This window comes from Saccoglossus kowalevskii, chromosome 19 (assembly GCF_978046115.1).
Source record: "Saccoglossus kowalevskii chromosome 19, keSacKowa6.1, whole genome shotgun sequence".
Classification (NCBI taxonomy): Eukaryota; Metazoa; Hemichordata; class Enteropneusta; family Harrimaniidae; genus Saccoglossus; species Saccoglossus kowalevskii.
The window spans coordinates 26,939,000-27,083,178 of NC_140659.1; the positions used below are offsets into that span (position 1 = coordinate 26,939,000).

Sequence of the window (144,179 nt, forward strand, 5' to 3'; positions counted from 1 at the left end):
ACTCTCGGATTTCGAGTTAATGATTATATAACCAGCATAGACAAGGCTGCTGAGACTGATGTTACTTAGGAATGATTGGTCAAAATATTTGGTAGGAACTGCACTCCTCTGAGTGGCGTGATTTTCAACAAATTATGTAATATTCACTACGTTCAATTACCCACCATAGATTCCGGTCAGTCAAATTGACTATTTTGAACTGTAGGCATTAATCTGCGATTCAGCCAATGACGGAGAGAGAAATCAAGGTCAGGGGAAGCCCCATGACCTCAAGATTTTCCTACACGTCACAAACCTTGTGCCACGTGACCGATGTAATGAGGCGATGCCATATTGCCTTCTGTTTTTCTCCGGCGGGCGGCTCGATACAAACGGTGGTTTTCATCCCAATTTTTCCTGTCATGTTTTATGGTCTGACTAGCTGTCACCTGGCAGCCGACGCTGTGGCTGGTAGGATAAGTCTTTCTTATTTCTCGCACCCATGTTTTTCTTTTTGTGTGCATTGCTTACAAGAAAAAAAAACTGGGTGACGAAAATTCGACCAATTTGTTGGATCTCTTTGTGTTAGCTTTTAACTGTAATTGGTTCCTCTCATGCATTGTTTATTGTTACCAATGTGTTTTTAACAATGTCACCCCAAAGATCGGGCGGTCATACGGTAGTTGCCACCAGGAATTAGCTGCTTGGAACCCACATAGCAAATGTGTTTGAACTGTGTGCGGGATTGGGGTTTTGCCTTGAGAATATTTGTAACAACTGGAGTTCCGAGGCCTGGGATGTGTTCCAAGGCTGCATTAAAATAAAAAGGACTGACCACGTCGCTCGGGTTTGCAGCAGTTGCGAGGGCAGTGATGTGAGCGTGGGTGAGTGGAGTGTAGCATGAGCGGAAAGTCCTCCCACTTGTCTACCGGTGCCTTGAGTGCCACAGTGATGAATGAGAGGCCTGACAATGGAGGTCTCAAGATATCTTGCCCCTACTTCCTGCTGATTGAAGGGCTTCCTCGCAGTCTGTTTCTGCAGACTGAGCCCCCGGAGGTTTTTACTACTATGGGGCCTGTTGCAGGTCCCTCAGTGGATGCATCCTCACATGGCGCTGGGTTTACCTACAAGATTCGGGCTTTGGTTGAGGACCTGTCGGGACAAATTGCGTCACTTGCAGGTTGGGTAGACCAAATGCAGGGGGAGCAGGTTGATTCCACCGTTGTTGCCCCTTGTTTTGGCAAGCTGGAAGAAGTACACCAGCAAGCGATATTCACGTGCAAGGAATGCTTCCTCCAGGAATTCCCCTGATCCAATTCTGTCCATCCTGTCCTTGTTTGGGAAGCAGGTGGCTTGTGATACCGGGTCTCCGCCAACGGTGTTGATGGGTAGACCTTGGACCCCTGCAGAATAGAAGTTTAAGACCCTAGGGTGGGTCAATTTCATGCTTAACCCTTTTCACAGGACCAAGCACTATCCTATCGATGTGCTGTTTGAGACAGGAGTCTGCAGAGTCTGAAATCTCAAGCCCCAACCTGATCACCGACCCCAGTACCACAAATTTCGGGTTCGGTTGGACGAGCAAAGGGGATGGCTGTGTTCATGGAATATTTCAGCAGTTCAGTTGAAAACAATTCACGCCCTGAAAGCAGAGTGGCGACCCTCAAATTTTGAGTTGTGGCCAGCCCACTCGAACGCATTCTTTTTGCATCTTGAGCACTCTGAAGTCTCAAAGGCATAACGAACCAGCCACCTTGACCAGAATGCACAGCCATTGGTGGGACACCACATGGCTACATGGAATATCTTGCAGTGTCATCTGGCTCTCGTGGCAGGGGCTGCCTCTGTACAGCGGGATGCGGTTTTAGTTGTTTTCAGGAGGCAAACAAGCGCACAGATTGTGCTGGTGTATTCTGACTCGGATGCAGCACGTAGCCAACCCCTGTACTTGCCAGGTGGTGATACTTGATTACAAGATCCCGCTGCAATCACCCCCCCCCCAACAGCCCCCGTTCAGGGCGCTACCAGGGGATCCCCGCAAAGCAGAAGCAATCCAATAAGAGGTGGACAGTTTTCTTACAGGGCACTATACACAGGATAGAGGACCCGTTGTTAAGCCTGGGCTTCTACTCACAAGTGTTGATGGCTCCAAAGACTACAGGGGGATGCCCACAGTTCTGGACTCAAGCAGACTAAATTAGTATGTGCTTCCTGGAAACACTGAGCACCATTTTACTCTCTGTGCTCTGTTTCTACTGGTTAGCCTTGCTTGCTTACCTGCACATACCGAAACACCCAGCGAGTCAGCAACTCCCTTGATTTACCCATTTGGGCTAAGTAGTCAAGTACAGGGTACTCTCCTTCAGGTTTTGCATGGCACCATACGTGTTCACCAGAGTGTGGAAACAGGTGGTGCTACTCCTGCGCTGGGCGTTGGTACACATCAACCCGTACCTAGACAACTGGTTGCTACACAACCCAAACAAAGGGTTGTTAGCCAAACAGTAAGGCTAACACAGGATTTACTACACCGGTTGGGCTTCCTAGTAAATCAAGCAAAGTCCCATCCTTGGCCAACACAACAGTTGGTGTTCCTGGGCATGGAGTTTGACAAAGTGATGGGCTTGTTACGGCCATCGTATACCGGTTTCCAAGCACTAAGTGACCTAGCCAAACACCTAGTCAGCATTCCCTCTGTGTCCCTCTAAGAACTGATGCGGATCATCTAATTGATGACCTTGGTTTGCAGGTTACATTATGCAGCATTACGCAGCTGCACAGTACAGTGCACTTTGTCGCAGCACCCAGCTCACTTACGAGAACTGAACAAACTAGCCATGGCTATGAGTCTGGTAAAGAATGCATCCCTCACAGGTTTGGGAGCACACCTATTTGACGAACAAGCCCGAGGAATATGGCCCCTGCATTAGGTTCAGGACTGCCATATCAACTGGCTCAAACTGAGAGGAGTGCACTTAGCACTGATTCACTTTATACCCATAGTTCGAGGCCCTGCTTCACAGGGACAGCAAGCGGTGGTCTCCTATAGCAGCAAGAAGGGGGACCAAAGGAGAAGATTCTCCTTTGGTACCTGGAATACAATGTGGAGCTAACCGCACACCACCAAGGGGTAGTCTCCAGATGTTTTGGCAGTGGGATGGTCCAAAATTAGACCTATTCACCACACCCAGTTTTGCCTGACACTCCTGCCAAATCCAGAAATCTAGGCCAGTAACGCTTTATCGTCATGGACGTGTATGCCTTTTCTTTGTTCCGGCTTTTCACTGGGTACTGGCGAAACTTCGACAGGAGCACACCTGCACTTTGACGTGGGTGGCGCCCAATGAGCCAAAAGCCTGGTTTCTACTACTGTTGGAAATGTTAGTCGAAACACCAGTGGTGCTTCCGGACTTACCGGATCTGCTGTCCCAACCGGACGGTGCACTGCCATTGAGCTCAGCGGTGTACCACTTACAAACATCAATGCTTTCAGTTGACTCACTCAGGTTTTGTTGTTGTTGGGTGCCAACGTCCTGGTTAGGGTGAACGGAGATCGCACCAACACAGTGTACGACTCAAAATGGCGAGCGTATACTGATTGGTATAGTGGAAGGCCAGGTAGAAGACTTTTCGTCCATCTGTTTGACGAAATGGGCTTGTCCTATTCAGCAATCGTTGGCTATAGGTCAGTCTTGTCACCCACCATTGAGAATTCACGGTGGGCAAGGCAAGTCGGTTGTCCTATTATTAGGAGACTGTTTACTGCTTCCCATAATCAGAGGCCTAGACCCCAAACGAGGGAACCATCCAATTGGGACTTGTCAGTGGTGTTGTCTGAGCTAAGCAGACCACCCTTTGAGCCTCTCCGATCAGCACCACTCAAATATTTGACGTGGACAACAGTCTTCCTACTAACCCTCGCCTCAGGTAGGCGTCGGTCTGGACTAGGAGCCCTGTCCTTCTCGAATGGGTGTGTCGCCTTTATGAACAATCAAGTCGTGCTAAAAACACGAATCGGGAAGGAGCAAAATGTCTTTACCACTACTACCTAAGAGATACCCAATCCATTGAGGGGAGTCTTTTTACGGGGTCCCATCATAACAGGTTCCTGATCCAGTCCGGACGACCTCAGGAATCCCTGCACATAGACGATAAAATAGTCTTGGCAGCACGTTGTTGCAGAGAGATTTCTCCCGTCAGCACTTCTTGGAACTTTCCAGATTTTGGTTCGCTCGGAAACCCCTCACCTATTGGCGTCTGACGAATGAAGTGAATTTAGGCAGAGGGTTTTCAACCCGCCTATTCACATAATTCATACCCACCATAGAGTCCAGCTCCCTCCACTTTCCCATAACTCCTTGGTGAGGAGAAAAAGAACCAGAAGTGATTTGGGAGGCTATATGGCGTCGCCTCATTAACTCGGTCACGTGGTTCGTGACGTGAAGGAAAATATTGAGGTTTCTTCGTAATTGGCTGAATCGCAGATTAATGCCTACAGTTCAAAATAGTCATTTTGACTGACGGGAGTCTATGGTTGGTATGAACTATGTGAATTGACTGGTTGAAAACCCTCTGCCTAATTCAACTAACTGGAAACAATAGAACTCCTGTGGAAGTCGTGTACGTACAGGAGCGCACAGACCCCCTATAGGCTATAGAGGCACTTTGGGATTGTATTTCGTGTAGTAGTGTGTATTATATTGGTTGGACAATTACCTAACCAACTTTTTTTCCTAACGATTTCATCGTTAATATACTTTGCAAACGATTCTGAAAAAAATTCCCCTAGGCGTGAGTAAATAAAAAGTCGAATGACTGAAATAAAAGTAGAACTCAAATGCGTGGTAACTCAAATGACATAGCAAATGGCGAATGTCCATTGTCTCAAAGCCCGGGCAAACAGTGTGCATGAAATAATGAATAAAACGATTGTACGCATGACATGATGTCATATTCGAATGAAATGAAAATATCCATGGATGGAATGGTTGCATATATGAATCAAATGAAGATGTATGGAAATGAAAAATAAAAAAAATTATGATATTATAATGTTAGCATACGCCTCATTGAATATGATCAAATTTCAAATTTTAATTTCAAATCTATTTCCAAATTGAAGTCAATAAACAATCTATAATGAATCGCGATTGTAACTTTTTATCGCATCAGATTGTAAATCTATACATTAATAGTACAGGCGTTATTAAAATTCATGTAAAATGTTTGTATATTATTTGTGTGAAGGAGTTAACATATGATTTGGTAAACAAAATAAGACCATACAACACTGGGTCGCGCTTCTGAGCTTTTTTGATTTGTTCATCACTTTGGCATTACTGGGATTAAAGTGTACAAATTATTCATGTTACATGACAATGTAATACATAATGAGTGAAGACAATGTATGCGCAGTTGAGTTTATCTTACCTTGATCAGTATGGAAGGTGTGATCGACTGATGGTCCAGTGCCCGCTGTAGCTGTTTTTCCTTTGTGTCTTGTCCAATCAATGGGATTCTTTGGTTCAAATTCAAACCTACAAATACCATCTTCAAAATCACACCGAAATAAATCTGTCTCTTCGGCATACACTATATATGGTCAAATACAAACAAAAAACTTGTTGAAAATACATGCACACTCGGAAAAAATACTAATATAGAATTATTTAGTGGTGCTGCCCCCAAGGTGTTTTATATGATGCTAATGGTTGGTCAAGCAGCAGATTTGTTTCACATTATACAATGAATGTGATACTGACTTCCAATATTCTTTAAGGCTGTTCAAATATTTATAGTGAAGTGAATAAGGGAAAGGAGAATGCTACTTATGCATGTTCGATATGTGCGCATATTTTAGCGCATTTATAATTTATCATATTAATATAATTGTCGAATTTATACTTCATTTTTATTATAAAATTTATATAATCCCAGCTTACGTCACAGTGATCGTCACTTGTGGCGTGTATCTGAAGGTCATGGTAGTTTCACCGTTTTGTTACATTGTGTTATTTATAAATTTTCAATATAAGTAAATATGCGAGGTTTTTTATTTTTTCCGAACGAGGACAAGGAAGGCAAAATGATTTGTATCAAAAGCACGACTACTAAGTAACAAATGAGGTATTTTTTTCAAACGATAATTTGATAGGAACTAAACAAATTTCAATCAGGCGTGTGTAAGGGCCGGATCACTTATTATCATTGGCTCCAATTTTTATTATTTTTTGTTGTTGTGTCGACAACTTTGCAGTTGTACGATATTAATCAATTTCTCTATTTTGATGTTTTGAGCATATACACTGTGTTCTATTTGTCAAAGAAACAATCTGTTTTATTGTTATTTTACATGTTCACATAGATTTAATTATTTGTCAGCGAAAATAGCAAAATAAAAACACAGTGAATAATTAAATAGGGAGTCGTCACTTGCGCATGCGTCAGATGGTCATAGTGTGTCATTGTTTACAAACAATCCTCTACCAAGCCTTCGCGTTTTTAGCGCGTGTTGGTATCGTCGTTATCAAGGACGCAATAACTTGGACGTATGGACACATAATGTTATTGATCAAATATAACTATCGACTGTCAAAAAAAATATTGATTAAATGAATTTGTTTGTAAACATAAATTTATAATTGTATTTTGTTAATTTATAATTATGATGCTAACCATGATTTAATAATATAAATTAACCTGAAACTTCATTACAGTTGTCTTTACAATGTACATATTACATAAATGTGATGTATACCCTAGTCCCTGATTAGTATAACAGTTATAGATATGATAATTACAACCTAGATTTGCATATTCTTTATTGTGCTAATTCAAATGTTATGTAAATTATTCGAACTGTTAAAAATAATCATGGGGAGAACACTGTTAACATTCTGATTATAACTGAACACTCTGCCATTTTGTTTGCTTGATAATACTAGTATTCACACTTTGTTCGTTTTATGAAAATTTAACACTATTTATACCTTTAGTAGTGATCTATTATATTTGTGTTGGGATACGGTTGTTATCATTGGTGATTCATTTGTTTCGTGTGAATAAACTTATTAACAGTGTTATTTGTCATCGGTCAAGGTCAAGATGGTTAAATATCGCCATCATGCTAGTTACTAAATGACGTTCATACTGTGAAAATTTTGGTATTATAAACTTCGAAATGGAGAAAACAAAATTGTCTATATCGGCACATAACCTAGGTGCTAAGCAGGTGCTAAGTTTCACGCCAGCTGATTGGTTTTATTCTAATCAATACTATGTCGTTTCGGAGGATTTGTATCGTGTAGTTCACGTATACAGTGGGCTGAAGTAGACGTCGCAATCCCCCATCACGTGACTGCTGGGCTTAGCCACAGTCAGCTGGCATCGGTGTCACTGGGTGTATATGATAGAGGGAAGTTGTGCAACCAAATTTGCCGAGTTCGCAGTTTTTCGCCGATAAAAAAATAACTAAGGCAAAAACTCACGGTTTTTCAACATTTTTGTAATAAAGACATTATTCTAATTCTTGTGTTTTTTCGACGTTTTTCGAAAAACCTCTGATTAGGCTGCGAAAGTAGAACATTCTGGAGGGGGTGAAACGGAAGGGCATCGCCAGGCGATGAACGCGGGGGTCTTTGGCAACGACCGCAAAAGTATCGTGTCTAGTCATTGGTTGGCCACATAGAGGTCAAAATACGCGTTCTATTTTTACGCGTTAAATTTGGCTCTTCCGTCATAATCAAATTGTAATTTATGTTCGAAACTTTTTTCATCCAAATTGCGAACAGTAAACATGGCCAATCGCATGCGTTCCCAGTCAAGTGACATATTTGGTCCAAATTTCACATTGGGACTTAACGAAAACAGTAGTGCTTGTCGAAGCAAATATTAGACTTTAAATATCACATGTTTTGTTTACTAAAATTTGTTTTATTTTTCTAATGCACATTAAATATCTAATTAATGCAATAATTAGGCATTTTGGATTCTCAAAAATAATTATTTATTGTTAATGTTTTGTATTAATTTTTATATATTTATATGAAATAAATACTTATACTAGCAACTAAATTGTTTTGTCACTCTATAATAAATAGGTGAAACCTGATACCAGTAACATTAGTAACACTTTTGCCACCTTACTCCACTAGTCACTGTCCTGAGGTTGCCTCACCTGGCCTCTTAAGGTAGAGATGCAGTTTATTTTGCAAATTTTGACAAATTTCCCCTTTTTTTTTTACTTCTTATGGCATTGTATGAACATCTGTATTCTGTGAAAATTTTAAATTAAAATGTAAATCAGCATATATTTTTACTTAACTATAAAATATGTAAATTAGCAATTATCTCAGCTTCTTTTTAGTGCACATCCCAAAACTTTAAAAAAAAATAGCTCCTAGACGCTTTGACCTTTTCTTTTGAATTTTTTTACAAATGATTGACAATGTGTTTATCTTCAAAATGCCGTCGGGGCATTTTTTGGTTGAACAGTGTTACAACAATCGTACAGACAACTAGCCTGGGTGTTAATTTATGCATAAACTTGAATTAGTGAGCTGCTGCCCAGCAAAATTGACAACTGGTAGACAGTTTTCAGTACGGCATTTTCTTCATAGTAAACAGATGTACCCGTAAACCAATTGACAGGAAACAGAAGCATGGTTTAGAAGCTATTTTTTTTAAATCACTTTTGACCAAAAATAACACATTTTTGTGCATGTCTCAAACTACAGTGTCCATAAAAAAATACTTACAAAATTTTAAAATTCATACAATAAGCTTCCCGTGGACAAGGGAGGTCATATTTCAGGTAAACTGCATCTCTACCTTAAACTGAAGAAAATGTTAATAAAGATGTGCACATCTGACAAACCACAATGACGTTGACCTGAATTTGATAATCAAACTGAAGAACAGCCCCCCTGTCCTGAACATGTGAATATTATATACTAGTAACATTTAACCTTGAATTGACATTCTCCCTCAAAATGTGGACAACACACAACTCAACTCTAATTGCCCATGCAAATAAGAAAATTATTTGTGACTTGTCTTTGTATTAGCTTTATTCAACTTTTTGGGCATTTTTCCTTGTATTTCTGATATATTAATCAACAATCTGAATTTCCAGCGTCTAGATGGCTCAGTTAACTCTTGTTATATTTACCTTGATTAATGGAAATCGTTTATAATCGACAGATAAGATTGTTCTAGTTCCAATTGTCGTGTTTCTTATCTATTGTCTTCTGTATTTCACTCGATAACTGATAACTGACTAATAGGGTTCGAGCGAGTACCAATCTACGAATCTGCCGATGTTGCAATAAGGTAATAGCGACGACATTTTCTGCAGCGGTACATGGGATGAGCTTTATTCCCGTATTTTAACTGAATCATGTGGGTTTTTTTCACTGTTATTGCACAAAAACGGACTGCATACTTATAATATCTCAAAATGTTTGAAATATGAATTGTTTTTCTAGGAAAAATAACTAGAACAAAGTGAAAATATGGAAATAAGGGATCGGATTTCTTAACCTCCTTTCACGATACATGACTTATGGGGTCACTGGCATCGTAGTGGAGCCGCCATTTTCGATTGTATTCATGGTACTAATTTACCAGTCTTATTGATTTTGGAGGTCATGTGGTCATAAAACAAACACAATATTGAAAAAAAAGTTATATTAATCTAAACTTAAAGCCTAGAGTATACCTAGATATATATATATAGGTTCTCTCGCTACCGTAATAGTACATCTCGTAACAAATACAAATTACAAATATATTACGAATCTTCGAGAAGAATAAACCAGAAAAAAACAAATAATTTATACAAATAGTTATATTTTACGAGGGGTCGTACAACCCCAATACACTCCTTTTGGATCCGCCCCTTATTTGGCCCGAAAGTGTCACGACTACTTCACTGCAAGGCCGTAGGAACTATACCGGCCATACCGGCTATGGACAGACCAATTCTGCACGACCCCCTAGCAGACGTGGTCCCTTGGCCCACGTCAATATACACCTCGGGCCTACGGCCCTCGATGGATGGCCGGACCAACTGATTTTGGCTTCCTACGGCCTTGCACTGTGTATGTATAAAGAACAGATCTCAAAATAAAATTAAAGTATACTACTGCATGCAATACGTTCGTTACAAATGTGGAGATTATCTCACCGATTATTCCAGTGATTGTAACAACTACAAGAACCACAGCGTACATGATTTGACGTGCCATTTCACTTCCAGCAAGCTGTGCATGAAACCAGGGGTATGGGAACAATTAAATGTATGTCACGTGTTTCTTGACACATTCCTGACAGTGATTTAGATGACATGGTAGTGAGAAAAAAGTACGTGTAGAAACTTTTAAAAATATTTGACGATGCTGATAAAGAACATTTGACATTGCCGGTTAAGTTTTTTTATAGAATACTTAATTAAATATTCATAAACGAATCACCAATGAAACTGAAGGGGCGGGTGTCTTTGTGTGGTCGTTTTGCTTTCTTTGACCCAGTTAAATCCGATGAGTGTTGTTCACATACTCACTCGTCGTTGCAATATATCAATTGTGGTTCTTATCGAAATGCTTTCCACTCAACTTTCTTCACTTTGATGTGGCAGTCAATAGTGTCGGACGATAAGCTCTCTAAAGTCAATAAATAACCATGTTTATACGATTCCTTGTCAAGATTGTTGTTAATGTTTGCTTATTATTAATATTATTTTATACATTTTTTGACAGCAATTTCGAAGACATGGTAGTGAAAAATATAAATGTAGAAACTTTTTAAAATGTTTGACAATGCCGGAAAAGTTATAAAAAACGAATCAACCATGAACGTGGCGGGTGTCTTTGTGGGGTCATTTTGCTTTCTTTAACTGTGACACCCAATGAGAATTGTTCACATACTCACTCGTTGTCAGATTTGACGTGTACGAATGACTCCAAATTGCTATGCAATATATCAATTGTGGTACTTATCAAAATGCTTTCTACTCCAGGACCATATCAATAATACTCAACGTTCTTCACTTCGATGTGGCAGTCAATAGTGTCGACGATAAGCTCTCCTAAAATCAATAAATACCATGTTTATATGATTCCCTGTCAAGATTGTTGTTAATGTTTGATTATTAGTCCCCGTTAGGACGCAGTCCGAAAACGGCAAATGCCTGGACCAATCACAATCAAACTTCACACATACATCATACATTACATTATACATATGCACATCAATTTGTTTCACGATCTGCTTCAAGATGGCCGAATGGCAGCCATTTTTGTACTGAAAGTCATCAAAATTAAGCATTTCTCGGCTGTTTACAGATGGATTTTGTTCAAACTTGGTATATACATTGGATATCAGAGGACCTTGATGCACATAATTTTGTTTTTCAGATAAGTTTCAAAATGGCCGACTGGCGGCCATTTTGTTTTAATGAATGTGGTTCTAGTTCAATATCTCTGACTTGCTTTGACTGATTATGTTCAAATTTTAAATATTCATTATACATCATGTCATAGATATACAGATATATTGGTTTGACGATCCTATTAAAAATGGCCGAATGGTGGCCATTTTTGTGCTAAAAATCATAAAATATCAAGCATTTCTGGCATTTATGGATGGATTTTTTTCAAACTTATAACATACATAAGACATTACGGGTTCCTGATGCAAGTCATTTTATTTTTCAGATTGGTTTCAAAATAGCTGACTCGCGGCCATTTTGTTTTAATGAATGGGCTTCTGGAGCCATCTCTGACATGCTTTCACCGATTATGTTCAAATTGTATATATTCATTATACATCGTTTTATAGATATACACATGTATTCAAAGTGGCTCAGTTTGTTTTAACGAATTAATGCTGTTCCAGAGCAATATCGCTCAATGTGGACAAGTACTTGTTTGACAATCAGATACAAATGTCAATCATTTTAATGTTAAACAATCACCATAATCATATTTCTGACATGGTTATATTCCAGCTATATTACTATAAACAAAACTATATATCGTAAATTCGATAACTGACGGGGACTGTGCTGTGCATGGCTTGTTATTATCAATATTATTTTAAACATTTTTCTTGGAACATTCGTGACAGTGATTTCGAAGACATGGTTGTGACATAAGTAAATTTAGAAACTTTTTTAAATGTTTGACAATGCCGGCAAAGTTTTTAATTGAATACTTCATTAAATATTCAAAAACGAATCAGCCATTAAAGGGGCGGGTGCCTTTGTGGGGTCGTTTTGCTTTTCTTGTATGAATGACTCCAAATTGCTATGCACTATATCAATTGTGGGATAATCGACAAGAAATGAATCAATATAGACACTGGAATAAACTAATCACATACAAACTAACAATGAACAACAATGGTCATATAGAATGAAGAATCAGTGTGAATACAGCGTGCGGTTCGATTCTTGTGCTATTCACTCACTATTCGCGTACTATTTGGGAACTATTCCGGCACTATTCACTTACTATTCACTTACTATTCACTTACTATTCACGTACTATTCACTCACTATTCGCGTACTATTCTCATACTATTCCGATACTTTTCCCGTACTATTCCCGTACTATTCCCGTACTATTCGCGTACTTTTCCCGTACTATTCCCATACTATTCCCGTACTATTCCCGTACTATTCCCGTACTATTCCAGTACTATTCACGTACTATTCCCGTACTATTCCCGTACTATTCACTTACTATTCACTTACTATTCACGTACTATTCACGTACTATTCACGTACTATTCACTTACTATTCACTTACTATTCACTTACTATTCACTTACTATTCACTTACTATTCGCGTACTAATCCCGTACTATCTAGTATTCACTTACTACTCGGGTACTATTCACTTACTATTCAGGTACTATTCACTTACTATTCCGGTACTATTCACTTACTATTCGCGTACTAATTCCGTACTACTAGTATTCACTTACTATTCACGTACTATTCACGTACTATTCACGTACTATTCACGTACTATTCGCGTACTACTAGTATTCACTTACTATTCAGGTACTATTCACTTACTATTCAGGTACTGTTCACGTACTATTCAGGTACTATTCACTTACTATTCGCGTACTATTCCGGTACTATTCACTTACTATTCGCGCACTATTCCGGTACTATTCACGTACTATTCCGGTACTATTCACGTACTATTCACGTACTATTCACTTACTATTCACGAACTATTCACTTACTATTCACGTACTATTCACGTACTATTCACGTACTATTCACGTACTATTCACGTACTATTCACTTACTATTCACTTACTATTCACGTACTATTCACTTACTATTCACGTACTATTCACGTACTATTCACGTACTATTCGCGTACTAATCCCGTACTATCTAGGTACTATTCACATACTATTCAGGTACTATTCACTTACTATTCGCGTACTAATTCCGTACTACTAGTATTCACTTACTATTCAGGTACTATTCACTTACTATTCAGGTACTATTCACTTATTATTCAGGTACTATTCACTTACTATTCAGGTACTATTCACTTACTATTCCGGTACTATTCACTTACTATTCGCGTACTAATTCCGTACTACTAGTATTCACTTACTATTCAGGTACTATTCACTTACTATTCACTTACTATTCACATACTATTCAGGTACTATTCACTTACTATTCGCGTACTAATTCCGTACAACTAGTATTCACTTACTATTCAGGTACTATTCACTTACTATTCAGGTACTATTCACTTACTATTCCGGTACTATTCACTTACTATTCGCGTACTAATTCCGTACTACTAGTATTCACTTATTATTCAGGTACTATTTACTAACTTGTCAGGTACTATTTACTAACTATTCAGGTACTATTCACTTACTATTCACTTACTATTCGCGTACTATTCTGGTACTATTCAATTACTATTCGCGCACTATTCCGGTACTATTCCGGTACTATTCACGTACTGTTCACGTACTATTCCGGTACTATTCACTTATTATTCACGTACTATTCACGTACGATTCACTTACTATTCACGTACTATTCACGTACTATTCACTTACTATTCACTTTCTATTCACTTACTATTCACGTACTATTCACTTACTATTCACTTACTATTCACGCACTATTCACGTACTATTCACTTACTATTCGCGTACTAATCCCGTACTATCTAGGTACTATTCACATACTATTCAGGTACTATTCACTTACTATTCAGGTACTATTCACTTACTATTCCGGTACTATTCACTTACTATTCGCGTACTAATTCCGTACTACTAGTATTCACTTACTATTCAGGTACTATTCACTTACTATTCAGGTACTATTCACTTACTATTCAGGTACTATTCACTTACTATTCAGGTACTATTCACTTACGATTCCCGTACTAATCCCGTACTGTCTAGGTACTATTCACATACTATTCCGGTACTATTCACTTACTATTCACGTACCATTCACGTACTATTCACGTACTATTCGCGTACTAATTTCGTACTATACTAGTATTCACTTACTATTCAGGTACTATTCACTTACTATTCACGTACTATTCACGTACTATTCACGTACTATTCATGTACCATTCACGTATAATTCACGTACTATTCCGGTACTATTCACTTATTATTCACGTACTATTCACGTGCGATTCACTTACTATTCACGTACTATTCACGTACTATTCACTTACTATTCACTTACTATTCACGTACTATTCACTTACTATTCACTTACTATTCACGTACTATTCACGTACTATTCACTTACTATTCGCGTACTAATCCCGTACTATCTAGGTACTATTCACATACTATTCAGGTACTATTCACTTACTATTCAGGTACTATTCACTTACTATTCCGGTACTATTCACTTACTATTCGCGTACTAATTCCGTACTACTAGTATTCACTTACTATTCAGGTACTATTCACTTACTATTCAGGTACTATTCACTTACTATTCAGGTACTATTCACTTACGATTCCCGTACTAATCCCGTACTGTCTAGGTACTATTCACATACTATTCCGGTACTATTCACTTACTATTCACGTACTATTCACGTACTATTCGCGTACTAATTTCGTACTATACTAGTATTCACTTACTATTCAGGTACTATTCACTTACTATTCACTTACTATTCGCGTACTATTCCGGTACTATTCACTTACTATTCGCGTACTATTCCGGTACTATTCACTTACTATTCGCGCACTATTCCGGTACTATTCCGGTACTATTCACGTACTGTTCACGTACTATTCCGGTACTATTCACTTATTATTCACGTACTATTCACGTACGATTCACTTACTATTCACGTACTATTCACGTACTATTCACTTACTATTCACTTACTATTCAGTTACTATTCACGTACTATTCACGTACTATTCACTTACTATTCACGTACTATTCACGTACTATTCACTTACTATTCGCGTACTAATCCCGTACTATCTAGGTACTATTCACATACTATTCAGGTACTATTCACTTACTATTCAGGTACTATTCACTTACTATTCCGGTACTATTCACTTACTATTCGCGTACTAATTCCGTACTATACTAGTATTCACTTACTATTCAGGTACTATTCACTTACTATTCAGGTACTATTCACTTACTATTCAGGTACTATTCACTTACTATTCAGGTACTATTCACTTACGATTCCCGTACTAATCCCGTACTGTCTAGGAACTATTCACATACTATTCACGTACTATTCACTTACTATTCACGTACTATTCACGTACTATTCACTTACTATTCGCGTACTAATTCCGTACTACTAGTATTCACTTACTATTCAGGTACTATTCACTTACTATTCGCGTACTAATTCCGTACTACTAGTATTCACTTACTATTCAGGTACTATTCACTTACTATTCACGTATTATTCACTTACTCATCACGTACTATTCACGTACTATTCACGTACTATTCACGTACTATTCACGTACTATTCACTTACTATTCACTTACTATTCACGTACTATTCACATACTATTCCGGTACTATTCACTTACTATTCACTTACTATTCACGTACTATTCACATACTATTCACATACTATTCAGGTACTATTCACTTACTATTCGCGTACTAATTCCGTACTACTAGTATTCACTTACTATTCAGGTACTATTCACTTACTATTCAGGTACTATTCACTTACTATTCCGGTACTATTCACTTACTATTCACTTACTATTCACGTACTATTCACATACTATTCACATACTATTCCGGTACTATTCACTTACTATTCACGTACTATTCACATACTATTCACATACTATTCAGGTACTATTCACTTACTATTCGCGTACTAATTCCGTACTACTAGTATTCACTTACTATTCAGGTACTATTCACTTACTATTCAGGTACTATTCACTTACTATTCCGGTACTATTCACTTACTATTCACTTACTATTCACGTACTATTCACATACTATTCACATACTATTCCGGTACTATTCACTTACTATTCACGTACTATTCACATACTATTCACATACTATTCAGGTACTATTCACTTACTATTCGCGTACTAATTCCGTACTACTAGTATTCACTTACTATTCAGGTACTATTCACTTACTATTCAGGTACTATTCACTTACTATTCAGGTACTATTCACTAACTATTCACGTACTATTCACTTACTATTCACGTACTATTCACGTACTATTCACTTACTATTCACGTACTATTCACTTACTATTCACGTACTATTCACGTACTATTCACTTACTATTCGCGTACTAATTCCGTACTACTAGTATTCACTTACTATTCAGGTACTATTCACTTACTATTCAGGTACTATTCACTTACTATTCCGGTACTATTCACTTACTATTCACTTACTATTCACGTACTATTCACATACTATTCACATACTATTCCGGTACTATTCACTTACTATTCACGTACTATTCACATACTATTCACATACTATTCAGGTACTATTCACTTACTATTCGCGTACTAATTCCGTACTACTAGTATTCACTTACTATTCAGGTACTATTCACTTACTATTCAGGTACTATTCACTTACTATTCAGGTACTATTCACTAACTATTCACGTACTATTCACTTACTATTCACGTACTATTCACGTACTATTCACTTACTATTCACGTACTATTCACTTACTATTCACGTACTATTCACGTACTATTCACTTACTATTCGCGTACTAATTCCGTACTACTAGTATTCACTTACTATTCAGGTACTATTCACTTACTATTCAGGTACTATTCACATACTATTCACTTACTATTCACTTACTATTCACGTACTATTCACTTACTATTCACTTACTATTCACGTACTATTCACGTACTATTCACTTACTATTCGCGTACTAATCCCGTACTATCTAGGTACTATTCACATACTATTCAGGTACTATTCACTTACTATTCAGGTACTATTCACTTACTATTCCGGTACTATTCACTTACTATTCGCGTACTAATTCCGTACTACTAGTATTCACTTACTATTCAGGTACTATTCACTTACTATTCAGGTACTATTCACTTACTATTCAGGTACTATTCACTTACTATTCAGGTACTATTCACTTACGATTCCCGTACTAATCCCGTACTGTCTAGGTACTATTCACATACTATTCCGGTACTATTCACTTACTATTCACGTACCATTCACGTACTATTCACGTACTATTCGCGTACTAATTTCGTACTATACTAGTATTCACTTACTATTCAGGTACTATTCACTTACTATTCACGTACTATTCACGTACTATTCACGTACTATTCATGTACCATTCACGTAATATTCACGTACTATTCCGGTACTATTCACTTATTATTCACGTACTATTCACGTGCGATTCACTTACTATTCACGTACTATTCACGTACTATTCACTTACTATTCACTTACTATTCACGTACTATTCACTTACTATTCACTTACTATTCACGTACTATTCACGTACTATTCACTTACTATTCGCGTACTAATCCCGTACTATCTAGGTACTATTCACATACTATTCAGGTACTATTCACTTACTATTCAGGTACTATTCACTTACTATTCCGGTACTATTCACTTACTATTCGCGTACTAATTCCGTACTACTAGTATTCACTTACTATTCAGGTACTATTCACTTACTATTCAGGTACTATTCACTTACTATTCAGGTACTATTCACTTACGATTCCCGTACTAATCCCGTACTGTCTAGGTACTATTCACATACTATTCCGGTACTATTCACTTACTATTCACGTACTATTCACGTACTATTCGCGTACTAATTTCGTACTATACTAGTATTCACTTACTATTCAGGTACTATTCACTTACTATTCACTTACTATTCGCGTACTATTCCGGTACTATTCACTTACTATTCGCGTACTATTCCGGTACTATTCACTTACTATTCGCGCACTATTCCGGTACTATTCCGGTACTATTCACGTACTGTTCACGTACTATTCCGGTACTATTCACTTATTATTCACGTACTATTCACGTACGATTCACTTACTATTCACGTACTATTCACGTACTATTCACTTACTATTCACTTACTATTCACTTACTATTCACGTACTATTCACTTACTATTCACTTACTATTCACGTACTATTCACGTACTATTCACTTACTATTCGCGTACTAATCCCGTACTATCTAGGTACTATTCACATACTATTCAGGTACTATTCACTTACTATTCAGGTACTATTCACTTACTATTCCGGTACTATTCACTTACTATTCGCGTACTAATTCCGTACTATACTAGTATTCACTTACTATTCAGGTACTATTCACTTACTATTCAGCTACTATTCACTTACTATTCAGGTACTATTCACTTACTATTCAGGTACTATTCACTTACGATTCCCGTACTAATCCCGTACTGTCTAGGAACTATTCACATACTATTCACGTACTATTCACTTACTATTCACGTACTATTCACGTACTATTCACTTACTATTCGCGTACTAATTCCGTACTACTAGTATTCACTTACTATTCAGGTACTATTCACTTACTATTCGCGTACTAATTCCGTACTACTAGTATTCACTTACTATTCAGGCACTATTCACTTACTATTCACGTATTATTCACTTACTCATCACGTACTATTCACGTACTATTCACGTACTATTCACGTACTATTCACGTACTATTCACTTACTATTCACTTACTATTCACGTACTATTCGCATACTATTCCGGTACTATTCACTTACTATTCACTTACTATTCACGTACTATTCACATACTATTCACATACTATTCAGGTACTATTCACTTACTATTCGCGTACTAATTCCGTACTACTAGTATTCACTTACTATTCAGGTACTATTCACTTACTATTCAGGTACTATTCACTTACTATTCCGGTACTATTCACTTACTATTCACTTACTATTCACGTACTATTCACATACTATTCACATACTATTCCGGTACTATTCACTTACTATTCACGTACTATTCACATACTATTCACATACTATTCAGGTACTATTCACTTACTATTCGCGTACTAATTCCGTACTACTAGTATTCACTTACTATTCAGGTACTATTCACTTACTATTCAGGTACTATTCACTTACTATTCCGGTACTATTCACTTACTATTCACTTACTATTCACGTACTATTCACATACTATTCACATACTATTCCGGTACTATTCACTTACTATTCACGTACTATTCACATACTATTCACATACTATTCAGGTACTATTCACTTACTATTCGCGTACTAATTCCGTACTACTAGTATTCACTTACTATTCAGGTACTATTCACTTACTATTCAGGTACTATTCACTTACTATTCAGGTACTATTCACTAACTATTCACGTACTATTCACTTACTATTCACGTACTATTCACGTACTATTCACTTACTATTCACGTACTATTCACTTACTATTCACGTACTATTCACGTACTATTCACTTACTATTCGCGTACTAATTCCGTACTACTAGTATTCACTTACTATTCATGTACTATTCACTTACTATTCAGGTACTATTCACTTACTATTCCGGTACTATTCACTTACTATTCACTTACTATTCACGTACTATTCACATACTATTCACATACTATTCCGGTACTATTCACCTACTATTCACGTACTATTCACATACTATTCACATACTATTCACATACTATTCAGGTACTATTCACTTACTATTCGCGTACTAATTCCGTACTACTAGTATTCACTTACTATTCAGGTACTATTCACTTACTATTCAGGTACTATTCACTTACTATTCAGGTACTATTCACTAACTATTCACGTACTATTCACTTACTATTCACGTACTATTCACGTACTATTCACTTACTATTCACGTACTATTCACTTACTATTCACGTACTATTCACGTACTATTCACTTACTATTCGCGTACTAATTCCGTACTACTAGTATTCACTTACTATTCAGGTACTATTCACTTACTATTCAGGTACTATTCACTTACTATTCCGGTACTATTCACTTACTATTCGCGTATTAATTCCGCACTACTAGTATTCACTTACTATTCAGGTACTATTCACTTACTATTCGCGTACTAATCCCGTAGTACACGCGTACTGATCCCGTACTATTCACTTACTATTCACGTACTAATTCCGTAGTACAATCGTACTGATCCCGTACTATTCACTTACTATTCACGTACTATTCCCGTAGTACTCGCGTACTATTCCCGTACTATTCCCGTACTAATCCCGTAGTACTCGCGTACTATTCCCGTACTATTCACGTAGTGCTCGCGTACTATTCCCGTACTATTCACGTACTAATCCCGTAGTACTCGCGTACTATTCCCGTACTATTCACGTACTATTCCCGTAGTACTCGCGTACTATTCCCGTACTATTCCCGTACTATTCCCGTACTATTCCCGTACTATTCACGTACTAATCCCGTAGTACTCGCGTACTATTCCCGTACTATTCACGTACTATTCCCGTATTACTCGCGTACTATTCCCGTACTATTCACGTACTATTCCCGTAGTACACGCGTACTAATCCCGTACTATTCACTCACTATTCACGTACTATTCAGTTTTGATTAATTCATACTCCTAGTGAAATACATATAATTCACGCAAATGTGAAATATTTTTGTGCGGAAAAAACAAGGATTGACTTGGTAATTGTCTTAAAAACACCGAGGTTAAAATAGTAGCAAGGTGTGCATGATAAATCCTTGATGCATCAACTATTTAGAAATAACAAAATATCGTCACCCTAGCACTGGTTGGGGACAATTTGAGATTTTTTTTTTATCATGTTCATGCATTTCCTGTGTGTTTCTATAACTGTTTAATACTTGTTCTGGTGGGTTTTTAGTCCACATAACTTCCGAAACAGTGAAATTTGTTACGGTTAATACGCAGATATGACAGTGAAACTATAAAAACATAGTGTTATATTGGCTGTAATGAAAATTGAGATTGTGAGTTATACGTGTGTCAATGGTACGTGAAGCGTGAATCGAACCCTAAGTCGTCTTCACAATGGTTTGCTTGTGATAACTTCTATCAGATGTACATTACTTGGGGTTTTCAACTCGCATAGTACTGTATTGTGACATCATGTCAAGATCCCATTCAAGTCTCTTCTCGTAGATAGCGAGACTGAGGCTACGACCTTCTGACATGACATATATCAATGTTCAAGGTTTGTAATGAAAAAATAAAACTTTTCTTGTCACTATTATAGTGAAAAATGTAATACATCGAAAATGTACAGAAAATATAGTTCTCGTAATCCGCCATATCGTGGGCAGCTATTTCGATCCACCTGGACATCCCAGTATCCTAGTTACCTCGGGCATGCGCATTCGCATTTTTCTGAGTTGGAACGCTTATGTGAGAGCGAGATTGTGATGGGATCTTGGTATCATGTCACCGTTGTTGCAAACCCCAAGTAATATGTACCTCTGCTTCTATGCATACTGATTAGATCACTTTAAACATCCTATTATTCCCAAATCATGTACAAGTGACTCACATATGCCACTCTGTGTCATGTATTTCTTGAATTATAACGTGACTGAAGGCATTCTCAATGCACTGCTATGTATGCTAAAAAATAAAGCAACGAAGACATTATTTGCCATTAGACAAACTATACTTAGTCATACAATGATTTCAACTTCATTGTGTTTAAAATTATTTGATCAGTTGGTTACACCCATTCTAATGTATGGGTCAGAAATTTGGGCAGGTGAACTAACAAATGACACAAATAACCTCGAGCAAGTTTGTAATAATTATTATCGTTTTATTCTTGGTGTTAGTAAATTTACACCATCAGTTGGTATAAGGGGTGAACTAGGTAGATTACCAGTAAGAATAAATGCAATGGTTTCAAAGGTTAAATACTGGTACAGAATAAATTTGCTTCCTGAAAATCACATATTAAAATGTGCATTAAAGGAAATACAAAATAATTCTACCTGGATTACTCAAATAAAAACAATTTTTTGAGAAAAAAACTTGTCTAAAATAAAAGAAACTAACAAGATCAACAATATTAATCAACTAACCAATGTTGTAAAAACAAAGCTATCAAATGAATTTATTCAATCATGGAGAAAACAATTAAATAAAAAAGAGGGGAACAAACTTAGAACATATAGTGTGTTTAAACAAAAAATTGAATTAGAAAACTATCTAAATGAAATGAAAAACTTCAGCCAACGTAGAGTTTTAGCAAAGTTTAGGCTCAGTGACCACAACCTTGAAATTGAATTGGGAAGGAAGAGTAAACCAAAACCCCCAGAAAATGAAAGAACGTGCAAAAAATGCAATTCAGATCAAATTGAAGATGAAATGCATTTCATCTTAGATTGCAATTTCTAATAATAATAATAATAATAATAATGAATTTATTGCATCCTTAGAAATAATTTCCATTGGTTGAATTCCATTCTATGAAGTAGAGAGAAAACATGTCTTGGAGTATTTTAAAATAAAAATTAATGACTTGTCCAGAATGGAAAGCTTTGTGAAAATAATGGGAAATAATATGGCTTTGTCATATTATTTAAAAAATACAATTTTCTAAAAGATAAATATGTAACTGTGGTCTGGGAGAACCTTGCTGCTGTTTAATCATTTTTTCAGAGATTTTCTAATTTATATTTCTTTCTATGTTGAATTTCAGTGTATTTTAATTTTAGTGTGTCTTATTTTATTTGTCTTTTGTATTCATCTTACCTTACTAAACCCACAGATGGTTAAGTTGTGTAATAAAGTTATTATTATTAAAGAATGTCATGCACACAAAAAATACATTGTATATACCCAAAGTGAAGAAAATGGGGCATTTATAACAAAAGTTATGGTGGTTTAGAAAAGATTTTCAATATTCAACTTAGTAATCATAGATCATTTTCCCAGAAGAAGCGGGACTGGGAAAGTCGTCTATTTTAGTTTGAACAGGGAGCTGTGTTGATATTAGAGCTCCCTGGTTTGAGTTAATCGGACCACCGGTTGGGGGAGCTTTGAACATAGAATAACGTTGAATTTGAGACTACCGGTATATTCAAGTATTGTCCTCATTCCTTTAATAGTCTGAAGTTGACATCTAGAAAATTCAGGTGAATTTCATTCGGAAGTCATTGTTGTTTTTTAACTCTAAAACCAATGGCACAAACGAATATAATTACGTCGAGTCGAGCTTGCTTGGTGACTCACCAAGTTCTGTCGCTAGATGGCAGACAACTTCCGGTATTTGAATAAGAGCATATCGAAGACAAAGCCAGCAAGCAGTTGAAGAAGGATTCTTCCTCTTGTACTCATGTGATGCAGAACAATTTGTAAGTCTAACGATCGTCATTACTCATAACATTAATTTTAATGGCGTATAGAACACAACTATCGTACAACTCATTACACGAATTTGTCTGTAGGAATAATACCGGTAATGAGCTACGCCGAGCGCAACACACGTCGTCATGGCGTTCTTTTTGCAATCCTCTCAGGAATAGGATAGGAATACCCCGTGGAAATTGTATAATTTACGTGCTTCTACAAGTGTTACCAGACTTCAACCATCACGTAATCGATTCCCTTCACCAGTTGTATTAGTAGTATTGTAAGTCAAGTTTAAACTGGGGTTCCTTCATCCCAGGGATTGCACAATGGAATCATGGGATACTATTATTTTCGGTAATCTTCAAGTACTGTAAAATGACTAATTTTCACTGGGTTTAAATTTCGCTGATTTACCATTTCAGGCATATTCAGTGGGTTTTAAATTCATGGTTTTATCATTTAGATATTGTGTTCTATGCTAAACTTTAAATATTTACTGGGTTTAATTTAGTGCATTTTCCAGTTAGCGAAATAAGCAAAATTAAAACTCAGTGAATAATTAATCCTTTTACAGTAATCTGTCCATTGTTTCAAGTTGTCTTATTATTGTGAAAGGATTAATTATTGACTGGATTATGGACTGGAAAATGCAGTAAATTAAAACCCAGTGAATGTGTAAAATTTAGCATTGAACACATTATCTAAATGCTAAAACCGTGAATTTAAAACCCACTGAATATGCCTGAAATGGTAAATCAGGGAAATTTAAACCAAGTGAAAATTAGTCATTTTACAGTAATCAATTCAAACAAGAAAATAAACTAAAAATTAATGCAATAAAATCCCAGTTCTGTAAGATAACCAATGAACCATTATGTGTTATACATGTATGTGCACAGTCCCTATATAGCCATCAATTTTCTACTATTATCTCATGCAGGTAATTAGTTGATATGAATTATAATAACGTCTGAGTTGCATTGCTTGAACTTATCGACTTGTATGTGGAATGGCGTATGGAAAGCTTGCCTTAGTGATAATAGCAGTTGCCATAGCAACACTTGCACAGCTGGAAGTTGACGAGGATCCATTAGTGGTGGAGAGACATGTTACCATTCCTAGAACCAAATCTGAAGTGTTTGATTATGTTGCTAATATTGAAAAAATGACAGAGGTAAGTTAGAACTCTTTTCTGTCATTTCTGCAAACTGTTTGTGCAGACATAAAATTCGACTGGCTCAGTCATGGCAATTTTTTCCTTTTTTTTAGCTCCGCTGTCGACTTTGTCGAGCGGAGCTTTTCATATGAGTGATTGTCCGTCGTCCGTCGTCGTCCGTGTCAATGTTTTACTTTTTCGACTTCTTCTTGAAAACTACAAGCCTGAATGCTTTGATACTTGGTGTATATGTACCTTGGGTAGACCTCTCTTAGGTTTGTTCATTTCATGTTGATATCTTCAATTCTCTAATTTTGGTGAATATTTTTATCATTTTTGGTAAAAAGTGATATTTTCAACTTCTTGTTAAAAACCGCAAGTCCAATTGCTTTGATACTACATATATAGGTACTACATGTGAACCTCTCTCCGATTTATTCATTTTGTAATGATATCTTCAATTCTCTAATTTTGGTGAATATTTTTGTAATTTTTGGTAAAAAGTGATATTTTCGACTTCTTGTTAAAAACCACACGTCCGATTGCTTTGATATTACATATATAGGTACTACATGTGCACCTCTCTCAGATTTGTTCATTTTGTGATGATGTCTTCAATTCTCTAATTTTGGTGAATATTTTTGTAATTTTTGGTAAAAAGTGATATTTTCGACTTCTTGTTAAAAACCAATAGTTCAATTGCTTTGATATTACATATTTAGATACTACATATAGACCTTTCTCAGATTTGTTCATTTCGTGATGATATCTTCGATTCTATAATTTTGGTGAATATTTTTGTAATTTTTGGTAAAAAGTGATATTTTCGACTTCTTGTTAAAAACCAATAGTTCAATTGCTTTGATATTACATATTTAGATACTACATATAGACCTTTCTTAGATTTGTTCATTTCGTGATGATATCTTCAATTCTCTAATTTTGGTGAATATTTTGGTCATTTTTGGTAGAAAGTAATATTTTCGACTTCTTGTTAAAAACTGTAAGTCCGATTGCTTTGATACTATACATATTGTTCATTTTCTAATGATGTCTTCAGTTCTTTAATTGAAATGTGCATTGCTAACAGCGGAGCTATCTCAGCCGATAGGCTGCTTGTTTAATAATTTCTTTTATGAACAAATTTTTATAATATTTCCCATAGACATGAAATTTTCATGACGGGTTTGTTGTGCCACGCCCTCTATAGTTGTCACCAGGTTTTTGTGATGGTGATTATGCTAATGAGTAGTATGAATTGTAAGCTGCCAACCAATGAGACGATAGCTTTTGATCTGACCTGCTCTACACAACTATAACCCTGACCCTGTGACCTTAATACCCTGGATTTTTGTGCAAACGCAGACCTACTTTCCTCTTTCGTTCCACTCACTGCATATTGTAAATAATTAATAGCAAAAAATGTGTCGTACAATAGACCTGTTGTGTTAATTTAATGTCGGACTGAGATTTGAGAGAAAAAAAAGAATTATAAAATTTCCATGGTTGGGCCAGTCTAAGAAAAAAACGTGTCAGGGAAACTCTTGACAAGCATTTCTGGCTATATCATATTTTGCCGTGCACTCATCTGACATGTTTGTGTTTTACAACATAACAATCATTGTTGACTTAAGGTATAGATGCAGGTTTGTGGGCACTCAGAGTGAATTTTTGAGACAGTCTCGTCTAGATAGTGTTAAAATTTCAAAGCCTTGTCAATGCTGGAATATACTCAAAAAAAAAATATTTTTAAATATAGGTAAAAGGGACAAGCGAATGTGATTTAAAGTTTAAAGTCACTGTTGATATTATATGCTAATAAGTTGCTGGCCTCAGTTACGGTGTGGTGGTGTGTGACTTCCTGTCCTGGACCCTGTTTTTTACGTACCTCAAGCGCTATCAACTAGCCACGAAAACTTTAAAAAAAACAAAAACAGACAAGATGTAAACGTTTCCTGCATGCAAGCGGAATAAAAAAACTTACAGTTGTAAATGATAAGTAAACATTTTCACCCTTATCTCGCAACAACTTCTAGCCTGGCAGCTTCCAGTGATAGACTGTTAAATAATTAGATTTTTTATTTATTTTCATGTGGGCCACAATTTTTTTTTTCTCTTGGTGCATAGATTTCAAACTATTTTGCATTGTGGGCGAAACTAAAAAACTGTTTTTTTTCTCCAAAGGCATTTTAACACTAAAGTAAACATTTTTCATTTCACTGTAATGATCACTGTGCTGATAGCATTGCGATGCAGTGGATAAACACTACCGCTGTTGCTGTCAAGAATAACAAACTTTTCAGTGTCGAAATACACAAACGTAAAATGCTCAGTTAATTATGGTGAGTTTATGTAACTGATGTCTGTTGGAAGTCTGTCTTGTTTCCAGCATTGGAATAATATTTTGTACTATTAATGTTGCCATATGCACACTCACCTATATACATATATTTTTTGTTCATATATTTATTTATTTTTCATACTAGTTTTATATGGACTTTCAAATGATTGACAGTCTGAAATAAAGATAAATAATAATAATTAAAAATAAAAATAAAATACACTGGAAATTACAGAAAATCAGCAACGAGATGCTGTTTTTAAACACCGCGGAACAATCAAGCACTCTGTGAATTCTATACTGGTCACCTTAATCGAAACTCACCTGTAGCAATGTCGCAAAGTATGTTATATGGTCGTGCTTGGCGACCTCTTGTACCGTTTAGGCACTCTATGAATGAGGTAGTCTATAGTTGAATGAAACCTGCCTGGATTTACAATAATTTCCCTTCCAATGCGACTGCATTCCGATTTTGTCTCATCGGCGTTTGAGTGATTGAGTAGTAAAAACTGCAAATATATATAGCCGTTGTGTTGCAAAATATTACAGCTCATTTCAACCGGGTCGTATAACCCAGAAAAGTAGTTTGAGCATGCGTATATTCCGCTTCATTATTACAACCAACTGCTATGCCATACTACTGTCCGATTATCAATTTGTATTTAATGGTGAATGTTGTCTGACACCATGATAAATATTTATCAATTAAGTTTCAGTGGGGGGGGGGGGGCTAAAGGAATTAAGTTTTTTATCCTACATTGAACTTTTGAAGTTGTCTCTAACATATTTAGCAGCGCAAATGAAATGTTAGTTGAAATAAATATGCCATTGTTGTATGCACAGTCAAAAGAAAAATGTATATTTTACTATTATATACTAGATGAACGACCATGTTTGTCATACATGTACGCATTTGATCACTGAACAGGTTGAAATTTTAGTCTGCCAACGTAGCATTTGACAGATCAGGAGTGTGATATAACAACCACTACACTACTGGTGATCATTTTGGGCACAAGTTTCAGATGTCACAATACACTCTTTCGAAAGACCATGGAATCATCAGTAATGGATACTCATAACTTTACATAATTTTCTATTCTTGAGATTTTGAATAAAAGCTTGTTTGATGTACATTGTCATTATTATCACATTTCCACATTGTGAATCAAAATGTTTCCACCATATAAGTACATATTCATTATTACATTTTTATACATCTGTCACCGTAAAGCCATAAGTTATAGCATGCCGTAATTTTGCAATACTTTATCGAGTATTTTCATCCTACCATATTAGGAAATGCGAATTCCAAATATGGAATGTTTACGTGCGTAAGCGTCCTCTAATGATAAAAACAAACATGGCTGCCACCAGAGTTTGACCGGATTCAGCACAAAGAAGTTTGCTGATTCTGTTCTAAACATTTTGGATTTCGGCATTCCCATGGAGTATCCTTGAAAGGAAAAGATGTATAATAATAAGGTTATTACGAGAATACCTCAATAATAACCTCATGATAATTCCCTCCAAACAATTGATGCATGTGAAAAATGAAGCACCTAGTAAATCTTTGATCATGTGTGCTGTAATCTCTTTCAGTGGTTTCCAGGTGTTACAGTTGAAGATCCCATTGATAATTCCAAACTAGGAGTGGGAAAACTCTACTATGAATACCTTAGTCTGCCAGTCATTGGTGTCACTAAAGTCACCTTAGAAATCACCAAGTACAAACCAAGAAAACACATCATTGGCTATGAAACTGATCTTGATATGATCATGCCCAGATACGAGATCAAATGTGAGGAGAAGGCGGATGATGCAGGAAAATTGAAAACCAGGGTCATCTGGAAAATGTACACCCGGAAGAGAAGTTATTTGTATTATGTAAGTAAGATTACTAAAAAGTTGCATGTATTTTAAATTCTTCTGTTCTTGTATCATAACATTTTGAATAAGGTGACTTCTTATCTATTGGTTTGTAATTCTGTTTGTTTAAATAATGGAACTGCATTTTATTTTATTTTTTTTGTTCTACCTAAACTCAAACTAAACAGAAACATATTATTTTCTGGCTTCACCTCAATTGAATTTCTAAGAGAAATAAAAAATTGGAAAGCAAAAAAATTGACCCAGGTGATTGAATAATGCATTACCCGCCATTCCAAAACTAGTTGGTTTTTGCTAGGACTTGGTTATTCTGGTATTACTACCGTACTGGACCACGTTAGCACCCACTTACCCAAGCACCCCTCTCGGAAAAGAGTGCAAATGACAATTTTTATTCACCATGTGACAGATTGAGGGGGATATTTCGTCTTTGAGGGAAAATAAAATTACAAAATTAGTTGCGTCGTCATTGTGTTTTACAATAATGAAACAGAAATGGTCACAAAAAATATGCACATTTTATTACGATATTAATTACGTACCACCCGAATTTACAAGGTTAAAAATATTAGTCAGTTGGAATACAGTCAAAGTCAAAATCTTCATCATTATCTTCATTATTGAATGTTTTAGATTGTACGCAAACTCATGATGAAAAGCACTTTCTGCCATCATGTATTATTGCATGATTTGACCTGCAACAACGCCCTTTGACCTAATTGGTCAAGTCTGTTATTAATCAATCAGAATGCTGTGTTGTATCAACACAATGTTTCGGAAACTCTCGAAGACTTTCTGGTAATGCAATGCGGAAGTGAATGTTGAAGTACCATTTGTTTGATTGATTTCGGTGAATAAACGGCATAGTTTTTTCAAAAAACTGGTAACTAGCAATTTTTGATAGGTAAACTGAATATGGCATGAAATATTCCTGTTTATGCACGGTTATTGTAGTCTAAGCATTCACAACATATTCACTGCAGTTGATATCCACGCTGTATCTTTTTATAAATGATTACCAGTATTCATTAAGCAATGATCAAAGACCATTTTTTAAATTAGTGGCATTTTGAAGGGGTTGTCGCTTTGTCGAATGTGGCCCTGAATATAAAAATCACGCAATAGTAGGGGGTGGTCGCTTCACCGGGCATGGGCGCTAACACGGTCCAGTCGCTATATATTAAAACAGTTTGAAATACAAGAATGCCTTCTCTTGCAAAAAGTTGTTTTTCAAATAGAGCAGATAACATTCATGTGTAACAATGTGCCCATACATGTACCTTGAACAAATTAAGTTTGCCACAGTTATTCAAAAAACTACTGTTTTTCAGTAACTCCCTTAAATTATTTTATATTTTCATTACAGGGCACCGTTCTTCAAGTTATGCGTGTAATTATGAAGGACAGAGCTGCATCAGCATTGTTGCAGTTATTTTACAAGTTTGCTTCGTGACCAGAAATCACAACTGCATACACAACAAAAGTGTTTTACTGACATAGTGGTGGACATACATCGTAAATATAGTATGCATTATATTAGCCAGTTCCATTCTATACACCACTCCAGCCTAGAAGAACAAAATTCTCTATATTCGTTGGCCTTTAGTGTTTATGTTGACACTTGTTTTTTATTCAACCAATCAACTGTCAATTAACTACTCTGACTATACTGAGTGAAATTCAGCAAAGATTGCATGCCAGTATATTCATATTCATTTTGCTTTAATCTCATGATAATTTTGAGTTTGGGAAATTACAAAAGTTTATAGTAAGCTTGACAAAATGTCATTGTGGTTCTCTTGAGCATGAAGTGACATCAACTTTTGTGAAATTTTTTCTATAGTAAGGCGTAAATACTGCAGGAAAAATTAGTTTACAGCTTTTAGTAATACTGTGAGATGTTCACCAGATTATGTATTTCATTTTCTTTTACAAATTTATGAATTATGTGTATGCAGTTGTGGTTGGTTAATTGTTTAAAACTTAGTCATACAGTGTAACACTATCCTAAATACTGGTGTTATCAACTCTGAATAGGTGTAGCTTGTCTTGGTCTCTTGTTCCAGTGAGTCATTCCACTAAACCATAAATGCAAATTAACTGCAATATTATGCAGCTGTGAAGATGACTGCCCTCTATGGTGGAATGAGTAAATCTATGAGGGTGTTGTACAAATAATTTCAATACTGGATTTTAGGAGTATAGTTTGGAGCTTATCCCCAGCACATGAAAAGACAAGATCTGATTCAACAAGTTTACTATCCCTTGTTTATATTCTATGCAAAAAAAATCCATCCAAATCAGCAAAATTTTAAATATCTGATTTTAAAAAATAGGTCTTTATATAACCTTTGTGAGTTTGTTTATAGATATTAAATATCACCTTTTTTTTCCTATTTATTGTACCATTATTGTAAGACTTAAAATATTTATTTTTTTTCACTTGTGTGTGCAAAGCACAAAAGTTCCCGTTTCATTCATTCCACCAATCTGATTTTAATGATATTTGGTTGATAACGTCTTGAGTACCATTGTGGATGTTTCATTGAGCTTATTAAGCATTATTTCCTAAAATAAAAACAAGTGATTTTTTTTTTTCGAACAATACTGTGTATTGTACAGTTTCAATTTAGTTGTCCCATGCAATGCATATAATGTAAGCAATATAATGTATAAAATACTTTGTCGCTTAGAATTAATTTTTTGCAATTTTTCCTGCAAGAATGATTCAGTGAAAATAAAATCCAGCAAATGTATCGTTTTTCCTATATTTTACATCCAACTCGTCAAAAATAGTGCAAATGAATTCCATACAAAACACCGAAAGTCTTTTCAGCGAAAATGAATTCCAGCTAAAATAAAGTATTTTACACTACATAACTGTTGTTCTTTAATATGCAAATTTGAAATTTGTTCCTAATACATGTCACAACTTTCTTTTTTCTCCTGTATCTTTCAGCATATGAAATTTCTTAGATTATACATGTACAATAAAACACTTGTTTTTCATCTCCATAGGAATTTCTGATAAAATAGTGTATTTACTGTATTAATCAACCCATGTCAAACATACTAGTCTCTAAGTGTCCAGCAAATTTTTATTTTTTTTGGTGGACAATAAATATTGTTGTAGAACTGCACATGCTTTCATTACTTTGTTGCTGTACGAGATTGGGGAGAATAAAATTACAAAATTAGTTGCATTGTCATTGATTTGCACAAAACTTAAATGGCCATATTTTATTAATTATTAGGCTTTGTGGAAACAGAGCATCTTTGTCTAATATTGTCCTCCACGATTTGAGTTGCAACCATGTCTGACCTGATGTGTATTTGCAAAACAAGGCATATGGGAAATTCGGATTTAACATGTACACCTCTTTAGCAAAATAACAGATTCATAACACAAGTTGTGTTCTCCTACTCACAGTGCATATTCACGATAGTTTGAGTTAAAAGCCTGAAATGGCAACGAAAACATTGCGGGATTATATTACCGTCATGCACTATATAGTGATTCTGAACCCATTGAAAAGTGTTCAAATGGAAGGTCAATATAAGAGAAAATTTGACTGGGTGCAGATGTTTTGGTAAGACGTTTTGCAAAACAGTAAATTCTATTGATTTCAGCTCAAGATGTATAATATGAACTGGTTTTAATTCACTGTGAAAAGTCTTTGCAAAGTCCTGCACTGCATAACTATGCATCAAAGTCAACTTTTCATGCTGCATTTTCTCATTACACAAAAGACAATTTATTGACCTTTAAAAGGGTTCCATGTTCAAGTAATTGCAGTAAAACAGTGAAATCTCAAGTTTAATAAATACATAAAGTTTGAACATGAACAGTCAGAGATATGGCTCCAAAACTATTCCCTGAAAAAAAATGCCCACCAGTCGGCCATTTTGAATCTGATCTGACAAAGTGATGTACATTAGGGTCTCAAAGTTCAATGTACATACCAAGTTTGAACAAAATCTGTCTATGAATGACAGATCCATATCTGAAATTGGATAACCAAGTGAATAGATATGAACATGAGGTATGATGTAAAGTGATCAGTCAGAGCATGGCAGAGATGTAGATACTTGTATTTGTTAAAACCAACAGCCATTTTGAATCTGATCTGAGAAAAACAAAATGACTTATTATTGAACTAGGAACAACTTAAAAGCAGTACAAATATTCAGTGTTGTAACTCATGATCAGACTATGGTAAAATCCTCATCTATCCAGTGCATAAAATAGATGGATACAATTTACAGACCTCTACAAATGAAAATTAATGAAGGAAACAAATAACCTCAATGTTAATATTTTCAGGTTTTAAAGATTGTTGATTCAGAAAACCTGCTAGTCCTTCACACCAATGTGAATACATAATTGAATGCTGATAACACCGGTAATCATGCTAGTATATTTCACAACTTATCAAAAGCTCTGTAATGTAAATTTTTCATTTGGTCAAGAATGTTGTATAAAAATTTTGGCAGAGAAAAAAATATATAAAATTATTTTTTATTCAAATAGACAACAAACAAGTCATTGTCAATGACACGTCCCCTTTCCGTTCATATTTGAGTGACATATACATTCAAAGCAGATCATGACCGAAATGCACCTGCATATGTACAACACATTGTGCTAAATCTGAACAAAATCCATCCATGCATGACTGAGATCCGGTTCTGGAATTGTGAAAATACGTGATTTTGATGCATTTTCGGCCTTAAAATGGCCATCATTCCACTATTGTTAAGCAGATCATGAAACAAATGCACATATCTATTTGTGACATGATGTACCATGTGTGTGTGAAGTTTGAACTTGATCAATCCAGACATGTCTTGGATACGGATCCAGAACTGAATTCTTTAACAAAATGGCCGCCAGTCGGCCATTTCGAACTTGATGCGAAAAAAAAAAAAGACGTGCATCAAGGTCCTATTATGTTTAATGTATGTACCAAATTTGAACAAAATCCATCCATGCATAACTGAGATACGGGTCCGGAATGGTGAAAATGTGCGATTTCAATGCATTTTCGGCCTTAAAGCGGCCCCCATTTGGCTATCGTTAATGAGATCATGAAACAAATGCACATACATATTTGTGACATGATGTACCTTGTGTGTGTGAAGTTTGAACTTGATCAATCCAGACATGTCTCGGATACGGATCCAGAACTGAATTCTTTAAAACAAAATGGCCGCCAGTCGGCCATTTCGAACTTGATCCGAAAAAAAAAATGACGTGCATCAAGGTCCTATTATGTTTAATGTATGTACCAAATTTGAATGAAATCCGTCCATGCATAACTGAGATCCGGGTCCGGAATGGTGAAAATGTGCGATTTCAATGCATTTTCGGCCTTAAAGCGGCCGCCATTTGGCTATCGTTAATGAGATCATGAAACCAATGCACATACATATTTGTGACATGATGTACCTTGTGTGTGTGAAGTTTGAACTCGATCAATCCAAGCATGTCTCAGATACGGATCCAGAACTGAATTCTTTAAAACAAAATGGCCGCCAGTCGGCTATTTCGAACCCGATCCAAAAAAAAAAATGACGTGCATCAAGGTCCTATTATGTTTAATGTATGTACCAAATTTGAACAAAATCCGTCCATGCATAACTGAGATCCGGGTCCGGAATGGTGAAAATGTGCGATTTTGATGCATTTTCGGCCTTAAAATGGCCGCTATTCGGCTATCATTAATCAGATCATGAAAAAAATGCATGTGCATATGTCCCATATAATGTGTGATGTATGAGTGAAGTTTGAACTTAATCGGTCCATGCATGTTCGAGATACAGGTGATCACGTACGCACGGACGCACACAGGGCAAAACATAAGTCCCCGTTTTCGGACTGCGTTCGAACGGGGACTAATAAAAGATCAACTTCTGAGCTACCAGTGGAAATATTTACATTATACTTTATTCATTGGTTTTTATGGTGATGTATCTCATATCTATAAAACTTTGTGACATGAACTAATAAAAAATATATTTTTACAAATGCTCAAAAAATTAGTAACTTCATTTAGTAAGATATTTTTCTATTATATAGAGTGGAAATATTACTTCCACTATAGAATTCATGAATGTACAAAGTCCTGGCCACTAATTGTGCAGAAGTTGGATGTTTTATATGTTTACCAATCGAATAGCAAACACGGTATCATTGTTTTTCTTCATTAGTATATATTAGTATGACATATTTTTTTTCCCTTTACTACTTTCATCTCCTAATATATTGTTCGTTAGGCAAAATACTTGTTTGAATAAGGCATATTTAATTTTCTTATACTAATAACTTATTTTGTACATCAAGCATGGTAGATTTCGAAAGTGGCATAGTCTGCACACATGCCAACAAGGCCAGGATCAAAATACTGGCCGAAAGTTCAGTGGCTGTAACTTATGAGCACTCCATTGCACATCAAAGCTCTGTATTAAATGGAATACTGAATTTAACATGAAGCCTGAATTTATCAACTGCAAGACCCAAACACTACATTACCTAAGGACACAGACAAACTCGTATCATACCTACATATAATACACTTGCATCTGGGGTCTCAGAGTAGGAATTAATTCAATTAATTTATTTTTTATTGAATAAACTGTTTCCCTTTAACTTCTTTGTACATTTGAGTCCTTGACTGGCTTCTTTCTTTGCTGAACCTAACCAGCTTGGTAGTTTTCTTTTCACACCCCGGTCCCTGTCTTGTGACTGCGACTGTGACTGTGAAGATGTGGTTGTGCTAACAGACAGTCGACTTGAGCCACAGAATGACCAACTTTTTTTGACGGTTGGCTTTGATAAAGCTGTAGTGGTCTTCACGGTGTGTTGTACAATACTTTGTTGTCCTGGACGAGGGGGCTGGCTACATCTAACATTGTCCATGAACTGTTGAACAAATTTAAAAAAAAGAACATTATTGACTGCATTTCAAATACTGAAATATAGCATGTATATAAAACAGAGTTCCAATTGCAATTGTTTGATGTATGTGTGAAGTTGGGACTTGAATGGTTATGTTGGAAATTCAGGTTCTGAACTGAATCAAATGCATGTCTGATATAATGTATATCTGAAGTTTAAACTAGATTGGTTTAGGCATGTGGGATATATAGACCAGGCACTGCATTTTTTAAAACAGTGGCCACCAATTGGCCATTTTAAACTTGATCTGGAAAATTAAATGTGCATCATACGGGTATCTTGAGTCAGATTAAAAAAAAAATCACATGTGTACATGTCTGATATGATGTATGTGTGAAGTTCAAGTTTAAGGTAGAAGCCTAGTCATAATTTTTGACAAAATTGGTCATAATTGCATGACAATGTTCATTAGTTTATTATGTACAATCATGAAGCTAATGTCCCATGGTATAATGAAATAGCATTATTGTGTGTGTTACAGTTATGCTTTTTGAGAAACGTGTCCCAATATTTCTTAAAAATTGCTATTTTTAGAACAATTCCATAGAACATAATGTTAAAAGAAAATTGCATTGTTTGACACTTTTTAAAACCCAGAAGGTACTCCATCATTAACAATATATGATTTTTTCAGCCTATGTCACCAGGCTAGATTGTGATATATTGCATAATATCTCTGCCATAGGAACCTGTGGTAAAAGTGTTATTATAATAATAGTGTCAAAATGGCGACTTTCCACTAAAATACAACCATCCATTTCTCGAAAAAAAGGCTGGTGACCCCCAACTTTTTTTAGTTCAATATCCTTATATTGCCTTGGAGTACAATTTATTGCAAAATGAATAAATTCTGGGTTTTTTAATTTATGAGTAGGCTTCTACCTTAAGTGATCAAGGGCATAGCTGATATGAATTCATTACACTTCACTTCGGCCTGTCCCCCCTCCTGGAACATAGGCCATCAATGACAGTTCTCGAGCGTGTGCGGTCCTGTGCTGCAGTCTCAAGCTGTCCCCAGGTGAATCTTGAGTGCCTAACATCATCGTTGAGGTCCCTTCACCGAGTGTTTTTTGGCCTTCCACATTTCCGCTTTCCCGGTGGATTCCATGTCAAGGCTTGTCTGGTGATATTGAACGGTTGCTTACGCAAAGTGTGGCCAATCCAACCCTATCTCCTCCGCAAGAATCTTCCTCCCAGAGTTCAAGGTTGCTGATCTTATCCGGCTAATGAATCCTGGTTGACAAAAGGCTCTTCGGTGTTACAGCTTCCTTTCGGCTTTCACTGCAGCACGTCATAGACTTCTTAGGGGAAGTTCCTCCCTCTCCCAGGTTTAAGAAATGTTGGTTTTTTTTTACAGGGTGGAACTGCTAACCCTACGCTCAACCCCCCTCCTCTCTCAACCGGGCCTGGGACCGCTTTGATGGAGATGATATGAATTCAGAACTGCATTATTTATGGTATAAAACAAAATGGCCACCAGTCGGCCATCAAAAAATGAATTAATGTGCATCAAAATCCCATTGTGTTAATGTGCATATGTATGTATGAATTTTTAATTTGATCAGTCAAAGCATGTGTGAGACATTGCAAATGGACACCCAGAGGTCAATTCAGGGAGAAATAAAAATTACTCTAAGTCTGAGAATGAAGTATAAAAACTGCACTCACAGTTGGTGATTTTGGTTTGCATATTAATGGCAGTGACGGAGATGGTGGTGAGGAATCTTTTTCAACAACAGTTGGCATACCATACTGTATTTGTAGTATAGCTATAACAATTCTAATATGATGCCAATCTATGGATTCAGGCAGCAAATCTTTTATTGGTTTCAACTGACTGATATCTGTAAAACACAAAGATTCAAATGCAGCACGAGTCAAATTTTACACATATATGAAATGCATTATGGGACAGAACTTCCCATTGCTCATTTATGGCAAATTATTATCTACCCGAAAACTCAATAAATTATGCAAATTTTTTAAACATTTTCAGCAATATTAGGATTTGTATTAATAATAATATACTTTGTTCATCCAATGCCAGTGATCAACATATGAAGAAAATAAATCCATAATAGAAACCAGTGTAAAAATGGTCACCAGTTGGCCATCTTCTCACAAAATCATTGTTTCAGATTAAGGTATCATGTATACGCGAGGTTTGAAGAGAATTTAATTGGATCAGGGATGTTTGAAATACAGGGGCGGACAGACACAGACACACACACACACACACACACACACACACACAGGCACAGACAGTAACCATAGTTTTCATTTTGGACTTTATATGAACGGGTTAAAAAAATGTCTTGTCGTCTACCAACATACAATATTTAAAAAAAAATGCTCAAGTGTAACCCGCTATGTGTGATGTTCACAAAAAAATTGAAGGGAATCGCAGAAGAAACAATCAATATGAAATGTCTTAATGCAATTTTTAGAACGATTGTGGGCAGTGCCTCACTTAAAAGAGTGTACAACAACTTAATCACAGACTTAATCAGACTGTGAAAAATAAAGACAAGTACATGTAACATCACTCAATGAATGATTACAGATGAGCATACAAGATTTCTACCTGAGTTAATTGGTGGAGCTCTGATAACATCAGTAATTTGCTTTTGAATTTCTGTAGTGATTCCAGCTATAAAAAAAAAGTACACAAGTTTTTTTTTTTATAGCAAATTTATGATAAGCCCAATTCATTTATTAACTACATTAAACATAGTAAACATTATGTACCTTTTTATCACTATTTTAAAGATTGGAATTAACTTATTGGAATTTAAATTATTTTAATTGGAATTAAACTGGCATGCAGACATAAAAAAAAATTCAACTTCTATTTGATTTGTTACCTCTTACAAAGTCAACTGGATAGCCAGCTTTGATGGCGTCTGCTAAGTGACATCCTACGGTTGATTCTTTGATACCTCTCACTGAGGCAATCTCACTCTGAAAAAATATAATCAAACAAGCCATGCATGGCACAGTCCCCGTTAGTTATCAAATTTAAGATATATAGTTATGTTTACACATGTAGTAATATAGCTGGAATATAACCATGTCAGGAATATGATTTTTTTAACATTAAAATGATTGACATTTGTATCTGATCGTCAAACAAGTACTTGTCCATATTGGAAGATATTGCTCTGGAACAGCATTCAAAATCTGCCATTTTGAATACATGTGTGTGTGTATATATATATATATATATATATATATGTATATATATATATATATATATATATATATATATATATATATATATAACATGATGTATATCGAATATATAAAATTTGAATATAATCAGTCAAAGCATTTAAGAGATATGGCTCTAGAAGCCCAATCATTAAAACAAAATGGCCGACAGTCAGCTATTTTGAATCCAATCTGAAAAATAAGATGACATGCATCAGGAACCTGTAATGTCTAACGTGTGTACCAAGTTTGAACAAAATCCATCCATAAATGCAAGAAATGCTTGATATTAGAGGATTTTTTTTAGCACAAAAATAGCACACTTTGAAAAAGATCATCAAACCAATATATCCGTATATCTGTGACATGATGTATAATGAATATTAAAAATTTGAACATAATCAGACAAAACAAGTCAGACATATGGGTCTGGAAACCCATTCATTAAAACAAAATGGCCGCCAGACAGTCATTTTGAATCTGATCTGAAAAATAAAATGACGTGCATCAGGAACCCGTAATGTCTAATGTATGTACCAAGTTTGAATGAAATCCATCCATAAATGCAAGAAATGCTTGATATTTGATGATTTTTTTAGTACAAAAATGACAACCATTCGGCCATTTTGAATAGGATCGTCAAACCAATATATCTATGACATGATGTATAATGAATATTTAAAATTTGAACATAATCGATCAAAACAAGTTGGAGATATGGCACGAGAACCACATTGATTAATACAAAATGGCTGCCAGTCGGCCATTTTGAATGTTATCTGAAAAACAAAATTATTTGCATCAAGGTCCAACGTATATACAAGGTTTGAACAAAATCCATCTGTAAACAACCGGGAAATGCTCGATTTTGATGATTTTTAGCACAAAAATGGCTGCCATTCGGCCATCTTGAATCAGATCATGAAACAAATTGATGTGCATATGTATGATATCATGTATGATGTACGTGTGAAGTTTGATTGTGATTGGTCCCGGCATTTCTAAGATACAGGTCCAGACACACGCACAGACGCACGCACACACCAAGGTCAAAACATAAGTTCCCGTTTTCGGACTGCGTCCGAACAGGGAATAAAAAAACTTAAAAAGAACTCTTGTGTGCTGAAGTACAAATAAGGGATATTGTATTTACTATATATTTACAGTTAGAATATGTGCTTCTATTAGAGTAAATACACCATTTTAAAATATAACAAGCAATGATCAGGGTGGTTCCAAGCTATGGTTTAATAATAAATATTTAATGAAATAATAACTACCAGTATATATGACAACTTGGTATTTTTATTTATCAAGGTAAACTTTCAATTTCAGGTAATTAGGCCAAAAATTAAATCCAAGATTTACTGCGATGACAGGTCATACTGATCAAACTTTGCATATTGAGCCAGATATTTATATATTGTCTTCACTACAACACATCCCATCATGCATTGCTGAATAACCGACAGACTCATTCTAATGAAAAGTGCTTTACATCAAATACTGATTTTGTTCATATTTGCCTGGATGACAAATATATATATGCTGAAAATTCAACCACGACCGAACTACAGAATTTTGACACCAAATATTTACAAATGCCACAAAAATCCAAAACAAGCACCAATCAAACATATTTCTGAACAATATCATCACAGAACGCAATAGGATGTAATAATTCAAGTATGTATACAGAAATAATAAGATTATTGCTGTGTTCAAGAATGCAAAATGCATATACATTGTATGTATACGCCATATACATTTTGCAAATACAATGTACCTAAGCAGGACCGTCAAAGATTGCCTGAAATGAACAATAACCAATTCTTTCACAGACTCACTAATTTGCATGTAGAATATCTAGAAATGTAGTTTTGGCATGCAATTTTTTAAGGGTCTCACAATACGCCATTTTCCATTCACCGCGAGGTCCTGTGTTATGCGTTAAATTGAATGTAAAAACAAGACAAACAAAGGTCATAGGTCAAAGGTCTTCAAAACTTTGCGTGGGATTTAACGAAAGCGAACATATTTTTTGTGTATTTTTGCACTTAATAATGTTGTGCGCATTTGATGAGGTTCAATTTTGATTACTGTAAAATACTTTATTTTCACTTGGAATTATTTTTCGCTATTTTCGCTGAAGGAATGATTCACTGAAAATAAAATCCAGCGAATATACCTTTTTTCCTATATTTTACATTCAACTTGTCAAAAATCTGTGAAAATAAATTCCATACAAAACACCTAAAATGCCTTTTCAACGAAAATTATTTCCAGCTAAAATAAAGTATTATCCAGTATACAAAGTAAGGATATCTCAACACAGTATTCCCCTCTTCAAAGATCGACTCATTTAATTATGTTAGATCATCATTGCATACTCCACTGGAATACCTTCATTTATATACTCACCATGGATTTATTTTGCTCATGGAATAATGTATATGTTGTCATCACAGTCTCGGTTAACGGATGAACTATTGCAGTACGCTGAAATACAACACCTTGGGTCTGAAATATGTAATATATTTATCAATTAGTTTGTGTTGATAAACAAATATCAAGTATGGTTTGAATTCATTGTTCCAAAAAAAGCATTGTACTTTTCTTGTTAAGTGTTAGAGTATATCTACAGATTTAAATTCATAAATACACTAAAAATGACCGCAAAGTTTGTTATGATAGAATCAATTTTGTTAAAACGTTAGTTTTAAGTGGGTGAATAGTACTAATTTACATAAAATACAAGTCATTGTCAATGACACGTCCCCGTTCCATTCATATTTGCTGCTGATCTGTTCTGGCTCGGAAGATGAATTCTGATTGGCTAAAAAAACAAAAAACTTGTGGTGTTGAATGCATGTTCATTCTCAGTAATGTTATGCAAATTAGAAATTCAAACTAGCTAATCATTTACAACCTTCCGAGCCAGTGCAGATTAGCCCCATATTTGAATGACGTATACATTCAAAGCAGATCATGACCGAAATCTCAGACCACTTTCAGTGGTCTGATCCAAAATGCACCTGCATATGTACAACACATTGTACTAAATCTGAACAAAATCCATCCATGCATGACTGAGATCCGGTTCCGGAATTGTGAAAATACGTGATTTTGATGCATTTTCGGCCTTAAAATGGCCATCATTCAGCTATTGTTAAGCGAATCATGAAACAAATGTACATATCTATTTGTGACATGATGTACCATGTGTGTGTGAAGTTTGAACTTGATCAATCCAGACATGTCACGGATACGGATCCAGAACTGAATTTTTTAGAAGAAAATGGCCACCAGTCGGCCATTTCGAACTTGATCTGAAAAAACGTGCATCAAGGTCCTATTATGTTTAATGTATGTACCAAATTTGAACAAAATCCGTCCATGCATAACTGAGATCCGGGTCCGGAATGTGCGATTTGAATGCATTTTCGGCCTTAAAGCGGCCGTCATTTGGCTATCGTTAATGAGATCATGAAACAAATGCACATACATATTTGTGACATGATGTACCTTGTGTGTGTGAAGTTTTAACTCGATCAATCCAGGCATGTCTCAGACACGGATCCAGAACTGAATTCTCTAAAACAAACCCGAACCAAAAAAAAAAGGATGTGCATCAAGGTCCTATTATATTTAATGTATGTACCAAATTTGAACAAAATCCGTCTATGCATAACTGAGATCCGGGTTCGGAATGGTGAAAATGTGCAATTTTGAGTATGCCTTAAAATGGCCGCTATTCGGCTATCGTTAATCAGATCATGAAAAAAATGCATGTGCATAGGTCCCATATAATGTGTGATGTATGAGTGAAGTTTGAACTTAATCGGTCCATGCATGTTCGAGATACAGGTGATCACGGACGCACACAGGGCAAACTATAAGTCCCCGTTTTCAGACTACGTCCGAACGGGGACTAATAAAAAGGCAAATTGGCCAAAATTTGGATAAGTAGCATAATGGGTCAAAGGAAATTTTGCATTTATGGGGAGTTTGGTTGACAGGAGAATCCAAAAAAGTTATGTCATTTATTCACACATAAAAGTGAAATTAGCAAATAGTGATCTCCTATTGACTTTCATTAGAATACACTTTAAATTTCTGTCTCACATTTGTGGATGCAAATGAGGGATACCATAGTTCTGCAGTGTCATAACAATCAAATATCCTAAAATAACACTTTAAATGCTCCCAAATATACTAAAACTGTCAACACAAACGACCCACAGCTAGTAGTCCCATTGAACATTTGTGCAGTCGACCACCATCTTTGGTAGGCACTTGGAACCAGGCAAACAAGGTTTAACATAACTACATTGTAAATAAATGATACATGACAATTCATAAAGGGCACACAAAACTTTAATAATGAATGTAAAAACATTAATTATTTTTTTAATGTCTAAAAAATTCCATTGGGCACACAACAGTAAATTGGATAAGAGTTGGTAGTTTTTAACACTGTTTAGTAGTGCAGATCACTATAAATTACCTGTGGTTCATCTCTGATGTGACTGGGTGCTGTGTCAGCAAAATTGTCAATCTTCAGGTCCTTATCTTTACAAAATTCTTGAATTTTCTCTATCAATTTAGCACCAAATTTCTCAGCACGAGCTTCAGATATGCCATCGATCTTCAATAACGACTTCATAGAACCTGGTCTACAGGACACAAAGAGTGAAATTAAAAATACCTTCTCTGTTATAAGTAGTACAAGATACAAATTGGAAATACTAACACAAAATAAATGGCCATTACATGCCAGAAAAGCAGTCATGGTAAAGAACCAAATGGCCACCCCTGTTGGCAATCTTGAATTTGATCTCTCCTGTAATCCAATGTCACAGCCCTAAATTCTATTGCAATAAGCGCAGTCATTTCTGAGAAGTTACTGACTATATGTTCAAAGTAATAAATTAGAATGCATTTCTATGTCAAATAGAGTTTCAAGCATATATTATACATGTATATAATTTTTCAAATTATAAACTTTAGAACAAATGGATTATTTTCCATTTACTTAAAACTTATGAAAATTTATGTGAATTCAAGGTTAAATACCTTATTCTGGCAAGATCAAGTAGGTTTTTGTTGTTTGCAATCATGTATGGGGCAGCTCCAATCTCAAAAGCCAAGTCATTTCGTTGTGATAGCAGTTGACTGTACAGCTGACCCTGACAACAAAACATTTAGTTATTTTAGTAAAACTAGATATTCCACAGTGGAATAGAACTCTAAACCAGTGGGTTTTTTGTGATTACAGGGTCCATAGCACCAAGGGCCAAATGAGTTCCAAGACTTTTCCAGACCTTATCCCAAACTTTCTTTCATTTTTTCCCCCCAAAAGACATTTTATCCTTAATTCAGGCCAACATCATCACCAAAGCTCATCAAAGTTCTGAGGATATGGTAGTTCCCTGGAGAAAACGGGCCTTTCTAAAATGAATTAATAACTATGAAGAAATTTAAAGACTTTTCAAAGATTTTTTATTTTTTCTGTAATTTAAATACAACTCAAAGACTTTCCAGACCTCAAAAAATCCAAAGACTTTCAAAGGATTTTCCCAACGCTATGGACCCTGGATGAATGGAATGCACTTCATCACTCATTCTTGCTTACATGTATGTCACATTACGTACCAATACACATACATATTTAATGAGTATAGTTGATTTATTCTGTAAATTTATCAAGCCAAGAAAAAAGAATGCAACAATAGCAGTGTATATCAACCATTAATGTACAAAAAAACAGAACGAGTGCCAACAGTGTTGTCGCACAGTGCCATCAAAGCAGTTAACAGCCGGTTCAAACTAGTTCTGTGAAAATAAGGTCTAGGTCTGAAATACAATTTTATCGCAATATTACAATGAGAAGAATTTACCTGTAATTCTTGCTCTACTGGATCAACAGGTGGCTGTGTTGGTGACATGACTTCCCCATTGGAGGCACCAATTATCATTTGACTCCAGCCACCTGCGGGTACACTTGGCAGTATCTTACATGTTGGTATGACAGAGACTGAAGATTGTACGGAAGACTTCTCACAGTTCAGTAACTCCTGCACAGAAAACAATGCTTCATGGTTAATTAACAATTATAAAAATATCTCAGACACGAATGAAAAACATGGCCTGTTCCATGTAACAACAACTGAAAAAGAAAAACAACTGCATTGAGAGTGAACAAGTGAAAACTTCTAACTGTATAACACTCATGTGGACTGAGGATCCGAATAAAAGAAGCATGTTCATTGTTTATTTCAATACAACATTGTTGATGCTTTAATGAGTGTTGTGTAGAGCCACAAGTCTGGGGGCAACAATACCCCAAAAAGACCAGGATGTGCGACCTTTAGGGGTCATGGATAAGGACCATTACCTGATTTGGAGTTAGTTTGTATGCAGTAGGTGCAGAAAACCAATTTCTTCCTTTAGCAGATATTTCAACTGTTGATCCATATCCCTGCTGTACTGGTATTTCCTTCAACATATCATCCATGATTGCCATATGACCTGAGATTTCAAATAGCAAAGATATATCAACTTTCAGTACCATACTTTGAAAACAGATACCATGTGTGTGGTACATATAACACTGTCTAGGCAGAATTTATATCCCTCATTTAATTCACACTGCTCCTTGATGAGCATTATTTATTCAACCATAATTGTCAATTCAATTGATTTAGAAGTTCTATGATTTCCAATTGAGTCCTGCCTTTTTCAGGTAAGTTCCACTCATCCTGCGGTAATCCATTACCTGTTGCAACAAGAATTGTGTGATAAATTTTTGATCATCTGAGAACAGAAACAGCACATACACGTTTTTACATTTTTTTTGTCTGCATACCCCCAATTATTACATATGTACTGCAGTTTATTTTGATTCGTCCCTGAAATCAAAATTGGTATTTCCACAACCCATATGCAAATGAGGTCTGAGAGCAAACAAAGTAGTTCCTTCAGGAGTACAGTTTTTCAGAATAAACAATATTTAGAAGTACGATATTTTCCCCTTGGGGTACATGAATATACTTGCCGAGTGAAATGAAATTTGAACAACAGTAATGGTACTTTTAGGCAGTCACTTATTTTGGCCCAAACTAATTTGCATATCACCCATGCAATAATGTTTTCGGTATTTTCACGGTCGATATGCAAATGAACATGGTATTTTCATTGGCTACCGAACTATTTTTATTTTGTAAACCATTTTCGTCTGCTATTTTTATCCAGTTCAAATCGTTCAACAACATTTTTGGCATGTCAGGTGTACATCACATGGAATACTACGATTGGGAGAACTTAATGTATGTTGACCACCTGGAAACCAAGTTTTATAAACCTTGAAGGGATCTCAGAAGATCCAACAGCAGTAAAATCAGCGATTACTATGCAGCCGTAACCATCAGCATCGAGATACCAGGTTTCTGCTGGTGACGTTGCGGAGTTACTCAATTCCAAATAAAAATTACCAACGCCAAAAGAGCAACATTTTAACAGGTAATCAAGACTCAGTCAATCCACGACCAGCAAGCAACATCACACACAAAGTTGTAGCGTGCAGCTAAGCGACAACCGCTGTCGACGAAAGTCATCCCGTCAGCCAATGCACAATTCTGTGGCGGAACTTTTAACTTCAACATAAACTGTGTATCATAGTCGTCCAGTTCAAGTTCTGATTCTGCCGTGGTCCCAACTAAACGTCAACGAGTTATTTATTCGGACAGTGACTCAGATTAGACGCCTGATTATTTTAATTTCAAACAAACAGTGACACGCGTTCTCCGGGCGCGTTTTACACTGACACGCACTGCTAGGGCGTAACACTTATATTGGAACATATTAATGGGCAATGGGGTTCCCCAACCTAAATTCCATCCCGGTTTGCACGTTCTTTCGTTAATACGAAATAATAAAGTATGGAACATATATATTAATAACAGAACCCCACACCCTCCCCGTGGCTTTCGTTGCGTATGGAAGTTATTTTCACTCGAGATGCGGTGTATTCTGCTGTACTTTCACTCGCTTCGCATCACTCGTGAAAATAACTTCCATACGCAACGAAAGCCATGGGGAGGGTGTGGGGGGTTCTGTCATAACATGAACACCATGAGCCAGGCAAAAGGGCAGTATTGTATTTTTTTTGTCTGCTGAGCAGGCAGCCAATCACTAGATTCAAACTTACAATCTTTCCGATGATGGACTCATGTGATAACTATTTTTCCAAACCAAGGTCTACTTGTGATTTTACACCATAGTTTGGAAGTTAGTCTGCTATAAATGAATTGTATCTTGTCTTAAAATTGCCACAAAGCATATTTAGCTATTAAAATTCTCAGAGGTGTGTTTGTGTCTATGCAACTATGTAATATTAAATACATGTATTCACAACTCACCAAATGCTTTCCACCACTTTTCTGAATGGTGTCTAGAAAAGTAAATTACATATTGTTAGCTTTAATATATACATACAAGTAGGTTTGTCAAAACAAACTATTACAAGATTTAAATATTATTAATCAACTTCTGCCATCCACTTAGAGTTTGTGTCCAAATTGGATAAGAGAAAATAAAGTTATTTCTGAATGAGTGTCTTTTATGGATTTTATTTTCACTTTTTTTTTGACAAAATAAAGTTTTTTTTACAGTACTATACTTACTTTCCAGAGCCAAAGTCCTTATGCTTACGATGTCTCTCATATAACTTCTGATTAGTCTGTATTTCATTTCAAAACAAAATAAAAATGAGGGAAATTCACAAAAGCAGAAAAAATGTAGAACATAGTAATGGAGTGTATTACCGGCTTATATTTTGTTGTTAATAGGCGTACAATTATGCAAAAGAAGGGGTATATTTGTGTGAATTTTTGACATTAATTAAGTACTCTTTTATGAGATTTTAACGTAGTGAAATCCATTAAGATTTATCGCACTGACTACATGGTATAAATTTTTATTTGACTGCTACACCATTTACATGTAGAATGTTGCTTCTTGGATGCAGTTGGCTGCAGCTATCTTCTTTGGATTGCAATTCTATGAAAAGGATTAATACTACCAGGGTATTCAGAAAAAATAACAAGTCTTGTGTGCTCACTGGAAAGTTGAGATTTGGAACAAATTCTAAGGCTTCTGGGTCCCTCTATTGAGACACTTAGATGGAAATCCTGATGCCTATTGCACATGTCAGAAATAAACACTTTTATAGTACAATTAAGCTGAAATACTACAATCTGTGTATATGACCAGTTCAAGTATATCAACCCCACTTTTACTACCCAGATGGATACTGATGCACACATATTTTTGCATGGAACCAGAGAACCCCAGAGTTGGCATTAAATTTATTTATTTATTTTACTGACTCGCATCAGTCAGCAAATAACCCAATTAGAGATCTTGAAGCTCCAGTTTTTAAGATAGCTGACATGAGAGAGAGAGAGAAATAAATCAATGATTTAATCTAGGAAAATTTGATGACGATATTTTTTGGTTATTTTAACAATCCAGAAACAACAAACAGGTTCAACAAGTTGTAATGGGACAGACCTCACCCAAACCTACACCAATATCAAATGGTCCAGGAAGAAAATACAATTATATCATAGTAAAAATGCCTACCGGGTAATCAAACTAACAACTCACCAATACAAAGCAACCATACCAACAACCACTTTACTATGTCCAGGTATAGCTCCTAAATTTAAAGTTCGATAGGATTTTCCTTTGCCATCACATTGAATAATGACCTGGCTTGTCTTACCGTACAGACTACCAAGCTGCCTAATAGCCAACTTTACCTTTTCATCAAACTAATACTTTTAAAGTGAATATCATTTTCACTAATAATTTCAACTTATTCTTTGTAGTACTTGGCTAAGTAACCAATAAAGAACAAGTTGACACAGAGGCAGATTACTCCGCCAAATTTACATATTGGTTGATTTTGAAAGCAAGTTAATCTAGCTAAAAGCTAAGTTAAGATTGGACTGTGCTGGATCTAACAGATGAGACACATGGCTTGTATTACTTACAGATCCCCTCAAAAAGTAGATTGGAACTGCAAGACCAAATCTTTGCCCTGTAATACTGACAGCTTGTAATAGAAGGTCCAACTCTTTACTGAAGTCCCTCTCACTGCATTTGTCATCATCAAATACACCACCTCTGTTTCCATTCTGTTTTCTCCATCTGAAAATCACAAGTCTTTAGAAATCACAAGTCTTTGGAAGTTGCAATGCCAATTTTTTAATTGTTATTACCAGTATATTTTACCAGTGTGTCATGCCTGTAAATGCATGTTTACGATTGGATGAGAGGTATATGTAGTTTCAGTTTATGTAAGCCAGTCTGAAATAACATTTAAAACTTAGCGAATAACTCTGAAATCAAAAATGTTAAAATTAATCCCAGAGAATATTTCTCTGTACAGTTCCTGTCAATGTACCCTTCTTACTCTCAGTATCTGTGCTCAAAACACTTACTTTTTTCTACAAACATCACAACATAGATCACTCCCTGTCAATGAACTCTTCTTAAGTCACCCTGACACTTGCACGATTCTGTGGCAGGCATTGGCATGACTTGAGTCGTGCCAGTGCACAAACTAGTTGTAAACTGTCGTGAAGTGTGCGTAAGCCCGTCGTAACTGCGTGCCATGTCGGGACGAGAATTTTGAAATGTCCAAATTTTGGTCATGACAAAATTTTGCAACTGGGTTGTGAACTATGTGCAAACTGTTCGTGACCTCGTCGTGAGCTCACCGGGACGATGTGTTCCAGTGTGTGGCAGTGCACGCCATGCTATGACTGTCACGAACTGCCACGAATAATTCACGAACAGCTCACGTCCGAATTGTGCAAACTTGTTGTGCCAATGCAGGAAGTCCGTGAGTTATGCACAAACGCATTCATGAACTATTCGTGAACTTGTCGTAAACTCGTCGTCAACTAGTCGTGAACAGTGCAGGAGCCTCCAAGTTGATGCCCCAAAATGGCGAGACTTGCCACAACAAAATCATGGCCAAAAGTCGTGCAAGTGTCAGAGTGGCTTTACTCTCTGTATCTGTGCTCAGTTTACTTACTTTTTTCTACAAACATCGCAACATAGATCACTTCCTGTCAATGAACTCTTCTTACTCTCAAAATGCAATAATAAAGCCCTGATGGGGAGTAACAAAAAAAATTGCTTTTAGTTCACTTTATCTCATTGGACTCAAATAACACTGTAAGTCGATTATAATAGAATTTTCTACAGTGTTCTCTCTGACAGAACAGATTTTGACAGGATCTTGTGTTGAAATAAAATCACACAAGCTATTTCACGACAGGACATACATGTAGTTTCCAATTGTTTTATAGTAAACAAAACTTGGTCAAGGGCTATAATCATGATTTTATAGTAGATGCAATTAAACTTGTTTTTAACTAGTTTTATTGAATTGTCAATATACTAGTATAAATTAAATCTGGCAGGGGGTTATTTCTTTAATATAGTTGAATTAACTTTTAATATAGTTTCGCAATGTTTGGATTAAAATGAAACTCTTTTAAATTTAATTGAGTTTAATGCAACAAAGTAGAAATAACATCATACATGTGACTTAGCATAGAAATATTTGAGAAGCTTAGGATTAGTAAAGGGGTAGGGTATGGTACAATTATATTAATATAAAGTGAACCATACCTGCCCCCTTATTAACCTAAGCTACGCAAACTTGACCAACATTTTATTAAAAAAATTATGAAAAAATAGAGAGGGTCGTCACTTTTAGGTTTGTTGTCACTTGGTAGGTGTAAAGTTAAATCAGACAAATACACACACACATACACATACAGACAGACACACTAACTGCAAAGACTCCCATTGTGTGCTTTGCACACAGGAGTAAAAAATATTGATCAAGTGAGCTCCATATCTACAAAGAAATCCTCAATAATAAAAAAAAACATACCTTCTTCTACATTCAATGATATTGAGATACTGCTTCATCTTTGTCATCATTCGGGCCTTATGTTCACGAAAATTGCTGTTGGTGATGTCATTTAAAAAAAATCTGAATAAATGAAAAAAAAATGTTAGTTCAGTGTTCTGACTTGACATTTGCATTTCCTAATATGGTAGGATGAAAATGCCCAGTGCAATACACAAAATTACGGCACGAGGTATCCTCATAATAACCTCATATTACTACATGTATTTAATGACTAGCAGCCTGTCGGCTGAGATAGCTTCGCTGTTAGCAATGCACATTTCAATTAAAGAACTGAAGATATCATCAGAAAATGAACAATATGTATTAAAGCAATCGGACTTGCTGTTTTCAACAAAAATTCGAAAATATAACTTTTTATCAAAAATATTCATTCATTGAAGAACAAAATCATCATGAAATGAACAAATCTGAGAGAGGTCTACCTGTAGTACCTAGACATGTAATATCAAAGCAATTGGACCTGCGTTTTTTAACAAGAAGTTGAAAATATCACTTTTTACCAAAAATGACAAAAATATTCATCAAAATTAGAGAATTAAAGATATCATCACAAAATGAACAAATCTGAGAGAGGTACACATGTAGTACTTACATATGTAATATTAAAACAATTGGACTTTCGGTTTTTAAAAAGAAGTCAAAAATATCACTTTTTACCAAAAATGACAAAAATATTCATCAAAATTAGAGAATTAAAGATATCATCACAAAATGAGCAAATCTGAGACAGGTTCACATGTAGTACTTACATACGTAATATTAAAGCAATTGGACTTGGTGTTTATAACAAGAAGTCAAAAATGTCACTTTTTACCAAAAATTACAAAAATATTCATGAAAATTAGAGAATTAAAGATATCATCACGAAATGAACAAATCTGAGAGAGGTCCATCCTAGGTACCTACATAACAAGTATCAAAGCATTTGGGCTAGCGGTTTTCAAGAAGAAGTCAAAAATAGCATTTTTGACCAAAATGACAAAAATATTCGCTATAAATAAGACATGAACATATCCACACGAAATGAACAAATCTATGAGAGAACCACCCAAGGTACCTTCCTAGAAAGTTTCACAGCTATACAGTTTGTGGTTTTTGAGGAGAAGTCAAAAATGTAAAGTTGACTATGGCGACGACGACGAACAATCAGTAATACCATAAGCTCTGCTCGACTTCGTCGACAGTGGAGCTAAAAACACCAGTTCTTGCCAACTGTTCATAAAGCATATGCATACGTTCACTAAACATATACACATGTCTAATAAAATGAATTCAACTTACCTGTTTGTCTGAAAATCAGCTGGTGCAAATATGGCATAGCATTCGCTTGGTAAACCATCTCTACCTGCACGTCCTATTTCCTGGTAATAAGATTCTATATCTCTTGGAGCTGAAAAATATCAACATTTCTGAACGTTTATTAAAGAAAGACAAAAAATTGACCAAAACATTTATTAATTTAGTAGATATACAGCAATTCTGAGCGAAATCTGTCCATTTATGACTGAAATTTGTATCAAGAATGGCAGAAAGACTTTCATCAGGATAAAAATGGTCATCATTCCACCATCCTGAATCAAATCCTAATTTTAAACCAAATGGACGTGCACAGTTCCCATGATGTATGAGAAGTTTGAATGTGATTAGCCAAGGCTATAAAAGATTCATTTACCTCCGTAATGTATGATCTTCCTGACATCAGGCTTATCGATACCCATCCCAAATGCTACCGTGGCAACAATACACTAAAACAAAACATTCAGCAGTATTAATTCAGATACCTCCAGATACATGACAATTTATAGGTGGGGTTCGCAATCAGAAAAACACCATTGACGAAGTTATGGAGTGACACTGGTGATGGTTGGGTGACTTAATACAGATGAATAAGAGCAGACATTCACATAATGCACTCAGATGGGAACCACCTGCGAAAACAGGAAGATGCAGACCACAGGGTACTAGATAAGAAAGGAAATGGCAGCAATGGACAAGATCTACTGGCTTACTCAGGATCATGAAGGCTGGAGAAGTAACTTTTGTGACATCTTCTCCAGCTTAATTAAGATTAGGAAAGAAAATTTAGAGTAATCATGTACATGTATTTGTAAAATGCACACCATTATCAAAAGCTGCACATTATGAATATCAGAGTTGAGTTTATGACAAGCATGTCCTGAGTACCTTTACAGTGTGATTTAAACATGACAGATAAAAATAGCATAAAATATTAGTTTTCATTTATATGTGTTACCAGTATGATATCGTTCTCGGAAACAAAATTATTATAAATGTCATGAAGAGTGATTTTTATTTGCTTTTAGTTTTTTATCAATGTTCAATTGTTTTGTAGAAATATGCATTTGAACTATGGCAGACTCAGTCTACTTGAAGAAAATAATCTGGGATTCTACTCACCTGTATTTCATCTCTTACAAATTTATGATGCGCATTATTACGTTGCTGTATACTGAGACCAGCATGGTAGATTTCTGCTTTCACACCCATACCTGAAAACAAGTGTAATAATCAATAACAAAGATAAACTGATAAAACAAAGATAAACTGATAAAACAAAGATAAACTGATGAAACAAAGATAAACTGGCTCCCACTAAACTGCTGTTCTACATTGATGAAAAGGCAGTAAATGATGGTACATGTATATGTTTATTTCATTAAATGGTTTAATAGAGGCCATGTTCTCAGACTCAGTGAAGAATACCTAGCACCTTCAAACTTTACACACATTTTTAAGAAATCAGTTGAAGATTTGCATCTGCTCTAAGTGCAGTCTAGTTTTCATCATTTTTATCCAACAGCAAACCAAATTGACCTGTATGAATTCAAGAATTAATGAAATCTACTTGCTTTTTAGGACAGCTCCTACATTGCTTGTTGCCTTCTTAGTTGGACAGTAAATTATAGTTGGACCATCAAACTCATAATGAAACCTGTAGGTGTACAACATCATTTTGAAGTTGTTACAAAAGTGAATTGTGTCGCTCATATTTTGAGGTCAGAATCATGGGTGATGGAATTGTTCATAAGGTCAGTCAATTGTGAGTGTTCCAATATGCACTGAATCTGAGTTGCAGGATTCCACAGAAATTATAAATTTTTTAACTTTCAACTGCAATAATAATAATTTCTCCAGTATTTAAAAATTGTTGACTGTCACAGGCTTTGAAGAAATTGAATGATTTATATTTTAATTTCTATTTTTAGAAATACCTCTCAGAAATCAGTCTCCTAATTTGAATTTAATATTGACTTACCGCTTTGTTTCCTTGAGAAAGGGCATCAAATCATGTTGTATATTACCACTTTTCATTCTTACTTCTAGGTATAGATTTGGCCTAGGAACAGAATAAGTTTAGTCATGAGTTTGACTATTACTGTCTTGCAACTGTATCATCAAGTGCAGTGAAAATGATAAATGTACATCTGAGAAAGAACTGTACATATATTTTTTGATTAACAAAATGGACTGTAAACAAAACATGCATAATTATATATATTTTGTCTTTTGCTACTAGTTTGGTCAAATTGCCCCTGTGTATAAATGTCAAAATAACGGAAGATGATTATGTAATAGTGCTTTACACTTGTATCCATACTGATCTTTTGATAAAAAACAAGAATATTTTTATTGATTTCCCAGCTTCAAATATTTGTCTGCTCAATTAAACTGTGAAAAATGGTCACTTTTTTTATTAAGAGGCGGTAGTCGTCGTGCCGCTTCATGTTCGATATGGGACTCATAGCGATGTATACAACGCGTGTAAAATACATTGTTTATTTACATGAAATTTTAAACACGTTGCGTGACGACTGTCGCGCTTTAACTAATTAATTAATCACTCTCTATACAAAGACCATGCGTCTATATAGGATAATTTCTTGGTTGGTTACTTTACACAGGTTTTACTAACCATTTTCTATATAAACAAGCCATGCATGGCAGTCCCCGTTAGTTATCAAACTTAAAATATATAATTTTCTTTATAGTAATACAGTTCAAAACATGTCAGAAGTATGGATCCAGAAACTGATGTTTAATTATGGTGATTTTTTAACACTGAAATAATCTTGAATCCGCTCGTGAAACAAATTGATGAGCATATGTATGCACGGACACACGAACACACAGAGATCAAACCATAGGTACTACTAATAATGATACAGATGAACAAACCTGTCAAAACTTGTGCATGTAACCAGTGGATTTTTCAGTGCTAGAGATCTTATGATATCACTTTGTACTTCTGGTGTGGCAGTAGCTGTTAATGCCATAAAGGGTACCTATAATATCAGTAAAGACATCATTACAGAACAGAACCCTTATAGACCATTCATGTTTGTTCTTATTCAAAGAATGAACACATACATTGTTTTTTGCAGTCTTTCGGTAGTCATGTGTCCAGTTTTTGTGTAGGGCTTCGGCATAGAATAATTATATTTACATTTGAATTTACAATTTAAAACTTCTTCAGTTGAGTGAGAGAATAATATACAAAGCAAAATTTGTCAAAAAACATATCAACAAGCAAGCTGCTTTCTGATTGGTCTGACTGTTAGATGTTAGGGTTGGGTAGCCAATCAGACACAATCTTCTAAGTAGCTTCGAATTGACTCAACTTCTTAAGGCAAGCAATGTCAATAATGACAGATAAATTTAAACAATTTTCAATGAAAAATCATGACATATTTTTACTTAATTTTGCAAACTTACTGATGGTAAAATATTTCTGAGACTTCCCAATGTTCTATATGCAGATCTGAAATCATGTCCCCACTGTGACACACAGTGAGCTTCATCGATTGCAACTAATGTGATTCCTTAAATGAAGAGAAAACAAATAGTTAAACTTATGTAGAGAGTTGGTTAAGTTCAGCAAATACATGTGCTCGACACCTGGATAGCACAATGAACTGTCAGAGTGCCAGCAGATGGTTGCATACATGTACCAGTATACTGTGAAATACTTTATTTTCGCTGGAATTAATTTTCGCTGAAAAGGCTTTTCAGGCGTTTTGTATGGAATTTATTTTCACTGATTTCTGATGAGTTTAATGTGAAATATAGGAAAAAAAGTATATTCGCTGGATTTTATTTTCACGAAATCATCCCTTCAGCGAAAATAGCGAAAATAAATTCCAAGCGAAAATAAAGTATTCTACAGTATGCAGTTCAAAACACAGAATATGGTTGTTTCAAATCACTAAGCATTAGGTTGTGTGATTATATCAGACAAACTAATTTAGTAAACAAACTAAAATAATGGTCTGGAATGTAGTTTTAAGTTTTGAGGTATTAAAATAATTTCTCAAGAACATCAACCATTCAGCAGAAACTTCTACAATTTATTACACACATAATGCAAAGTACATATACTCATTTACAATTTGATTGAGTATTTGATGCAAAATTCAATATGTGTATTTGAAAACTGAATTTTAGTTTTCTAGACACAAATTTCCCATTTTGCTCTGTTTTTGAATTAACATGTGCATATTTATGACCATATCACTGTGCAGTGCATGTAAACAATTTTGTGTTTTTTGGTGGAAAGTCAGGAAACCACATGTTATTCACAGGCCGAAGGTTCAGTGGTGAATGACTTGTTTGTTCATGGTATATATATTTATTCAGTACCATTGGCCATAGGCCATAATGTACACACTTAAATGTAACACAAATAAATAAATAGATCGTTTGACAAGAATAATCACTGCTACTGCTTGTCTGAATATTACAAATTTATACTTCACCTATGAATACCAAATAAAATTTATATTTCAGTTAAATTTCCCTCTAACAAACTATGACGTTTTTGTAAAGTGTAGAATACGTATTTTGCAAGATTTTGTATTGTATGTGTATTTTCAGATTGCAGTAGCAAAATAAATTTCCATTCAAGCGCTGGGCAATAGTAAAACTTGTGTATAAAACGAGTTCTAATTTCTCCAAATTTGGGGCATTGTAATAGAAAGTGGAACTCGTTTTCACTGAGATTACAACCAAGAGGACACAATCTTTGGTCAAGTGGTATTCCCAATGCCCTACCCTTTTCAATCATGAGCTCATGAGCAGATATTCTAAAACAAGCGAGAGATTTTCTAAAAACACTTATAGTAATAGAATCCAGATATTTTTCCCCGGCTAATAATTTTTTAAATTTAGAATAAGTGCATAATTTTGAACTATTACCAATCTGATCATGCCACTGTTGCTGGGAAATATCTAGACACCGTTGGTTAAACTGTAGCAGAAAACAATTTGGGTTATTCACATACTGGCTTTCCCATACGTGTGCAAAACCAAAATTACATAACAAATCCTTAACATATGTTGCCCAACAATTAAATCCCCTTTCTACCCTGTCATATTGATAGCCATAACATTCTTTTACTAAAACAGAGGAATCACCATCTATACATTTTAACCAATACCGAATTATTTCTTTGTTCACATGTGTTCTAATTAAATGTCTTCCCAAATCCCCCCTCACAGCAGAGTTTGTGGCCTTTGGGTGTACCCCTAAAACAAATTTACAAAATTTATGATGTACTGTTTCTATTTCGTAAGATTTATGTGTTCTCCATATTGCACTGCCATAAAGCAGGATTGGGAGAATTTTGCAAACACGACACGCAATAGCTGGTTTGAACCCATCATATTTGTAAAGAATACTTTTAATACTGTGCATGGCTTTCGTTGCTTGTTCAGCAATGTGTTTTTGGGCCTGATACCAGATACCTGAACTAGAAAAAAGAACCCCCAAATAGTTATATTTTGAGACTATTTCAATTTCATTCCCGTTCCAAAACCACTTTTCAGATTTCTTTAGTCTACCTGATTTGCGAAAAACAACAATTTTTGATTTATTCAAATTTACTGTTAACCTCCATCTTTTACAGTAATTTGCTAATCTATTTAGAAGACGCTGTAGACCAATGGGAGATTTACTAAATAATGCGAGGTCATCAGCATATAATAAATACATTAATTTTGAAGTGTTTACATAGATTACAGTTTCAACACCTTGTGTAAGAGCTTTTTCTATATCATTTATATAAAAACAAAAAAGTAATGGGGAAATAACTGAGCCTTGTTGCAGGCCTGTTCCAATTTTAAACAGATCAGGCACACCATGTGGGGTTTTAACTACCGGTACTGCCTTAACATGTGTATACATTGAGAACAAAGTTGTTAATAGTCTGCCTCTCATTCCTGCCTTTGTTAATTTATAAAATAGTGAAATATGGTGGACCCTATCGAATGCTTTTTCATAATCTATAAAAGCACAATATAATCGACTATTGAGATGAAATACATATTTATCAATAATTGTGCTCAGAATAAACATATTATCTAATGTGCTTCGTTTCTTTCTAAAACCACTCTGATTTTCAACAATTCTACTATATTTATCAAACCATACTGTCAATCTTTCTGTCAGGATATTCATATATATTTTACTAATAACATTTAAAAGCATAATGCTCCGATAATTTTCAGGGTTATCCTTATGCCCTTTTTTATACACTGGTGTTATTAATCCAATTGCCCACTTTTCAGGAAAATAACCTTGTTCAAGTAATACATTAAATAAAATAAATAACATTTCAACAATTTTCTGTGGTGCATCTTTCCAAAATTCCGACGAAATTCCATCTTGCCCAGGGGCTTTATTATTTTTTAGTTTCTTTATGCTCTTTTTAATTTCCTCTTGTGTGATAGGGCAGTCAAGGTCAGTATTATCAACCTCTGTGTTCTCAATGTCATCAAAATTTAACCTTGTTACATAATCATTTACTGAATCAAAAAAATCCGCCATATCCTCATCCCCTATAAAATTGTTATTAAACAGATGTTTAAAATAATCATGCCACTCTTTCTGGGTAATAATTTTAGACACATTTTTGTTTCGTTGCCGAAATTTCTGCCAAAACTGCCGTGAGTTTGAATAAGCAGCTAAGTTTTCAAGTTCATTTTGTCTCATTTCCAAATAATTTAACTTTTTCTCTTTAATCAATTTTCTATATTTCTTTTTTAATTTTAAGTAATATTCCAAACTTTTCCCATTTTGAGAATTTCTAAACTTTAGTGCACGTAATACTTCTTTTTTAGTTGCCGAACACTCTTTATCGAACCATAAATTTTCTCTCTTTTTAATATTATTTTTGGTCTCAGTTTTCATGTCAGTGGCACACAAAGAGACAATGTTCACCAAACCCGCTGCTGCTTCCTCAAGGTTTCCCATAATAATACTATTGTTAAAAGTAAGAGTTAATTGTTCAATTGGTTCAGTTTGAAAGTTATCAAGATACTGCTGTTTTTTCTGTTGCTCCCACCTTAACCTAGATGTGTCATTTTTGTTAACAATACAATTGTCCGAACTATCCTTAGTTGGATTTACCCCCACCTCATTTTGGTAAGTTAAAACAAATTCTAAAGGCATGTGGTCAGATTCAACTCTATTGCCCACTGTAAAATCAGTAAATTTAACTAGAACCTCCTCTGTTGTTAACACATAGTCAATTACACTCGTACCAAGTTCTGATATAAAAGTGAAATTGCCACTCCCTCTTTCCTGAAATAATCTCCCATTCACAATTTTTAATCCAGTCACTGAACAAAATTCAAGTAATTCCATCCCATGATTATTTACTACCACATCTTTTGAAATTCGTTTATCAGCCCCTTGTCCCATATTTTCAAACCCCTCCATTGGCAAGTATGTGCAATCCAGATCAATACCATCAGATTTGCAACCTGTTCTACCATTAAAATCTCCTGCAATTATAATATTACACTCGTATTTACTGGTATAAATTAACATTTCAGATTCTAAAGTATCAAAAAAATCTTTGTCAGCAAATTGTGAGCTTTCTGGTGCTCTATATACATTACCAAGTAACAAAATCAGGTGGTTTCTCTGTGTTATCAAAGCCCAATTTATATTTTGTGAGTTACTAGAAATAAACTTTATATCAAAATTATCTTCATTATTTTCTCGAAATAAAATTGAAATCCCACCTGATGCTCTACCATAGTTCCGTTCCGTTAGATATTGCCTTCCATTAGTGCTAATACCGTAACATTTACTTACCAACTCGATCTTGGAGGTCTTTTAATAAATCAGTAGCAACAGATGCAAACTCTGGAGTTAAATAAACCACTCTATATTCACCTCTGAAATGTACAGAAGGTATGCAACATTAAACAAAAAAACGTGAGGCAATCAATTATTGAATTATGAAACGCAATTGCTATTTTGACAATTTTGGATATTTTTTGGGTGCCGTCTTTCTTTTTCTGCATTTGTGTGTTATCACATTTTTTTACAATGTAGATATAGTACCTTAGAGCACAACTCAATTGTGTCGTTCTGAAGGTATGCAACATTAAACAAAAAAACGTGAGGCAATCAATTATTGAATTATGAAACGCAATTGCTATTTTGACAATTTTGGATATTTTTTTGGTGCCGTCTTTCTTTTTCTGCATTTGTGTGTTAGCACATTTTTTTATAATGTAGATATAGTACCTTAGAGCACAACTCAATTGTGTCGTTCTGAAGGTAGGCAACATTAAACAAAAAAACGTGAGGCAAACAATTATTGAATTGATCGCAATTGCTTTTTTTACAATTTTGGATATTTTTTTCGTGCAGTCTTTCTTTTACTGCATTTGTGTGTTATCAAATTTTTTTACAATGTAGATATAGTACCTTAGAGCACAACTCAATTGTGTCGTTCTGAAGGTAGGCAACAATTTTGGATATTTTTTCGGTGGCGTCTTTCTTTTTCTGCATTTGTGTGTTATCAAATTTTTTTACAATGTAGATATAGTACCTTAGAGCACAACTGAATTGTGTCGTTCTTATTATACACACTTCTACGTACAGGCAGGATAGGTTGGATATTAAATTGTGTTTCAATTCATTTGGCCAAAAAAATGATCAGGATAAGCAATACATTTCAGATAGGGTACTGGGGATTGGAACCACACATTTTTTTTTTATTTGGCCTAAAGTATAGGGAAATTTGAACCGTGACCACCCACTAAGTCAAAAAAGTGTACCATTCCTAACTAAAAATATGAAATAGACATTTATTTTGACTAAATGTAGGTACTATAAATTAATTTTATCTTGGCTTCAATTAATTTTTGCTGAAAAGGCTTTTTTGGTGTTTTGTGTAAAGTTAATTTTCAAGATTTTTGATTAGTTGAATGGAAAAGTATAGGAATAAAGGTATATTCAATTGATTTCATTTTCACTCAATCATACCTTTAGTGGAGATAAACATTTTATACTAAAACATTTTATACTAAAATATTATTATAAAATTTATTTTCATGTATTAAACCCTTTTAACGCCAAAATCAACTGTCACCGCTCACAAAGTAAACCTTACATTTTTTTTCAAAAAAGTTGTCTTGAACTATGGTCATTGATAATATATGGTCCAAAATTAACAAAGACATGATAGACAAATATGCAAAATAATGAACCAAAATTGTATGCAGTTTGGGAGACTATATTTCTAATTGGCTTTAATTACTGTAATTACATGAGTAAAATATACTTTTTACCAATCAAGTTATATATCATTTGAAAGAGTTTTATTTAAACTTTTGAGTTTTATAGTTTACAATAATGTACTATGATACCATATTAAGTGGTGTTGATTTTGCGTTAAAATCATGCATTTTAGGTGAAAGTGCACTTAAAACTATTTAACTTTTGAATGCATACCCTGATTTTAATTCAAGAACACTCATTTAAAACTTCTGTTTACTAGGAACATAATGGCTTATTTATTAGTGTTTCCATTGAAAATTTTTTACACAGTGCTCTTTGAAACATTCACATTTTATAAATCGTTCACAGTTAACAGATCCGCTAATTGGCAGCTCTATGGAAATGGACGAAAAATCATCTGTGAAGCCTCAACCTTGCGTGAAAACAGTCATGGCGTTGTGTTATCATTTCCACTGAGGGAGGGACACAATGGATTACGTAAAGCCGATGACATATTCATACAGTTATATAAACATAGCGATCACCATTGGGTGGGTTGAGTCTAAATTTACCTTCTCTCAAACCTTTAAAAAATACTTTGTATGACGCAGTTTCCGTGGACCGTGGGAAGTTAGATGACCAGGTTGAAATGGGCCCTAATATTTTACTACACAACGGCTATTCGCAGTTTTTAATACTAAATCACCCAAACGCCGGTGAAACAAATTCGAAATGAAGTCACATTGGAAAGGGAACTATTGTAAATCGATACAGGTTTCATTCAACTACAGACGAGACAGGTCGATGCAAATTAAACGAACCCTGACCTCTGGAAATACCTCATTCATAAAGTTCCTTAGTACCAGAGGTCGCCAATCGCGACCATACAGCGTAGTTTGCGACATCGCTAACAGTGCATGATGGGGGTTTCCGATTAAGGTAACCAAGATGGCATCGCAGAGTGCATGATTTTTCCGGGGTGTTTAAAAACATCATCTCATTGCCGATTTTCGGTAATTTCCAGGGTATTTTTTTTTATTTTTAATTAACCAAGCATTTTATGTTTGTGTATTTTGACACTGAAAAAGTTTACTTACATGTATCAGTTACAAGTGTATGTTTTGTTTCATTCCGCTTGCATGCTTAAAGCGTCTACGTCTTGTAAGTTTTTGTAGTTTCCTAGTTGATCACGCTTGAGGTAAGTAAACAGAGAGCCAGGACAGGAAGTCGCACACTGGCTGCTCCATAACTGGGGCCAGCAATCATTTGCATATATCGGTAACATCAACAGTGACTTGTCAATCAAAGAGCAACGCAAACAAACTTTCGGGACTTTTAATCACGTACACTTGCCTCGGTTCCCTATATTTTAAAATTGATTTTTGAGTATGTTCCAACAATGACAATGCTCCGAAACTTTAACACTATCTAGCCAAGACTGTCTGGGTAAGAAAAAAAAATAAATAAAAAAACCTGCATCTCTACATTAAGCTTGAAGACTTACAGTTATACTTACGCTAATAGTTTTTGTTTTACTTCTCTCATTTCTGACTGAGCTGATCCCAAAAAACAGGCACTAATGTTAGCAACCCTATAAGAGATATGTGCATTATTAATATTATCAACATGTATGAATATACATGTCTTTTTGATGATTTCATGGGCAAGTATAATCCAAAAATCATAATTTTACACAAATATAAATTTACGAATCATATGCTGATACAGGAATGATATATAAACTAGAATTGCCGCAAGATTTTTGGAGAAGTATTTACAAAAAATAGAACCCCTATCCATGGGGTCTCAAATCGACAATCTTTTACCAAGTTATGAATGTCTGTTTACATTTTTATGCAATGGAAAGATATCATGCAACAAGTGAAAGGAAATAAATTAACCTGGATGCAATTCACACGCGCACAACAAGAATGTAAACAAGCCATGCATAGCACAGTCCCCGTTAGTTATCAAATTTAAGATATATAGTTTTGTTTATAGTAATATAGCTGGAATATAACCATGTCAGTAATATGATTATGATGATTGTTAAACATTAAAATGATTGACATTTGTATCTGATCGTCAAACAAGTACTTGTCCATATTTGCTCTCGAACAGCATTAATTAAAACAAAATCAGCCATTTCGAATAATGTATATTATCTATAACATGATGTATAATGAATATATAAAATTTGAACATAATCAGACAAAGCATGTCAGAGATATGGCTCTAGAAGCCCAATTAAATCAAAATGGCCGCCAGTCAGCCATTTTGAACCTGATCTGGAAAATAAAATGATGTGTATCAGGAACCTGTAATGTCTAATGTATTTACTAAGTTTGAACGAAATCCATCCATAAATGCCAAAAATATTGATATTTGATGATTTTTTTTTAGCACAAAAATGGCCACCATTCGGCAATTTTGTATAGGATTGTCAAACCAATACATCTGTATATCTATGACATGATATATAATGAATATTAAAAATTTGAACATAATCAGTCAAAGCAAGTCAGAGAAATGGGTCTAGAAGCCCATTTATTAAAACAAAATGGCTGCCAGTCAGCCATTTTGAATCCGATCTGACAAATAAAATTGTTTGCATCAAGGTCCCATAATGTCTAATGTATATACTAAGTTTGAACAAAATTTATTTATAAACAGCCGAGAAATGCCTGATTTTGATGATTTTTTAGCACAAAAATGGCTGCCATTCGGCCATCTTGAATCAGATCGTGAAACAAAATGATGTGCATATGTATAATATCATGTATGATGTATGTGTAAAGTTTGATTATGATTCGTCCAGGCAAGATACAGGTTCGGACAAGGTTCGGTTTTGACGCACAAGGTCAAAAGTCCTCGTTTTCGGGGACAAATTAATGGCAGGTTGTGTGAAACCAATATTTGTACACTACCCAAAAAATTCATCTCACTATTTTATTTTCAAAAACTAATTATTAATTGTATCTTAATAATTCACCACATTCCAAAAAAAAAAAAAAAATTGTATCCTATTAATTCGCTCACTTAAAATCCTGTGAAAAACCTCCAAATGAAAATTAAAAATTGCCATAAAACTTATTGTTTTAAGTTTGCATTTATCATGTTCATATTACCAATACCTTGTTTGGCCGTGATCATTGGTGATCGCAACTAATAGTGCAGATATAGTGATATCAATGACATCAATAAAGTATGATAGCCACTATGCTGCTAGGTTGAAAAGTAAATTCAATTCACATAAACTCATTCCATATAATTGTGTGGACTATCATGGTGTGTGAATTGATGATTTTGATAGGCCATGCACTTGACCCTATGTCATAATTATCAAAATGAGCAGAGCTTTTCGAGAGTTCAACATTCTGTTTTCAGGGATGTCGAAGTTCAAGCCCTTTACGTCTTTAACTCCCTATAATTACCGGTATATGCACACAATCTGACTCTAGATTTGACTGGGATGGAATATTTTATTTTACTAGTAAACAATATTCTGACTTGACATACTGCCACATAAATGTAATTGAACAGAAGTACAGTATGACTATCTTCGAAGCATATCGATGTAATTTCTGGGTTTCCTTTTCTGGCTGTTGACTCAGCATGATGTGTTCACATGGTTTGTATAATTATTGCTGTTTTCCCCAAGGACATAGAGTGAGTGAAAGAAAACCCAATATTACACCTCTTCGGGCATTTGTTTATTTTGCATATGTGTTGTATTACAGTATATTTGTAGATATATAAAAAAATCTTGCATTTCAATGAAAATTTATATTGTTTGAAAACCCATAAACCATTTCCCTGTAAGAAAATAATTTAAAAATAAACCAGAATAGTGACAATGATAGATCACGAAGTATTTACGACAAAAACTAAATTTGACACTTTATATTTTCTAAAGCCCAGTCAATTATTTATACGTGATATGTTTGGGTAAACTGTGACAAAAATATTAATGAATAGTTTAATATAGTTTATTTTTGAAAACAACAAATACTTACTGTAAAGACAAAACTTGGTCTTCCATCAACGAGATGAGTGGTGATACTACTAGAGTAGTGCCACCAGTGAAGACTGACGGAAATTGGTAGCATAAACTTTTACCATATCCAGTAGCCATTATTACACAATTGTCTCTCCGATCCTTTAAAACCGAACTTACTATTTTCCACTGCATTCTAAGGAAGTCAATATTTACAAAACCAGTATGTTAAAAAACTGCACAAAATTAAAAACTTTATTATTTTATATTGCAATAAATCGTGTATTTAAACATTGTTTTTTGCAATGAAAGATTTTTAATTTAACAGTGCATTTTATTGGTGAACATGTCATGTCAATAAAATAGACTCCATTAATTATAAACAATGAATGATCTATATAGATAATCTCTGAATGTTGGTGAAGTATTCAGCATACATGAATTAAAAATAATACTTTTACATCAAATGGCACCTTATCCAGGTTTTCTCAGTCAAAGTGATATCCCTATGAATAAGATAATTCATAAATGTACAGTCCACACATAAACTAGTCATCTGATGTTTTGACTAGTCATGCCAAGTTTGATTTAAATCAGCACAGACATGTCATAAAAAACAATGGATGACAAATATTTTTTTGGGACAATCTTAAAAGACAAACACTTACGGACGGAATTTGGAATGTCCAAAATAGGTTTTCAAAGCATCCACAAATACAGGATCAATTGGAGGGGCTGTTGGATCTGAAAAAAAAAAAAAACATTAACAAGTTTTCATTTTTAAAATGTTTGAGGTGAATTTTTTGTCATGTCAATCACAGTTTTATTATTATTATGGGTTCATGCAATCTGGATACCGAAAATGAAATAAAAAAAAGAGATCAATGGACATCTTTTCAAAATACAAGTGTCCAAAATGTCATGGAAAATGGTCAAAACTAGAATTTTCACAACTGTGGAGAAATATTTTTTTCTTGTTTCTCAAAATCTTGCTCCAATCTAACACCATGAAATCATTTACATAATTTATTGAGTTATCTCCCACAATGCATTGTGATAAGTAGTGATGAGCTCAGCAGGAGGGAATTAGAGCTGCCTTAAGGATGCGGTAGAGTTATCATGCTCTAAAAAGTAAAAATTGTTTTCATGGGGAAAAGTGTTTTGAAGCATAGCAAATTATATATTTTCTTGAAGCCCTTGTTCCTGGCTTTTTGAAAAAAATGATCTGCAACATGTACCACGAATTAGTCATGTGATTACTAAGTAAACATAGAGGTGTTATTTTGAATAAAAATGAGTTGTGTATGAAAACCGTAGGGGTTTTGTAAAAAAAGAAAGCTGAAAAATCTAGGCAGCATCAGCCCCGTCAATGCCTCGAGAGTGTTAGAACATAGATTGCATATTTGTTTACAATGACATCAATTTACATTTTTCCTGTTATTTCACCCATAGACAAGGAATTTAAAAGCCTTTTATTTTTCATTGCGAGAAGTTATCAAAAAATGCTTCAAGGGTTTTATTCAGCGCCAATACGTTATCAATGTGTGTGAATTTCATGAAAGTAGGTCAATTTCTGACGACGCACAACTCACTTGAATGACCTCTATGGCATCAGATTTCTTCTGCCTGAAAACGCCAAAAAACGAAACATTTGTCACGTTGCGCTAATTTTGGATATTTAAAGCATCAGATGGACTGATTTTTTACAACAAAACACATAACATGGAGTCACCTAGTAGCCTTGCAGTATTAAAATCCAAAACTATAAATTTTTGGGCCCGTATTCGTCCTCCAAAAAGAAGCGAAGTTGTTACAGTACACAGCGGCCCCGCATAACGTTGAACAGTTAGAGAGATAAATGACGTCATCTCATTATATATTCAAATCATGTTTACATGCGAAGCGTAGTCTGTAAAACAAACGCTTGCCTAGTAACCGGAGAAGGAGGTCGACATGCCTAAACGCCAACCCCCTAGTGCTAGTTAACTCAACAACATCCGACTTCCACCGCAACTTCGGAAACGGCGTTCTTGTACGGACCTTTGTCGATGGGTGGCCCGGCGGCAATCTCACATAAGACACTAGTTTTGCAAACTTCGCCGACCTCTCCCAACTGCTCGTCCGACCAATACAGATTTTCGGTTGATATTAAATTGTCTGCCCGACTTTTTGGAAGATGGAAATTGATCATGTTTTGCTGACGAAATTTTACCCTCTTGGTTTGAATACTCAAACTTGAAGTGTGAACCCCATTGTACTGTCGGCAATGCGTTTCTGTTATAGGTAAAGTTTCGCTTCCTCTAAACTGCATTTTGAGTTTTTCCTTGGGGGCCTCTTTTTTGTGATTGATCAATAATTAGGAGCCGAAGTTGATATGACCGCGTCGTCATCAGTGTGCACTGTTTCCGTCGTGAAGGGATTATGCAAATTACGCAATAAGTCAATGTTATTGTTTGCGTCCAGACTTTTATCTCAAAAACAAAGTGTACAGTATCCCGTTATACAAGTAGTTTTTCTTATTTTTTTAAAGAAAAGGTATTCTAGATGTGTTTCAGTTTTAATTTTGATAAAATTATGAGCCCAATAACTTTTACAAAAGTAATAACAAAAAAAGCAAAATTCACGAAAATAACTCTACCGCATCCTTAAATAAATATATTACTTTGATACAATGTACATTGCATACTTTGAAAGCGATGAATGCTGCCAATAACATAAACAGTAAACAAATTTTGGGATAGACAAATCCATTTTTACAAGGTTGCTTTGATTGCTACACCAAATTGTTTACAATGAAGTCTGTTTATGTTGGCTCAAAACGAGTAACTTTCAAATCACTGCAATGAACAAGGAGATGGCCCAACAGGTTTATAAAACATTTCATAATATAATATCACTACATTATAAATACAGAATGTATTGGGAAATTGTGTTCTTCAGGATTAATTTGATGTTTCCTAGTTTACCCCTAACTAATACTAGGTTATAGAAAGCAAAAGAAGTCACAACAGTAAAATATGACAAATTTTCAGATGATAACTTACCATGCTCTTCCTCAACGTCGTCGTCTTTCTCTTCATGGCTGTTATCAGGAGTCAAATTTGCTTGATTGCAGGCTTCATCAATCTCCTAAAAAGAATGCATGTTGAATCCTTCCTCCCACCAACTAGGTTAACAGCAGTATTTTATTGAATATAATAATATTATATTTATTTTACATCTATCACCGCAACGTCATAAGTTACAGCGTGCCATAATTTTGTGGTGTTTTACAGGGTATTTTCATCCTACCATATAAAGAAATGCGAATTCCAAATATGGAATAAAAACAAACATAGCTGCCATCAGGGTTTGACAAGACTCCACACAAAGAAGTTTGCTGATTCTGTTCTAAACTTTCTGGGTTTTGGCATTCCCATTATGTATCCTTGGAAAAGATGTATAATAACAAGGTTATTACGAGAATACCTAGAAAGTATGCAGTCAGACAGTATGCTGCGCGTTGGTCGATACTCCATCTGTACTGTCTTTGTGCATACTTTGAGGTATTCTTGTGATAACCTCAGATAATAATATGGAGAAAAATAACAAAATAGGGAGGAAGGAAGGAAGGATTAACATCAAGAAACATTTCATTCCATATTGTCAGTTTATGACACATTCCAGGGTTCAACACGGACTAGAAAAATCTATTTAGTGACTGTAGTACTTTTATGAATCGCTTAGATATTTCAATTTTTGATTACATTTTTAGTAAACATCATACTGTAAATGTAGAATGAGTCTGAACAATGTACATGTTGTATACATAAAAATATTTTTTTATTGGTAGCACTAGATTGATTGCAAGTAATGCTGGAATTTCTAAGAAAAAATAACCATGTAACGATGCATTGATAATGAATCCTAATGATGAACCCTTCCAAATATACATGTATACTCGTGACAATTTTTTCCAATTTCACATTCAGTGACAGACAAATCAAGTTTTAATATTTTACTGTATGTCACCACTTTGTTGATTTACATGTTATAAGGTCAGCTTTAAGTCATATTTCAAAAAATACACTAAGCATACTCACCTGCAGCATTTGCTCATCAAAATCTTCCTCATCTTCAATGAAAGAATTCATCAGCTCTTTCGCATCCTTTTTTTCCTCCTCAGTTAATTCAACTTTTACTACTGGCTTTGACTTCTCTTTCTGAGGAGTTGGCTAGACAGAAATGCAATTATATAAAGATACATGTACATTCAATAATTTGTGTTCTGATGGCTCTATGCATCCTCCAGACATCCTTTCAGATGTTCAGAATTGACATTCTACACATCCAAAACCAGGATAAAAAAATACACCTGGCACATGTTTTGTTTAAACAAGCAAAATTTCCAGTTCTGGTGTTTGCTGAGATTTAATAGTGGTTTAATAGTAGAGTGGTTTAATAGTAGAGTTCACTAGTTCTGCTTCTATATATATTATATAGCAATGTTGTTGTTTTTTAAAAACAAATTAAAGACAAGTCATTGAAAATGACACAGTCCCCGTTAAATTTGTGAAAGTTCCTTTTGTGATTGTCATATTAAAGTAGAGGAGTTGTTACGAGCATGTCCTTGAAACTTGAGTCCAAAGTGGCGTATACAACAGGTTGTTTAGTATTTACATCAAATTCGAACATGTGTTGCGTGACGACCCCTCCAGTTTAAGACATAGCAAAGAAAAACATAGATCACAAGTGAAAGCATGTCCAAGTTATCACATTTTAAACAAACAAGATGGCCGCCAGTCGGCCATATTTGATCAAATTGCAAATTGAATTGACATGTACATGTATTCATTTATAACATGCTAAATATCAATGAAAATGATACATGGGTGACAGTAGTATGGCCAAAAATAAAAACAGCCGTTATTCGGCCATCTTTGATCTGATTATGGAACAAAGCATGACCAAAATACCACATTTAAAAAAAACGAACGAGATGCCTGCCAGTCGGCCATCTTTTATCCAATTGCGAAAGAAATTGTCATGGAAATGTATCCTAACATTTATAATCTATGTACCAATTTTGAATGAAAACTGACAAAGCATGTCCAAATTTTCAAAAAACAAGAAGGCTGCCAGTCGGCCATTTTGAATCGAATCACTAAACCACTGCATGGGCATATGTCCCACATAAAGTACTAGGCACATGCAAAGAATGAACGAAATTGGTCCAAAAGATTCTGAAATATGACCCCGCAAGGATGCACACACAGACTGACGGGCGGACAGATGCACGCACAGATGGACGCACACACAGACAGTCGGAGGACATGTATCCTAACATGTAAAATCTATGTACCAAATTTGAATGAAAACTGACAAAGCATGTCCAGAATACGTAATTTTCAAAAAACAAAATGGCTGCCATTCGGCCATTTTGAATCAAATCGCTAAACCACTGCATGTGCATATGTCCCACATAAAGTACTACGCACATGCAAAGAATGAATGGAATCAGTCTGACGGATTCTGAAATATGACTCTGGATGGACGCACACACGCACAGACAGACGGACGAACACACGGTCGCACAGACGGAGATCGAATAATAAGTCCCCGTTTTCGGACTTCGTCCGAACGGGGACTAAATATAAATAGTGCATCATGTTTTAGCCTTACCTCAATTATTTCATCATCAATATCAGTGTCTGCATCATATTCATCCGTCAATTCATTCTTTATTACATTATCTGTCAAGCTTTGCAACTGGTTTGTGTTACTGTTACTTACATCATCACGCTTATGTTCTGGACATAACAGTTTTTCAAATTCCCTTAATTTATTCGCTGCATTCTGTATCAGCAAGATACCTCTCTTTAGAACTGTCTCATCAAATACAGTGTTAGGTTGTATTTTTGTAATCAGGTTTTTTGTGATGTTGTGCACTGTTGCTAGGTTGTCCAGCAAGGTATCTTTATCTCCCATCTTGATAGATATTGCATAGATTTATATTGTAGAATTTAGGTGTTCGTCAACAACTGCATCTAATAAGTTTGAAAACATTGAACATATATTATTATCCACTGGTGCAATAACCATCAGAGTGTTAGTATACAATACATATGTACTTTTTGTCGTGTACTACAGTGTATAAACTGTTCAACTTTCACTTCTATATCTTTTTGCGGTTTTAAAATTTGATGGTAATCGTAAAGACCAAATTTTGCACAAATCACTGACACCAGACAAATATTAAACTGCGATGAAATTTTGCTATTTTCACTTCGATAATTTATCTCTTGCAAAATTAATGCAATTTACAGTATTTTAGAATATATACAAAAATCATATTTGTACTCAAAAATTTAATCATATTTACAGATATTTATTTAATAGCTGGAAATTCCCCTGGGGGAATTAAAATTTCATTGGATTGTAGAAATTTTTATTTTTATTAGTAAATAGTATTTACTGACACAGTATGAAAAGTTACTAATAGATGCATGTCCGGAATACGTCATAACACTCATGAATGAGAGCATTTAGCTGAACAGTGGTTTGAACTAACCAGTTTTAATCACTTAATCTTGAGACGTCCATAGAAAAATAGTTAGCAACTTTGGTGCCAATGTTGCTGTTTTGGTGTTCAGAACAATATCGCTCTGACAGTAAAACATTGTGTGTGACAAATACTACTGTATTGAACTAAAAAGAAAGTACTGTAAAATTTATTGGGCGTTTTCTATGGAATTTATTTTCACTGATATTTGAATAGTTGAATGTAAAATATAGGTAAAAAGGTATGTTTGCTGAATTTTATTTTCACTAAATTATTCTCTCAGCGAAAATTTAGTATTTTACAGCATAACGAAAAAGTTCAGCACATGTGTACATGAAAATATCCCTCACCAATTTAAACAATTAGTAAATGGCATGTACGACATAGTGGCAATGGTGACCTATATACAGTATAAACTAATATGACTCAATCATAGCAAGCAACACGATGTTGTAAACAGCTGACGATCAAATGGAAACACCACCACTCTGACAACGCCATTAACCCCCAGTCTTGGGGTTGAACATCCAGTACAGTAAATCTGACTGACGAACTGCCTTGGAAATTATGCTTGGAAATAACAAAAACAAAAATACCCAAAATAATAATACGATTTATCATTTGAAAGGTCGATGTATTGCATAAATCGTAGTAGCTGCAGTATTTGACGTTTTTTTTTTATTATTTCTAAGCTACATTCCTATAAGACTTTTAAGAGCTCGTCAACTAACAGGCGCATACTAGTACAGTACTAATTAGCACGTAGTACATGGACTGTTTGTCGGGTGGGGGGGGGGGGAGTGGGATGTTATATCAAAATACAACAGGCTATATCATTAGTTAGCCCTGATCAACGCAGCATTATGTATAGGTCCATGTAGCCCTGCGTACAGTGATGTGTGTACGGGGACAACACTGTACGCAGGGCTTAGGTCCATGTCCGAATGATAAAAGTCAAATGATCGACGTACTCTGAATTCAAAACATTGGCAAGACAATTGACTGCGAAATGCACACGCATAATAGATAATAGAAATCTTAGAATAAGTAGTATAAATAACCTACCTTCATTGCAAAACCGGCAGTAAAATTGTCAAGAAGAGTTTGTATTTTTCTATCATTTCCCGCGGGCGGCCATGTTGTACTCCCTAACTTTGTAGTCATTCTATGGTGACTACCTAGACAAACTGTTATTTGAGTGTTTAATACTATAAGTCATGCCGTGCCACGATTAAGGATGCTGTACACGTTTTTTTGCTTTGAAACCCAAAATTCTACTTTTTTTGTATTTTTCAATGCTGGACTACAAGGAGCAAACACTCAGTAGGAAAAAAAAGTGAATTGGATGTTTTTATATGGTGTAAAAATCAATTTTTGTTAATTAAAAACAAAAGCACATGTCATTGTTTTGAAAGCTATGTTTTCGACAGATAATTTGCATAATAGTCACCACCCATAACAAATATAAACAGTCTCTTGCATTCAGTACAAGCTCAGACTAGTAATACAAGTATTAGTAGTCCGAGGTACAAGTTACATGCATTCCATTTACGATCGTCCACAAATTTAATTTCGTTGAATTTCTCGCTCTTCAAGCAGTCGATTATGAAACAGTCTTGTATTTGATCGTCAAATGAGTACTTGTCCATATTGCTCTGGAAAAGCATTAATTAAAACAAAATGACCACCGGCCATTTTGAATACATCTATACATCTATAACATGATGTATAACGAATATATAAAATTTGAACATAATCAGTCGAAGCATGTCAGAGATATGGCCCTAGAAGCACATTCATTAAAACTAAATGGCCGCCAGTCAGCCATTTGAATTACGTTAAATAAAAATAAAATGACGGTGCATCAGGAACCCATGGAACCCATAACGTCTAATGTATGTACCAAGTTTGAACAAGACCCAGTTCCAGAAATGCTTGATTTTTGACGATTTTTTAGCACAAAAATGGCTGCCATTTGGCCATTTTGAATCAAATAGTCAAACCAATATATCTATGGTGTGATGTACCAATATAAGGAATATATAAAATTTTAACATAATCAGTCAAAGCATGGCAAAGATATGGCACTGGAACTGCATTCATTAAAACAAAATGGCCGCCAGTCAGCCATTATAAATTTGATCTGAAATATAAAATGACGTGCATCAAGATCCCATGTCAAATGTATGTACCAAATTTGAATAAAATTCATCCATAAATGCTTGATTTTGATGATTTTTTAGCACAAAATTAGCCATCATTTGGCCATCTTGAATCAGATTGATGTGCATATGTATAATATGATGCATGTGTGAAGTTTGAATGTGATTATTTTAGGCATACCTAAGATACATGTCCGGATGTATGCACACTCAGAGGACCTAATTAGTTCAATCATACTCAACAATTTGCGATCATCATTAGAGCACTCAACATGATTTGCTTCAGAACAATGACATGAAAGTATCTGGGAGGTGTCTTTGAGAAATACCGGGTGGGGGGTGATGTCAATTCATTGGACAAATGATCATCTTGGACAGGTAATGGTGCATAGAAACTGCATTTGTCCAATGGTTCCTTGGCCCAAATCTTATATTCGTCAGACTCTGTCAGCATGACAGACTTTGTGGTCACAGAAGTAATCAGTGGGCTGTGAAAAATCAAGGTGAGCAGGCTCCCAGCATTTCTCATAATTCTCTTTGCTGACAGAAGTGATCAGTGAGCATTACAATTTCTCTTTGCTGACTTTTTAGCAGCAGCTTCAGCAGAAGTGGTCTCTGGACAAACCTTGTTCGATCCAATTGATACACAAACAATGAAGAGAGAAAATTTCAAAGCAAAATATTTTGACATTCAGAACACTTTCATAAAGATGGTTTAGCCTTCTTGGAAGCAGACTTGTTGCTCTTACATGTAGACAGGCTGGAGGTTCTGTATTTAACGTGAACCATTAAAGAATTATTATAGAAATACCTCTGTAATTTGCATTAGCGCATACACAACTAATGGGGTAAATACAGTATCCTTTGTTTCTATTCCACGTTCTCTGATTTGGCAGTATCAGCAATCATGAAACCACATAGCTCAATAATTTGGTTTAGTTCATCAGCCAACGCACAAAGTAGCCACACTACAACAATTTCAGTTAATACAAACACAATCATAGAAAGAACAGTGAGACAATCAGGATTTATACACTGATTTTTAATCTTATTTTATGGGTTACATAAAACCATCTGAAAGCAATGAAGAGGGTGGTTTGACTCCGTGGGGACCATGGTCATAAAATGACCGGAAAGAATTAATGTTTGATGATATAAACCCTAATTTGTTAAATATGTAATTAGATAAATTTAATACTAAATGTAAGAGAGTATTGTGTCTTAATGAACTACAGAAATATATACATGTAACATCAAACCCAGAGTGAAGATTTACAATGTTTCTAAGTTTTATATACTCAAAAAAACTAAGAACACAAACAAATTCATTACCCCAAATTAGCTTCCCTCATTTCTGAGAAAATTTGGGGTATACCTGTCATATTTTGAAATAACTTTGTGGAATTTTGTGTATGTACGACACATTATCACCTCAGAAAGATTCAAAATTGTGGTCAGTTCAGCACACACTTTTTTGAGAAACAGGAAATACACTGACTACACAAGTTTATTTCCAATGTTCCAAAGTGTCAATGATATCATATGCATACAAAAAATTGGTGGTTTAATTTCAAATTTGGTCCAAAATCGTGTGAGAATTTGGTATGAAAACACCCCTGAGTAAAGTTTAATGATAGATAATTACTACATGTTAAACTCAAGACACTGAAAGCAATCCAACCACCAGCAAGCTGTGGAACTGAGCTAGCCTGCAATCTACATATACAAAACCTTTGAGGTTTTGTCTTTGTAACAACTTAAAACAAAATCTGTAGACATGTCTGATAAATGGATAAGGAGAAATAAAAATGAAAATAATGCACAAAAATTCAATCAAAATCATTGTCATCGAATCACGACACAAAATGACCCGTATCACTAACCAATTTTGTGTGATGTTCAAAAAATGTAGAATAAAATATGTCAAGGTATGCCTAAGATGCAATTTAATTTTAGAAAATAGCCAGTCAACTAAATTTCATTGAAAACCAAAAATAACTAAAGATAACATTCAGTCCATTATGTCTTATGCTAAATTTTAACAAGCAGCCTATCGGCTGAGATAGCTCCGCTGTTAGCAATGCACATTTCAATTAAAGAACTGAAGACATCATTAGAAAATGAACAATATGAATAGTATCAAAGCAATCGGACTTACAGTTTTAACAAAAAGTCGAAAATATCACTTTTTACCAAAAATTACAAAAATATTCACCAAAATAAATTAATTAGAGAATTGAAGATATCATCACAAAACGAACAAATCTGAGAGAGGTCCACATGTAGTACCTATATATGTAATATCAAAGCAATCGGACTTACAGTTTTCAACAAGAAGTCGAAAATATCACTTTTTACCAAAAATGACAAAAATATTCACCAAAATTAGAGAATTGAAGATATCATCACAAAATGAACAAATCTGAGAGAGATCCACATGTAGTACCTATATATGTAATATCAAAGCAATCGGACTTGCGGTTTTTAACAAGAAGTCAAAAATATCACTTTTTACCAAAAATGACAAAAATATTCACCAAAATTAGAGAATTGAAGATATCATCACGAAATAAACAAATCTGAGAGAGGTCCACATGTAGTACCTATATATGTAGTATCGAAGCAATTGGACTTGCGGTTTTTAACAAGAAGTCGAAAATATCACTTTTCACCAAAAAATGACAAAAATATTCACCAAAATTAGAGAATTAAAGATATCATTACAAAATGAACAAATCTGAGAGAGGTCCACATGTAGTACCTATATATGTAATATCAAAGCATTTGCACTTGCGGTTTTTAACAAGAAGTCGAAAAGATCACTTTTTACCAAAAATTACAAAAATATTCACCAAAATTAGAGAATTAAAGATATCATTACAAAATGAAAAAATCTGAGAGAGGTCCACATGTAGTACCTATATATGTAATATCAAAGCAATTGCACTTGCGTTTTTTAACAAGAAGTCGAAAATATCAGTTTTTACCTAAAATGACAAAAATATTCACCAAAATTAGAGAATTAAAGATATCATTACAAAATGAACAAATCTGAGAGAGGTCCACATGTAGTACCTATATATGTAATATCAAAGCAATTGCACTTGCGGTTTTTAACAAGAAGTTGAAAATATCAGTTTTTACCAAAAATGACAAAAATATTCACCAAAATTAGAGAATTAAAGATATCATTACAAAATGAACAAATCTGAGAGAGGTCCACATGTAGTACCTATATATGTAATATCAAAGCAATTGCACTTGCGGTTTTTAACAAGAAGTCGAAAATATCACTTTTTACCAAAAATGACAAAAATATTCACCAAAATTAGAGAATTAAAGATATCATTACAAAATTAACAAATCTGAGAGAGGTCTACATGTAGTACCTATAGATGTAATATCAAAGCAATTGCACTTGCGGTTTTTAACAAGAAGTCGAAAATATCAGTTTTTACCAAAAATGACAAAAATATTCACCAAAATTAGAGAATTAAAGATATCAACATGAAATGAACAAACCTAAGAGAGGTCTACCCAAGGTACATATACACCAAGTATCAAAGCATTTAGGCTTGTAGTTTTCAAGAAGAAGTCGAAAAAGTAAAACATTGACACGGACGACGACGACGGACAATCACTCATATGATAAGCTCCGCTCGACAAAGTCGACAGCGGAGCTAAAAAAGTCAGTAAAAGAGTACAGTATGTGAGAAATGGGTTGAACAATTGCTCGAAAACATAATGGCAAGTCTTTTAAATGACAAAAATTAACCACCACCATATGTACTGATATCAATACCAACAATTGGTTCAGGCGTGCCTTAGAAGTGGTTGATGACATGTTAAAATGTTGATGACACAAATCAACATGCATACATTTTAAAGCGGGTCATTGTTTACAAACAAGCGTCTACTCATGAGCCTTTGCGTTTTTAGCATGCGTTGTTAACATCGCTTGGGATTCTATTCCTGCACATGCACAGGTGACAACCCTCTCGCTTTAAATTATGATTTGTATATGTGTAAAATTGCTCTGCTTTACATTGTCGTCTATGATGAATATAATTGTAGTATAAGCCCTAATCTTGTTAGTTTAGTTCAATATATCTAGCATGGAATGAACCATAATGAAGGAAAATAAATACACTGCCAAGTCTGTTGAAATGTTTGAAATGTAATAAACTGCTATGGAAATCTTCTCTAATGTTTTCTGCTGAAATCCACAAAGCATCAGAGCCATAGTCACCAAACCAGATGAAGGGATGAGTGATTTGTCCTGAAATATAACAAGAATTGTAATAATACATCTAAGTACTGAAAACACTAGGAAAATATGTTCTGCATTTGCATTCATTCGAAATAGGTTAACAAATTTGAAATTTCTCATAACAAGATTTAATATGTTTCAAATTTGCACACTATCCTTTGTTTACATTACACTTGACAATGGTAACAAAGAAAACGAAAATAGGATAGGTACATCTCTTATTTAACATATTATTTATATTTAAATATCAGGTTACTGGTAACACACTATTTTCTTTATATTTGGCCTTAAACTTTGTTTTACATGTGGTTGTTTGGAAACTAGGTTAGGAAAATTTTTTTTTTTTTGAAAATGCACAATACTTTTTTTTCACATACATCTAACCAAAATTGTTCATTATTACAGAATACTGCATACTTTGTGATATTCTTATAATATTCCTATAAAATAACAAGTATTTAGCCCGACTTAAATCAGATAAATATTAAATTCAATCAAATTGTACTGTAGATCAGTTGTGACCAACCAAAATGAATGAATTGATGACTCATAAGTATCGCTATTACACTACAAGAGCGGAAATATTGTATGTATTCTGCTATATGCTAAACTGGACGTTACCTGGCACATGACATGAATAGTCAGAGCAGCTGCTTCCACAGTAAAAAATGGCATCAATACATACTGTAAGGGAAAAGACAGACAGACAAAATTAAACAAAATTAAATCAAGAATTAAAGTAGAAATAAAAGACACAGTAATTTTGCTTTCAAATATAAATGTAAACAATTAATTTACTTGTTCTGAAGAAGATGTGTGTACATAAATGAAACAAGAATTGAGAATGCACAGTCCCCTTTCTGTATCAAAATATTGTCCCTCACTAGTAGCCATTCACAATTATGAGATTATTTGCTACTATAGTGATGCATTCTGTTCTTGCCGAAAATATTTGGTTTACTAGGTGAAAACTGTGTAACCGAATAAATGCCAGCATTATACTGAGTTCAAACAAATAATGTGAGCTTTATTAAAGAAACATATGTTAAAAATGACAAGTTTTAACCACTGTATGCAAAACTCCTGAAAATTTGATTAAACTGCGAAACAAGAAAGTTTGCAATGCACATTTTATTTCTTAATATATGTTTAGCAATCAATCAAATATCAATTCATTGAATTTGATCAAATCACAAAATAACAAATTGTATTGTACTATATATGGAGACAGTACTTCTGTGCAAACTTTAATCAGAATCAGACGATGTATTAGTCAGGAACCAGCACAAACATGAATAAAAACAAAACGGTTGCCAGTCAGCCATTTTTGTTTGAATCTCAAAAACAAGTTGACATGTTACTGTAACCTAATATGCAAGATCATGTTACAAAGTTTGAATGAGGACATGTTTAAAGACTGCGATTTAACAACACATGTACAAAGGAAGCAGTAAAACAAAAGATTGGGGAGGGAGGGGGTCAAATTCACGTAATCCTCAATTTTAATGATGATGATGATTTCATAGTTATAATTTTTTTTTCAAAAATCCAGATATAAATTGTATACAATTGTAAACAATTAAAAATATTAATATTAATTCTGGCAATATATCTCATTTTAATTACCGGTATTAGTAACTAAATGTGTTTCATTGTATACAGTAAATATTGTTTATTTAAAAATATATAACTACATCATATTAATTAGTATGCAAATTAATATGCAAATTAGTCACAAACCTGAGACAATTTTCTAGGGAGAACAATGCACCTGTAACCCAATATGCAAAATCATGATACAAAGTTTGAATGAAATCGACCTGCCCATATTCAAGATCATTGAGCCAATGATAGGTCCAAAATGACCACCAGATGGCCATATTTGATCAAATTGTCATAAAAATTGATGTGCAAATATAAGTAATCATACATTATCTTTATGTTAAGTTTGAACGAGTTTGGTCACAGCATATCTGAGAAATGGCTCCAGATGGACAGACAGACTTCGCCCAAAACAGGTATTAACAACAAATATGTACAAAGTTACATTGAAATCTAATGACTGAAGATACCTGACACACATACTGCAAAGACTCTCGAAACTGTGGTCAAATACAAAAATGGTCATAGCAGTTATATTTAGTCTAATTATGCATAAATTATTAAAAAAGGATGACCCAATCTTGTAATTTCCTCATACATGTACAATTACATATTTACATAGTAACCATACAAATGAAATCTCCTGGCTTACCTTGATGTTGATGACATTGACTGCTAGGATGAGCCGTACAACTATGCCTACTATGAGAGCCATTAGCTCTCTAACATACGATTTCTGTGGTTTTTGTTTGGTCTTTTGTAGAGGTGTAATCAGAGGCGTACTGGGAGTGTCAAGTTCTGTCCTCAAATGAGTATGAAGAGATTCGTTGATGACATCACCATTACAGTTTATGATGTCACTACTGCCACTTCTCTCTGAAGTGACCTCATCTTGCAGAAGCTTTGTCACATTTTCATCATCGCAATTTTCTTTTGTTTCCGAATTTGCAACTAATTCTGCCTTCCGACCACAACAATTTTTTTTTGCTTTCTCATCAGACTCTTCCCTCTTCTGTAATGTTGTTTCCAAAGTACCTTTTTCATCTTCATCAGTTTCAACGCTGGTTGCTTGGATATTGCTGAATAAGGATTTCTCCTCGGGTTCACTTACACAGCTGAGTATTGAATCAAGTTGGGTGGTGCTATTAAACACAGCGTAATCAGAATTGTCCACAACAGCATTGTTTTTATTGTCTACATCAACAAATTGTTCTCTTTCCTTGTCAACCACAATTACTTCTTTAGCCTCTGGTTCAACATCTATAAAATAAAGTTACAATTATTTTTTAACTCAGTCTTTATTTTTTTTTTTCTAATTATTGTATTTGTTATTACTGTATTGTATTGTATTGTATTTAGAATTGTCCTAGTCTTGTAATACTTTTTATTTACCATACTGAACCCGCTGATGGTTCGGTAGTGTAATAAAGTTATTATTATTATTTTTAATATATTTTTAGCCTAAATTGCCTTTGGGAAATGTCTTGAGAGTAAAGTAACATACCGTACTGGTCCACCTCAGCGCCCACCAACCACTATTGGTTCACATTGGCTAATCCATGGGCCCATCCCTTGCTCCAAATTTGCCTGTATCTTGTCTTTGAGCAGTGTTTGATTTCTCCGATTGCCAGTAATCAAATTTGTATAATACAGTATGAATATCGTTAGCGAGTTTGCAAATTGGATGCCTCAATACTTCTGAGACTTGCTGTAAATGACCCAAATATCGACGTTTTTATCTATTTTTAACGCAAACATAGTTCGGCGACCATTTGTCTTCAAGTGTGAACAAAATGAACGTGGCCGAACGTTGACGAAAGTTAGTTTTACCATGGTTTTACGCAACGAAACGACGTTTTGTTTATAAATATGTCGCCACTTTGTTGTTGCATAGCCATTCACATAGTGTCGAATTCCCGGTCTATACGACTTTTCGGTACTGTGGGGCCGAATTATCAGCGGAAGTACTACAGGACTGTACTCAAGGCTAATTGTCATGTAGTTCCGTCTATATCACAATCGTGAACATGAAATTAAAGGTTGGAGTCAGTACCTGGTTTCAGTTTGTTGAGGTCCAACACCTTCTTTAATCGACCTTCAGAATTCATCAAAATCCGTCTTCTCCTCGCCTCACGTCTCCGAGTTGCTGCGTCGTCCGCCATTTTAAATCATACTGCCCTCCCACAGTTTTATGATAAAATCTTTCTTCTTTATTAGGGGTGGACCATTAGAAACTCTGGGCGGGGCGATGGCAGAACTGTGCAAAATATTTGTCCTTCACTTGGTTTTTAATGTTATTTCAAAAATTGGTGCATTGGCTCATATCATGGTCAATAAATACGGTGTTCAAAAATTACTTGACGAAAGAATGGCAATGAGCAAAATGTTTTTACAGAAAATCCAAAATGGAAACTGATCCACACAACTGATCAAAATTAGGGCTAATCTGCACTGGCTCGGAAGGTTGTAAATGATTAGCTAGTTTGAATTTGCATAACAATACTGACAATGAACGTGCATTCAACGCCACAAGTTTTTTTGTTTTTTTAGCCAATCAGAATTCATCTTCCGAGCCAGTGCAGATCAGCCGCAAAATTATTTTGTGGCTTGTTAAGGCCATTCACTGTTTTTAAAATTTCTCACATTTTCCCCCTGTATTTTTCGGCTTCATTTCGAATTTCTGATAATATTTGCACCACGGTGAGAATATTTAAACCGCGGTGCAAATAATTTTCTCTGAGGTGTAAATGGTGTTAAAGTGAAAATGTTGGAAATTTGACATTATGCAGAAAATTATTCTCACCGGGGTTAAATTATTTCCACCGCAGTGTAAATATTTCCATTGTGAAAAAAAATTATTCTCACCGCTGTGTAAATTAAAGTGAAATTGTCAGAAATGAAGCCGAAAAATACAGGTAAAAATGAGAAATTCGAAAACCAGTGAATGGCCCTGACAAGCCACCGTATTTTTGCCAGAAATCCAAAAAGCAACCAAACCATATGATTGATAAAAATTATTTTATTTTTCCTGTGAAAAACTTGGGCCATAGATACTACAATCACAACATCACGTCAATTAGTATAACCATAAAGAGCTTTGCATACAGTAATGCATTTTATATGCATGTACAAATGCTTAAAGCGGTAGGGTGTCATGTGCGTGAATTGAGTCCCAAGCGATGATAACACACACCAAGAACGCAAAGGCTCGTGAGTAGGTGCTTGTTTGTAAACAATGACACGCTATGAGGCATGTGTATGTGACAACTCCCCCACTTTAATACTAAATTCCATGCTACAACAAAAAAAACCAGAATGTCTAGACCCCCAGAAGGATTTTACAATGGCCACTTTGTTTAAATTCAGGCCAGAAAAAGCTTGGCATTACCTAAAAATAGCCTTGTATTCTTGATTACTGTAAAATACTTGCTTGCAACAAATTTTTGCTCAAGGAATGATTTAGAGAAAATCCAGCAAATATACCTTTTTTCTATATTTTAGATTCAACTAGCCAAAAATCAGTGAAAATAAATTCTATACAAAACACCCACAAAATCTTTACAGTATTCCACTCTTGTGGCCGTGCAATCAATTGTTCTGGTCATTGGTTTATTTCAGTAAATCTATCTCTTTGTCTTTAATCTAATTGTAAACAGGCAAAGTGTAATTTCTACAGCTGCACTAATAGGGCAAGTGTAATTGCTACAGATAACTGACATATTTTGCAAATCGACATTGTTGCAACTACGTAACTGTAGCATATTTTGTAAACCGCTATTGTAAATATGACCTTGCATGTTGGCCAGGAGTGAGCAGCTTTAGTTGCAGAGCAACGTCTCGGGTGTGAACCCACATCAACCACGGCAGTAAGAGCCTCTAATGAGTTATGGGATTTCCTATCTCAAAAAAGTGTGCATTAGAAAGCACATGAATTATTCATGAGTGAATGAAAAGGCGTACAATACCTCTTTCGAATTTATTTAAATTACACACGTTCAGCACTGCAACTGATTACCAAATTATTCAATTTTGTAGTTTCCTTCATGGTACAAGTCATTAATCTGCCTAGTGAGTTTACAATATGCTGACAAAAACTATGGCATTTACAGTTGTAAACACACTCAAACTCGAACATTTAACTAAACATATGTCAACTCATACTAAGAATATTGTTGAAAGTTGTAATTATTTTTTTAACACATCTTCAAATTTTTTTTATTTCTGGGCAAGTCCAATGTCGTATCTGATCTTCAATTGAATTTGAGGGTAAATTGCCCATCATGCTTTTTGTACAACCAGGGCAGGTACATGTATAAAGACACACAGACTAATCAAATGTAAAACAATTTATTTGTAAAGTAGACAACTGAAATAAATTGTGAATGTACAAATAAAAGTGCATTAAAAATACCTTTCCATAAAACTAGTAGCCTGTAGACAATGTAAGTAGCATATCTGTAACATATCTGCAACAATAGAAACATTGCCCTGAAAATCTCTCCCAAAAAACAAATAGGAAACAATGTTGTTTTTTTTTCACATCAGGAATAAAAATATTTAAATGCAGGAGCTGATTTTTTTTTTTTCAATAGTTGCACATTTTTAAATCCATGAAATACTGAGCTTTGTGGTACCAAATGAACACACAGTACAGACAGCTGGAAAATGAATTATTATTATAATACATGTATATGCTACGTGACATATGACTAGTGCTTCTTCATTTGGCACCACAAACATATTTTCGGCCCATATACCATATGTATTAAAAATATTAAAGAAAAATTGGCGAAAAAAGCAGATCATGCATTTTTAGGTCTAAATATTATTTGCAGTAAAACTAAAAATGAACAGAAAACAAACCTCCCATCTTTGCTATGCCAGTAGTGTTAATATATTTAATTTACTGGTATACCACGTACTATGTAGAGCTTATTTATATTCGCTGGGTTTTATTTTCGCTGATAACGAAACGTACTAAACTAAAACCCAGAGAATCTGTAAATTCAACACTAGAATGTATTGTGTACTTCATAAACCAGTGAATTAAAAACTAGTAAATATATCTGCAACATAAAATCTGCATAAAACACACAGTAAATACTCCTGCAGTAGATAAACAGTGAATAAAAAATAAACAGAAACCTCTGAAACTATTATTATACTAAAACCCCAATTTAACTGAATGTTGCCAATATTTAATGATTATCTGCAAAATGTAATTCAATTTAGGATGAAAATCGTAACATAGAATAAGTACCAGAAATGTGATCTCCATGACTATCTTAATACAAAATGTAAAATAGTGTATATTCATACTAGATTTGCTACAGCAAATAAAGTCCTTCAAATGTATTTTCTTGTCGATTATCTCCCTCAATCTGTTACTTGTTTCATGTTCCTTTTATTTGTATATCACTTAAATCATCTCTGCTAAGTTTCTGAAGGGTAACTGTGGAAGTTTGATAGCATGAAGTCTATCTACCGTATTTGTCCTATTACTGTAGTATTGTATGCACTTGTGTAAATTACAGAGGTGTGTGTTTGGTCAAAATAAATCATATTTTAATGACCCCGGATACAATACAAGGAACTGTTGGTTCACATACACTTTTATTAGAGAGGCGTTTCTAATAGAGTAAATATGGTACACTAAGTCAATATACAATGCCATCTGAAACTAATGCACCATTGATCTTCAGTGTCCTTGAATATTTTTTAAAGTTAGAAAAGTAAAACTGAATCATATAGAGTGGTCACCTGCGTAGGAAAAACTGATAAGACTGAGTCTGTCAACAGATGCAGACCTCGATCCATATGTAAAATTCAGAACATCAGTGTTTCATCAATATATAGGAAATCTCTGCTATACAGACATAGCATGGTAATCCAAAACATGTACATCTCATACATGTACATAGTTTAGACACCAACAAGGCTAACATACTAGCATGTCCAACAGTAAAGAGATTAACTTGGATATATATCACATACAACAGAAAAACTAAAATGAAAAAAAAACAAGAATATATTCAGTCTTGTACGTTGTTTTGTTGCAGGGGTGACTATGAAGTATGACCATCACATCCTTGGCTATTCCCTGCAAATAAACATAGAAAAACTATTAAAATTGCTTGTTTAGAAAATTCTCAGGAATTCAGCTAGCATTTTGGGAAATGATGCAAATTGAATGATAGTGGTATGACATGGTATGAAATGAGACAAGTCATGACACCAATTGTATGATAGTGGTATGGTTACAGCTCAGAGAGCTAGATTTAAAAAAAAAAAAAATCAGTCTTGGCATAAATTGAAAGCAAAACAAATTTTATTCAGCACCGTAATATTTCAAGCACAATGTTTATTGTGGCTAGCATGAATGGGAAACAAAATGAGCTGTTATCACCTTAAAAAATGATAAATTATTCTTCAATGCTCAGTTTATCTTTTAAAAACTGCTAATTAAAAAAATCATGTGATGCCAGTTTTAGAACCATGTTAGACCTTTCACTTTTGAAGTGATGTATTTTTGAAAAAAACAAAAACGGTGAAAAACATGAAAAAATGGTCAAAATAATATATAAATTCCATGAAATGTACCATACGTACCAGCTTATCTGTGTCTTGGTGACAATGAACGACTTCGGGCATAAGGAGATCTTGAGCGAGATCGGCTACGGCTCCTGTGATAAACATACAATAAGCAAAATCTGTCAACACTATGATTCGATGATGTGTTTTGATTAAATTTTAATAAGCAATCAAAACCACACTGACCTGCTACGCGAGTAATACCGGCTGCTGCGTTCACGAGATCGGGACCTGGAAAATGCAAAAAAATATCCAAAACTAAACTTTGCAGAAATAAATGTATCCAAATACCACCTACCATAAACTAGCATCATCGTAGAGTGAATTGCTACACAGATATCTGCATTCTGAGATGACGTAGATTTGTTTGAGTTTTGGAACAACAACAGTATGATTCAATGATAGGATGTATGCAAATTACTGGAATTATTTGTGAAACGTTCACTGCACCCTTGTTCACATTCCTGCGAACTACAGTATTTAAAACGGAAAATCTTAGTGAATCTTCACGCATCGTTACACAATTCAAAAGTATAAAAAAAAAAAAATTAAATGAAAAAATCAAAGGGGAAACTACCACCAACTTAAACCATGTCGAAAATAACATTTGAATAATATGGATGCTATTTCCTGCCATAAAAAATTGTCACGTATATATAAGAAATTATGCTATAGTTCCAAAACATCAATAAACATAACAGTGCCATCTCAAAATACAACTTTTTAGTCATGCAATGTGTATACGCAGTCTGCTTACTTAATTCTCATCAACCTGATATCAGTATGAATTAAATGCAGGGTAGCAAAATTCCAAATTCCAAGACAACTACAAAATGTACATTTTGTATCTTGTACTTCTTACAGCAATTCCAGGCACTGATTTGACGCCAAAGTAGTGCTAGATGTTGATAACTTACTACAATAGGTTACACACTTTGTTTTCACATTTACAGAAGTTGTTACAAATAATGCAGACAGCATGTCTGCAATTTGAAGCGCACCGGAAGAAAACTCCGCCCATAAAAGTGGCAGTACATTAGTTTTGAATTTCTCTTCCAATAAACGATCAAGGCTCTCAACTTAGTTTTGTACGTCAATTTGCGTCACATGTTAATTCAGTGAGAGGGTGCATACAGTGGTGGCACTGTAAAGAACGTTACTTTACAGAACCAGCTGACCGACTGATCATGACAGAATTATTGATCAAAGCGCATTCATTATTCCTACTACGGAAATATCCGTATCACGTCGATGCATATAACTGAAAGCTGCCTGCAACAAATGTCCTATAAAGACTTCATCCAGTATATCAATAATGAAATTGAATACATAAGTAGAATGGGTGTTATTCGATTATTAATTCTCGACGATGAGAACCAAAAGGTTGATGTGCCACCAAATAATCGCTTTGAAAAGCTTATCACTCAGGCTGGCAATACACGATCACACATCAAGGGAGGGTTGTCACCGTACACAAGTAGTTTTTGTCGAATTTCCCGCCCGTAAATGCTTTATAATATTCGACATGTTGTCAGTTTCTTGGCAGGATACTCTCGGTGGTAACAAACCGTTTGACGATATTATAAGTGCCTGCTTTGAAACACCATTTCGATCTCCAATCTCAGCAAATGACAGTCCATGAAAATACAAATCGACAACTCTTGTTCTCACTTCAACTGTTTTTTTGACTCCTTGCTTCTCCATCGTGGTGCTTAAACAACTTGGACAAATGCCGATTTGTAGACACGCAATCTACACGATGACTGCCCAAAAGTGAATGAAAGACAGACACGCCTCAAAGTCTAGCTGTACCTGGCTTTGTAGCAAAAATAGAAAACATTGTAGGCAATATCTGTCAATTATTCCTCTGATTTGCAGTCGATGTTTATATTTCTAGTTACAACTTCAGTAAATGTGAAAACAAAATGTGTAACCTACTGTAGTAAGTTATCAACATCTAGAACTACTTCAGCGTCAAATCAGTGCCTGGAATTGTGTAAGTTATACAGAAATTTGCAACTAGGCCAAAATGGTGAAACTTCTTTTGTCAAACAGAATTATTTAAATCAAATAAAAAAAATTGAAAACTTGTCACATTCTATTACAAATTATGAAACACTTTTATGACTACTTCACTTTAGCCTTATACAAGACGTGCAATGTTTGAAAACAAATATTATAAACAATATTCTCATCACATGACAAAGATTTTATAGAAAATGGTTTTCAAAATCCATGAGACCCTGCACTTAACATAAAGATCACTACAGAAAAAAAACAGAAAACAAAATTATGTAGATGTGATAGCCAATAATCCACAAGTAAAAGCCTCTTAATACTCTTGGCAAATAGTCAGTTTATAGTGAGATTTTGATTTGCACACACACTGCTGAGGCAGTTTTTTTCTCACTTTTTTTTTGGATTTCAGCTGGCATGTGTTACCGGGGTAAGACATCATTTTGATTCTACTTTATGGACGATGGGGATTTTCTCATTGAATAAACCAGAAGCATGATTTTCTCAGAATAGCAAGATAATATGAGAATTAACAGCCATCTACAGTTTAGACCAAAGACTATCACAACACATATACAAAGTAAACTTGCCGGGGACCCTTTCGACAGAATTGATATAAAAAAAATGAGTTGCATTGTTTATTTACCTACTGCATTGGTAGACATGTTTTTATGGATTGTGTATACATGACATTATGACCAGAGGTACAACAACACTGGGTTGAGTAAGTCAAGTAGGTGAACTATTCTGGTTGGGTGGGTCAGCACCTTGCTGTCTGTGCACTACGATTCAGAGCGGGTAAATGCACTTTCTAACTGGGGCTATCCTGCTTGTGATCGTTTGGTCGAAGAAACTCGTTATGATGCCAGCCATTTCTTTGGTTTTGTACAAGGCATGCTGCTGAATTGGTGATTCACTGACAGCGGCAAATATCAGCCACTCTAGTTCTATACCGAAGATTTCAAATAGGTTTGGGTCAGTATGGTTTGGTTTTCGAATAACATTTTCCGTTTCCCTGAATAACAAGCAGTTATTGCACAAAAAATGAAAAAAAAATTAATAACATGAAAGAAAGAAATGTTAATAATGCCCGGCAACAGCAGAACATTTCAGCATAAATTACAATTTCTATATCTCAAGATCTCTTTAACTCAAATATTATACTAACACAACAAAATCGAGACAAACTTCTACAACACACAATACACATCTTCTTTTTTCCACATCAGCTATCATAAGTTAATAATTCAAGAATTCAACACAGAAATGCATGATTATCGAAACAAATAAAAGTAAAGACACACATGTACCTGCTATGACGTCCATAACGACGTTCTTTTTCACAATCTCTAGCGAAATGTCCTCGTTCACCGCATGTATAGCATCTCATACTTGGATCCCATTTACTTGGTGGGGGAGGTCTTCTGCTTCTGGTCGGCTGCGGACGAGCATGTTCCACTCTTACACGCCTTCCACAAACAGTTCTAAAAGCAGAAAATGCAGGTTGATATCATCACACTGTAACCCGAACAATGGAAAAGATGAAGCCAAAAAGGCAGTTAAATTTGTCTTGTTGCATCATATTTAATGTGGGTCTCATATGACATGTAATGCATGTACCGTAAAAACTCGATTAATTCGCGGTAGTAAAAATAATTATTTTTTCAAGTGCGCGAATTAAGAGCGTAAAAACGGAAATTATTGGTTTTTGGTGCGCGAATTAAAAGAGTACTTTTAGATCAATTCAAAAAGGAGCTGTTTTCATAAATTTATTAGTGATTTGTTTTGTTTTCCAATGAACACGATTACAGGACGTTGTTTTAGTGCCTCTGAGACTCGTGGCTAGTGACATTCATGGCGTATAGTCGAGCAGAGAACACGCACTGCGTCAAGGAGCACGCACCATGTTACACTTGAAATGGAACAGTGAAATGGCAAAGGTCACTCTGTACACAAACAAACAAACAAACAATGAACACGTGGCTACAAAGTAGCCGTCTGGCTGCACTGCCTTTTTTTATTTTTCTAGGCAGTACCGTCAGACACAAATTATTAATTGTTCGACAGGTCGTCGGCAGGGAAGCCGTCAAACCAATCACCATCTTCGTCGTCGTCGTTTAAAAGCAGATCGGCAATGAGTTCTGCTATTTCAGTGTTGCTTCGGATAAGGTGGTCTTCTGCCCTGTTGATTGCATTTTTGTAGCCATGTGTTCATTGTTTACGTGATTGTTTTTTTTGTCAAGCACTTTCATCTACCGGATTCGGCTGATACTGGCCCTGGGGGATCTTATGGAGGATTCGATTTTTTTTTAGAAAAATGTGGACCAAAAGATCGCCCGGGCGATGTTATGGCAGATATTACGAAGCCCATCTTGTCTGGAAAAATAACCCTGCGTTGATAAAAATGGTCTCAGAAAATGTTTAGAAAAAATAATGTTTCGCGTTGAAAGTAATTCAAAGTGTTTTAATACATTAGTCGCATTATACAGTACGTGAACAAGAACATGCACTGAGAAGGAAAAGCAAGCCAAAGTCGAAACGGGGTACATCATGGACATGGCACAACACACGCTGCCACAACTGAGTGATCAGCGACATCATTTTGGGACGCAATTGAACTTCAAGTACTTCTTTGCGAAACTTGCAGCGCGGCGATGCTGACATCAAGTGTGTGTTAACCGAAGTTTGACCTCAAGTCACGCACTGAACTGGCGCGTTACCTTAGCAACGTTTTTCTTTCGTGCCCTGCTCGTCAATCTAGTAAAATTGTTATTATATCCGACCATGGATACGTCCATGATCCTACGGTACTGTAATTACACAACTTGTATGCAACTCTGTACTGGCTTTGAATATATCAACGTCGTTTACTTAGTGCACTGCTTTTCTAATTACGCAAATTTGTTTACAATATTGTACCGGCTCTGAATATTTCAACTTCGTAATGTATTGCGTTCCTGATAATTAGTTGTTTTTTTTTACTATTGTTAGGGCACTGACCCAGGGTATTGGGTCTGTGAATATTTCAATATCACCGACTTGATAATGCATTGCATTCGTAATAAATATGCAAACATAAACATACCATACACGTACATAAATTTTACTATAATATAATAAACTCTGGGTAGCCCACTTCGATCGCATTATTCACGTACATTTCGACTGAACACTAATAACCACACGTTTGAATTACGTGCAGCATTGGGCAATGACCTCCAGAGTTCATGCACTGATATTTAAATTATATATAATCTTTCAACTCTCACAAATACCATGAACGCGAAGAGTTAACTGGGGGTTAAATGAAAGGGAACGTCTTTTTTGGACAAAAACACGTCAGTACAAGATTATGTGTGCAAGGTTAGATTTATAGAACGTACATAACCGCTTAACTCTGTTTTTACCGAATCCGGTATAATGAAAATGTGACACGAGGTCAATCACCCGACCAATCAAAAACGTCAATTTACGCACCATGGGGCGGTTCACTTAAACGACGTCATAGAATAAAATCACTTTCCAAAATGGCGGACACATGGTCAATGCAACCCTGTCGACCAGCGACATCATGGAAATTCGTAATCGATGTGCTGACTGACCGATGGACATCTGTAGTGTCGTGGGGGAATAATTTTTTTCAGGTCAAATCTTGATCGAACCTAAACTGCTTGCTAACTGAAAGGCTGTGATGACGGAGATCATCTGCGATTGCGGCGACACCAAGTACTGATAACATAAAAACAAAATGTATATGTTTAATGTCTTCATGCAATATATTCTGAGTTATCCACTTTATTCTGGACCGCGAATTAATAGGATACAATTTTAAACATGTTTTTGAACGCTGCGAATTAAAAGGATACATTAGCGTTCGAAAATAAAATGGGTGCGCGAATTAATAGAGACCGCGAATTAATCAAGTTTTTACGGTACATGTAAAATACATTATTTTTATACATGGATTCATACGCAAACTGCACAACGCTATACTGGTGTTCACTCATAATCATTCGCTATGTTTTTCCAATGAATATCTCATTGCATTTGATTCTGTAAATCTAGTGGTTGTCAATACAGGTTGTACTTTTATAAAGATACATTGTACATGTATATACAGTACTGCATGTTTTTGTCCACAAATTTGTATCATTTATCAGACCTTTTCTTTTAAAGTATAGATGCAGGTTCGTGGACACTTTTTTTTGCTTTTTCTTACCCAGACAGACTTAGATAGCGTTAAAATTTCGGAGCTTTGTCTGTGGTAAAACACACTCAAAAAAACAAATTTAAACAAGTCATTGTCAATGACACGTCCCCGTTCCGTTCATATTTGAGTGACATATACATTCAAAGCAGATCATGACCGAAATGCACCTGCATATGTACAACACATTGTACTAAATCTGAACAAAATCCATGCATGCATGACTGAGATCCGGTTCTGGAATTGTGAAAATACGTGATTTTAATGCATTTTCGGCCTTAAAATGGCCATCATTCAGCTATTGCTAAGCGGATCATGAAACAAATGCACATATCTATTTGTGACATGATGCACCATGTGTGTGTGAAGTTTGAACTTGATCAATCCAGACATGTCTCGGATACGGATCCAGAACTGAATTCTTTAAAACAAAATGGCCGCCAGTCGGCCATTTCGAACTTGATCTGAAAAAAAAAATGACGTGCATCAAGGTCCTATTATGTTTAATGTATGTACCAAATTTGAATGAAATCCGTCCATGCATAACTGAGATCTGGGTCCGGAATGGTGAAAATGTGCGATTTCAATGCATTTTCGGCCTTAAAGCGGCCGCCATTTGGCTATCGTTAATGGGATCATGAAACAAATGCACATACATATTTGTGACATGATGTACCTTGTGTGTGTGAAGTTTAAACTTGATCAATCCAGACATGTCTCGGATACGGATCCAGAACTGAATTCTTTAAAACAAAATGGCCGCCAGTCGGCCATTTCGAACTTGATCTGAAAAAAAAAATGACGTGCATCAAGGTCCTATTATGTTTAATGTATGTACCAAATTTGAATGAAATCCGTCCATGCATAACTGAGATCTGGGTCCGGAATGGTGAAAATGTGCGATTTCAATGCATTTTCGGCCTTAAAGCGGCCGCCATTTGGCTATCGTTAATGGGATCATGAAACAAATGCACATACATATTTGTGACATGATGTACCTTGTGTGTGTGAAGTTTGAACTTGATCAATCCAGACATGTCTCTGATACGGATCCAGAACTGAATTCTTTAAAACAAAATGGCCGCCAGTCGGCCATTTCGAACTTGATCCGGAAAAAAAAATGACGTGCATCAAGGTCCTATTATGTTTAATGTATGTACCAAATTTGAACGAAATCCGTCCATGCATAACTGAGATCCGGGTCCGGAATGGTGAAAATGTGCCATTTTGATGCATTTTCGGCCTTAAAATGGCCGCTATTCGGCTATCGTTAATCGGATCATGAAAAAAATGCATGTGCATATGTCCCATATAATGTGTGATGTATGAGTGAAGTTTGAACATAATCGGTCCATGCATGTTCGAGATACAGGTGATCACGGACGCACGGACGGACGCACACAGGGCAAAACATAAGTCCCCGTTTTCGGACTCCGTCCGAACGGGGACTAAATATAGGGAACTGAGGCATGCGTATGTGATTAGCAGTCCAGTAAGTTTGTTTACGTTGCTCTTCAATTGACAAGTCACTGTTGATGATATATGCAAATGAGTTGCTGGCCTCAGTGCGGTGCAGCGGTGTGTGACTTCCTGTTCTGGCTCTGTTTACTTACCTCAAGTGCGATCAACTAGCCTTGCAAAGTACAAAGACAGACAAAACATAGACGCTTCCAGCATGCCAAGCGGAATGAAAACCCAATAGTGCAATTTAATTTTCACGTAAAACAAGGTAACAATTTCATTTGTTCTCTTGGTACATGTACATTAATTTCAAGCTTTTTTGCATTGTGGACGAAAGTAAAAAAATGCATTTTTTCTCCAAAGATATTTCAACACTGAAGTAAATAATTTTTGTTTCGCTCAACGATCAACGTGCTGATAGCATTGTGATGCAATGGTCAAACACCACTGTGGTTGCTTTCATCGTTTAATTAACTTTTCAGTGTCAAAATATACAACGTAAATTCCTCGGTTATTTGAAAATAAAAATAATAATCTATAATTATCAGTCAACAGATTTAGTTTCTTTTTTTTTAAACTTTTGAAAAAACGTTGACATTTTTAAACCCAGATTTTTAAAATAATTCAGAACAACAAAAAGAATGCCTTCATTAAAGGCCCAATTCACTTGCCCCGGGCAAGTGTGAATTGGAGGTGTGGCTATGCTAATGAGTGGTGTTAATCACTTGCATAGCCTATGACACATCCTGTTTCAGCGGTCCAGCATCACGTGACTTTGATTGACAGTAGTAATTATTCAAGATTAGTCGCGCGTCCCTTTCCCCTTTTACTTTTATCTGCCAAAATCTCAGCTCGTACACTATTTATTGTCATAAATACTACACACAGTCACAGCTGTGATATTCATAGTCACATGCATCCACTTTGGCACGACATAATAGACCTGTAAGTTCGAGAAAACACGTTTCTACCGGAGCTTGGCTGGAGCTGTTTACTACTATCCTATTGTTTAGGAGCGTATTTATAGTATACCTGGACCTTTAACAATGTGCAACTTTTTTCAGTCTATGTCACCAGCCTACCATTTGAAATATGACACAGGCCTCTACCTTAAAGGGTGTCAATGACCTTAGGAATCAACTACAAAGCCATTTGCAGAAAGTAACAGTGATTCGTAGACAGTGTGCATAATGTTCCTTACCTTCCATCTATAGATCTCACACATTTCTCTGCATCTTCTTTGTATTTAAAGACGAGGAAAGCAAAACCCGGAGGGTTCCTGACAAAAAGACAGATTGATAATAAAATTATTTTCTTCTGTTCACAGCAAACATTTTCAACTATGCTCTCTGTGTCATTAGCACATGTGTTATAAATTTAGAATTTTTTAAAAAAAATTAGTAAAAATCTCATGATGAATTCATGCAAATCAGATAATTAATATTTACAACCAAAAAGCAATGTATCTGTGTATCATTGAAATGTGTCATTATGAACAGTTGACGCATGTACTTGAATAACTAAATATTGGCTAATTATAGAGCAAATTAGGTATATTACAGATTCTTACCATATTTAAATAAAGTCTGTGCAATGCATCTACATACCAAGTACCATTGAAATATGTTGAACGGCTACAAATTTACCAATTATGCAAATTAAGTAATTAATATGCACAGATTTTCACTATATTCTACTGGTAATCTGGCCTGTGCATTATCCCAGTGCATCTGTGTACCATTTTTTAAACACATTGAAAGTTTTTTAGGAAATCAGTGACCCCTCACTAAAGTTGCGCCTCAGTAAGTCGCAGATAGTAAGTCACGGGTAGTTTGATGGCTCCCAAAAATTCTCATGCGTTTTGCAGACAGTTTTGAAGTAAAAGAACAATTTTTCGTCGCATTGTGTATTTTATTGGCTGTTAAAGAGCTGAAGGAGACAACTTAACAGTTACTGGCTGCCAATTACTGAGATACAAAAGATGACGGTGGCCTGACTCAAGGTGTCACAACTTACTTCTCGACTAACCCCTTTGATAAAGCTCTATAAAATTTGCAATGAGTTGAATCCATGCGAACATGCACCCTGTGATGTTGATCAATAAAGAATAGTTACTATAAATAAACCCATGTGTGTATATGTGCTTTTTATCCATATACAATGCATTTACACCCCTGTTGACACCTTCATCCAGACCGCTGTCACCCTTTGTATCTCAGTAATCAATAACCCTGTAGATTGGCCTCCTTCTGCTGATCAATCAGCCCTCACAGTCCTGAGAAATTGTATAAACCGGGCTATAAATTTATGACGGAGAGCCTTTCAGGCAGTTGTTATGATTGTAATCAGCCAAAACATATATCGACCAATCTAGCGATTATAAACACCTTTCATGTGGACGAAAAATGAACCTACAGCACTGGAACGTTGTTGAAAGCTTGTTTTTCGCAACAAAACAATGTTTTGTTCATAAATACGTCTAGAACAAGATAGCTGCGTATATTTTCTGTTGATGTTGGAAAATGTCGATTTGATCAACCTTAGTGGAAAATCTTCTGTAATTTTGCTTTCAGTTAAGGTAATTAACTGATTGTTAGACATAATGATCTGCTTATTTTTTTTAGACACAAAGCTGAACGCATCTTAAATCGCTTGATACAGCCATTCCCGGTTATAGGACTTCTCAGGACTGTGGGAGTCGAATGATCAGCGTAAGCATAGACCTTAGAAAGAGAGGGACAGGCAACTACATTATTTCTTTTGTTTTAACCTGGGTTATAATCCTCCAAATAATCTCACAATTCTATTAACGAATAAACAACCATCTGTTTATTTGTACTGTCGGCAGCACTCGTGAAATCCCGCAAAACGCGCGAGTTTCCCTGCGTGACTACTGAAGCGACGGTCATGAATATGCTAATTGTATGTTAATGAGTTTTCCACTTAGTATCACACGTTTCCAAATAGTTTAGAAAATTCAGAATTTCGACTTTTTTTAAAGCAAGTAAACAAATTAAAATACCCAAATTATTTAGTAAACGCAATAATTTGAACAACAGATGTTTTTATTTTGAGAAATCGGGCGAAAATACAGCGATCTAAAACAGACCGGGTCAGCCATTTCCGGTGAAAGCTGCTGACTTTCACGGTTTCAAACAGTTTAGAAAATTCGTAATTTCGACTTTTGTATAGCAAGTTATCAAAATAAAATACCCTAATTACTTCGAAAATGGCATGACTCAAGTAAAAAATGCAATAATTTGAACAACAGATGTTTTATTTTTGAGAAATCGGGTGAAAATAAAGCAATCAAAAAAAGATCGGGTCAGCCATTTTCGTTGTCGGACGATTGTCACACGTTTACAAACAGTTTCGAAAATTCAGAATTTCAAATTTTGTAAAGAAAGTCATTAAATTAAAATACCCTAATTACCGGTACTTCGAAAATTGTACGACTCAAGTAAAAAATGCAATAATTTGAACAACAGATGTTTTATTTTTGACAAGTCGGGCGAAAATACAGCGATCTAAAACAAAACGGGTCAGCCATTTCCGGTGTAAGCTGCTGACTTTCACGGTTTCAAACAGTCTGTCCAGACGGCCTTTCAGACAGTTCGGAAATTTCAGAATTACGATTTTAAAATATAGACTAGCAAAACTAAAATACGCGAGTATCATTGAAAATAGTATGATTTAAGTGAAAATACGATAATGCAAACAACAAGTGTTTTTATTTTCCCGAAAACGGGAGATAATGTGGCAGTCGCAGAATAAGTATTAGTCAACCATTTGTCACCGCACATAAAATCAGCCGAGTAGTTAATTTATACTGATGAAAAAAAACGAATTGTAACTCTACATATAATATGTATCACCTAATAACCAGTACAAAAAAATAGATAAGCACTGAAAGACGTGTTGCAAACTGCGCGGCCGATTGTGAGTGACGGCATACGGCTTCCTTAGCTTGGTCATTTGTTTATGACTGTAGTAACCCACGTTGCACACTGAATGTCGTGAAATCCTTTGTTTTATAATTCAGTTGCCTGTCCCTCTCTTTCTAAGGTCTATGGCGTAAGAAGGCCAACCTACTGGACTGTACTCAAGGCTAAGTAATCAACTGACAGTACAATGTACAGATAGGTGTTTTACAATGTACCTCAAAACTGTCAGCAAAACACAATAAAAATCAGGACTGAGGCGTAACTTAGCGAGGGGTCACTGTATATTAGTTCTGATCAATACTGTGGCAGTAATTTTGTTTTGTACATCTAGCAAGTACATGTAATACATTTTTTTTGTATCATCAAATAATTGGCTGACAATACCAATAGTACCACTGTGTTGCAAGCAACGATGCCCCCCAAATCTGATAACGATCATCCCGGGAAGTAGAACATAAAACAGATAATTGTTATCACAGGTTTTGCACAGGTGAGTGTTTAATTAACATAGGTACTATCGATTGGTGACCATTGGATTGATTTATTTGGATGCCATTTGGCGTTCGCGTTTGTGTTACACAAGTCTATGGCAGGAACCACAGCTCTTTTGTGTTGATAAAAATCCTAATTTCTGAAAATTAATGAACAAATTTAATGACACAAAATATATCAGAAATGACTAAAATACCATCACAAGACAAAAGACAGAAGCAAGAAGAGTTATTGACCCACAGCTATAATACAATTAGCTGCGGTTCCGTAGCTCTTTGGTGCGACCTACAATCGAATTTCGCCCTAACAATTTCATTTGGACGTCTTTTTTTTAAATTTTGTTGTTGTACGTCGAACATAGAGCTACGGGATCTATCACCGTTTAAAAACAGAAATCTGGCATACGTAAATTAAATCGCTTTTGCTTTCGATTACGATGGTGTGACATACCTTTATTATGAATTGATCGCTGGATGAATAACATACACACTTTTGTTTGCAATTTGTGTTTATAAAAAAGCAATAATTTGTGACATTTTACAATTACCGCGGAAACCAAGCAAATTACGAGAAAACGGCAGCCATTGACATCCCACACTCCCTAGCGCAGAATAAATGTAATCTCGTTTGGAGGTCATGAGATACAGTGATGGAAGAATAAAACTCACTCTTCCCGTTATTCTAATTGTTCCAACAAAGCAATCACATACAGTATTTATAATTGTATGATTTTTGTTTAATAATAGAAACTAGTTGCATAAACGCAATTTATCTACTGATTTCGGTCACGTGGTACAAAATTATAGGTCTCGCGTAATTTGCTATAAACTCTGGAATACAAAATGGCGTCTTTCGTCTTGTTATTTTTCTGCGACTCGGTGTACGGTAAATAAAGTCAATTTTTTATGACCACCGTCATCATTTCACAGCGCAAATAGGTTCTGGTCATTGTTTGGAAGTAAATAAACATAGTGAGTACTTTCGAAGGTCTTAAAATGTGATTTTCGCGACGACCAAATTTGGCATGTGGATTTTAACCGGTATTCAGTCGCACAAGGCCCCATAGCCCTATGGGCCGGCCAGAGTCAGTCACGTAAATAATGCGGTCGGCAACATAGGGCTATGATTCCACAGCTATAATACAATATACATTCAAAGATTACTTTCAATCAATGTGATTCAACCTCTGACACACACGTGAGGTTTTTTTCATTTAGCACAAATAGCTGACTACGGGGTAAATGCACATGCAGGGGATCAGTACCCTACGAAAATACAACAAATACAGAGGAACCAAGAGAGCTACAGAACTTAGGCGAGATAATGGCAAGAAAAAATACGAAAGCTCAACGCCGACCGACCTACAAAAAAGAAAAACATAATTATGAAGCCGATGTGAACATACATGTTACTTCCCTGTCCCTGTATACATACTCTGTGTGTCGGGAAGTAGTATCATACGTACATGTACAGGCCATCCCAGCATTACCTACTTTCGTTTCCTCCATGAAGTTTGGGCGATCACAAACGACTATTAGATTACTCACCTTGCTACCCAGACGTTGATCAACGGTCCATAATACTCAAACTCTTTCTCTAGCTCATATTTACCAACTCTTGGCCCTAAATCGCCAACGAATATTCTGTAACCCCCATAAGTTCTGTCTAATTCTGCCATTTCAGACGTTACACAAACAGTAAAGATGGCGGCCTAAGAAACAACGATCGCCCATAATGTACCCCTAGCGTAATGATAATAAAAAGATTTTTTTTATTTTTCCACCAACATCTTAAATATATATTATCAAATAATAAAACAGATTTTAATTACTAAAATTATTATTATATTCAGAAATAAAACTTTTTGTTATTTATGTTGTTCATATGTGAAACTGAAAACAAAATTAAAACTTCCCAACGGGTTAGGTGGTCTGTTTTGGACGAGCGTGAAGCTCGCCTCAGATTCAGCCTCACGCTCATTGTTTTTATTATTTTTGTGTCTTATTTTATTCGAATTTTTGCGATTACCAAAACCTCTGAATAATAATTTAATTTAAACAAATATATAAAAAAAAGAATAAATACATATTTGGGTTCTGATTCTGAAGGGAGGTTTTGACGACTCGTACATGTATGAGGCTGAATTTCAGGCTGAATTTGAGGCCAACTTCACGTTCGTCGTTGATGGGGTAGTACACGGTTGATGAGTGTCCTGAGCAGTTTGAAGAAACATGCAAGATGGCCTTCGGTGCATACATGTATACCCGGAAACAACGGGTATACATAATATTTTTCGTGTGTTTATCACTGTTATTGCTCTTGCAGGTAATGCATTTCATTTTGTTTTATAACAAAGATGTTAGTTACATTTAGAGTTTACTTGATATTCGGCGGAGGGGGTAATATTCTTGCGCTCCGTTCAATTATTTTAAGATATACATACTGTATAATTTTTCGCTTGTTGCGTATCTATTCGGCCTTCACTGAAATAGGAACACATTTGTACCTTCAAGATAAACATATATTTGACACCAACAGATTATGAGATTAATTTACCTATCCACATATAAAGTTTTTTAAATGGGATATACAATTAGAATACAAACTATTGTATTATTGTTCAATTATTTTAAGATGTACATACTGTATAATTTTTCACTTGTTGCGTATCTATTCGGCCTTCACTGAAATAGGAACACATTTGTACCTTCAAGATAAACATATATTTGACACCAACAGATCATGAGATTAATTTACCTATCCAAATATAACGTTTTTAAATGGGATATACAATTATAATACAAACTATTGTATTATTGTTCAATTATTTTAAGATATACATACTTTATAATTTTTCACTTGTTGTGTATCTATTCGGCCTTCACTGAAATAGGAACACATTTGTACCTTCAAGATAAAAATATATTTGACACCAACAGATCATGAGATTAATTTACCTATCCAAATATAATGTTTTTTAAATGAGATATACAATTATAATACAAACTATTGTATTATTGTTCAATTATTTTAAGATAAACATACTGTATAATTTTTCGCTTGTTGCGTATCTATTCGGCCTTCACTGAAATAGGAACACATTTGTACCTTCAAGATAAAAATATATTTGACACCAACAGATCATGAGATTAATTTACCTATCCACATATAAAGTTTTTTAAATGGGATATACAATTATAATACAAACTATTGTATTATTGTTCAATTATTTTAAGATAAACATACTGTATAATTTTTCGCTTGTTGCGTATCTATTCGGCCTTCACTGAAATAGGAACACATTTGTACCTTCAAGATAAAAATATATTTGACACCAACAGATCATGAGATTAATTTACCTATCCAAATATAATGTTTTTTAAATGGGATATACAATTATAATACAAACTATTGTATTATTGTTCAATTATTTTAAGATAAACATACTGTATAATTTTTCGCTTGTTGCGTATCTATTCGGCCTTCACTGAAATAGGAACACATTTGTACCTTCAAGATAAAAATATATTTGACACCAACAGATCATGAGATTAATTTACCTATCCAAATATAACGTTTTTTAAATGGGATATACAATTATAATACAAACTATTGTATTATTGTTCAATTATTTTAAGATGTACATACTGTATAATTTTTCGCTTGTTGCGTATCTATTCGGCCTTCACTGAAATAGGAACACATTTGTACCTTCAAGATAAAAATATATTTGACACCAACAGATCATGAGATTAATTTACCTATCCAAATATAAAGTTTTTTAAATGGGATATACAATTATAATACAAACTATTGTATTATTGTTCAATTATTTTAAGATGTACATACTTTATAATTTTTCGCTTGTTGCGTATCTATTCGGCCTTCACTGAAATAGGAACACATTTGTACCTTCAAGATAAAAATATATTTGACACCAACAGATCATGAGATTAATTTACCTATCCAAATATAAAGTTTTTCAAATGGGATATACAATTATAATACAAACTATTGAAACTAATTTTGGATGTACATGTAAATATAAACAAACTTTTGAACCTTCGTGTGTAACTGGAATTTCAATTGTGTTTTGACTGATGAAATAGTGAAATACTAACAGACCATGAATATTTATATGCTGGGAATGATGAGCACTCAAAACAAAAATTTCAATCAAACTCGTAACATCAACTTTTTGGTCTGAAAATTACCAATTAAATGGGGGATTTGAAATAGACTTCAAGTTGTATACATTCTCTTTTTCGTTTTTTAGTGCTTTTTCAATAAAATAAAATACTATGTGAGTCTATAATAGGCGAAAGCCAAGTTACCGCAAAAGCCAGGTTACAGCAAAACAAACAAGTATTCCTTGTAGATGCACTCTTGCGACACCAGTGATGATGGTCACTGGTGTGGAGTTCAGGTTCAGTATGTGATGCGATGATTGACAGATTAGATAAAGTTAGAGTTAAATTTTCATAATCTTCTTGATAGTTCATTAGAAACCGCATCAAATTTTGCACACTTTTATTTTCGAAATATTGATATTTTTTTTATGATGACATTGCAAGACACTCAGGCTGTTGAAGGTGCACTAAAGATACAGAGCTTTACATCCCTTTGAGAATACAAACGAGTGGCCGTTGATGCATGCACTTGTAGTCGAAAGTCCCTAATTTTCCAAATTGCACTTTTCTGCCTTCTCTTTTTCTATATTTGAACCACATACAATGCAAATGTATTCCTGATTCCCCAGCAATACAACAGTTGTGATGCTCAGTTTGTTGGCGTGCTAGCAATCACCTTTAATGTCATTCATGCTTTGTCAAATCATGTGATATGTAAATTATGCCATTTTCTGACATCACTGAAATGCTCATTAATATTAATAACAAGAGAACCCTTACAAGGGACACAAGTCTCTTGTTTGTTAAGCAGAAATCTACCTTTCACCATTTATACACTCAAATAATATTTCATTCTATTGAAAAACAACACCAAAACATAAACAAGAAACTGTATGCAAGCCTAAAGTGGAAATATTTTTATATTTTTATTTTTGGTAAATAGCTTCATTTCCAAAAAAATTTTTGACCATATATTGGGAATTTACTCAGACAATGAACACATGCCAGGTGGCACATCATGTATACCTTCCATATGTGAGTGTGTGCTCATAGGCTTGTGTATCACTCTATACACATGCACTTGACAAGTATAGCCTAATCACTTGTAAAAATTGACTCATTCTTGGAGTGAATTTAATTTATTCAACATCATTCAAAATTTTTCATTTCACTTTGATATATAAGGTTGCAACAGTATTCAGTTTAGAGGCACATAGAATACAATAGAAAGTATTTTACAGTCCCATATTTGCTCTGTTAGTTGTGCATGCGCTTGTGTAAATGTCAGAGGGCAAAATAGGTCATTTCAGTGATTCAGTATCTGTTTACTATAAAACCATTTATTTTCACTGGCATTTAATTGCACTATTTTGATGTTTTGAGCAATTTAACTGGGTTTTAATTTCACAAACTTTGCAAGAAAATAATATTGTTATTTTACATGTGAACTTAATTAATTTAGTGAATTGTACTAAATGGCGAAATTAAAAACCACTGAATAATTTATGCGTTTACAGTATGTGAACTTCAGTTAGAGGTGCTATTATAATACAACAAATATTGTATTATTGTGCATATAGATGCGACAGAAGAAATATATGCATAAGTCAATACATGACCTTTCATTTCAAGTATAACGCTGTCTGGCTAACCCAAATTTTAGACTTGTCTTAATTTTGTGTGTAAACACAAACCTTAATATTTAAAATAGGCTAGCTTAAAGGCCCAATTCACTTGCCCTGGGCAAGTGTGAAATGGAGGTGTGGCTATGCTAATGAGTGTTGTTAATCACTTGCATAGCCTATGACGCATCCCGTTTCAGAGGTCCAACATCACGTGACTTTGATTGGCAGTAGTTAATTATTCAAGATTAGTAGCGCGTCCCTTTCCCTGGTTCATGTTTTTGACTTTTATCCGCCAAAATCTCAACTCGTACACTATTTATTGACATAAATACTACACACAGTCACTGCTGTGATATTCATAGTCACATACATCCACTTTGGCACGACATAATCGACCTGTAAGTTTGAGAAAACGCGTTTTTACCGGAGCTTGGCTGGAGCTGTTTACTACATTGTGACAAGCAAGGAAATAATCCCTATTGTTTAGGAGCGTATTTATAGTATACCTGGGCCTTTAAATAACCCATGCCTGGGAAGGAATGCCAAAGCCAGCCCTAATGTTAATCCCCAAGTCAGGCCGGGCCTAATTACAGTATGAACAAGTGCCAGAATACGTAATTGCCACTATCATTGACTAAATGTACAAACTCAGACCCTGGTAATTATTCATTAATATATTGCAATACATTTCAGTAAATTTCAAACTTTATTAACCACTCAGACCCTAGTAATTATTCATTAATATATTGCAATGCATTTCAGTAAATTTCAAACTTTATTAACCACTCAGACCCTGGTAATTATACATTAATATATTGCAATACATTTCTGTAAATTTCAAACTTTATTAACCACTCAGACCCTGGTAATCATACATTAATATATTGCAATACATTTCAGTAAATTTCAAACATTATTAACCACTCAGACCCTGGTAATCATACATTAATATATTGCAATACATTTCAGTAAATTTCAAACTGTATTAATCACTCAGACCCTGGTAATTATTCATTAATATATTGCAATACATTTCTGTAAATTTCAAACTTTATTAACCACTCAGACCCTGCTAATCACACATTAATATATTGCAATACATTTCAGTAAATTTCAAACTTTATTAACCACTCAGACCCTGGTAATCATACATTAATATATTGCAATACATTTCAGTAAATTTCAAACTGTATTAATCACTCAGACCCTGGTAATTGTTCATTAATATATTGCAATACATTTCAGTAAATTTCAAACTTTATTAACCACTCAGACCCTGGTAATTATACATTAATATATTGCAATACATTTCAGTAAATTTCAAACTTTATTAACCACTCAGACCCTGGTAATCATACATTAATATATTGCAATACATTTCAGTAAATTTGAAACTTTATTAACCACTCAGACCCTGGTAATTATACATTAATATATTGCAATACATTTCAGTAAATTTCAAACTTTATTAATTACTCAGACCCTGGTAATCATACATTAATATATTGCAATACATTTCTGTAAATTTCAAACTTTATTAACCACTCAGACCCTGGTAATCATACATTAATATATTGCAATACATTTCAGTAAATTTCAAACTGTATTAATCACTCAGACCCTGGTAATTATTCATTAATATATTGCAATACATTTCAGTAAATTTCAAACTGTATTAATCACTCAAACCCTGGTAATCATACATTAATATATTGCAATACATTTCAGTAAATTTCAAACTTTATTAACCACTCAGACCCTGGTAATCATACATTAATATATTGCAATACATTTCAGTAAATTTCAAACTTTATTAACCACTCAGACCCTGGTAATCATACATTAATATATTGCAATACATTTCAGTAAATTTCAAACTTTATTAACCACTCAGACCCTGGTAATCATACATTAATATATTGCAATACATTTCAGTAAATTTCAAACTTTATTAACCACTCAGACCCTGGTAATCATACATTAATATATTGCAATACATTTCAGTAAATTTCAAACTTTATTAACCACTCAGACCCTGGTAATTATACATTAATTATACAACTGGTAATTATACATTAATTATACAACTGGTAATTATACATTAATTATACAACTGGTAATTATAAATTAATTATACAACTGGTAATTATAAATTAATTATACAACTGGTAATTATACATTAATATATTGCAATACATTTCAGTAAATTTCAAACTTTATTAACCACTCAGACCCTGGTAATTATACATTAATTATACAACTGGTAATTATACATTAATTATACAACTGGTAATTATACATTAATTATACAACTGGTAATTATACATTAATTATATACATTAATTATACAACCGGTAATTATACATTAATTATACAACCGGTAATTATACATTAATTATACAACCGGTAATTATACATTAATTATACAACCGGTAATTATACATTAATTATACAACTGGTAATTATATATTAATTATACAACTGGTAATTATACATTAATTATACAACTGGTAACTATACATTAATTATACAACTGGTAACTATACATTAATTATACAACCGGTAATTATACATTAATTATACAACCGGTAATTATACATTAATTATACAACCGGTAATTATACATTAATTATACAACCGGTAATTATACATTAATTATACAACTGGTAATTATACATTAATTATACAACTGGTAATTATACATTAATTATACAACTGGTAATCATACATTAATTATACAACTGGTAATCATACATTAATTATACAACTGGTAATCATACATTAATTATACAACTGGTAATCATACATTAATTATACAACTGGTAATTATAAATTAATTATACAACTGGTAATTATACATTAATTATACAACTGGTAATCATACATTAATTATACAACTGGTAATCATACATTAATTATACAACTGGTAATCATACATTAATTATACAACTGGTAATTATACATTAATTATACAACTGGTAATTATACATTAATTATACAACTGGTAATTATACATTAATTATACAACTGGTAATTATAAATTAATTATACAACTGGTAATTATACATTAATTATACAACTGGTAATTATACATTAATTATACAACTGGTAATTATACATTAATTATACAACTGGTAATTATACATTAATTATACAACTGGTAATTATATATTAATTATACAACTGGTAATTATACTTTAATTATACAACTGGTAACTATACATTAATTATACAACTGGTAATTATACATTAATTATACAACTGGTAATTATACATTAATTATACAACCAGTAATTATACATTAATTATACAACCGGTAATTATACATTAATTATACAACCGGTAATTATACATTAATTATACAACCGGTAATTATACATTAATTATACAACCGGTAATTATACATTAATTATACAACCGGTAATTATACATTAATTATACAACCGGTAATTATACATTATTTATACAACTGGTAATTATACATTAATTATACAACTGGTAATCATACATTAATTATACAACTGGTAATCATACATTAATTATACAACTGGTAATCATACATTAATTATACAACTGGTAATTATAAATTAATTATACAACTGGTAATTATACATTAATTATACAACTGGTAATTATACATTAATTATACAACTGGTAATTATACATTAATTATACAACTGGTAATCATACATTAATTATACAACTGGTAATTATAAATTAATAAATTCAGTAAATTTCAAACTGTATTAAACACTCAGGTTGCAGGTAATACGGTACATTTTTATATTGCAATACGATTTCAGTAAATTTGAAACTGTATTAACCACTGATGAGGACCTGGTGTTCACTTACATGTTTGTGTATGTGTTGTAGATTATAGGATTAATTACATCTGATGACCTTCAACCTGGTGGACACTTGAATGGCATGGAGTATGAATTTTGGATTGAAGATGTAGATTATGGTGGCCAATTAATTAGACGTAAGTGTTGTATATTGTAGACTATGTTGGCCTATGTTTTCGGGGCTGAGGCTGATTAAAAGCATGAACACATGGAATTTCTATAATTGTTGTTTTTGTGAAAACATATCTAGGAAATAAAAATGAAATTATAGCATTAGAGGTCAAGATCATCAGCTAGCAAATGTTTAGCACCAATATACGGGAAATTTGCTCAAAATATGTTCTGTAGTTTTTGAGATTTTGCTTAAATAGGCTGAAATAAGATCTGCTTTAAAGTTTTTAGTATTCTGCAACCACAGGTTGAAATGAGATAATTGATATGCAAAATAGCTACTTAATATACATGGACATGGTCCCAAAACTATTCATGTCTGAAACTACTAAAAGTACTAAATTTGATAAAAATCAGCTCATAAATTTGTTAGTTTCCATTGACCTATGACCGACTGTCAAAATGTTATTAAAAACATGTCACTAAATGATACTCCGATTTATGCTGGGCAGATTCCCTTAAAACTCTGTATTGACATCACTAGTTGTGGAGATGTACATCAATTTGTTTGTGATCTGATACGATACATTTCCTGATTCCTTCTTGCTACTCTTTTTCATTGATGGACAACCAAAGATTTTGTAGATTTATCGTCAGTAAATATTTTAATCAATGTTGAGGTTGGTTTTGTATTGTTTAGATTGATACTATATTCAACATGTGAGTAATTGGCAACTGGAATGAAATAATTTTAAAAGAAATGGTCATATTGTATGTGTATCATAAGTGTATTATATTGCTTCTATTCACACATCTTTATATTTACCGGGCAGTTACATTGTGAATCGTTTTCCACTTTTTATTTTACCAATTCTCATATTTTGCTATCTTAGTCAATTCATTTCCAAGTAGCAATTTCAGTAGTCAGTTTTCACTCAAGTTTTAGCCATTAATAATTATTATTATTATTATTATTATTATTGAGGTTTATTTCAGATTAAAAAGAATAATACATAGAAGTTAAAAAAGATGTACACATCAAACAATTCTCTTGCACCACAGTTTCCATGAAACACTATCAAACAAAAAAGAAATGGATAATACAGTTGTAACAAGTGGGTTGTCAGACAAGTGCAAACGTGAAAGAAAACTAAAACACTTCTTCCTAACAATTTTGTCAAACGTTAAAAGAGATAAACCAACAAACATCAAACTATTGCTTTGAACATAAGAGTGATTAAAACGGGACAATTTAAAAAAAAAATGAATGACCTTTGCATAAATAAAACTGATAGCATACAGTTAATGAATACCATGGGGGAATGAATGGCAACAAGTACTGATAGAGTATTTTTAGTTAGGTTACTTGAAGTAGCGAATAGTGTTGGTGTATAAAATAACTCAAGACTATATTGCCTTTATTTATGCATCATCAAATAATTGATAATATTGACATGGTTACCAAGCTGCTCATGGAAAAGATATATACAGAATTTAACATTTAAATGGATTCAGACAAATTTTTTGACGGGGACTATATTGTTGATATTGACTTGTGTTATTGGGTGGGAGGGAGTTGATGGTTGATGTTTAATTATCCACAACCCTTTGTCTGGCTTTAGACTGTTGACAGTTCTCGGCCCTAATAAAGAGTCACTTATTTTCAAACGCCATAGGCGTTTTAACGAAATGTCGAAGGCATTTTTCAAGCGAGGGCTCTAAGGCCCGAGAGACTGTTATAGCATGTAAATGCCCTCGTGCGGCATTACGTGGAAATTGCCCGGTGACGTTCCTGCTGAGACTTGTCAGTCAAACTACGTCATATACCGATCAACCAATCATGAGCGAAACGAGTCACCAATAAACAGGAAGTAGTAGTAGTTTGAGTGACAAGTCTTAACAGGAACGTCACCAGGCAATTTCCACGTAATGTCACATGAGGGCGTTTACATGCTATAACAGTTTCTCGGGCCTTACTGCCCTCGCTTAAGATGCCTTCGGCATTTCGTTAACACGGCGTTTGAAAATAAGTGACTCTTTATTAGGCCCGAGAACTGTCGACAGTCTAGTCTGGCTTATGTTGGAGAATGTCTTACAGAAACAAAACACTCTTGTTTAGCAGTGCAACTTTTCATACCTATGCCAAAATGAAATAATGACAACCTTTATTGATATCGTATCCCTTCTGGGATCTAGATTAGAATACAATAAGGATATAAGGAACAATAAAATACATAAGGAATAATGAAAAAAAAAAATAGTAAAATAAATAGTAATACTGGGAAATTGTTATATAAATTTTTTTGGTGTTATTTTGAGGCAGCTGGTAAATTGCATTTCATGAAGTTCTCTCTTTTAGTAAAACAGTCACTGATAAACTTGGCAATTGCTTGGACAGTTTTAGAATTTTTGTAATGTATTAAGGGATGAGTGGAATATATTGCTGTAAAAGTTGATGATAGTGAACTTAAAATAATCTTTGTTGTCATGGAGACAACATAAAGTATACATGTTCAATTTGTAAAAAGATGCTCATGATGGAAAACTGGTTTTAAAATTCCTCCTCTTTTGTGTTGCAAGTGTGTAAAGTAACATTTCAGCCATAGAAATGCTAGGGGAAATAGAAACTTGTCTACAAAATAAATCTCATTTACCAGTTGTTTCTGTTGTATGTTTTGTTTTGGTGGTATGGTATTGTTTTTATTCAGTAGTTTAACAAATTTATTTTCAATTAATGTATGCAACATGTTCAAGGCTGGTCTGCAAGTGGTTAATTGAAGCTTGGATTTATTTTACTGTGAGCTCGTTTGATTCATTCAATTTTATCAGGGAACTGTTACCTTATTTAAGTCTTCTCCTTTGAACTTAAATTCCATCATTTTTGACATCATACACATTAATTTTTTTTTCTTTGCAGAGAACTTCGATAAACATGATAATTTAGGTATAGATGCATCCAAAGTCAATGTACAGTTTCCTATTTTATTATGGTGGACAGGATTTACTGGAGAAAGAGGAAGGGTTAAAACATGTGGTCTGGATAAATGTTTCTTCACAGTTGATCGACATTATTCTGAGCATCCAAAAACAAAAGTGTTTATGTTCTATGGTACCGACTTTAAATCAAATGATCTACCATTACCACGGCAACCACACCATGAATGGGCTCTTCTACATGAAGAATCACCTAAGAATAATTATAAATTGACACAGCCGGAATGTCTGAGTCTTTTTAATCATACTTCAACTTTTAAAAGAGAATCAGATTTTCCGATCACAACACAATATCTTAGAGATTTATCTGACCTCACAAGTACTGAGTATATGGTCAAAACAAGTGAGAAAAGTAAGAATGGATTGGCACCTGTTGTCTATGTACAGTCTGATTGTGATCCACCATCTGATCGAGATAGTTACGTTAAGGAATTGATGAAGTACATCAAGATAGATTCATATGGGAAATGTCTTCATAATAAAAATCTCCCAGAAGAACTTGTTGACCCCTTGACGATGGACAATCAACAATTTTATGCAATCCTTGCTAAATATAAATTTCATATTTCTTTTGAAAATGCTATTTGCAATGATTATATTACTGAAAAATTGTGGAGAAGTTTCAAGATTGGAACAGTGCCAATATACAGAGGGTCTCCAAATATCAAAGACTGGCTGCCGAGTAAGACATCTGCTTTAGTTGCGGATGACTATTCAAGTCCACGCGAACTTGCAAAGTACATCGATTACCTTAACGAAAATGATTCAGAATATGATAAGTATTTAGAATATAAAAAAACTGGTATTACCAACTCAAACTTATTATCAGTGATGAAAAAACGAAATTGGGGTGTAAACGACTATACAAAGATGAACTTCATTGATGCCTTTGAATGTTTTGTTTGTAATCAAGTTCATAGGAACAATGAGGCCTCCTTAAAAGGGGTTGAAAAGCAAATCTCCATTAGTAAGGCAGACCACTATGATTGCCCCAGACCTCGTTATTTCAATGATGGTTATACAAACAGATATATTGATATGTATCAACATATATATGACCAAGGAAGATATGAAGCAATGGCCTTAAATTATTTCATACAGGCCAGGATGAACTTCACTAAATCGGAACTTCGCGAATATGCGTTACAGCTCAGAAGGAATGAAAAGAAACTTTGAACTTTGGATAGTGTAGTGTAATGCATTCTTGAGGGTGATTGTTATTACACCAATGTTGTGGGTAATATAAAACGTGCCGTCTAGTGACCAGGGACCCTTCTGTGATGTTGAAATGAAATATAGTAATATTTCTCGAAAACATTATCACCAATAATGGACTACTGCACATGCTCCGTCACCAGAGGGCGCCATTCATAGGAAGAGAATATCATGATTACATCTGTCTTGAATTATTTTATACAATCCAGAATGGACTTCACTCAGTTGGGAATTTGTGAATATGCTTTATAGCAGAGAAGGCATGAAATGAGACTTGTATAAAACTTGCCATAGTGTAGTTTTGTGGGCAACTGTGATAACTAATTAAAATAGAGGAAATCAGTTCATACAACGGCAACATAACATACATCAGTGTGACTGAAATATTATTACACTAATATATTATATACTACCGTAACGTTTTCAAATAACATATAAACAGTTAGTAAAGTTGTTTTTGTGGCAAAACGTATTTGAAAGCCTTTTCAATTTTAAGTTAGTCAAAAATCATATCAGAAAGTTTGTCTTCACTACATCCCATCATGTATTGCTGAATTTGAACCTACTACATGTATATACTTGCGACACTCGTCTTCGGCCTTTTTCAAGTTATTCGGTTCAGGCTGCTAGCTAATTGCCATAAATATTTTAAAATATGGGCTTATGATGATGAGTGTCACCTACATCAATTTGTAAGAAACCTAAGAAGATACAACACTACTGCGTGTATCTGTATAGTTGTAAAACGCATACAAACTCAGATAATAATGTTTATTAGTTGGGAAGGTTCAAATACTTGTTCGACACATGAATTCTGTATGATTTAATTTATTTTTACTGACAGCTTGCATAATGTACGAGACGAAGGTGAAAAATTGGATGTAATTATGTACATAAAGATGGAGCCTTCGCTATATACAAGGAAATAAATTTAATCAAATTTAAATATATAATTTTCAATGTGCGTTAAACCCAAGGTATTTTACTAATGTGCGAAACCTGCCTAACATGCAACGATGATCTGCTTTGATGAAAGAGGCGTTATCAACCAAATCACGAGCTGCAAGTTGCACATGTTAGCTTCAACTCTAACAGAAGGAATTAAGTTGGTTATACACAAGGACAATGAAAATCAAAATACAAACATAATACCGGTAGACAATCATATTTACTAAATGAATAATAATACAAACTTATTGTAGAATTTTGCCATCCCAATTCTCCACAAATACCTATAATTGGGATGTTCTTTTTCACTCCAAGTATGAACCTTAAATAACGCAGATGAACATCCGCCAAATCTGAATGTATGTGATTTTGGGATCCCCAAATGTAGCTCCCAAAAACTAGGATTGGGTAAATTAATTTGCTAAACAATGATGTTAATTGTATGTCTGGTACATGTCCAACTTTTTAAGGCGAATAGGCATATTTGTTCCTTCTTTTCTCGCTTTTCATTTATTTTTTAATTTTCCATTGGCAATAAAAAATATTCCCAGATAATTAGCTCTTGCCGGATCTGTGATCTAGGCGGGGGGTATTAATTTGGGTCGTGTCTGTGCTTCTGTGTGTGCACATTCACGTTACCAGCTTTTTCTCACACATGTGTGATCCAATCCAATTCAGTTCAGAGTTGGTACAGAGACAGGAATTGGTGGTGTTATTAGGCACATCAAGTTATTTTTTCGATTCTTCAAAGTTTCACTGTGTTTTTATTCGATTTTTAAAATTTTTCCTTCAAAATTGCTGGGAAATCCGACTTTTCCCGAAATTACCTGGGTTTAATTCGAGTTTTGATGATGCATGCACAGTTCTCGTCTCGGTGGAAATCAGTCATTTTTGTGTGAGGATATTGTATCACGGAATTGTATCTTTATTTGCGCTTATATGTACAAAATTCTGTCTCGTCAATTTCAAAGGTAAGAAACTGTATTATTATGGTATTTATACATGTAATGTACTTTACCATGCAAGTTAATTTGACAACAGCGCCTCTACGTTACTTAGTAACTATGCTATTTTTAGATTATGCAAATAAAGCTGTTCTGTACATGGCCGCCATTTTTGGATTGTTATTACTGTAGAAGACTTTATTTTCGCTTGGAATTTCGCTATTTTCACTGGAAGGATGATTCCATGAAAATAAAATCCAGCGAATATACTTTTTTTCCTATATTTCACATTAAACTCATCAAAAATCAGTGAAAATAAATTCCATACAAAACGCCCAAAAAGCCTTTTCAGCGAAAATTAATTCAAGCGAAAAATAAAGTATTTCACAGTATGTAGTCTGCTGGTCAATTCTTTTAAATACACAGCACATCTTGGCAACGAGGATGCTAGATTTTTCTACCAAAAACTGAGTGAAGATACAGAGTGGAACAAGAGCTGAGTGGAACTGAATTTCAGGCATTTCTTAAATATTTTTTGTGACAAAAGAAGAAAGTGACTGTGCAACCAAAACAGTAACTTGCAGTCTTCACTTCACTGCTAATGACATTCCAGAGCCCAAGAAATTGCCAGGTTTACTTAGCCTCATGGGTTCTAAGATTACCTATGCCCTTCTTAGAAATCTTCTCTCTCATGATAGACCAACTGACAAAACATTTGATCAAGTTGTGGATATTTTGGGAAAACATCTGTCTCCCAAGCCTTTGATAATAGCGGAGAGATTCCGTTTCTTCAAACGAGACCAACACGTAGGTGAATCTGTCAATAGCTATGTTGCTGGCTAGCTAAGTCCTGTGATTTTGGCAACTATTTAATAGACTCCTTGCATGACAGATTGGTGTGTGGTTTACGAATGGATGCAATACAAAAGCGCTTACTGAGGGAAGACAAAATAGTCCTTAATACTGCCATAGAGATCGCTGTAGCTATGGAAACTGCAGACAAGGATCAACTGGAAGTGAAAGGACAGGCAAGAGTAGAAACATCCATAAACAAAGTAAATCATAAATGGAAGCTCCCAACCACAAGTAGTAAACCATGCTATAGATGTGGAAGAAAAGGGGCATACACCATAGCAGTGTAAATGTAAGGATGCAGAATGCCACAACTGTAAGAAAAAGGGACACATACAGAAAGTCTGTCATTCCAAAGGAGACAGGTCCAAGGAAAAGTTCATGTCTTAGATGAGAATGTTGATAGTGATATTCTGGGAACTATACATGAAGTCAATGTTATTGACAAACCATGCAGTCAACCAATATGGATTACCCCACTGGTGGAAGGTAAATCTATCCAAATGGAATTGGATACTGGTGCGTCTGTGTCATTAATTTCTAATAATGACTATGAGAAATATTTCAAAGGAATGAGGTTGAGAAAAAGTTCCATCACTTTAAAGGCATTCACTGGTCACAAGTTAGACATCAGAGGGAAAATAGATGTAACTGTAGACTACAAGGGTAAGACACATTGCCTAGAATTGTATGTTCATAATGACAGTGAAAGAAATCCAATATTTGGACGAGAATAGCTGTACAAAATACAACTCAACTGGCAAGATATCAAATCAGTAAGAAGTACATCCAGTACCAAACCAAGTAAGTCTACTACATCTATTGACACAAAATTAAAACCCTTGTTAGATAAATACTCAGACATTTTCTGAGATGAACTAGGAACCATGAACGGGATCAAAGCAAAACTAGTAGTTGATGAAAATGCCCAGCCAAAATTTAGTAAGCCACGGCAAGTACCTTATGCAATTCGACCAAAAGTTGAAGCTGAATTTGACCAACTGGAAGAGGAAGGAATCGTCTCCAAAATCAATTATAGTTAATGGGCAACCCCTTTAGTACCAGTTGCGAAAACGAATGGTACAGTACGTACCTGTGTGACTATAAAGTGACTGTCAATTCTGTGTTACAAGTTGACCAATACCCATTGCCCAGAATTGAAGATATATTTTCTGAGCTTGCAGGTGGTCAAAAGTTCACTCGAATTGATTTACGTCAAGCATACCACCAGATGGAATTGGATGATGAATCAAAAACATTTCTCGCAATTAACACATCAAAGGGATACAATCTTCTAGTATTTGGCATTGCCTGAGCACCAGCAATTTGGCAGCATTCCATTGAACAAATTCTACAAGGAACAGATCGTACAAAATGCATAATAGATGACATGGTCATTACAGGCAAAGATGATGATGAACATTTAGCTAATATTGAAGCTGTATTGCAACGACTGCAAGAATACAATCTACGAGCTAATCTTAGTAAATGTAAATTCTTCCAAGATAGCATTGAGTTCTGTTCACACATCATTGACAAAGATGGACTCCATATGACACAAGAGAAAATCAAGGCAGTGGTAGAAGTACCAAAACCTGAAAATGTCACTCAAGTACGTGCATTTCTTGGCTTAATAAACTACCACCACTGATTCTTACCTGATCAGGCAACGGTGCTGCACCCACTAAATCGGTTACTAGAGAAAAACCATCAATTTCAGTGGACTGAAAATTGTGACAACGCGTTCACAAAAGCAAAGAGGTTAATAACCTCTGACAAAGTTCTCGCTCACTATGACCCTGACCTACCAATTAAAATCGCATGTGATGCATCACCCCATGGATTGGGGGCAGTGCTATCTCATGTGATGGAAGACGGCAGAGAAAGACACATTTCCTATGCATCCAGGTCTCTATCAAAAGCAGAGCGGAATTATTCGCATATTGAGAAATAATCCCTTGCGATACAGTGGGGTGTGAAAAAAGTTCAACACATATTTATATGGACGCAAATTCACATTATTAACTGATCATCGACCACTGGTATCGATTTTCAACCCTGGTAAAGGTATTCCTGTTACAACCGCAGCACGTTTACAACGCTACACCATATTTTTGACTGGATATACCTATGATATTCAGTACAAAAATACTACTCAACACTGCAATGCAGATGGTTTGTCAAGACTACCATTAGACTTAAATGTTAAACAACAGGAAAATGCAGTTGACATATAGCATTTGACACAATTTGATACCTTACCATTGACTAGCACTCAAGTTCGCAAGGAAACATGCAGAGATCCAATACTCGCTAAAGTTTATGATGCTACCATGAAAGGATGGAACTACGGTATCAACACAAAGAACTTTGTTTATGTTATCATCACAAAGTTGAACATCACAAAGATGAAATAACCATATATCAAGGATGTCTGATATAGAGGCTGAGATTCATTATTCCAAACAAACTTCACAACTATGTGTTAGAAGAACTGCACAGTGGTCATCAAGGTATTGTAAAAATGAAAGCACTCGCTCGAAGCTACGTTTGGTGGCCAGGTATCGACAAGGACATTGAACAAATCACAAAACAAAGCCCTTGCTGCTAGCAGAATCAACCAATGCCTAAAGTTGCACCATTACATCCTTGGGAATGGCCTACATCATCATGACAACGTATCCATGTTGACTATGCAGATCCATTTCAAGGTCAAATGTACTTGGTAGTTACCGACGCTCATTCGAAATGGCCTGAAGTTGTACCTACTTCAACAACTACCGCTACTAAAACTATTGAGATACTTCGCACAATTTTTGCACAATTTGGCATACCTAAAACACTAGTAAGCGACAATGGTTCACATTTTGTCTCAGATGAATTCACAGATTTCATGAAATGCAATGGAATCAAACACATCTGCTCCATGCAACTCATCAACGAATGGATTCGCAGAAAGATCAGTGAAATCTTTCAAACAAGCACTGAAGTCCTTGAAGAGAGAAAAAGGAACAGTACAGAAAAACGTTTGCAATATCTAATGTCGTACCCACAGTCAGCTGGCGCACACGTGATAATAAAATAAATACGATATTTACTGTATGGGGGCCGCCATCTTGAATGGCGCATAAAACTAAATAAGAGACAAGTTGTGAAACGCGTTTTTCAGATTCCTACAAATCAGGACAAAAATACCAATCTTTCACAAAAATACGGTCCGTTGGGGTTATATTAAGCCAACCGATAACAAAATTCGGTCTAATTCGTCATTTTTGTGTGAAAAAATACCTTGCATACGAACACCTAATTATGCGAAGAACCTAGAACACTAAGCCGGGGTATTTGAAACCGAAATTGTCATCTAAGCGTTAGGCCGTTGCTGATTGACTGCTGAGCTGGAATGCCAATTTTTAGTTTCAAATACCAAAAGTATCAAAGTATTCATTTAAGAATTTTGAAATATTGTTCAAATTTATTGTTCGTTTTATTCTCGAATTATTTATTAAATATTTGAACCAACCTAACCAACTGGACAACAGAATTAGTAGGGAGGATTGTAATGTACTTTACTATGCAAGTTAATTTGACAACAGCGCAAATAAAGCTGTTCTATACATGGCCACCATTTTTAGATTGTTATTAATATTATGTAGTCTGCTGGTCAATTCTTTTAAATACACAGCAATACACTATCGTATTCATTATCGTCTGTGTCTCGGGGTTGGTGTTCGTGAGAAACTCTTGCTAATCTGGCGAGAGCTTCGCTAGAAAAACTGCCTTTCTATTATTGTTGTAGGAACTGATTGTGTAAATTGAAAGTTTACCTCGTGATTTAAGAGGTTTGCAGTGCTCTCACCAGGATTCAAACGTCGTGTTGGTGTCAGCGCAATGCTGCTGCTCTAAGACGCTTGCCAGACACTGCCTCGCTCAAAATCATTATCGCCATGCTTGATTTCCGCAACATTTACATTATGATTTCCACAGCTATTGTTCTATGAGATGCGTCCTCGCTGTTCATAAACAACCATTAACAAGTTTAGTTGGGTCGGCATGTACTCTTGAAAGTGTTGGTTACGTAATCCTCTGATCACGCCATAGCTGAAGTTGAAAATAGTGTAAGGCTAATTGAAGAATCAAGAATCTGCGAATCACGAATTGTGCAATGACTATTTTTAATTGCCATTTTATTTGCAAAGAAATAGCTTTTTTGGTTTTTCAAAAATTAAGAATTAGAATATCCAAGAAATGTCATTCATGCATGCTAGCCTCAGCTCTCACACATAATGATTTATGTTGGTTTAATTCGAATCTAATACTGTCAATCACAAAATGTTTTCCTTCACGGAATGCTCATAGCAGAGCAAGGACATTTCTCAAGCACTTTAATATATTGTTTAAACAACTTAGCTACCATGAATTTCACCCTTATGAAAATGAAACTTTGATAAAACCTTCCCGATGCATTCCTGGTACCTTCCGGGAACTAACCGGGAAGGTTCTCGCATAGAAATCCTATGCAACAAAAACTAAGCAGCTTTATGCGGCTAGCTGCTTAGTTCTTGCATAGTGTTAATACTATGCGAGAAGGTGTCAGTTATTTTCATACTATGCGAGAAGGTGCCAATAAAAGCATAATTCTATGCGAGAAGGTGCCAGCTATTTTCATACTATGCAAGAAGGTGCCAGCTATTTTCATACTATGCGAGAACGTGCCAATAAAATCTGAATTCTATAGGACAAGATGCCAGCTATTTTTGTACTATACCAATAAAATAAGAATTTATGCAATTCCGACTTGCACAAGCACCCTTTGAACCATTTAAAGAGTAAAATAATCATCATCACAAATATGTGTTGCATTAATGATAAATTTTATTTAGACCTTTTAAAATTTACGGCAACAAAAACTGGTTTTATTTTACAACAATAACTGTAATTATTCTTGACTACAGATTTGCTATAAATGTGTGTGCAACACTGGACTAAATGCAATTGCATTTATGAAATACACCCCTAGGTGTCTCGGGGGGAGGAGGGGTTGTTTCTATTATATTATACAATTCTGAGAGACACAAATAACTATATAGTACCGAAAGCCATGTTCAAATGTGATACACTTTTGAAATGCTTTATTTGAAACCATGGTTAATAATATAAAAATATTTTGTTTGGAAATTGAGTTCAATTTGATTGTTGTTTCAACTTTCCCAAAAAATAATATTTACTTTGTGACAAATATTCAATTTATCTAAATTCCTTCCTGTGAATTTTGGTTTTGATACTACCAACAGAATTTTGTGTCCCTTAGAATCCAAATAAATACATGTGCAATGTATAGTTTAGACTGTCAACAGTTCTCGGGTCTAATGAAGAGTAACTTATTTTCAAACGCCTTGGGCGTTTTAAAGAAATGCCGAAGGTTTTTCAAGCAAGAGCTGTAAGGCCCGAGAGACTTTTATAGCATGAAACGCCCTCATGGCATGACATTCCTGCGGAGACTTGTCACTCAAACTATGCCATACACCGATCAACCAATCATGAGAGAAACGAGTCACCAAGGAAGTAGTAGTAGTTTGAGTGACAAGTCTCAACAGGAACGTCACCGGGCAATTTCCAGGTAATGTCGCATGAGGGTGTTACATGCTATAACAGTCTCTCGGCATTTCATTAAAAACACCTATAGCATTTGAAAAGTGATTCTTTATCAGGCCCGAGAACTGTAGACAGTATATGTATAGTTACTAAATACATTTTTGAAAATGATTGTACAAGTGATATGCAAGATATAATTCCAATTTTGAACAAATTATCTGTGAATCTAATCACACTCCACCATATTTCCAAATTCACATACATAACTAACATTGTTGACTGAAACATTTACACACAGACCTAAAATATTATTAATTTGAATCAGATCTATGTTCCTACTCTCAGACTTGCAAGGGTGTATGTGGCCCAGTGTAATGTTGAGGAAATTTTCCAACCCAGCAAATGCAAGGATTTTTGATCGTTGCTCTGACTCAAGACGACATATGCATGCCAAAATTGATTTGACGGTGAAAACACAGTTTTGTTCATTCTTACACCAACAGTGAGGGATAGCAAAAAAGTCAACTAATCCAAATCGAACAATATTGTTTTGGTTGTCAAAATACTTAACACAATAAAAGTTTCTAGCTTTCACTCGTGTGTAATCTCGTGAATGAATTACCTGACCATGAAGGAATATACGACTATGGTACACCAATTTTCTTTGGCCTCCAGCCAAGACAGTCTATAACCTTACACATGAGTTCATTAGGCAAGTCCTTTGAATAGCCGCGGCCCAGTGGACGAACAAACTCATCATTCTGAACATTACCACATGGCTTCACAAAAGATACATTTTTGCACATTCCTTGAAGAAAGGATTTCTCCTTTGTACCTGAAACAGATTCAATCATTTGTGGAATTGTTTGCAGTATATTGACAGACCCAACAATCTGCAAATCAACATGCTGAGTTCCATGGAATAACTTCAAAAGGTTGCCATTGCGGTTTTCAAATGGAAAACATGAATATGCCCAGAGAGGACCCAGATCTCGAACACACATTGGCAAATGGAGAAGAGAATGTAGGTTCAATGTAAAATGCTGGAGCCCATATAATGGTTCGAACATCAGAACAAAATAGCGTAACAACAGTTCACTTTGTCTGATATCATCCTCAGTAATACTGTCTTTACAAAGAATAAATATGCCTTCAACAAAACTTGCATAATGATAAAAATACAGGGATGGTAGCAAGTCTGCCAAGATTGGGATTGAATAAAAAAACAGCCAGGATCTCATCTCAGATGCTTTCCAGTACTTGAAATGAGAACTGATCGCTCTTGGAATCCGAGAAATTAAGGTGGTTTAATTTTCAAGAGCCGATCATCAACCAAATCAAGAGAACTGGTCAAGGAATACTCTTCTGAAGAATACAAAGAAGAAAACCATAAATTGTGCAAGCGTTTTGATATACCCATCAATGCTAAATGCATATAATCTATTGCTGTACTCCTAACGTAATCATAATGCCTACATCCCATTAAAAAAGAAGGGCCTTTAATTCCTTTTACAGGGGTTCCTGCAGCACTTGCTTCCATGGCATGTTTGAGGGATTCACTAGCCAATCGAGGGTTTCTGAGTGGGTTCTCTTTATCATATGGAAAGACGTGAACATGTCCACCTTTGCTAGTTTTGTGAGTTTCATCTGGCTGTAAGCATTTTGGACAACCAAATTGCCCATTAAATTGCATGCAGTTCAGCATTAAACTTTTGGCAGGCAAATCAGCAGTTCCATAAAGAAGGAATGCTTTGATGTTTACTGTTTTCTTATTTATCAGAACATCAATACCAGTTGACTCAAGACTTTGTAAACTACGGTAAAAGGAGATAGAAAAACTTTCCATAAACGGCTTGTGTTCTCCAAACCACAACCCAGAGAAAATCATATTTTCTTTGAGTCTCCTGACCTTTGGGGGGAGCTCATTAATTGCCAAATACATCGGCCATATGGCATATTTAGAGCTTTTAAACACTGGCACTCCATCAGTATTCCACATAAATGATATATTGTATGGGTATTTGCTAGATAGTGGCCCATCCTTATCTGATAAGTTGGTATATAGCTGGCCATCATAAATATCTTCAATACAGTTTTCACCTTTTTTTAAGCGTGTAAATCTGTGTTTCAGTGAATTCACAAAGGACTGTCGGCCAAAAAGATTATGCAGCTGTGCTTCAATAGGAATTTCCAGAAAGTAGGATTTTGCTTTCACAGCTGTCAGATCGCGGAGGCATAAGCTGTTTCCACACATGGCTTGATTTATATTAACAGGTGACAAACAATGTGAACAAAAGTAGTGCTTAACTAAAGGAGAGTCAATTTATGAGAAATACTTCTTGAAATTATAAAGGCTCTTTAAACCAGGATGTGTCTCAAGACAATGTAAACTAATCAATGTCAAGAGGTCTGTGAGTTGGGTTCCGCTGACAGAATGGTTAACTGTGTACATAAGAATTAGCAGCATGCTAACTGAAATCGACATATTATGACCTCTATAAATTGGCTTTTCTGATGTTTTATTTGTTCCAAGGCTTGGCTCACATCCATCAGTTTGTGGAGTTCTATCACTATCATCATCATCATCATCATCATCATCATCATCACCACCACTTTTTTCATAGCATTCATCAGATTTATGGCCACAGTCTACTTGGACAGTGTGTAAATTATTCTCTGTATTTCCAGGTGGGTGTCGACATGTAATTGAAGAGTGCAGCATCTTTTCCAATATATCATGTTCAGGAAAATTATTAGTGTCAGTGGGTTGTTTTTCCGGATTGCACACACCATCTTTACAAGTCTCCAGGTTTATGGTTGAAGCGACCTCCGGCATATAAAATTTATTACATTTTATTGGTCGTACGGCCCCTGAAGAGTTGACACGCCGTTTACGTCCATTAGCCAACTGTGAAAAACATTAAAAGCTTGATTAAACAATTCAAAACATTGATATTATGTAACCATCCTTAAAGTTTATTATACTGAACAATCGATGTTCTGTACGATTAAATATTAACTCTCACAGCCAAGGTGTTTATATGGCAATTGCAATTTTTGTCTTCTTGTTACAAATTTCATAGCACCACTCATTTCGCCCAACTTCCCATCCACTTCCGCTTTTCAAACACTTTTTTTCGCTCGATATTGCGAACGCTTGTTGAATTCGACCGGATAATTTCTGCTTTATTCTCGACCGCACAAACGCTCGCTCGCACGCATTTAAAATTCAGACTACTAAAAGATTTTTCGAGGTTTACATGATTTAATGCTGTCTTTCCGGTTTTCATAGACGTTGAATAGCCGTCAAAAGTTCAAATACGCAATCTGACCCTTTGACCTAGATATGACTTGGTCCCGAAAGGTATTTTACTGCGTCTGTCACATCGTCCGCTTGCACGGTGTTGTTCCGTTCAGATATTCCTTCGCCGGAACATTCACCTTGAAAATTCATGATGCGTCTGTCAATTATATACACATCATTACTGTGAAGCAAAATGGTAAAAATGGCAAAAAACTGCCGACTTATATAACTGGTCAGAAAACAACAAAAGCATGTAGATTTTCCTCGAGCAAAATACCTCCAAAAGTAAACTAAAACCTAATGTTCCCTCGACAGAAATATTGGTCAGTTTGTCTTCGTTGTAGTTTATTTTTCAACCATTTCTCACGATTTTCGCAACCTTAGTTAACGACAACGCCGCCATCTTAGAATATACGAGAATAAAGCCAAGTCCCGCAAAACGATTACGTAACTTCAAGATAGACAGGAGCTATAAACCACGGACAGACTTTAATTGGAATGTCTATGAACCGTGTCCTGGTAAAAAAAATGTTTGGAATGTCGAACGCCTTGGTTTCTACCTCCATGTCTACACTAGGTTTAGAACGGGCATCGGTTCCGACATCTGTCATTCAATCAGCCGAGACAGGACAAACATTGATAGTAATCATGGGGATAATGTTCAGTAATTTGAGGGCTGACAACCCAAATAATTAAACCAGCCAAATAATGATGTAACAAAGCGTTGCAGTTGTCAATGAAGGGTAGTCGTACAATCCCAACTCCGGTGTCGACTCAAGTAGTCTTTTGTTTTGCTGGGACAGTCTTCAAAGTTATTCACTCGAGAAACTTCGGCATATTTTGAAAAAGAGGTACGATTAGACCTCAGTTCAAAAAAAAATAGTCTGAGATATACTCATGTCCACGGCGAATCAGTTTTCTTTGCAAGTTGGGAAAAGAGATAAAGCAGACGAGGGTCGATGATTTTCAGTACCGAAGAATAGAATAGAATATTGCTTTATCACAACGTTAAAGAAAATTTGACATTTCTTTTTTGGTTTCTACACATGTAGAAGGTAATAAAGCTAAAAACAAAACAAAAAGTGTGACAAACAAACAAGAAAGAATATGATTTTCAAATTGTTAGTCGATTAGTAACCAAATATTAACGGCTACAACTAAATTTCTTTTTTCTGAGGCCCAACAAAATAATTATGCAATGTAAGCTCTGACTTTCGCGGTATGTAGTCCGTTTTTACTCGAAACATTTGATCGAGCTCAGCCAATGATCGTGACTTAATTTTGAAAATGTAATGTCGAATTTTACCTACTTGGCTATGGCATCGTTATTTTTTGGAATAAACCAACATTGTTTCTCTGCTCTCTGTCAAAACAAGTTAGCAATGCCTTTTTCACGTAATTGTCTCGATAATCGTCATTGAAAGAAGCAAGCGGCCCTGGGTACAAACGAACACACAGTCCCACTCCATCAGCATGTCGTGGAACACTGCTAAATTCACAGACTATTTTTTACCATGAAACTATTGGTTTCTCTCAACTTATCCACAGTCACACTTCCATCCTACATTTAGAATGTTCTTGAACGATAACAGAATTTAATAATAGTTAATATTAATTGTATTTTCAGAATTTAACATTAAAACAATCATTTCGACCAGTGGATTGGGCGAGCGGTCGGCGTTTTCAATAAGCGAGCAGTGGTAAAAAGGCGATTAAAATTTGGCCGTTTTCCGGTCGGAAAAAACCGTGCGGCTGGAAGTCAAGCGATAAGTGGTTGATTGAAAAGCGATAAAAAGTTGGGTGAAATGAGTACTATACTTGTATACCAAACATCGCAGCACTACTTATATTTGTAAATGGGATGATAATAAACTTGTTTAGAAAATACTAGTGTATTAAATGTAGTTAAACTTACCTAGTCTTTTATCAATAGATAGTTCACGTAATAACAGTTTCTAACTAAGACCTTGACTGGGCTGGTCTGAAGCGAGATTTTTTTTCTTTCGAAAAAAATAAAACTTGCTTGTTAGCACGGCCAGAAGCACCTAAAATGTCACACAGATCTACATAAACGGTGACGTACGCGCTCTTTGATTTAGATTTTCTATTTTGATGTACCAACAGTCTGAAAATAAAAAAAGTAATATTTATATTGAACAGTCAAATGTATTTGAGCTGGAAACAAATCTGAAATATTTATTTGTTGCTAAAATAGGTTAAATAATAACAATACTATGTGTAGATTTTACGGTTACGTAAACTGTCAATCGTAACATCGAAGTACAGTTACTGGATTGTAAAGCGGGAACTGTATATATAGCCGTCTGCTTGGTACAGCTTTTTAGCACCAAGTTTAGTGATAAAATCAGCAAAAATATTGGTGCGTTATTCTTGTATACATTCACGAAAATGTTGCATATAATCTCACAATAAGTTAAAAACCAAATCAGCATGGCCTTAATGCTATAGGAAAAAAATGCAGACGTTTGTACTCACCCTGTAGGAGCCAAGTTTTGACGTTCTAACCCTGCGTATTTACGCGGAACCTGACGTCATTGGCACCTGTCGGCACGTACGCATTGGCGTAAACACGCGCTGTTAAACCTTGCAGCAAACTGAAAACGAGGCATTGACGTCAGAATTTTCGGCATTTTGCGGCAATTCCGAATTCCTTCACGATTTATAGGTCGGTGTACATGTACATTTTGTGATAATGGGTTTTAACCTAGAATCTGATCACCCAGATGTAAAGAAATCGCTGAAATTGATAAAGAGTCCGGAAACAGACTTTGCATGTGTTTTTTGGACGATAGATAAGCAGTTTGGTGTGATACCCAGGAAGAATTGTTTGCACCATGAAGACAGTTTAGAGGACCTTCTGTTTGGCGATGCCTTCCAGGCAATGTACGGAAAAGAGAAGTACGATGCGGTTTTTGTAACGCATGGTAAGGTGATTTTTTTATATTCTGATTTCAGTTATTACAGTTTTTGTACAACGATAAAAGCCTGAATAATATCTACATCGTTTGTTTTTGTTTTGAATTATTAGATAGTAACAGTTTTATGCAATCTCTATTATTTCCCGTTTATTTTTAGATAGCAATATAATTATTTGTAGATTATATGTTTGGTAATTTGTTTTACCGTACTAGTCCGACTTAGCACCTATGTTCAACTAAGCGCCCAGCCTACTTTCGGAAATTTTATTTTGGGATAAAGTTCGTCTTAGCGCCCAACCCTTCTAAATTATGACTGCCTAGACATCGTTTGACTTTTCCGAATACCAGTACCCAAATTTATATAATACAGCGTAAATATCGACTGCTGCCAATGCGAAAACTACATATACCCATCGACGATGACCTGTTAAAATTCCAGTTTACCTTGCAATATTTTTTAATTACAATTTGTTTCGACATCATGCCATTGTTCGTCAAAATCAATTTCAACAGATCGTACTTTGACATCGCTTCTTCGAGGCTTCTTCATTGCCTTACCGAAATGCCTTCGGGAATTCCCGGAGAATTTCGTCGGTACAACCCATCATTCTGATTGGTTAATAACAGACTTGACCTATCAGGTCAACAGCCGTTGCATTGACGCTGCAGTTCGGCGTCTTCTACACCGATCTGACGCATATCGCGCTAGGGAGTGCCGGGAGTTTGTTCGAAATTTCAAACGTTTCGAAGTCAATCGTAGATTGACACATATTTTACGGATATATTAAATCGTTTCAGAGACCTGTTTACTTAATAATGATAAATGAAACTTAGAAAACTTGTAAGAGCAAACTGGGCCCAAATCGCGCAAATTGCAATAAGTTTACGCTGCTAGAGTCTGGTTCGGATGGAATTCCACGCGTGATTTTATTGCGCTCAAGGATGTTCTATTTTCGAACTACTTGAAACCGGAATAACGCTACTACTTTCGAACTTCAAACACAAATTTGATTATCGTTATTATTTCACTCTATAAACAATATTTCACTAAAATATGTGATTCATAGGCAACCCAAATTGTAAAAAGCAATATCAAGTTCCGCGTATAAACACTGTTGTAAAGAGGGGGCGGAGCGGAATTTTAGCCAAAATCGGCTAGTAAGGCGTCATATGACACAGGTTTGGACAGCGCTTCCGGTGACGACACAACGCAGACGTTGTTGTAGGTCACATCCCCTGGGTCAAATCGAGAGTTTGCCTACGATCGATCGAACACATTCGACAACGAGGTGATAAAGAGCTTGCCTTCGACTGTTCTCCCTCAGACTAATAATTTTTACATCGTAAATAACATTGGAATATTAAAATGTGCGTTTTTTTGTTACCATTTCTGTTTCTTCATTGTAAAAGTGCTGGGTAAATCAATGACGTCTAAACTAATTTCGAAATTTTATTATTGACTGAACTAAAATTGTCATTTGTTTAATTTTCCGAAGGCGTCGTGTAATAGAACGTAATGGTTTATTTATGTATACTATCATGATTTATATTTCAGTCAGTTTGACAGTGGTTGCCATGACATATACTGATAAATGTTAATGACAAGACCAGATGGCGAGCTGGTCGAAATCAACCAAAAACATCTTATGACTCTGCAGTTTTTAAGATACAAGACAGTAGCTGTAATTCTAAACCAATGTTGTTTGTGATTTTAACTAAGGTAGTATCTTTGTGGAATGTTAGTGCGAGATTATTACCCCATCAATATTAGTTAGCGTTGACAATGTATAGAAATGTTTTCTCTAGACAGCTTGACGAGTAATTAATTGATTATGATGTGTAAAACTTTCATGTGATTGGTTGTTTGTTGGAAGGCAAGGCCTTGGAGTCTCTTATACTGATTGTAACTGGTTAAGGGGTGACAAGAAATAAAGGTGGATTTAATGCTGTCTCGGGTGAAAACCAGGGACTTGGCAGAGAATCGTTTTGGGAACATGAACGAAGCTTGTGTGTGTCTTTTGTTAGCCTAGCGTGGAAACGACCGAACCCCGGTTACCTAAGTGAAAGGTTTTTAACCATCAAAAATACCTATCACAATACTCCGAGTATTATTTAATGCAACAATGCCACAAATTCTTACTAAATAATGTCCCCAACTGTGTAATTCTTCAACTCAATTATCTTAGACATGGTTGTGCAAAAAAACAAAACATTGTCTGTGTGTAAAGTTATACATGTATATGTATTTTTCTGTTGTTTATTTAATTCATTTCAGTTTAACTGGAAATCTAATACTACAACTGATGTCAATGAGAATTTTAGTACACAAGAACATTTAGTAAATCCTGTTTGCTTTGTCATTAATGTTCAGTGATTTATTTATTTATTTATTTATTTATTTATTTATTTATTTATTTATTTATTTATTTATTTATTTATTTATTTATTTATTTATTTATTTATTTATTTATTATGTACAGGAAATACTGTTATAGATCAAGCAAAATATCATATAAGTTATAAGATAAATTTGTTTTTTCATCTTCAATAACATTTCTTTTATTTCACACATTAAGTTGTCCTTTTTTATTTTAAAACTTGGACATTGCAAAATAAAATGTTCAAGGGTTTCTTCGACTTTTTTCATAACATGGAAAAATTATGTCATCTTCACTATTATTTTCCCATTTTCTTTTTTCATATGCCAACCCAAGAGTACATGATCTTGCTCTGAATTTCAGCTGTGCGCCTTTAAAGTTATTTATTGACTGAAGATATTTTTAACTTTTCAAGCTAGTTTTGAATTATCTATAATAATTAAGGCTTGATGTTAACTTCATATCTTCTCTCCACTTGGATTCATCATGGTTCAGAACCAACGTGATTCAAACTATTATTACACAATGTATCAGCACTGGTTGTTTTAACAGGCATGAATCGTTAAATCAGCTCATATTTCTATTAATTACCATTTATACTAAGTGAAAAAGTTGGTATACAAAATATATAGTGCCGTATGCTAGATTTGATTTATTTGTCACATACTTGGGTGTTTATTTGAGTACCTGCAGCTTTTGTAACTTCGAGGCTTGTGTTGATATATTTGTTGCAAGCAGACACTTCAGTAAATCATATAAATTATATTCATTAACATTAGGTGCTAGTGAATCAGAACTGGTGAAGTTGGCAAAGAAATTGTCATCAATTAGAATCGTTAGAATCAGTCATGAAACACCAAACTCTGGTAAAAGACAACGCAAAAATAAACAGCGTGCTGATTTTGTGGATGAAGAAGACAGATCTTCTGAAGAGGAAACTGCAGGTAATGATCAGTTTTTTATACATTTTCACAAGTAAGTCTGATATTACTTGCCCGTTATGGACTAGTGCTAAATTCTCATTTTTTTCAGGTAAATTAATTGCCAGCTGCTACAGCGATAGCCATTTTTGAAGCGCATAGTCAAGTCAAATGTACAAACATCAATATACTTTTAGTCAGCTTTAAAAGTTGTTGCAAAATTATTTAAACTTAAATCCTTTTGAAAGCTTTGTTGCATTGTCCAAACACTGTGTTGATCTGGTTGTCAATCACGCTTTTGAGAACTTACCGACTTTCAAATCAATGGAACTTCTGAAAAGAAATGTATACATATTAACAATTTCCTACAATGTTAGTATATTATCTACATTGGATATCACTTTCATTCCAAGACAAGGCTTATGGCTTTTATGGTAAAACATATTAAATTGATTTTCTTTTGATTTGTCTTGCACCTTCAGAGTCTCCAAGGAAAAAGAGAAAGAACATTAAGTCAACTAGCAAAAATAAAGTTAGCACTAAAACACCTAAAGAAAAAGAAACAAAAGGTAATATTGCATTTTTGGAATAATAATATTGTACTTTACGATCATTATTCTTCTCTCAAAGGCTTAATATTTCCCTAAACGAGCACATGGTGAACCAACATTGTAATTAAGATAATTTTTAGATGTGGGAGGGTGTTCTGCTAGGTGCTCACTCCCTAAAAAAGATTTTCGAATCTTGAGTATCCTGGGTATGGTAACAACATACAGATATACTGGGTACGACAGCCGATTAAATGTTAAATTTATTATTGATGTTTTTTTTTTCAGTTTTGATATATCTCTACCTTAATTAAGAAAACAACACTATAGGTGTACACTACAGTTTTATGGATTTCTTGTGGTACATTTTATACAGTGCATGTTGTTTATTGAAAATGCTGTTTTGTTTAGCTTAATTTGCTCAGTTCAGTAGCACAGAATAATACTATGTTTGTAATGATAAAACTTTTTTCGTCACCAGAGTCGAAAGAAGCTAAAGAAAAAAAAGAGCAATTCAAGCCAAAAAACAGGCATCACAAGACCAGGCAAAGGTGCTACTTGGTGATCTTATCGATGTACGAACATCAGAACAGAAGATCCCCACATAACCAAGATGACAGGTCCCCTCCCAAACATAGTGACAGGACCCCTCTCAACCAGTATGACAAAGCCCATCCAGACCAACAAGACAGTTCCCTTTCCAACCAACATAGCAGGTTTCTCCTCAGCCAACACAACAGGTACTCTTCCAACCAACATGACAGTAGATCCCCCACCCGCCAACATGATAGACCCCCTCCAAACCCATGTGACAGTAGATCCCCCACCTACCAACAGGACAGCCCCCCTCCCAATCAACACAACTGCTACCCTTCCAACCAACATTACAGTAGATCACCCACCCACCTAAATGACAGTCCCCCTCCCAGCCAATACAACAACTACCCTCACAATCAGCATGATGGATCCTTTTCCAACCAACATCACAGATGCCCTACTAACCAACTGATTGCAACCAATGACAGATCTGTCAACCAACATGACAAATCACCACCCCTTGAGGAGTACAGCAGACCACTTTCTGGCCAACATTACATTTCCTATCCTGACCAATGTTACAATTACGCTCCTGACCATCAATTCAGTTCTCTCAATGAACACATCAATACCAGCCCATCTTTCCTAACTCTACTTGGAAATTCTGATGTGTGTGCTGAATGCCTTTTAAAAGACAAACAACTGAAAAGCATGCAAGAAAAGCTTCAAAAAACAGAGATGGACTATCATCATATAAAAATTAAATACCAAGAATTGAAGGCTTCAAAAGGTAAATACGTGCTTCTTTATGTGCTTGTAATGATTTCATGGTTTTTAGCACATGTCTCCTAAGTTTAATGATCTGAATCTCCCTGATGGCTTTATTGCTCCCTGTAGTAAAGGTATTGAAATATTGTTCATATGTGTGCAATTGTAATATAAAAACAAAAATATGTTCAATACCATATTCTTTTTCTTTCAGCTTTATATTCATGTACTAGCATCTCTCACACTCCTAGACACTATGTACCAGTGCGTGGTGTACAGATTCCTGCAGCACCACATGTAAGCATATAACATTTTTAGTCTTGGATGAAGATGGTTACTAATAGATTTTGGTTGTTTTCTGTGTGTCTACCCTTCAGAAGCTATATCGCCTAAAGTCTTGTATCTGGTGTGATAGTGACACAGAATTTGAATGGTATACATAATACACACCATATGTATTCCTAATTGTTAGACATCTTGAGTGTCTAAACAATAGAGTGACTACATGTATAACCATCTTAAATGAGAACCAGTGCAAAACACATACCATATTTTATACTGTCGTATACATTGTGCTACACACAAATTATTCTGAAATCAATTTTGAAGGATTGGTTTGTTAGCTAGAATATACAAAAACAACTAACACTTTTAATTTGTATTATATGATTCTTTCAGGAATTTGTAGCCCTAGGGACCGATCCACCATTAGGGTTTGAGAGGCTGGGGAGTACCAATTTATGTGTACAAAGCTTATGGCTATCAACAGTCACATCTAAATGCAGAAACGATTCTCCATCACTTTTTATGAAAAAAATGATAGATGGGTTTTTTCTACCAGAGCAGTTGAGTGGTATGAACAGAACTAAACTGGCGGAAAATATAATTGGCTATAAAAAATTGGCATTATAATGATTTTTGAAACCTTTTCACATGCAATATCAGGTATATGATACATGTTACAAAACAATCGATTCTTGCATATTCAAATTTTACCATTAGGTTTTCTCTCAATTTGTAGAGTATGCCTGTAGTCATCTAAAAATGGCAGATAGGGACATAACTACATTGGTGAACCAGAAGTGTTGCTCCATAAAAAGAGCTCACCTCAACAGCATGAGAGGAAACAACACACAGGAGACCAATTTGTGCCTTTTTTTATTTAGTGACTGACTGGTCTTTTTCAATAAAATATTTTTTTGGCAATATATTTATCATGTAGTTAATTTGTTGTTCACCAAACCCCAGTATACACCTGAAAGTTCCCAGTACTTTCTGCATAGTCCTTTTATAAAAACTCATTGCTGCATAAAGCTGAAACCTTCCCGATGCTTTCTCGCATAGTCCTTTCATCAAAATGGTTTGCTGCATAAAGCTGAAACCTTCCCGATACTTTCTCGCATAGTCCCTATTCAAAATAATTTGCTGCATAAAGCTGAAACCTTCCTGATTCTTTCTCGCATAGTCCCTTTTTAAAATGGTTTGCTGCATAAAGCAGGAACCTTGCCGCATAAAGCGGGAACCTTCCTGATACTTTCCCGCATAGCTAATTTGCATGCAAAAAAGACACCTATCTGGAAGGTTCCCGATAGCTATCTGGTGCTGAGCAGGTACACTATGCAGGAACCCTTATATTTTTATAAGGGCAGGCATCAATAATATACACATATTGTGAAAAACATTTCTCATACAAAATATGTTGTAATTCATAAATGAAGTTAAGTGTGGTGATTAACCATGGTAGTAGGACTGAATGATTATTTTCATTTGACAGTACATAGCAACCATCTAAAATGAAATAATGTGCTACATCATTGAGCATCAACAAATCAGAGTACACAGCACAGTTGAGAGATTACCAATTATGGTTCACAAGAGTATCAGTTTTTATGAAAAAAAGAATGACAACGACCCTTTAAATTCTCATTGTTGAAAAAAAATTATAATTAACGCAACACATAGCTTTGAAAATAAAGCTTCGAAACTCTTAAGCTCCAAACTCTCTCAGAATGTAGCTATACTGTATACTGTACCACAAGCTCATCTGTGTGTCCATGAGCATTATTTCACAGAATAAACTTACTGCATGCACCACACACAGACTACAAAATATGTTGTTACATACTGTGTATGACAATCAATAGTAATCAGTTTCAGTAAGCCTGAAGCTCTTCTAAGCAGATATATTTATTTGTACACCAACATTTGAAGTTTAGTGAAAAACACACATCATTCATTTCAGCTGTTCATGGAGGCTTTCAGCAGAAGACTTATTAAGCCATACCAAAATGTCCCAATCCTAGCTGAAAATGTTATGCTTAAAGTCTTCATATCTAAAGTATGTTGATGACATCGGTGATGTTTCTGTACTTGAATTACTGGTAATTTTTATTTCCATTACAGATGGTCTACTTTGCATAATTGTTGGTGTCCCTGTTACAAACCAGACCAAATCAATTGCATCTTGGTCACCTGTGAACAAAATAATTTGATACTCTGAGTGATAAGTGCAATAGCTTGAAGTAGACACCTACTCATGAATTCAAATACTCAGAATTAATCTAGTATTTAATACATTGTATTTTCGGGCAATATAAGAATATTGACTTAAAAAAATTGGGGGTCGCCAGCTTAATTTTCAAGAAAATGGTGGTTATATTTCAGTGGATAGTGGCCATTTTGGCAATATTATATTACTTTTACTATAGGTTCCCATGGCAGAGATATTATGTCATATCTCAAACTGTAGACTGAACAAATAATACATTGTTAATGATGAGGTATTTTTATTTTTCTTGAAAAAATCTGGGTTTTATAAAATGTCAACAAATGCAAACATTATTCTCTATGGAACTGTTCTAAAAATAGCGATTTTTGAAAAATATTAGGACAAGTTTCTCAAAATATGTCACTGTATCACACAAAAGAATGCTAGTTTATGGTGCCTCGTGCCCTTGGACAATAGTTTCATGAGTTTACAAAATAAAATATTGAACATTGTCATGTAATGTAAGATTGGCTGAATCACTGCCATCCACTAAGTTGCTATGTCATGTGAAGACATGTACGCACATTATGGACATGTACGCACATTATGGACATGTACGCACATTATGGACATTGACAATTGTCAGCTCTTGAGCCAATCAGTATTTAATATTTGAATGAAAGTTGATAATAGGTATTTAAAAAATTTTATAAATATGTTTATAAACTAAGATGAACTTTCTGCTTATCACTGTATATCACTACAGAGAGATAAATAAACTTTGCAATAGCATACTTTATATTTTTAACAGTACACCAACCGGCTACTACCAAATGTGAGTTGATAATATAATGAATATGTGATATCAGATGAAACGACAAAGAAATTATGGAATTTTGCTTACAAATGCTAATCAGACACCATATACATAGAATTTGAGATATGGCATAATGTCCATGAACCAATAGTAAAAGCTTTATAATACTAACATAATGCCAGCCATTCACTAAAATATAGTTTGTGACACACCCAACTTTTTAAAATCATTATCCTTGAATTGACAAGGAGTACAATTTATTTATTATATAATCTGGGTATTTTTGAGTAGACTTCTATCTTAATTAAGAAAAGCCAAAAATATGAACTGTAAATAAATAAATACAAAGCAGACAAGAACATAGGAGTTTGCTGCTAAGACACTCGCTCCACCTTCATTTAAGTGAATAACATCTCTACAGTACAAATTACGGGCATTTGATAACTTATGGTGGTAAAGAAATTCAACCTTGTCTTCATTATCACAATGTGACTCAATTTGTGAGTTTATCGTATGAATTCTCTCGTTGATGGATTGATCATTATTTCGTGGTAGAATAGATGAAATGATAAGACTTGCCTTTAGATGTGCCTGTTTAGCTTTTGTGATTAAGGACTTTATGTCTTTAACCACATCATCTACATCATTATTAACAACATCATTTCTACCTTCATGTATGATTACATAAGAAATATTGTCCGATTTTGTCTTGTCAATAACTCTGGATGCATCACTGACATAGGTTGCACGATGTTTGGTGACTTTCCTATCTGGGTGCAACCTTTCTGGTATGATCTTTCTAATTAGTGAATTACCAATTTGTACAACATCTGCTGATTCATTGTTTTGTGTAGACTGTTTATTTTTTGTTTCCTCCACGTTTCTACCATTCACAATCTTCGCATCATCACATTTCTTATCATCGTCAATCATCACATCATTCAGCAGATCATATTTATTTTCTAGATGTACTGTCGAAATGGTATTAATAGACTTGGGTTTCCTGAAGTGTGTGTTGCAACTTTAAAATCATCAGGACTGCCGACTTTAAGGTCCTCTTTTTACTACTAACATTTCAGCAGTTAACATATCATACTTTGCTTGCAGATCTTTATTTCTACTATGAAGTTGTTGTATTTCTTCTTTCACCACAATGAGTTCTGCTTCTGTTCTGTTGTAATTTATTTATGACACATGACATCTCAGAAAGTTGGTCTTTGAAAGTCCTCTCCTTTTTGTCTTGTTGTTGAAGCATCAGATTAATTTTTGAATTTAATAAACCAATTTTCTCATCATTAGTGGAAATTAATCAATCAATTGCACGGTCAAATTTGTTGATAGAACTGTCCAGCTTACTGACATCATCATTGGTACCTTTAAATGTGTGAACATCTTCCACAAGCTGAGAGTATTTATCATCTAAATCATGAATTGAATTTTCCAATGCTGTAACTTTTGTATTCACACATATAAAAGTAATTGTAGTAATAGAAGGAGCTTTCTTTAATGAGGGTGAGTTTTCCACTGCAGACATCAAGGAGTCATCTTCCTGTACTGGTACTGTAACTTGTGTTGGTGGAAAGTTGTTTGCTGTTTGTTTATTTGAGCAAACTTGAAGGTCATGCTGCATGTGGCTAGCTGTGGTTTGTGTATCTGTTTGTTTACACAAGGAATCAACTGCAGACTTGAGTTCACTGTAGTCTGTGTTTTTTCACTTCATAAAACCTTTGGATTGAACCAAAATACCACCACTTTTATAGAGAGCAATATTGAGGATTTGACTATCTATCAAGTCTGTTGAATTGGCATCAGATATAGATAATCTACCCACTTCATTTTCAGATCCTTCCTCCCAACTAACTAACACTCCATTGTTCTTCTCATATGCTGAGTACATCTGTTTCATGGCATATACCCAACTCGATATGCGTTTAGTTTTAAACTTAATGTTGCATGGCACTTGCTCACCTCTTTCAGACTTGTAGTCAGTGTAGATCTCTTCATTAGCAGGAATATTCTTCATTTGATTATTTCCTGTCTTCTTGGTGACTTTTTTGCCCTTTGTTGTTGTGACTTTGTCCATTTTGTCTAAGGGTTTTTACACTCTTTTCCCTTCATCCTCTATACGAGACATCTTGAAACTTCTTAAGATATAAGATTACCTTTTCTTCAAAGGATAATAACACCACTTTGGCAATAAAAATCAACGTTACTGAGGAGCTCAATTAGCTGAGTACATTCAACATGGCCGCCGCATAATATATATAATCTTATTTTGTACATCATGTCATAGATACACAGATCTATTGGTTCGAGTACTTGTTTGACAGTCAGATACAACATTCAGCTTCTGGATCCACATCTCTGACATTCTTATGTTAAAACTTTATTACTACAAACAAAACTTTATATCTCAAATTTGATAACTAATGGGAACTGTGCCATGCATAGCTTTTAGTTTGATATCTTATAGAAACTGGGAGTGGAAAATCATGAACACATAGGTGTCCAGAATGAATTTACATATTTCCAAATTGAGTTCAATCCTGTTGCTTGGCATCACTGTGCTAACACACTAAAATAGTTGAGTCAATCAAACTAAAAGCTGGGGCATATTGTCAAATTCAATCGAGGGAATTCCTTGTAAATTATCGTAAAACATCCTTTGCCATCACCCCTGAATTTTAATTAAGTTCATACCCATATGAACTGCCTTTCACCATATATTACTGATTTATTGTCGAAACGATTGCATGAAAGCCTTCAAGCTTTACTCATGATTTCTGCATCTATTTTTTGGAACTACTGTAGTAGTACGCAGATAAGTTGTTCACTGAACAGAAAAATATTTCTCAGAAACTGTCATTAGGAGGGTCTTTGTTTGGTTTATACTTGCAAAACAATATATCTCACTGATGTATGTCATAATGAGGGCTAGGCCGGAGAGCTCATTTCCTGAGAAGGAAAACATATCTGTGCTGGTCAACCCATCGGAGTCTAGCGCCAAGTGATGATGTACCATCTAGTAATTTTAAAGTTTAATTGAGTTAACTATCAGGGGCATAAACAACACCTTGAGGGTGAAACCATGCCCAAACTCTCTTTTGATCACATTAGTACATCTCCAGATCATTTCAAAATAGAAAATTGGAACTTTGTGCTCCATTGTGTACACTCAGATGATTCCCTAGATGCATATTGGCGTTTAATTATTCACCCCGGAGTTGTCAATACCTATGCCTTAAAAGTTATTATTCAGACAGAGTACAACATACAAATTTAATATGCAGGCTAAACGTTGAATTCGATTATGTTGTTGTTCAACAACAAAATCCGACTTAATAGATGAAGACAACAGCGACTTCTGTTTCATTATAAACAAGTGCCCTGTTGTGTTTAGATGGTGTCTAATATAATAAGTGTCATGCCCATTGTTTTTGTGAGGAATATTGAATGTTTCAACACGACTATTAGATAATAGCCTCTCCCAGCGCTTATCAATGGTGAATCGGGGTGGATTCACAAATGATTGACAGTGAAATTCGGAATAAGCATGATTTATCTAATATTCCCGCAATGCATATATATTCAAATCAGCAAGGGAGATTTTAATGAAACCGTGTACCAGCATAATTCATTATAACTCGTGCTTTATTGCCTATAGATTATATGTGACTTAGTATGAAATAACAATTACCATGTATTGTCAGTAATACAAATACACATTTAATTATAATACAGTGTTTCATTTATCCAGGAAGTTACGTCTTGTATTTCGCCATACAGTCCTGGCATGTTTGGAACGCCACACGTTTCTTCATTACGAGCACCGGCAACAGCCAAAATATACCACTTAACTTGCCCAATAGTAGGATCATCATTATACCACACCAATGGCCCGCCATCATCTCCCTGAAATTAATATTAATATACTTGATAATCTTGATAATTTTAAATCTTTGAAAGGTTGTCATAGTTGCCACACGTTTAGGCATGAGTAGGAGTGAATTACTGGCCATTTTTGATAGGAATTTCAGAGTTGGAAGCTATCAACTAACATATGACACTTGAATTGTTTTAATTCACCAAAACAATAGTATATATTTGAACTAGAGGTCATATCAAATGAGAGTAGTAATAAATAAATCCTCCCATAAAAATGTGCTTGGTATGGTGTTTCACAAGAATATAAGATTATGTGCGAAGTTGTCTCTAAGTCGACACACCAAGTCACGCCATCTCGTGTGCAAGTCATTATGTGTTATTTCCGCTGATCAAACATGTGCCAGAATAGAATAAGAATAGAATATAGAATAAAGTAGAATATTACTATAAAGATGAGAGATTTATTTCTTTTGTCGTAAAAAGGGTCACGCTTAGATGACATCAAGTTATGAGTTAGAAGATTGATTGTGTTTTTCATTTCAAGTTCAGGTGGATTTACCATAAACAGATAATTATTGATGACAGATTATCAATGACTTAATCTGGCATTAACAATTAATCCTTCAAAAATGTATGTCTTCATTGCATTTCGGTTCAAATCCGAAATATAAATTATTGGTGCTTGTTTCGAAGGAAACCCATCCTAACAATTGTATGAGAATTCGTTCATAACATTTAAAGTTATTTTCACAGGAAACACCGTTCAAATCTTTTTTAAGATAAACCACATGAATTCATTCAACGCAAATAATTTGAATTACTGACGATCTTTCGTAAAAGTAAGAGAGTACTGTCACCAGACCAAAAATGTTGAATTTTACACAAATATAGACAATCCTGTGACGATTGTATAACGTATTACTCCCGAAATAATAGCAGGAATTATGTTGATCATTTATATAATCTTCAAATTATAGACCATCATTGTATAAATAATTAATACCTACCTCACAAGCGCCAACTGAACCGTCCAACGATCCAGCACACATTTCACCTGCGCCTACCGTGCCATCATAACGACTGGGATCATTACAAAAGTCGTCATGATAGATTGTCATTTCTGCTTGCATCACAACACTACTTCCAAATGCTTGAACTAATACAAAAAACGAAAATTGATGCATATTTAATTTCACTGAGAATATGTGTGACAAACAGCAATCTAAATATGTGACAACTAAGCATGTACACTCCAAATTAACCACAATTCAATGAAATAATCATGAACTGCGTTTGTCAATTTTTTAATCCATATAGTGCTGAGTCGAAATGACATCTTACATGATGTGTTCATTCATTTGGAACAACGTGAGTTATATTTACTCTGTATAACATTAATTTTAAAAGAATGGTAAAACAAGCAACTCGTGGTTCTTTGAATAGAACATTTATGAATACTCACCTGATGGATTTGTATAACCCCAACCAGCAAACCAAGCTTTAGTTCCATTAGGGTGTTGAATCCCTCCCGGTATCACACATATATCCGATACAGTATCACTGAAAACTATTTTTGACTTAGTCTTTAATAAAGCAAAATTGTAGTCTAGCTTCAACAAGGAGAACGATGGATGTATATAAATGTCCCACAAATTATGCGAATGTTCATGGGTTTCACGTTCTTCGTAGTCATGGTTACCAACAAGAACATTAATAAGACTAGGTTGATCACGTTGACTGGAAAGAAATAATAATTACAAGTGTGAAACGATCAAGACATCCAACCAACTAACTATTTAACTGATTAAATAAATAACATTGACCAAGATTTCTAATCATGTGATGTCGTACACCAGTATTAGTCTAATTAATTTATCGAAAAGGAACAACATTGCTTTTTAATGTAGATTCATCATCAACTTATTCTTTCCGTGAAGACAAAGCTTTTTGTCTCCTTCTTTTTAAAGATTTCATTGGTGCTTAGAGTAATCACCAAATAATTAAAGTGCCTGACTATATTTAATTCTCTACCCTCATAGAAATAATATGATGTCACTTAAAAGTTTGTTAGTTTTGTTGGAAACCATTATTTTATGTTTTTCTGCGTTAACATTGCATCGCTGTTTTAAAATTTAGTTTCAGATAGAATTACAATGTCGTCTACATATAAAAGGCAACTGTAATATTAAAAAGTTTATGAAATGCATTTTTGAGGTAGGGTTGACCCCATTTAATATTTAACAATTTCATTGGATAATCTATCTGTAGCAGGTGCTTTGTTATTTTTCAGTAGTTCAACAGCTATTTTAATCACTCGTTAGCATTCGTCCAAGTATGACGGTGTTTATCTTCCAACTCTTTTAGATCGTGAGTGAATTATAATTTTCAAGGAGTAGTTAAACATTATAATTTTAGCAAAAGTGGAAAAATACATAAATTGAATTTAAATTATCACCAGAAAATGATCAAATCCCCCGATGGAATATCACAGTGAAGAATGTGGAAATGTTCTAATTAAATATTACCAGACTCTGGTAAAGATTATCTATGAAACATTGAACAGGAAACGCAACAGTCACTAATGAATGTAAACACACAATGCTGGAATATACACATATACATGTACAACGCATAACACATCATTGATTGCATTGAACCTGTTATTTTTCGTTAGTGACTATTTAAGAATCACGATATAACCTACAAATAGACGCAGCTTGCAGCAGTCATTACCCATCTTTCATTGATAATAGCACCACCACAGATATGGTCCTTGTATGCATCTTGGACTCCTACCTAAATTTGAGTAAACAGATAAGTGACATGAACTTCAATGCATTTCATCGATATTTATAGATTGCTTATCTTTCACATGAGCATAGGTGGCATGCCAATTTCAAATACGCGAGTGAATTCATAGTATCATCAAATAACGAACATTTATACTTTTATCTGTGATAGCACGTCAATTCGCTACCACATCAAAATCACAGTTTCGGGGAGAGCGATTATTAAAGATTAATGGCTGACCATTATTCCATACAGTGGTTAAACAAATATTCCAAAATAATAAGGTTTTTCTTCTCACATAGAAACCAGAAGTTTATGTCGACATGACAATATGATTAAAGTGTTTTGACATTAAAAGAGTCCGTGGCTAATGTCGGTATATCACATTATGGTTTTTCACGTAATTTCAATTTAGATTTTAGCTGTGTTTGTGATGGCATTTTAGCTCGAAGTCTGTAATGGCAACATTTCAACGATACTAATTTGAAATGAAGTACAAAAATCAAAATCTTATTTTCTATTCAAGACTGTTCATTTGATTAATGTGCTAGAGGTTAACATTTTCAGTTATTTTCACATCGAGTCGGCGGCCACGAGCCCAACGAAAACAATGATAGATCAAATGCAAGTGGAATCAACAATGTTTCCAGTCTAGAATGTACACAATGTACACTCTAGAACAGTGACATTTGTGATTGTCTTTAACTCAGATTAGTTGTCTATCTAGAAAACTATGAGTGATTTTCTGGTACGTTCTATATTTTGAGGCGAGGCGAGGCGTTGAGATTTTTACATAACTAACATCAAAAGTAATGATTACTAAAGAATGTCGCCTTTCCCACGCGACGAAACAACGGTCGTCTCGTGGTCACGAGGATGTATTCCAGCCACGCCATTTCTAAAAACATTTCAGTTTGACAGGGTGTGCTACCGGGAAGTAAAACCTCATAGATCATTTCCACCTGAAAAACCATACGCCATTATGGACCAAATAATGGTTTTGTATATCCCATCAATAAAAGTACTAAAACTCGGGTAAGTACATCAACAAATAATTAAAAAAACAGATCCCATCCCCCGGCCCCATCCTAGACAGGCAAACCTGATTTGGACCTAAAGGAAAGCAAATCTATACCCCATTCTATACCACACAGCAAAAGATTACGACCCCAAATGGCGGCACGTCCCCATAATGCGATTT

General features: G+C 34.8%; 7 protein-coding genes and 1 pseudogene across 8 annotated transcripts; 2 read left to right on the forward strand and 6 right to left on the reverse strand.

Annotated features, from left to right (window-relative positions):
- Positions 1–23,868: 23,868 nt before the first annotated feature.
- Positions 23,869–30,907, forward strand: LOC144362078 (uncharacterized). Its single transcript, XM_085494076.1, has 4 exons — positions 23,869–23,959; positions 24,898–25,131; positions 29,057–29,341; positions 30,711–30,907. Exons 2-4 carry the CDS (start codon positions 24,967–24,969, stop codon positions 30,795–30,797), a joined length of 537 nt encoding a protein of 178 aa, XP_085350202.1. The 5' UTR covers positions 23,869–23,959; positions 24,898–24,966; the 3' UTR covers positions 30,798–30,907.
- A 4,356-nt stretch (positions 30,908–35,263) lies between these two features.
- LOC102806182 (bifunctional 3'-5' exonuclease/ATP-dependent helicase WRN-like) lies at positions 35,264–73,758 on the reverse strand. Its single transcript, XM_085493677.1, has 29 exons — positions 73,669–73,758; positions 71,724–72,088; positions 70,145–70,276; positions 69,107–69,191; positions 66,731–66,806; positions 66,082–66,258; positions 63,582–63,656; positions 60,650–60,732; positions 56,266–56,372; positions 55,729–55,835; positions 54,809–54,889; positions 54,402–54,484; positions 53,950–54,041; positions 53,204–53,276; positions 52,813–52,921; positions 51,490–51,591; positions 50,620–50,697; positions 49,571–49,727; positions 48,197–48,252; positions 47,933–47,964; positions 45,910–46,043; positions 45,413–45,589; positions 44,589–44,701; positions 44,020–44,188; positions 41,934–42,032; positions 39,167–39,263; positions 38,887–38,952; positions 37,971–38,146; positions 35,264–36,266 (listed from the first exon to the last, which is right to left on the reverse strand). The coding sequence occupies exons 2-29, from the start codon at positions 72,027–72,029 to the stop codon at positions 35,961–35,963; spliced, it is 3,348 nt and encodes a 1,115-aa protein (XP_085349803.1). The 5' UTR covers positions 72,030–72,088; positions 73,669–73,758; the 3' UTR covers positions 35,264–35,960.
- A 4,640-nt stretch (positions 73,759–78,398) lies between these two features.
- On the reverse strand, positions 78,399–82,827 carry LOC100369103 (uncharacterized). Its single transcript, XM_002739965.4, has 4 exons — positions 82,691–82,827; positions 81,290–81,897; positions 79,657–79,719; positions 78,399–79,044 (listed from the first exon to the last, which is right to left on the reverse strand). Exons 1-4 carry the CDS (start codon positions 82,797–82,799, stop codon positions 78,862–78,864), a joined length of 963 nt encoding a protein of 320 aa, XP_002740011.2. The 5' UTR covers positions 82,800–82,827; the 3' UTR covers positions 78,399–78,861.
- Positions 82,828–84,968: 2,141 nt separating this feature from the next.
- On the reverse strand, positions 84,969–101,077 carry LOC144362079 (serine/arginine-rich splicing factor 7-like). Of its 2 annotated transcripts, XM_085493495.1 has the most exons (6): positions 100,896–101,077; positions 96,114–96,191; positions 90,555–90,728; positions 87,415–87,459; positions 87,247–87,320; positions 84,969–86,737 (listed from the first exon to the last, which is right to left on the reverse strand). In XM_085493495.1, the coding sequence occupies exons 1-5, from the start codon at positions 101,024–101,026 to the stop codon at positions 87,251–87,253; spliced, it is 498 nt and encodes a 165-aa protein (XP_085349621.1). In that variant the 5' UTR covers positions 101,027–101,077; the 3' UTR covers positions 84,969–86,737; positions 87,247–87,250. The 2 variants fall into 2 exon arrangements, with proteins under 2 accessions (XP_085349621.1, XP_085349619.1); XM_085493493.1 differs by lacking the exons at positions 84,969–86,737; positions 87,247–87,320; positions 87,415–87,459 and adding an exon at positions 89,898–90,259.
- Positions 101,078–101,292: 215 nt separating this feature from the next.
- On the forward strand, positions 101,293–113,336 carry LOC100369391 (GDP-fucose protein O-fucosyltransferase 3-like). The gene is made up of 3 exons (XM_085493648.1): positions 101,293–101,673; positions 108,977–109,085; positions 111,977–113,336. The coding sequence occupies exons 1-3, from the start codon at positions 101,587–101,589 to the stop codon at positions 113,227–113,229; spliced, it is 1,449 nt and encodes a 482-aa protein (XP_085349774.1). The 5' UTR covers positions 101,293–101,586; the 3' UTR covers positions 113,230–113,336.
- Positions 113,337–122,901: 9,565 nt separating this feature from the next.
- Positions 122,902–125,311, reverse strand: LOC146731446 (uncharacterized; annotated as a pseudogene).
- An 11,292-nt stretch (positions 125,312–136,603) lies between these two features.
- LOC146731447 (uncharacterized) lies at positions 136,604–137,236 on the reverse strand. Its single transcript, XM_085493775.1, has one exon. It carries the CDS (start codon positions 137,234–137,236, stop codon positions 136,604–136,606), a length of 633 nt encoding a protein of 210 aa, XP_085349901.1.
- Positions 137,237–139,936: 2,700 nt separating this feature from the next.
- LOC102807143 (transmembrane protease serine 11F-like) lies at positions 139,937–141,837 on the reverse strand. The gene is made up of 3 exons (XM_006817757.3): positions 141,651–141,837; positions 141,196–141,344; positions 139,937–140,215 (listed from the first exon to the last, which is right to left on the reverse strand). The coding sequence occupies exons 2-3, from the start codon at positions 141,316–141,318 to the stop codon at positions 140,030–140,032; spliced, it is 309 nt and encodes a 102-aa protein (XP_006817820.2). The 5' UTR covers positions 141,319–141,344; positions 141,651–141,837; the 3' UTR covers positions 139,937–140,029.
- Positions 141,838–144,179: the final 2,342 nt, after the last annotated feature.

Coding starts and splice junctions, on each gene's coding strand:
- LOC100369391 (XM_085493648.1), top strand. CDS start 101,587: ATGGCCTTCGGTGCATACATGTATACCCGGAAACAACGGGTATACATA. Junction 101,674..108,976: donor CACTGTTATTGCTCTTGCAG/GTAATGCATTTC, acceptor TATGTGTTGTAG/ATTATAGGATTAATTACATC. Junction 109,086..111,976: donor TGGTGGCCAATTAATTAGAC/GTAAGTGTTGTA, acceptor TTTTCTTTGCAG/AGAACTTCGATAAACATGAT.
- LOC102807143 (XM_006817757.3), bottom strand. CDS start 141,318: ATGCAAGCAGAAATGACAATCTATCATGACGACTTTTGTAATGATCCC. Junction 140,216..141,195: donor GTTCAGTTGGCGCTTGTGAG/GTAGGTATTAAT, acceptor TATTAATTTCAG/GGAGATGATGGCGGGCCATT.
- LOC100369103 (XM_002739965.4), bottom strand. CDS start 82,799: ATGGCGGACGACGCAGCAACTCGGAGACGTGAGGCGAGGAGAAGACGG. Junction 81,898..82,690: donor CCTCAACAAACTGAAACCAG/GTACTGACTCCA, acceptor TTTATTTTATAG/ATGTTGAACCAGAGGCTAAA. Junction 79,720..81,289: donor TCAATGTCATCAACATCAAG/GTAAGCCAGGAG, acceptor TTTCCCTTACAG/TATGTATTGATGCCATTTTT.
- LOC144362078 (XM_085494076.1), top strand. CDS start 24,967: ATGGCGTATGGAAAGCTTGCCTTAGTGATAATAGCAGTTGCCATAGCA. Junction 25,132..29,056: donor ATATTGAAAAAATGACAGAG/GTAAGTTAGAAC, acceptor AATCTCTTTCAG/TGGTTTCCAGGTGTTACAGT. Junction 29,342..30,710: donor AGAGAAGTTATTTGTATTAT/GTAAGTAAGATT, acceptor TTTTCATTACAG/GGCACCGTTCTTCAAGTTAT.
- LOC102806182 (XM_085493677.1), bottom strand. CDS start 72,029: ATGGGAGATAAAGATACCTTGCTGGACAACCTAGCAACAGTGCACAAC. Junction 69,192..70,144: donor TTGATGAGCAAATGCTGCAG/GTGAGTATGCTT, acceptor CATTCTTTTTAG/GAGATTGATGAAGCCTGCAA. Junction 52,922..53,203: donor GAAGATCATACATTACGGAG/GTAAATGAATCT, acceptor GATATTTTTCAG/CTCCAAGAGATATAGAATCT.
- LOC146731447 (XM_085493775.1), bottom strand. CDS start 137,236: ATGATTGACGATGATAAGAAATGTGATGATGCGAAGATTGTGAATGGT.
- LOC144362079 (XM_085493493.1), bottom strand. CDS start 101,026: ATGGCAGAATTAGACAGAACTTATGGGGGTTACAGAATATTCGTTGGC. Junction 96,192..100,895: donor ATCAACGTCTGGGTAGCAAG/GTGAGTAATCTA, acceptor TCTTTTTGTCAG/GAACCCTCCGGGTTTTGCTT. Junction 90,260..90,554: donor CGTTATGGACGTCATAGCAG/GTACATGTGTGT, acceptor CTTGTTATTCAG/GGAAACGGAAAATGTTATTC.